At 38.0% G+C, this 125,141-nt stretch overlaps 4 protein-coding genes and 1 pseudogene across 6 annotated transcripts; 3 read left to right on the top strand and 2 right to left on the bottom strand.

The window, feature by feature from the left end:
- The first annotated feature begins 10,677 nt into the window (after positions 1–10,677).
- LOC149838538 (serine/threonine-protein kinase PBL34-like) lies at positions 10,678–18,193 on the top strand. Its single transcript, XM_090008263.1, has 6 exons — positions 10,678–10,771; positions 11,677–12,014; positions 12,124–12,259; positions 14,508–14,641; positions 14,719–14,842; positions 16,934–18,193. The coding sequence occupies exons 1-6, from the start codon at positions 10,678–10,680 to the stop codon at positions 17,386–17,388; spliced, it is 1,281 nt and encodes a 426-aa protein (XP_089864389.1). The 3' UTR covers positions 17,389–18,193.
- Positions 18,194–27,817: 9,624 nt separating this feature from the next.
- LOC149838537 (protein KINASE OF THE OUTER CHLOROPLAST MEMBRANE 1-like) lies at positions 27,818–40,705 on the bottom strand. The gene is made up of 5 exons (XM_090006655.1): positions 40,465–40,705; positions 39,284–39,657; positions 39,084–39,175; positions 32,890–33,363; positions 27,818–28,955 (listed from the first exon to the last, which is right to left on the bottom strand). The coding sequence occupies exons 1-5, from the start codon at positions 40,544–40,546 to the stop codon at positions 28,010–28,012; spliced, it is 1,968 nt and encodes a 655-aa protein (XP_089862781.1). The 5' UTR covers positions 40,547–40,705; the 3' UTR covers positions 27,818–28,009.
- Positions 40,706–64,640: 23,935 nt separating this feature from the next.
- Positions 64,641–101,946, top strand: LOC149838536 (adenine phosphoribosyltransferase 2-like). 3 transcript variants are annotated; one of them, XM_090007723.1, is made up of 7 exons: positions 64,641–64,855; positions 64,986–65,096; positions 71,768–71,860; positions 72,910–73,059; positions 84,679–84,737; positions 86,969–87,031; positions 101,647–101,781. In XM_090007723.1, the coding sequence occupies exons 1-6, from the start codon at positions 64,780–64,782 to the stop codon at positions 87,023–87,025; spliced, it is 546 nt and encodes a 181-aa protein (XP_089863849.1). In that variant the 5' UTR covers positions 64,641–64,779; the 3' UTR covers positions 87,026–87,031; positions 101,647–101,781. The 3 variants fall into 3 exon arrangements, with proteins under 3 accessions (XP_089863849.1, XP_089863848.1, XP_089863847.1); XM_090007722.1 differs by lacking the exon at positions 86,969–87,031 and having other exon boundaries at positions 72,910–72,987; positions 101,647–101,946; XM_090007721.1 differs by lacking the exon at positions 86,969–87,031 and having other exon boundaries at positions 101,647–101,946.
- A 4,194-nt stretch (positions 101,947–106,140) lies between these two features.
- Positions 106,141–114,301, top strand: LOC149838535 (uncharacterized). The gene is made up of 5 exons (XM_090006654.1): positions 106,141–106,672; positions 108,399–108,549; positions 112,867–113,075; positions 113,655–113,828; positions 113,965–114,301. Exons 1-5 carry the CDS (start codon positions 106,484–106,486, stop codon positions 114,049–114,051), a joined length of 810 nt encoding a protein of 269 aa, XP_089862780.1. The 5' UTR covers positions 106,141–106,483; the 3' UTR covers positions 114,052–114,301.
- A 1,966-nt stretch (positions 114,302–116,267) lies between these two features.
- LOC149838534 (calmodulin-like protein 3 pseudogene) lies at positions 116,268–117,380 on the bottom strand (annotated as a pseudogene).
- Positions 117,381–125,141: the final 7,761 nt, after the last annotated feature.

Genomic DNA, 125,141 nt, shown 5'->3' with positions numbered 1-125,141 from the left:
ATTGCACCTACTTGTTGCAAAAGGATGACCAAAGTCAAAGCTCAACTTCTCACATCTTATTCACCTCTTTAATTGCATTAATTGGTGTTCACGAATAAACAGCAACAACAGCAATTGCAAACTAAACACTAAACAAACTCTGCTAGCAACACTTAACAAAATGGGTCATTGGACTGTATGTGCACCAAATTCATGAAGGATACAAAGTTCAAAACTCCTCCCATCTAATCACTCTCTTCATTACATCAATTGACATTAGAAACCATAGATTTATTCTATTATACAAAAGGGATATTAAATATGGTCACCACCCCCCCCCCCCCCCCCATAAAACCAAGCCCTCAAAAAGGTAAGCAAATCAGAAACCATACAAGGTCATTGTCTCAATTGCATTTAGATTCACTACCATCACTTTTTCACAGTGTCATTCTAAAGTCAGCAATCAATCCAAAGGAAATCCCTCTAAAAAGTCAAACAAGGAAAAAAATTAAAGCCCTAAAAAAGAGATAACCCATAGCTTTTGATGAGAATTAGAACCATTCTTAATTATTTGCAAGGTTTGGAACATAGTTATTGGAAGCGCCTCTATAGGGAAAAGCCCGTTTCTGAAGCAGGAAGTATGGGAGAAACTCACTTCTCATTTGTGAGAAATGTGCTTCCTACTCACTTTCTTTAAGCCCTTTCCTATTTGCTATAGTGATGGATGAGCTTACGAGATCAATTCAAGAAAATGTGCCGTGGTGTATGTTGTTTGCTGATGATATTGTTTTGATTGATGAGTCTAGAGTTGGGGTTAATGGTAAGTTAGAATTATGGAAACAGACATTGGAAGCAAGAGGTTTTAAGTTGAGTAAGAGTAAGACAAAATACATGGAATGTCGATTTAGTAAGCAACGAAGTAGTGATGGGAGTGTAGTGAAGCTTGGTGAGCACGAAATACCGGTGGATGATTCTTTCAAATATTTGGGATCTATCATTCAAAAGTATGGAGAAATTGATGGAGATGTAAATCATAGGATAAAGGTTGGGTGGATGAAATGGAAGAGTGCAACTGAAGTGTTGTGCGATCGTAGAATGCCATTGCGGTTGAAGGGAAAGTTTTATAAGACGACTATTAGGCTCGCTTTACTATATAGTACGGAATGTTGGGCTGCCAAGAGACATCATATTCAAAAAATGAGTATAGCTGAGATGCGTATGCTGAGATGGATGTGTGGAAATACAATAAAAGATAAGATTCGGAACGAGGAGATACGTAAGAAGGTAGGCGTTGCACCCATTGAAAATAAGATGAGAGAGAATCGTTTACGGTGGTTTGGACATATTCGACGAAGGCCTAATAATGCTCCAGTTAGAAGGATGGAGAAATGGGAAAATATATTAGTTAAAAGAGGTCGGGGTAGGCCTAGGAAGACATGGATGGAGGTGATAAGAAAGAATATGAATGCTTTGAACCTCACCGAGGACATGACATTGGATAGAAATGAATGGAGGAGAAGGATTCATGTGGAAGACCCATAATGATTTTCTTTGTTGGTTCATATCGCCGACCCCAATTGTTTTGGGATGAAGGCGTAGTTGTTGTTGTTGTTGTTGTGCTTCCTACTCACTTTACTTTGTTTTCCACTCGCTTCTCCCATTTTTCCTGTTATTTTTCCTTTATTTTTTTCATGTTAATATTTTTTTTAGTTTCCCCAAGACCTATATATGCTTCTCCCACATTTATTTCATGTTTCTTTTTTGCTTCTCACATGCTTCCACAATGACTTCCAAAACAATTCTCACTTCACACTACTTTTAAACTCTTGCTTCTCCGCTTATGCTTCTTTGCATCTTTTCCTGTCTCAATTTCACTTCCTGGTAACTATGGTTGGGGACTTGTAGTCCATCCACATTGGCCTGACCTGAAAGGGGCTGGATCAAGAGATTCTCAGGCTTACCTTTCAGTGCAGACTGGTCTGACATGGCTGGTCAATAATTGATCAGAATATGAATATGAATCCACTTTTTTAGCAGTAAGCAATTGGATCCAACTTAATGAAATAGGGTTGAATCCTGGTCCAAAATTTTCATGGTAATGCTGGAATCAGAGCCCGACCTGTAAAGAGGCCAATGAGGCTTGGGCCTCAGGGCCCCTGGGCCCAAAAAAAATTGAGGGGCCCATTTTTAAGGCCAATGAGTATTGTTGAGGTAGTTTATATAAATTTTTATTTAATATAATATAAAATATTTGGAATATTATATTTATTTAATGTGAATGCAAATTTTATTGTTATTTTGATTCTTTAAAAAAATTGAGAGGCGCTGCCCTCGAACTCCTACTATTAATAAGGGGCCCATTTTTTTCCTCCGCCTCAGGCCCCATAAAACACAGGCGGCTCTGGCTGGAATCACTGCAAAAGGTTGAAAATTTTATTTCAAATATATAAAAAGCACAAAAGCAGGCCTTGGTTGGTAAAATTCATAAAGTACCCTTCTCACTGGGGAATGCACCCAACTTCAACCTTGCAGCAAGCAACACCACCCATGGATTTCGAACATGTGATGTCAGGTCAACTTGGTGACATTCACAAGTTACCCCTACCAGATGATCCGATCCCTTTCGGTGAATCAGACCCATGCTTTTTGAAAAGACATTGATTGAGGTTCCTATTTGACAATGTCATTGAAAGTTGAGACCTGAAATGCCTTTCTGAAAAAACATGGGTCTGATTTTGAGAATACACATCGATCCTAAAATAGATCGGTCTTAAAATGGAATTTATATACTTCATCTCATATGGTAGGGGTGACTTGTGAATGTCACCAAGTTGACCTGACATCACATGTTCGAAATCCATGGGTGGTGTTGCTTGCTGCAAGGTTGAAGCTGGGTGCACTCGCCAGTCGACAAGGGGGTCCTATAAAGGGTTTCACCAACTAGAGGCCAGCCAATGTGTGGTCGGTGATGGAGGGATTTTCCTTTGAAAGGTTTTCCCTTTTTGTATAATTTTTTTTTTCCTTGAGAACCAAGCTATATATGGATAATTAACCCCAGTTCTCAGTAAATGATTCACCTTTGGATTTTTTTTTGCTCATGAACCTTGAAAGAATGGAGATCCGGAACTTGATCACTTTCATGTGGCATCCTTAGTGGGGTAGCATAGGGCTTCTAGAAAAAGTGGTTCATGATACTTGATAGGGGTTAGGGTTTGGTGATAAATTAAGATTTCAGGTTGGACCCAAAGGATATTATTATTATACCAAGCCAGATATAGTTTGTGAAATTCATACCTGACCCAGGTTAGACCCAAGTTCCAACAAAGATCTGTAATTTTTTAATGTAAAAAAATAAAATTTATTATTTTTATTGGGTATGGGTCAGGTCTGGTTTATGTAATCCTTAGAGAACCTGTGTGTAGTTTTTCCTATGGTAGGTCCGGTCAGACTTGGTACCAGCACATAAATCAGATCTGGTTCTGGACCCACAAAGGGTATTGAAGGTCCGACTCATTGACTTCACCAGTTGTTTCTGAACTCTTTGTTTTTGAAATATCCTTAATTAATTGAGAGATTTCAAAGCCTTTCATGCCCTCAAGGACAGGCCTGCACACGGGCCGAGTTTCAACCGAGGTTAGCTCACGAGTCAAACTGTAGCTTGGCTCATCTAGGCTCGGGCCAAACATTTTTATTAAAAAAAAAAATTTAAAGAACTCTTTGTTTTTGAAAAATCCTTAATTGAGAGATTTCAAAGTCTTTCCTACCCTCAAGGACAGCTAGGGCTTCACACAGGTTGAGTTCCAGCCAAGCTTAGCTCATGAGTCAAACTCGAGCTTGGCTCATCTCAGCTCAAGCCGAATATTTTTATTAAAAAATAATTTAAAGAACGGTGAAGGAGGGTTAACACCTTACCGAGCTTATTTATCTACTCGGACGAGTTTGAGCCGAGCTTAAACGAGTCAAGCTTGAGCCAGCTTGGGTCATTGTGCATCCCTAAGGACAGCCCATTCGATGCACGGAAATAGAGGAGCCAATGCTTATGAAATTGCCAAGCAGGATGATGGTTTTCAGGAACCTCTTGTCAAGATCCAGACGACCTTTTATGGGTGAAGCACTAAAGTCATGCAAAACATCAAGGAATTACATAAATGATTATGTTATGATGGTGAAATTGATAGGGAAATATTTGCTTTATTTTTAGATGTCAATTATTTATATTTATATTTATATTGACTTGGAGTATCTAGGTTAATTAAATTTTTTTTTCTGATATGAAATCCTCACCGAGAACCGGGTCACTTAATGGGCCCACTTCCCTGTGAGGTAAAACCCAATTGTTAACTCGGGTCCTAATTTAAGATCCTTTTCATGATAAGTAGCTTAATTACTCCTAGTGATTAAACTACATAAAAAAAATGATTTTTTAAAAGTGGCTGTCTTGACCAACTTGATTTCAATTCTCTATATACATGGGCTACCAAACAATCATTGTGGTCAAACCTAATTGCTGGCAAATGGATTCGGGTTGGGTCACAATGCGAGTCAATTAGGAAAAGAAAGCAAGCATGAGGCCTGCATCATGATTGGGAAACAATGGTAGCAACTTGTCTGCATTGCATATTGCCTTGAGGAGTGTTTTGAAGAAGTGACATTCAACAATATAGTAGAGCCACAAATGATATTGTAACATGAAAAGTTTAGTCTCTAGTCTGTGCAAGTAATTAAACAATATATATGATAAGTTGGTCCTTGGTTGTCAGCACTGAATGGTCCCCATTTGAATGGAATTAAATGCTTTATGCCTGGATGGTGATGTTCACTTTGGTGTTGGTCTTATCTTTGGAGGTCCCACACTTCTCAAAAAGGCTTCTTAGGCCATCATCAACTTCCTTTCCTCCACTTTGCTTTGTTTTTCTCTTACTGTTCTTCACCTAACACACTATGAAAGTCTATTGTTTGTTAGTTTGTGTTAAAAGACAGAAAAAGTGAAACCTAATGTGGGCTCAAGCTCTAATGAGAATCTCACAAAAGTCGACCCCAAGAACAAAGGCAGCTAAGAATTCTCGCAAATGTGAGTCCAAATAAGAAATCAATAATTTGAAAATCTCTATGTAAATCAAACATGGAGATTGTTAAAAAGAGAGAAGTGAGAGTGGAGGTATGTTAAGCTATAACCTAATCACGTTAAAAATAATGTGTTCTCTGGTGTGTGTTTCTTCCTTATCATCGTGCTCTTTTATGGTATCAAAGCCTAAAAAAACTTGCAATCATTTGTTGATGACATTCTCTTCCAATCAATCGTCTTTCACAACCGGAGAGCAACTTTATGCATGTAGGTCTGAATTCTAACGCTATACTGCCATTGTTTTCTGCCTTGACAATATTTGAATCTCTCTATCTCTCTTTCTAAAATCGAAATATAAGAAATCCACTTTCAGATATCGATGCATATAATAACAGCAGAGCATGTCAGAGCTACTATATATATAAACTTTTTTAAAAAAATTAGGGGCCAACTTTTTGCCCTTAATTCTAAAAATGAGCATCACGTTTTTTAATTTTTTTGATACAGATCTTTGTCTGATAAACAAAGTCCTACCTTAATTGTCTTCTATCAACTATGTTTAAACTACCATGGGTGTTTCAATACGTGATCGCAAACGCCGATCGCCGATGGCTGAAGGGAAGAAAAGCTGGGCAAGGGCAAGAGAGGGATGCTACACTGACTCGAGAGTCACCGTCACCAAGGGCAAGAGAGGGATGCTACACTGACTCGAGAGTCGCCGTCACCAATCACCGGATAAACCTCAGGTCCACAGCAGCAGCTTGGGAAGCCATTGAAGGACACTATAAGTTCTCTTGGAGAGCAGGTGATCTGGTGCTTTGAGAAACAACACAATTATCCGGCGATGCTCAGGCTCGGCTGGTTTGGCTCGGGCCTATACGAGCTGTGCGGTAAAGCTCCCAATCAAAATCTTGAAGAAGTGAGGATTGTTCTCCCGGCATTCTTCACAGACTTCTTCCATTTCACTCAACCAAAACCGGATAATATCAAATTTTGAATGCTAGAGCAAAAGAGAGAGAGAGAGAGAGAGAGAGAGGGTAATGCACTCCTTAGACCCCTTTTCGTGTTAGGTCTCATTAGGCTATAGTTTTAGTATTCTTTCTCACATCTAATACCATATATGTGATCTATAGGTTTTGTTTAGTGTGAACCGGCTTTTGGATTGCAGGAATTTAATCTGTCAGTCATCCAAAAATCAATGGCTATAAAGGCATCAAATTTTTTGACTCATAAAAATATATTTTTTATCAAAAAAACATGACCCAGGAGTCTATTCCTGTTAAATCAAGCATGACAAACACATGAAACAGTTCAGATCTATTATAAAAACACTTCAAATTATGGGGCCTAAAGAGACCTAACAAAAAAAGTCACTTATCATATATATATATATATATATATATATATATATATATATATATATATATATAGAGAGAGAGAGAGAGAGAGAGAGAGAGTAGAAGGGCACGAAACTCCCTTCCTGGAGATTTTCATGTCAGGGTGAGCACCCTGACCAGCATGTAGCTCGGCCCCTGCTAACCAACAGTTGAAAATATTTACCCTTTTTGGTTATTATGAAGATGAATGAGTATTTTTCAATTTAGAAGGACAATAGAGAAAACCAAAGAAAAGAATCATGTTTTTCAACATGAATGTTGACCCCCCTTTGACAGTTTTTAGACAAACTATAGCTTATATAAGGAATTAAAAAAAGGCTCATTTTTGCAATTAAGGGGAAAAGGTCGGCCTTTAAATGAAATTTTTCCTAACTTTTTATGGATTAGGCAGAGGCGAATAAAGTAGTCAAAACAGGGAATTACTTTGACGTGATTTTAGGGGAAGAGAAGCATGCTTTAGACAAGCTTTTTTTTATAGCAATGGTAATAATGAAAATTCCCAAAGAACCTTTTAATTTAAAATAGAATAACATGTGTGACATACATGCCATTCTGCCCAAAGATGCTGTCATACTTTGGCATACATGCACATGTATGTTAATTAGTATCATGGTAACATTCGACTGGCCAGCCTAAGTGCCTATCTCATAGGGAAGATGTCTAAATAAATGCATGTCCCAGGGATATAATTTTTTTTTTTGAGGGGTTAGGTGGGACCCCTATCAAAACAACAGCCACCCCTAGGGATAGAAGTGGACCGGGGGACAATGGGGCTCTGCCCCGCCTTGCCCCGTTTGGACCGGGGATGAAGGGCATGAAACGGAGATGGAGGCGGGGATGAAGGTTAAAATCTATCCCCGTGTGGGGATGGACTTACGCTTTTCCCCGCCCTGCCCCGCCCCCAATCCTTTAAGGAATGACTATAGACTAAGGGGAAACGGGTCCCCGCCTCACCCCCGTTTGGACCGAGAATGGAGGACATGAAACGGGGATGGAGGCCGGGGTGGAGGTTAAAATCCATCCCGTGCTGGGATGGAGGCGGAAGTGGAGGTTCAGATTTTCAAACGGGGCGGGGGTGGAGACCTTGTCCCCCACCCCGGTCCACTGCTATCCCTAGCCACCCCATGTGACAGAGGGATTCCATCCTGGGCCTTCAGCTTGACCCGCTTACCACATGGGATACTTGCCACAGTGGCGGAGCCAGGAGTTTTTTGTTGGGTGGGCAGACCTCGGGTCTCGGGGACAATGCTATGGTCTTGAAGGACGATCCATTTATTCGGATCAATGGCGGAGCCAAAAAAATTTAGTTGGAGGCACAGTCGTTTGTGAAGAGATAAAACTTAAATAAGCCTTTGAATTATATTGAAATCGATTGGTTATCAATGTAAAAAAAAATCAGCAATATTTATCACAATATACTCAAATCATTTGAGATCAGTCTTGAATACATTCAGCTCAAATAAACAGCAAGGAACCAGAACATTACACTGCTTTCCGAAAGCAGCTTCTAAAGCTTAAAACGCACAATCCAGAACCCGGTTGAATGCAGATTCGAACTCGGGGAGTGACAGACACGGGTCCAGATTAGGTGGAAGCTTAGGGTGTATGCGATACCGTTGCCACGGGAAGACATAAACGTGTCAGCACCACTTGTTGATTGTTGTCCTGCTTGCCACCTAAAACAAACTGCATCTAAATGACAACACACCACGGACGATAATATCCAGAACAGATTGCTGGATTAAAATTAAACATACACTTATTTTCTGTTTGTCACACACCAGACAAATTAAAATGCACATAGCGGTAGGCATTAGCATACAAGAGTTAAAATCAGATTCTTTGTTTCTTTACGAAATATCGCTGGAGGCACAGTATTTTTTTTTTTTTCAATTTCTGGGGTGGGCGACTGCCCACCCATGCCCACCCCTGGCTCCGCCCACCCCGCTTACCCCATGTGGGAGAGGGATATATTTTTATCGAACTATAACTGAAAATTTTAAGAACTGATAAAATGTTCAAATAATGTTCGCATGTGTCGGAGTCGTGTCCTGTCATAGCATGTCGGGTTCGTATCACATGTGGCCAAAATGGTGTCCCGGTGATATAGATGCATGTAGTGCGACTTTGGCTTTTTATGAGACAATATGGTAGTGTTGCATTGGCAGTAAGAAAGATAAACCATATCCTTTTATTTGAAAATCTGCACTCAATTTTAGTGCATTCTGCATGATCGATTGTTTATTAGTATTATTATTATTAGAACAGCTGTTTTTTATGATGAGGAACCTCATAGAAGCTAAGAAAAACCTCAAGTAGAGCCCACTGCTATCCTGCCTTACGTGACCCACCTCTGAAAGCTACAGACACACCCGTGCACAACTGAGCCCATCTAGCTGATAGGGTCAACCGGGTATTTTGGACCTCACAACTCAGGCTCAGTGTTTACTAAACAGGCATAGAAGCTTAGTATCTGCCTGAAATGGGCCGACCCAGTTGAGACGAAAATGGTCTGAGTTTGGTAAGATACTCAAACCACCTGAATTCGTTAGTCGGATTCAGTAAAATAAAAGGGCCCGCTTAGTTTTTTTTTATAGGTAAAGGACCCACTTAGTTAATCAGGTCTGTTTCAAGATTTTTACATCCAAAACTGAAACCAACTCCAATTAGGATAAATAACTAATTTGTTTCATGTTAGATAAGAGGTTTGTTCATTTGGTTATGGATTAATTCAATTAGGCTAAATCGACTTATATCCAACCCCAATCTGACCAATGTCCGACCCGTTTACCCAGCTATTTTGCACCCGAGCAGATCCAATTATCGGGCCCAAGTACCATACACTGTGCTTGTGTTTTTATACATAACTTCACTGCACGCGTTAGTGATTTTGAGCCAGGATCAGGTGCCATCACATGGCATACTTTGAAGTGTGCCGCTGCACCTGATGCCCTCCATCTTTGGCTGACAGTCTTTCAGTTGTGGGGCCCAAAAACTGATGGAGGGCAGCCAGGTGCATAGACACACTCAAAGTGTGCCATGTGATGGCAAATCCAAATTTTTTATATTTGTGCATTTTTAAGCTAAATGTATGTGACGACAAAAAAATAAAAAATCAAAAGTTGTTTTTATGAAAATTGATGACATATATATATATATATATATATATATATATATATATATATATTATAATCCAAGAAAAAAAACTCAGCATTGGCTGGCCTCAATGGGAGCGCCACATTAACGTCGCTACCCTGACCCAAAAAAACCCTAATATGGGGTTTCATGTCAGGGGTGAGCGTGCCCACCCTGACCCATGAAAGAAGGAAGTGTCTGCCCTGATCTTTTTTGTGCCCCTCCCCAAGCCCTCTCTCTCTCTCTCTCTCTCTCTCTCTCTCTCTCTCTCAAGTTTGTTGTGCGGGTAAACTAGCAGCTTGGACTATTCGAGCCAAGCTCGTTAAGGCTACACCCCTGCTCTTTGTGAGCCAATCACGAGTTGCCTCGTCTTCTACAAAAAAAATAATATTTTTAAAGTTTGATAATATATAATATATATAATAAATATAAATATATGTTTAATACATGTAGAAAATATATATAATATGCATTTTATGTATATAATATATATTATATGTATAAATATATAATATAAAAGTATATATAAATCTATAATATTTTAAATGACTTATACGAGTCAAGCCAATCAAGAATGCCATGTGCGTGCTTGGCTGTTCAAGCCTTAGAATTTGTTCTCACCTTAGTCCAGATTCCTGGCCCTTACGTACAGCTTGCTTCGATCTTACGGCTAGGCATAGGTTTCACAAACTTGTGATGTGAGGCCCCTACCAGATGAGCGGAGCCCTTGTGGGATATTTATATAAAAATAGAACCGCACATGCACATCTTTTTATGCAAAAACTTGCGTTAAAAACGCAAGTATCGTGATAAAAATACGATTTTTTAAATTTGAATAAAAAGCTTTTGTGATATTTTTAAAATATCGCAATAAATTAACGTTTAAAATGGCAACAAGCGCGTGTTCACTGCAATCCAAAGCGTCGTTCTCTCCCGGGTTTCACCACCTCGCTACCTCATCGGAGAATTTTTCTCTCATTCAAAAAAAACAAAAAAAAACTCACTGAGAGATCAATGTTAAAACCGAGGAACCCACCCCCCAAATGGAGAAAAAGATGAAAAGTGACTGTTAGTGGAGACAGACCCACATGAAGTAAAATGATGGGGAAGGGATTCTCCCCCAATTCCTTTAGTGTAATCTGTGGTGATCATGTCATTGATGATGATCATCATTATGATAATCATGACAATGAAGGTGATGATGGTGCCTGCTATCTCCAAAGGAATAAAGAGAGGCAAAAGAAGGAAAGCAAAATCTTTAAGCATGCTTTCTCTCCCTTCCAAAAAGACTCGATCTTTGGCTCTTCTTTTTGGTTAATTCTTTTATTGGGGGCTTCTTCTTTGAGGTGGTCAAAGTGGGTTGTGAATGAATTTGAAAGGAAGAGGTGGGAGAGATGGAGAAGTGTGGCTGTTGGGCTGGCCTGAAGCATCACTTAAAAAGAGCAAGCAAATCTTCTTCTTCTAAAGATTCCCCTCACACCCTTCCCAGAACCAGCCTGATCTACGATGCAGGTCTCTCTCTCTCTCTCTCTCTCTCTCTCTCTCTCTCTCTCTCTCTCTCTCTCTCTCTCTCTCTCTCTCTCTCTCTCTCTCTCTCTCTCTCATTTGTATTTGTCACAGTTTAACTCTTAAAGGTCCTTGTGTTTTGTTAGTTTAGCTCTTAAATATCCTTGTTTTGGTGTCAAAAAGTGGTTTTATGGCTAAATTTAGCTGCTAGATTGTTTTAGTTCTGACTTGACAGTCTGGGACAATGGGTTGTTTGAGGAGTTTTTGTGCTGTTTATTTATGAGTAGTTTTATTTTTTTCAAATGTTTACAGTTCATCTGTTGTATATTGAATAAGTTTGGCTGTTGAGGTTGTTGAGTCATTTTTGGTGCTGAGGATCTCGTCTTGTTAGGTTTGACAAATGAATTGATTGAACCCATGGTCTGGATCATTCTAAATCATATGATACTGTGTAATATTTAGTATTGCTGCTTATGCTTCTTAGATGAAGCCCAACTGGAGTTTTAGGACCATGAATGCTTCATTTTGATCTTTTGTGCTTCTTATTAAATAACTATAAACTAAGGTGAATTGTTATACTTGATGGTTCATGAGTGTCTCTCTGGACTTTTTATGCGGCCAATGAAACCAGATACTTGAACGCCAGCAACAGAGAGCTCTCACTACCTCCAGAAGTTCTTGCCGCCGATGGCGTTGATGTACTGCAGGAAAAAAGAGCTCCAAGTCGTCTGCTTCAGTTCACTTTTCAAGAGCTCAAATCTGCTACTGGCAACTTCAGACCTGATAGCATTCTTGGGGAAGGAGGGTTTGGGTTTGTCTTTAAAGGATGGATAGAAGAGAATGGTACAGGCCCTGTGAAACCAGGTTCAGGTATTGCAGTTGCAGTGAAAAGCCTGAAACCAGATGGGCTACAAGGACACAGAGAATGGGTGGTGGGTAGCAGTTGTCTTCCTTTTGAGGAAGCCCATGCCATATATGGAATTTTGTGATATTTTGTTCTCCTTTATTCAGCAATATTCGTGTTCCCTTTTCTTAATGCAGGCTGAAGTCAACTTCCTTGGGCAGTTACACCACCCCAACCTTGTTAAACTCATCGGATACTGTATTGAAGATGATCAGCGATTGCTTGTATATGAGTTTATGGCCCGTGGAAGTCTTGAAAACCATCTCTTTCGAAGTAAGAAGATGGCTTCTTTTCTGTTATTATGTGATGCTCTAGTACATAACCTGAGAAAGATTGTCAACAAATGACTTTCTCTACAGTAACAATTGCTCACTTTTTTCAGTAAAAAATTGCCCCATTTGTTAATGTTCCAATTGGGTATTGCTAGAAAAGTGGGTAATGCTGATAAATCATGCCTCTATTGATAGTTCTTTTTAAATATAAGTGCATCTCAGTGATAGAGAACTGCATTCCGTCTTCATGAATGGAGTAGCTGCACTTGAAGCACCCAACTAGTGTTGTATGTTTTAATGTGTTTGAACAAGATAATAATTGCCTTTGTGCAGCCTTTGTGGTTTTAGGTTCATCCTAGCGCTGACATTCTGAGATAACCAGGATAGCAATGAAGATTTTGTTTTTAGTTTCTTATCCCAACTGTTCCCTTAAACAGATGCCATATTTGGGCAAACAATTTAGCCATGAGGATGATCAAATCTTCTATGATATGTTTATCATGTTTGTCCAACTTCAGGAAAAGTTTTTTTTTTCACTGTGATGCTGTAACAGAGCATTGCACAATCAATAGTATTTCATTTCCATCTGTTCACAGGTGCTGTTACTTTGAAGGGATACATCCATGTCAATAAAATCGTGCTGATAAGTTCCTGGACAGTGCCAGTGATTGTGCAAGGTTTTCTCTTTACATATTTTGTCTCCAGCGGCTGGTGGTGAAACTTAGACTGACGTGTCCGTTGAATATTCATTAACATGCATGCCTCTAGGACATCCCTTGATGTCAAGTATTAGCTTATAGTCTGTCACATAGGTGTGGGTGCAGATACGGGTGCAGATGCGGCGATGCTGTGCTTTAAAAAAACTTGAGTGCGAGGGTGCAGGAACTGGACTTGGTTAGGGTTAACTGCGGCGATCCAACATATATATATATATATATATATATATATATATATATATATATATATATATATATATATATATATATATATATTATTAACAGTTTTAAGTTAACACTGTATGTGTGCATTTATGTGTTTATATATATAATATAGATAAAACTGGACTTGGTTAGGGTTAACTGAATCTACTTTTAGACAGAAATGAACCTCAGTGTGGTTGACTTCACCTGACACAAAGGAAGCTGTGTCCAAGTGTGCGATGCGGGTGCGGTGCCCTGTTAGAAGAGTCCATGTTACATAGCAGTATCCTAAATTTTAGGACTAAATCAAAAGACTACAAAACCCCGTTTTGGGATGTTGGATAAGGTTGTCATGTGGAAAATTTTTGGGAAATTCCAAATATTGGATAGGCCTGATTGACTGTGTAAAGCAAAATAACATATTTATGGAGTTCAAAATCTCCATCGCACAAGCAAACGAAGTTTCCAGAATTATTTAGCATGGGTAGTTGAAATGTATGCCAGGGGCCTAAGGTATCAGAGAGTGAATATTTTTCTATATCCTCATATATTTTAGTGATACTGGTTCTCTGAACATTTTTCATGCATTAGCTTTCCGCTTGTCAAGAAGTTTCAACTGTTGAGACTGTTAAAACCAGTTACTAGAATTGCTTATGCTACAAGGGAACCACGATCCCAGGAAGTAGAATCAGATTTGGTTAGGAATTGCTATGCCAATTCCCATGATATGGGAATCCCGATTCTCATTAGATGGGATCATCTGCATCCTGATTCGAATATGAAAAGCATGAAAAAGAGAATTTATGAATAGTGTCAAAATAACATTGTGATATTTTGATTTTTTATAATATCATGATATTTTTTGTTATTTGAAAATCCTTTTAAATATGATATTTCCAAAATGCCACTCATATCAGTGGCTAAGATTTATATGTGATTTTTTTTGTGTCTTGGGACATCCAACATTCTCTCTTTCTCGATTGCTGTCACTATGTCCTATTCTAGTTGCTACTGCTGCAGATGACTAGGTCAAGTTCACTCAACTGAAAAGATCCTCTTTGTTCATCCAGTGCTTTTAAATTTGAATCTTTTGTTTGTTTCATTAATATTCCTAGTCTTTTGCCATCTAAAGCTACAGGACTCAGTGTTGACAAATCAAACATTCTTCTTTTCCCACTTTTAGAGCTCTGGAACTGCAATGCAACCAACTTCCATGTAACAGCAAATCATGGATATGTTCGATCCAGCATTATATTTAAATGTAGTAACAATGATATGAATTTTTCCTGCCTATTGACAGAGTTTTATAATTTATGGAACTTTTTGCAGGGTCTCTACCTCTTTCATGGTCCAGCAGGTTAAAGGTAGCCATTGGTGCAGCTAGAGGCCTTGCCTTTCTCCATGGAGGTGCTGAACCCGTCATCTATCGGGATTTCAAGACGTCCAACATTCTGTTAGATTCAGTATGTATCTTGTTTTTAAAGATTGCAACTACTAAACATGGTTCTGCTTTCTAAAATATGTGAACCACTCTGTGCAGGAGTACAATGCAAAACTGTCTGACTTCGGACTGGCAAAAGCTGGGCCTCAGGGGGACAAAACACATGTTTCTACAAGAGTTGTTGGCACATATGGTTATGCTGCACCTGAGTATGTGATGACAGGTAGGCATGCACATCCTGGATTGTTCAAAATAGAGTGCAAGAACTAAGCAAGGCATCTATGGCCCTTATATTGCAACATTGAACGGATTTCATAGTAGGCGGTTGATCCTTGTATTACTTGCAAGTTTTTTAATGGTTAGGTTCTTACAGAAAAACAAAGTAAGCATTTGTTATTCATGGCAGCTATTGGCTTATAAATCTTGTCAGTTAAAATTTTGCACAGAGATTGTTCTTATAATGATTTGTATAGCTAGTTGTTGTTTGTGAATTACTGAGGTTATCTTAACTAATCAACTCTCTGTAGGTTTCAAGAAATAGTGTTCTTGATTGGCAAGTTTGGCCTAAATGTCCTCTCACCTTCACAAGTTCTTGGGCATATTCAAGAGGCTAATAGCAGCATGCATAATCAATCTACATTAGATGAATTACAATCTCCACTGTAAATATCTCTGGTTTTGCAAAATATTGAAGTAGTTTTTTTTAATATTTTCAAAAAACATGTAGAAATTTCCACAAATTTTAGGGTATCACCAGAGTTTATATGAGATCATTGTGAACCATGCTGATACTTTTCTTTCTTCTAACTTGAAGCAAATGAATATCAAAAACGTCTTGTTTGTTCTTTTTTTCTTTTTTGCCAAAAATTTTACCGAGATTTTCCCCTGCCAAAGTGGCCAAAATTCTTTCAAATGCCTCCTCAGATCTTCCCATAGCAGGAGATCTCCAAGATGACATTTGCGACACTAATTAGAAACAAATGGGTGCTTTTACAATCAAAATTTTCTCAACCAGATATTATGTTTCGTCTGTTAGAGTCTGGATCTCGTAGTTGGTTGCAAGCTTTATTCCCTTTATTCAAATTTTGTAGTGGACATTTCTATAATTGAACTCTTTCCAAGAAAGATGCATATGCAAGATGTTTTGCTTACCCTTTTATATAAACTAATGGTAAGTTTGCAGCTCTCCAGTGGTGAGCAAGTAGCTTGTGAAGCATTATTAATTCTCCCATGAGAAAGTGATTCATAGACAAATGCCAAACTTTCATACAAAACCATCCACTTTCATTGGCGGGAGACTGTTTCATAGCTTTTGCGGATTCTCTGTCAAGATGTCATGGACCGAGCATGTTAATGTTGTATTATGAACAACTTATGAACCATTAAAGGCCATGAGCCTACTGCACTGGCAGTGTCCAGCATCCTATGAAGCCAGTAAAATTGACCTCCCAATTAATCTTCTTAGAAGCATGTCCTCTAGCTTTCTCTTTTATGTGTTTATATGTGCATCCACGTGTGGTTATAAAACATTGAGTTTTTTACTGCTTCACCTTTAGTACTTGACTGGCAATAAGTAAATATTGACAAATATGAGAAACATTCAATAAAATTAATATTCAAAACCCCTTGCCAAAATGTCATCAAATGTGTACCAGATTCTATTACAAGATACAGTTTTCCATTGATGGTTCATAACACAAAAAGTAATAATATTGCTGGTCCATCAGGTATATTATGGTCTTTGTTCAAACTTCTTATTTTTCTGTGTCTCTCTAAATTAATTGGCCATAGGCGGGTCATGAATCTGGCATTTACCTTAATCTTCTCAAGTACCATTACCATAGGAAGACTGCTACTTTTTGATCGAGCAAACCTTGTCAAAGTGGGAATAGTTGTGCAGTGAAGACACATTATGAAGCTCCATTATGGCAGTAATGTTGAACAAGTTAGGCATGCATGATTTCTCTCTTCTATCAGTTTGTGAAACTCCTAGCAAAAAGAAGCTTGGATTGTATAAGTCATTTCCTAATCTCAATTACCTGTTGAATCCTCAACTATAGTTCCCATCATCTTTTGTTCATAGACTGGTGTTGTTGTGAACAGTAAAACCTTTGAAATGTTCATCATTATGCTCTTACCCTGCTCAGCTTTAATGTATTTTTGGGCCCATAGAATTTCATTAGATATTTTAGTTTCTTGCTTGAGTTCATGTTCATGGATGCCTCTCTTGTCAATCATATAGATGAAAATTTTCCTTTTTGAGATGTATAATGGTTAAGCTAATCTTCGCTCTGCAATTTCTGTGTTTGTTCAGGGCATTTGACATCAAAGAATGATGTTTACAGTTTTGGTGTTGTGTTGCTGGAGATCCTAACTGGTCGAAGATCGGTGGACAAGAAACGGCCAAGTAGGGAGCAAAATTTAGTGGCATGGGCTCGTCCATATTTAGGCGATAAAAGAAAGCTACACCTGCTAGTTGACCCACGTTTGGAGCTCAATTATTCTGTAAGAGGTGTCCAAAAGGTTGCTCAGTTAGCTTACCATTGCCTCAACAGGGATCCAAAATCCCGGCCATCCGTGGATGAGATTGTCAAGTGTTTAATTCCATTGCAAGATCTCAATGACCTGGCATGCTTGTCATTCCGCAGCCAGTCATCTCAGCAGAGTTGGTGCAGGCAGAAAACAGATGGTAGCCAGCAGGTTTCTTACATACAAGCAAGAGATGTCAAAAGCTCTGCAGTCCACACTGGTAAGCATGATGGGAGATAGATCAACTGTATATTAGTCACAGGAAAATATTTCTGAATCAAAATTTAAGACATTGTTTCAAAAACACTGGTTCCATACTTCTAGTGCAGCGCTGTGACATGAGAAAAATGAATTATCAGATGGGCCACTGGGAAAAATGGAGGACTAATATCTACCCTCTGTTGGGCGTCAGATATATGTATCTATACTAGTGTTCTTGTTTTTGAGAGATCCTGCAGTATAAGGGCTTCATTGAGATGCGTTATCCAAGCTTTCATCTATGGTTCTATACTTGGGCACAGGGACCATGTATGCAGTTAAAACACAAAATTGGAGGAAACTGTACAATTTTAAGTATGCCTCAGAGCTTTCTATCTTGATTGGTATAAAGTATATCAGATGTTTTTTTTCTTCATTTTCTATATTTGAAATCAAAATGTATATCTTGAGCTTTAGAACGATTTACATTCCAACAGATGTCGTAGTAAGATGCTGGCTCTGTTGTGGTTAGGAGAAAACTTGATTGCAAAATTTCGTTTTTATAGTCTTTCCAATGCCACCAGTTGAATGCCTTGTGGTTTTCTACTTTATGATCAATAGACTTTGCCTGTTGCATGCTTAGTCTTTTAAAACTCTGCTGTATTAGTCAAGCATGTAACGTCAGAACACTCCTGCTGTGACAATGGAAAATATAGTTTCCTTTGGTTGGTTCCTTTTTTCTTTTTGGACAGAATAATTTCCTTACTTTCCTTGTTTGATAAAGATTCTTTTCTTCTTTTTTGACAGAATAATATCCTTAGTTTCCTTATTTGATAAAGAGCTCACTTTTTACGCAGCATCGCTGCTCACTCCTGCCCATCTCACTGTTTATCGTGGTGGGTGGTACCCAGCCGGTAACCTCTCAAGAATTAAAAAAAATAAGATAAGAAAAGGTGGAAGACTTCCATTTTTCTTCCCCTGCAATAATTGGAGAGAGAGAGACCTAAATTGGGAGAACTTATGATTCATGGCCTCTAATATGTAGAGAGAGAGAGAGAGACCTAAACTGAGGGAACTTATGATTCATGGCCTCTAATATGTGGAGAGAGATGGAGTCCTAAAGAACTTTAGTAAGTTGTGTACCCTTTTAAAATAAAAGGCCAAAAATAGTTTGATGCTATCAAGAAGTAAGCTGTCATTTGAAAACTGTTAGATCACATCCTCTTGAATGGGCAAGCAGGGAGCACTCTAATTTAACATAAAGGGAAAAATTTGGCTACACTCTAGGGTACATGACCATACTCTCTAGCTAAATTCACAGGTGCAAAAGGCCACAGTATGTGCCACATACCCTAGAGTTCAAGTTCCATTCGCACCAGAAGTCAGTTTCAGCTAGCGGGACAGCTGGAAATCAAGAGTTGACTTTTAAGTGAATCTTGCGGAAGGTTATTGAAGGAGAGTAGCCATGGCTTGACTGGTTTGAGGCAGATGGAGGAATGGCCTCCACCGCCGGACAGAGGGAAGAAAGACCCGGCACTTGTGAATGGCGTAGAGGAATCCAGGCCGGAACTGGAGCAGAGATGGATGGTCGATCATGGGCAAACATGGTATCGAGGGGACACCTGCACCCTCAGCAGTCGGCGGTGGAAGTGATGAAGATTGATCAAGGAAACCCCGCCCCCGAGTGAAGATTCCGGCAAGCGGGTAGTCACAATTACTCGAGCCAATGGGACTTACGGTAATCGCCGGTTTTCCCGGCAGCCTGACGGACAAGCGGATGGACTATAGATTCAATATCGATGCTCTTAAAGGACAGTGGGCGAGCTTGAAGGGGATAAGTACCCGAGAGAGGCTGCAATATGCATGCCTGAAGATTGTGTTCCACTGGATTTTCGGCCAGCCCCTTTCGTAGAACTCGCCATTGTGAACGGGCCAACTACTCAGCAAGAGGTCCCCTCTACGAAAACAGCATTAAGTATTGTAGCTTCTGTAGCGCGATCACGCATGCCTCAGATCGATGCAGAAAACGATTGGGAACAGTCCCAAGGGCGGTGACGAAGTGTGTCATCAGGTCACGGTAACTCGGAAACCACCCAAACAGCGAAAGGATGCCCGCAAAGAGAAGGCGACGACGGGCGACGAGACATCCTAAGTTGGAGAACAATCTGTCAGTGAATGTGGAAATGAGCGTTGCTCACGGTGATGGTTGTCTGCCAAGGGAAGAGCAAGGATTTGAGGTGGGGCAACCGGTCAGGGGACATCAGTCATCTCACGTTGGGGCAGCGAGACACCTAGCACAATTTCAATGGGGGCGAAGGGGAGAGTTTAACTCCTTGGATTTTCGGATCCTTTATTTATACGATTATTCAAATAAATATGAGCTTTTGCATTGGGATTGGTATTTAATAGTGATGAATATTGGATTATCGTTGAAATTGGTTTTTAAAATGGTTGAATTTGGGTTTGGATCGGACCCATTATGATTTAGAGATATAATGATCATTTTTTTAAATGTTGATGGCTTTTTGGGCAAAGGATATGCTTGGTAATTTGAAGAAAGGTTGAGGATATTTTTGGCAGAGGGATATGCTCAGTACGGTTGAGAAAGACCTTGTTTTTTATGAAATGGTAGACTTGCAATTTGGTTTCAGCACAAATGCAGGTTGGGTATGAAATAGACATATATGGATATAGATTTGAGGTTGGGTATGAAAATAGACATATGTGGATATAGATTTGACTGCAAGGATATTTTTATCTTTTTAGCATGGACAGCGGTCTTGGATGCGTGTCAAGTGGCCCCACCCACCTTGATGTTTAACCATGTAAATCCCCCCCCCCCCCTTTAATCTTGTTCTTAATAGGGTTATCTCTCTCTCTCTCTCTCTCTCTCTCTCTCTCTCTCTCTCTCTCTCTCTCTCTCTCTCTCTCTAATGTGTAATCTCCCTTCTCTGGTACACTCTCCTTTGCATCACCCACACGCTCTCCACCCTCATCTTCCTTACCTCTTATCTCTCTCCATCATCTCTCTCATTGGTAGAGCTGGATCGAAGGAGATTTTTTTGGCATCTTGGAGCTTTCTAGATGAAGAGATGAGTTTTTGGCAGTGTAAAGCTTGAGGCGAGTTCGGTGGATTTTTCATTGTGTTGAGTGATTTTGAGCTATGGTTCATAACTCCGCGATTTGCTCGCTAGCATGCAGCCTCGGAGTAGATATCATGCTTCAAATTAGAAAACTATGTTTAGAAGATGTTGATTTTGGAGAATTCATGTGAGGATGTTTTGATTTTGGGAGATAGCATGATTGTCATTTATTTTATGAGTTTTAGAATGATGCGTGATGAGATGATTAGCTTACTTGTTTTGGAGTTTATTGAGTCGAAAATTTTTAGGAATATCCATGCTAGCATATTGATTTTGTGATTATTGTAGGATTGGATTATGATTCAAGGCTTTTATGTGATGATTTTAGTATTATGAATGCTATTTATGTGGTTTTTGTTGTATCCTTGGGTGAGTGGGTGAGACGTGATTTCAAGTAATGGTTAATTTTATGGATTTTAATCTTGTGAAAAATCTAAGAAAAATGTTAAAACGATTTGAGATTCTCTTAGGAATGTTGAAGATGAATCTTAGATATTTTGGGTGCGTAGATCCCTGAGTTTTTTGTGTTCTACAAGTTGAGGGACGTATGATTGTTGATATTTTTGGGTTTGATGCATTAATATAAGTTTGGTAGTCCAAAGGACCTGGTTTGTGTTAAGATCCATGGGTGGTACTCAAGCATGTGTGGTGTGATGCATATGGTTGTGCTTATGTTCATTTTTTTTAATTAAAATATTGAAATGTAGCAATACTTAGATGCGAGTGCATGTAATGCCTGCTGCACGGATATTTTCCTACAGTTCTTATGATAAGTTGCAAGTATGACAATGGGATATGAATGCATGAGGTATGTTTCAATTAATGGCATGATTTATGTTTGAGTTTATGCTCGTATTGCAAGTATGGCATTACATAGTCAAAGTATGCATGAGATTTGGTTTGTTTCAGATTTGTATTGCAAGTGCATCAATACGTAACTATGGTGCTTTTGTGAGCACGAATTCTTGAGTTTTGTATTGCAAGGTTGGCAATACTTAGAGAATTACATATGACATGAGCATGTATGTCAGATTTGGGGTGTTGACCCTGAGTGTGGATTGTGTGGACGTTGGCCCGTGGTACCGGAAGGGTACTGTATGATGCATAAATAACTAATATTTAAAGAACAAGCTATATTGAATGATTACTTTGAGCTTGTCAAAGTATGTGGCTAGAGCTACCCTGTTAAGTATGGACGATCACAAGCATCAACTATGTGGTAGGGCGCTTAACATTGTTTGGTCAAGCATAAACTGTCCTTAACCACAATAGACTCTGATACTCAAGGCGGAGGTGGAGCTACCGTAATATGCCTAGTGGTGTACTATGTTGACTACAGGAAGAGGTATCCCAGGCTCCGGGTCCCAAGAAGAGGGATGGCCTTGATGAAGGATCCCGAACTCTATTATAAGTGTCTTGGTGTCCTCTTGGGTTTAAAAGATATAAGGAAATAGATTAATGAATACGCCTTAGATGGGTCGAAGATGCCGATAGTTGATAAGAGAGTGGTGCCCCTATAGTGTTAATCAAGATCATAACAATAAATGTGTGTGGAGCATAGCATATAATGCAATAGTAATTAAATAAAAATATTTAATAAAATATACATGCAGGTAGGTAGACATGCCATGAGTTTGTGGGCTTAGTGCATGTAGCACCTGAGGGTCGACTTGGCCTGAGTTGAGAATCGACACTTCCATGGTTTCTTTGTTTTGCCTTTTTAGTTGAGGGTCGACCCCTGGGAGTGTAGGGTTGACTTCTCCCTTATGTTTTTTGTTTGTGAGGTCCTCTTGTTAGTCGACTCTTGAGTTACCTAAGTGTGGTCAGCCTAGGAATGAGTTATAGATAGACATTATGATCAATCCTTGATGGGATATGTGGTTTTTGAGCTAAGAGAAACTTATTTGAAATGTGCTAGAACAAGAGGAACTCAGTTTGTGAAAAAGAACATTGTTTGCATATGAGTGAGATTGAATGTGGTGTTTCGTATATGTGATACTTGGATCTCAGCTACTCCAGTTTTAGATATTGCAAGAATGGCAATATGGAATTGAGATGAATGTTGCATGCGGGATTATTGATGACGCATAAACTCGATTTGTTGAGAGTTAACTTGTATATGTATAGGATCTGTGTTGGGTGTTTATCTGTGGTACTGAGCAGGTATCTTGAGTTAGCCTTTGTGTTGAGTGTCGTTGTGTGTGCCACATCTTGGCCTAGACCCAAGTACTGAAATGGTATTTTATGGTGCTTTATTATTCATACCTGAAAGTACGTGGACGTTATTCTTGTGACTCATACATGAGAAGTATTGTGAGCTTTGGCCTAGGGTACTAGTACATGGAGGGTATGTTATTCAGTTGATTGTATGTCATTTTTTGTGGCAGTAGTTGTGTCTTGGCCAAGATACTGGTACTTAATGGTATGATACGTGAAGTGTTAGCTCGGGTTGCCTTAACCACGAGAATATGATGCATGGATGTATGTTATGATATGGTTGCGAGCTTATGGCGATTGGATTGCACCATAAGGTACCATTAAGTCTTTGTTGGATTGTCTTCCCCTAGATTGAGATGATTTGCACTCACCTATATATGGCTTGAGTTTGTAAGTCTATATTGAGTTTATCCTTTGAATTTGAGATTGTTGATTCTGAGGTCGACACTAGTGTATGAGAGTAGACTTCCAGCTTATGTTGTATAGCCTGTGGGTCAACCCCTTTGTTGGGAGGGTTCTGATTTGTTTATTCTGCCCATAACTGTTTTTTGACTTTTTTGTTTTTGTAAAAAAGTGCTTGTGGTTTGCGAAATACCTCCTAGAGCTTTATTCAAACGGGTTTGGATCTGAATTATATCAAGTTAGTAGAAGTAGTTTTTTATAAACCTTGTTAGATCTAATAAATTTATTTTGAACCCATTTATGATTTACTTTGGAAGAGGAATTTTTAGCATGTATTTATTAGATCCTGAAATGATTTGCATACTTGCATATTATTTTTATATGCTATATATTTTTGTTAATGTCTGGATCCTATTATATATGTATCTGGATTTGTTATAGCTTTGTATTGATTCAATTTTTATGGATCAAGTTTAATTAGACTAAGATCCATTACATTTGATGTTTGGGTCAAGAGTGGTTCTGATCAGTATTGGATTAAATGTTTGGATCTAGTAAGGTGATATTGACCTGGTTTGATCTGGTAAAACAATATTGGATTTGATTGAACATGTATAAATTTGGATAGATCAAATTGATTGAGTATAGATCCAGTTGAATTAGTTTTGGATTCAGTCAATGCTATTGGATCTTGTTGAACTTGAATGGATCTAAATATATCTAATTAATAGGATATGAATCTAGATTTGATCCAGAGTTGATGTTGGATTTAGATAGTATAATGCTCTGATATGATATATGGATCTAGATTTGTTTCAGAGACAGATTAGGAAATATGTTGTGGATATGAAACTAATTTTGATCCAAGTTTTATCTGGATAGTATCAAGACCAGAGATTGGATCCAATAATATATTTTGTATGGATCATGGTTTGACCCGAATAGATCCAGATAAGTTTAATGTTTGATGTGTGGTATGGATCCATTTTTTAATATGGATTGTGTTGAACTTGATAGATAACATCTCAATTCGAATTTGAATATGGACTCATACAAATCAAATGAATTTGGATCTTGATTTTTTAAGTGGATCCACTAATGAATATGTATTATATGTTCACAAGTCTGTAGATCGATTAAAGCCTTTGAATTGGCTTATCATGTTTGGCATATTCAAATGGTAATGGGATAATTCTCATGTAATTTAGATATGGATATATTGATCCAAAATGATCAGGTGGTAATTAACCTAATGAAAATTTGATCTTGTTGCATGTGTTGACGATGTACATGGATAGCGGAAGTATTTGCTATGTTTGGCAAATCGTATTTTATCATCGACTCATGAATTGATAAAAAATTTATAGTACTTCACTATTATACATGTGAATTTTATGCAAGGTTATTAGCACATTATGATGTCCTATGATATAGTTATGGAAGAGCAATATGAAATCTTATGATTATGTGAGGCATACATTATGATGTATTCACTTTGCTTTAAAATTATTGACTGCATAGTTAAGTATGTAATAAATGGTGAATACTGAAAATAAATTATTGCATATTGTATTGCACATTAAGGGTTAACATTTAAATTATGACATGATGATAAATCATATAGTTATGTAAAATGAATGTATGAATGAATCATGATGAAAAATCAACTTAGTTTATACATAGCTTCATGATAGGGATATATTATGAAGGAAAAATTCAGTTAGTGTATGTAAAACCTCATGATATCATGACTAAACTCATAGTATATGTGAAAAATATCATGGTTCATATGATGATGAAAGAATCGTGACTGTAAAAAATAACTCATAGTATATGTGAAAAACCTTATACTTCATGACTATGTAAAAAATAACCTATAGCATGTGCGGAAACTTTGTACTTAAAAATTAAATGATGAAAAAAATCACATGATTATGTGAAAAATATCTCATAACATGTGAGAAAATATTATTAATATAACCCAAAGAATTGTGCAGGGTTATTTGATGCATGTTTTATGATGAAGTGTTATATGTGATACATGATGCACCGATTATGATACAATGTATGTGTTCGCCCATATGGTCAAGTAGGAGATGTTGGATCCTCAATTTGAATCAAAGTGTGGCCATAGGGTCTCACACCATAATCTGAAGAACCACACAATGGTAGGCTAGTAACTCACGTAGTAGCATGTGAGTTAAACATGGTATTAAATGAGATTAAAAATCCATTCATGATTGGGATAATGGCTACCAAGGAGAGGATTATATATTCATAGCCCTTGTGCATTGCAGGTATGAACCAAGAAAGAACCCGTTAATCAAAACCCCACTTTCATTCTCCTCTCTCTCTCTCACTAGGCACACCACTGGTCTCAAAATCCAACATTTTCATGTCATTAACACCCCTAACATTATGCCCTTCTAAAACCAAGATCCCTTCCATTTCCTCCTATGGACCCAAACCAAGTATTTATCCCACTTTGCATAAATAAGTCTTACCCATGGCTTGTCTGATCTGTTAATGACCTCCCATGAAAGTTTTGTTCTCATATGGCTCAAAATGGCAAGCTGCAGGAACGCTCTCATCTATATAAAGCGAGAATGGGAGGATTTCTAAAACTAGTCATTGGCATGATGGGCTTACATCATAACAAGCTTTAGAAAAAATGAATCTTTTTTCTAAAAGGTATTCGAAAACTTTTCTCCAATATTTTTTTGACAAAAAATATGGTTCAAATTGCTTTGACCACAGTTTTTACCATGTCGCAAGCGTGTCTGGTGGCCAAACATACCAGGCATGGTGTTTGCTAGGATCTGATGAATGGAAAAGAAGATAGGCTTCTTCTTGACTGATAAGCTTATGAATGAATGACAGGATACTCAGTCCCTGAAGCTTGAATGGAGGGTCAGCCTATACAAGTGGTCTAACACGCCTTAGCAGGGACTCAAGAGTTCTCGATGAAAATGTCACTTCCATTCACTAATAGCTTCTCATGAAACCGTGAAGATCCTGGCAATTATACCAAACCGTTCTTCCAGCAAAATGGTGTTAGCCTTATTTCTCTGTTCCAATCAAGTATCTCAAGAAGATGACACCAAATCAAAATACAAAGAAGCCAGTGTCCAAGTGCACCAAATTGCAAAATGGATGATTGTTACCTCTGGCCTGGAAGTTCAATTACTTGGAAAGGATATAGATGTTTCACCAACAGATGACCAAACAATGGAGCATCCCAGTAAAGCAAAAACAGTTGAACCCACAAACGCCGCAGAGTGCCTGACGAGCCTACGAAAGATTGAGTTTACCCGTCGTGGCCTTTTCTTCCTAGCCTGACGACAAATTGGACTCCTACTAAATACTAATAAGCTTTGTACTAAGAGCTGAGGATAAAGAGATAACTTCTTCTTCTTTAGATGACGACACTCTGTTCTCTGCCTTAAGGGGATGAGATTTCCATGATTGGATGAAGAAGAATCAGTGAACAATAGAATCCCCTAGACCGAGAGAATTAGAATTGCTAGCTGTGCAGAGAACCCTCACTGTGAAAGAAGAGCTAAAACCGGTGCTTGAAAGATGGCACAAAAAAGAAAAGAAACTTAAAAAGATACAGGAGAAGATCCGTGAGGAAGTAGAAACCATCAAGAGACTGCACATTCTTGTAGAGGAAAGAATCGGAGATAAAAATGTGAGACGGCAATTGAGAGGCTTCAAGTTGAGGTTGCTCAATTGGAAGTTGAAACAGCAGCTAGTGTTCTTCAGAACCTAGCCAACCTCAGTTAAGTTTGAGAAGACAAAACCTGTTATTAGGCTCTCAGCTTTGACTGCGCGACTCCATGACTTGTATGCACGATCCTTGTATATATGTAACTGATTCATTGCTGCTTTGGCGGGCTAACAGAAATCATTGCTCATGTGAGATATTTTCAAGCATTGCAGTATCCATTTGATGTATGATGGGCCTTCAGTAGGACTACAAAATCCACAAGTCGAGCACCAGTCTAGGAGAGATTGCTGGTACTTGCTCTCTTTTTTTTTCCTCTCCCCCTTTGTCCCTTCTGGACACAACTGTACATAAAATTGTTCATGGGTTTCAGTTTAACTTTTGCATTTTGCTGATATTTATATCAATTTTATATTCATTTTTTGTTCACGCTCTTTACATGCATTTTATCATTCCATATGTTTCTAAACTAGACATTACTCCAACTCACTAGAAATGACAGAAACGCAAAGTGGAATCATATAAAATTTATTTATTTATATGATAAGCAAACTGGGGGTAAACCCCCGCAAATATGATAATGCAACCTAACCATCCAGCTATTTCATTCGACCCATCAATAAATAATTTCATATCAAGAAAGATGCATGCATATTAGAGTGATGAAGCATCAATGAAACATAGAGTCCAACCCCCAACGGAAATGAAACATATAAAGTACATACGGACACTATGAGAACCGTCACTGATCCACAAAAAGCCTTTCATTCCCATACGGTGAACAAAAGAAATTATGAGCAGATAAAGCTCCGTTTTGTTTCCTATGAGCATCAACTCAAACTGTAGCTGTCCCAACATGAAGAAGAAACTTTTGCAAACTACAGTCACCATCTTGATCACTTTGATCAAGCCAGAGGCTGATTCCATTGTTAGCCCTTCCAGGATGGCCTTTGAGTACCTGTGCTGACTTAAAGAAAAAAACTTTGCTTTAAGGTGCACATACTGAAACTTGAATTGATTAGAAGGTGAAATACAAGCATACTAAAGACGGGTTTAGGTATTTACAAAAGCAGAAAATAACATATCTATGATTGACTCCACATTTCTGTATGTACAATCCAAACTATAAATAAGTTTTGAAAGCACCAAGTGTGGCACAGTGCAAACTGGAAAGCTATCTTGAAATGGCCACACCATCTCCGAAGAGAATATTTGCCACAGATGATGGAAGCCATGCAGGATTAGCACCATTCTGCCCATCTTGGAGTCCTTCACTCTGAGTGGAAACTCTAGCATCCTTCTTCCTTGAACCCCTAACGCTCTTTCCTATAAAGAAGCCCAGCTTGAGAGCTGTTAGCAACCCTAAGGCAATCAGCATGGGTGTCACTGCCCAGTGGTAGTCTTCGAGATGCTGGTATTTCTTCACCATCCCCACACACTTGTCGAATGACACAACTTCCACCTCAGCTGGATCTGCTAAGAAGCTTGTCATTTTCCTGAAGAACAGGCGACCAGGAAACTTGACCACAAGACATCCGTTGGGTAGTATGCACCATATCCTCCCTGTTTCCCATTTACCTCCTCTTTTTTGAGGCCATTCAAACCTTGGAGATGACACATTTGCTTTCAACCCCACAAACTGACCCACATAAAATGTCTCTGCCATCTGAAGCTCTGAGGAGTTCCCACACCAAAGCGTCTCCATACCAATAAAACCAACAGTCACCCTGCCATCACGCTCAATCGAGTGAAGTATACCCACGGGACAATGCTTCTTCCTGTCTTCCTCACGCATCCGCACCCAATCGCCCGCTGCAAAACCCAAGGTCACCCTTTCAACTGTTGAGGGTTGCAACCTCAGTGGGTCATGAAACCCATGAACCCTTACAAGTATGAAACCATCACCATTACTATCAGTTTCCACACCAACCACCGTACCCTCTGGAATATCCATGCTTTCCTGTTTAAATGAACATGACTTTCTGGAACGGACAAGGTCGCCAACTTGAAGGTGATCCTTTCCGAGTAACCATTTATTGGAATGTGATGTAGTTGGCCTGCCCATAGTTGGTCTGTTTCCAAGGCTAATCCACCCGTAATCACCATATATTGCATTTGGGCTGGTCCAAGTTCCAATGCAAGAAAATTAGACACTGAAAGGCAGCAGTAATTCACAAGAAAGTAATCAAAAACTGCTCACATAATCAAGTACACAAACTGTAAACAGAGAAACGTGCTAGGAGATGATACACATCGGCCCCATCATCAGGTTGTCATTGCTCATCCATTTTTTGACATGAAAGTCAATTGACATTGCCATAAATTTTCCTTCAGTTTTATCCAGTTAGCCTGATCAAAGAAACTGGTAGAAATGGCAAATGAGATTGCTTATAACTTAATTATCCCACCTCATGGCTAAATAATATGCTTCAAATTTATAAGAAAGCTAGGATACTCAATGTCCCAGGGATGGCCAATGTTTCAATCAATTCAAAGCGCTTGATACCCTACCCCACTTTATTCTTGCTCTGTGTATGCATGTTGGAATGCAAGTATGTGTGATTTTATGGTGGCACTGCCTCTTGCCTGAAGCGCATGTGCATTTGTCTAGATGCTATAAGGCTCAGAGCCAGGAAGTTAAAATCAAAATCTTTTCTTCTGTGAAAATCAGGTCTTGGTGAAATGGGCCACTGATTGTGAAATTTTTTTGGTGCCTATAAGCCATTGATTTTTGCACTTTTTTAAAAGCATATCTAAAGACCAAAATCTCTTAATTTAATATAAGTTCACCTAAAAAACTATGGAGATCACAATGTACAGTCATGTCCACACAACACCCAATGCAATATTAAAATATTAATGGGCTATTTGGTAATATGGTGCTATAAACAGTAAAAAAAAGTAAGCCCATACCGGAATAGATTTTCATGGGAGAGCAGGAGACATCATGACATTTCTCATTGGCTGTGTTGTATTTCTAAATAAGTTGTTTTTGGCATGCTGAATTGTATTAGAATAGGTTGGCTTAGATCGATCCCAACTTATTGATCAAGAATTATTTTCATTTGATTAGAAATTCACAATGACATAAGCACTTTGAGCAACAGGCAGTGCCACCACAGAATCAAATTTATCAAACTTGTTTTATTATAAAGAGTATATGTAAAATAGAAGACACACACACCACATGTTTTATGTTGCAAATCGTTAAACTCATTAAGGTAAGTATTTCAAGGGATCAACCAAAAAATCTCATTTTGTCCACCAGTACCTACAAAGTTCCCTGGGTCAGAACAATTTCATATTTCTACTTGAAATGATGCTTAATCAGCATTAGTTATCATTTCCATTTTCCTTTTTAATTTTCTTCTTTTCCTGATGCTAACTGAAGATTGTTAGAAATATCCAGATACTTTCATGGTATTACCATGTGCAAAAGCTGGCCTTACTCAAGAAGGATGGCAAAAGGCCTGCATTTAGTTATTACCACAAGCAATGTCTGCAATCTATGTCACACAGGTACGGGTATGGGTGTGGATACAGAGGATATGATACGGTAAGTTCAAAAAATGTGGGTGTGTGGGTGATATGTGTATATTAAATGTAAAAGATACAAAGGGTAAAATGAAAAATTTTAAAACATAAAGGGGTGTAAAAGTAAAAGAAGGGGTAAAATGAAATTTCTTAAAACATAAAAAGGTTTTCCCTTTTATTATAAAAATTAAGGGGTTCTCATTCCCACCGCCTCTCTCTATCTATATATATACATATATACTCTCTCTCTATATATATAATATACATATATGAAGAAGGAGGAGGAGGTAGGTAAGCTCTCTCTCTCTCTCTCTCTCTCTCTCTCTCTCTCTCTCTCTCTCTCTCTCTCTCTCTCTCTCATTTCCCCCCACCCAGGTCAATGCTCAAAAAAAACCGAGGGGATAAACCAGAGGGGTGGGGGAACGAGAGAGAGACAGAGAGAGAGAGAGAGTACCGGGTCGTGAGGGGAGGGAGACGAGAGAGAGGATTTATCATGGTGAGGGGGACCAAAATGGTCTCACCCCTTTGACCATAGGTCAAACACCACCATTTTTTGGATCAGGTCGGGTTGGACCCGACCCTGACCCAACCCACGGCATACCTGCACGCCGTGCGGTACCCGTAGCCATGTTCTGCTGCATGGACAAGGGTACGGCACCCCATATGGAGTGTTTGTGTGACATAGTCGGCAATACAAGGATATCAAATGAGTAGCATAAGGAGTTTCCTGACATAAAAAAGCAGCCTCACTGCAATTAGCTCTCAAGCTTTCTAACCATAGAAATGCTTCCCATGGAGATGATGTCAAATGACAGGAACATCCTCGAACCCTATAGTAAATACAGAAAATAAAAAATTTATCCTAATGGTTTTGTGAGAAGAACAAGGTGTTGCTCAGTTTATAAAGGATGTAACTGGGCTTCCCAAGTTAAACACTCATAACATTAAACTTATGCGTGCATGCACACGTCTGTGTGCAGCTATCAGTGAACATTAGCAAGCTCACCAACTGCATTACACCTAATCATTTCTGAAATTCAATGGTAGTACTTTGTTTCGCAACATCTTAAAAAAATCCCTAGATTTTTTAAAGGTAAAGAAATAGTTACTGGAAGCACTTAGATAGAGTAGGAAGCCCACTTGATAGGAGGCCCAATTCAGAAGCAGGAAGCCAACCACAACCAAAACGAATAGAAAACAATCATGAATCCCATCACTGGAAACCTCAATGTCCTATACTCAGGAATTGTGATTCTTAAGATTAAGGTATCGAAAGTTTTGAAGCAATTGTTGCATAAATTTATTAAATCTTTGGTTAATAAAAGGTATCATCCATACCTTACCATGTTTATTCAGATGTGATAGGCATTGTAAGATGCGTCAATGCTATATAACTTTTCCTTATAATTTTTAATACCTTGACATACAAAGTGAGCTCACTTTTTAGAAATGCCATTCTTGTCTCAAAGATCAAACACAGAGTTATTATTCTTTAATTTCACATGTGTATTTTCATGTTGTTCATTTTCATAAAATGGTCTCACATTTATTTCTTTCTTTTTGTTTTCTTCCATTTTTTAAGAAAAAGAAAGAAGTTATATTTAAAAATTTAACAAGAGAATCGACAGAACAATCTTTTTCTTTCCTTTGCCACCCCATCACATCACACACACAAATCCGATTTCGTTTTGCCAATAAGAAAAAAAAATCAACAGCACTTCCTTTCCCACTTCTTGCTTCTTGAATCATTTTAAAATTCAATCCTATCACTTCCCACTTATGATTCTTGAATAGCTTCTTTCTTTCACTTCCTGCTTTCGTAACTATGGGTAAGACTCCACAAATGCATTAATACTTTTTAAAAATTATTTAAAAAAACTGTGAATGCTATTCAAGACAAAGCATTGCCTTGGTTATAAAAATTAAACTTATTGATGTGCATTATAAGAATGCATGTCCACAATCTCCTATAACATATTTACACGTGTGCCTTTTAAAATGGACATCTCCCAGCATTTTCTGAATATGAAAACGAATCTTTGATATGAAATATCAGGTTATTGTGGCTACTTGCATAAGCAAAGCCCTCTCCCCTAAAAGTTGGCAGCATGTACCAAGACAAGGCACCACCGCAATAAGTTAGAAAATGTTTAGCCCACAGAATTTTTGCCTGCACTCTAGCATCCATTTTACTTCATCGATTTCACAAGCATAGATGCATTTCCCCTCCCTTCTTTCCTCTATGACAAGTCTTATGATGTTTCATTAAGACACCGAACAAATTTTACACATAGCATGTCAAGAATGGCGCTTGAATTGCATGGGTAAGGGAGAGGGAGACTGCAGGGTATTTCTTGAACAATATGCATACATATCTTTGGGAATAACAACCTAATATGCTAGATCATTGTCAACAAGTGGAAGCTCCATGAAGTAAACTAAAATCAATAAAAAAAAAACAATGAAAGTAAAGCAATGTCACTAGCCTAAAAACAATGAAAGTAAAGTGATGCCACTAACCTTCTGAAAGCATGCAAGATATCTCGGATTAATGGTCGATTACGCAGGTCATAATTAAAGCATCCACTGATGACATCTTCAATTGCAGCAGGTAAGCCACTAGGGATTCTTGGTTTTTCTTGATTATTCACAACCAAATGATAGATCTCCTCTGACAATTTTCCAGACCAAGGCCTCACTCCACTCAACATCTCTATAATGCTACAACCAAATCCCCAAGAATCAGTCTCAAAGGATATGGGACCCCTTACACCAGGTTCCCATTGTTCTGGGGCCATGTAGTTTGCCGTCCCAAGCCTTACTGTCATGTCTGAACTAGGTTGTGGGATTCCATAAAGTAGCAAAGGAAGTCCAATATCCCCAAGAATTGCCTGGTCATGTTCGTTGAGAAGAAAGTTGGAAGGCTTGAGATTAAGTATCAAGATACCTCTTGTATGCAGTTCTAGAACCCCCTGAGCCAAGTCAATACCATACCTGAGAAAAAAATTTGACTGCATATCAATAGGGGCTACATAAACAGTTTTATAGTATAGATAGCTAACTGTCAAAATCAAAAATGTGAAACAATAAAGGCACACATAAATGTTATGCTGTTAGCTATTGACAAACAAAGGCAAATAAAAATTTGTGCAAGAATTTTGAGATTAAAACACTACTTTTTTAGTTTGAATAAGCAAGAACAGAGTTATCAGTTGCATAGTAGGTGGTCCACAGAATCTCACAGCTGCCTATAAACTATGCATTCAAAGCGCTATTCGGCCCCTAGCACCAGGCCCTTTAAAGGCCTAGCTGGCACATAGGTGGGACTAGTCAGCATAATTAAGACCCCAAAAAACAGAAAGTAGGGAAATTACAACCAATTAGGAAGAATTACAGAAACTACAGATATATTGCATCAAATTGCAAAGAAATTATAGCCATTAGAGCAAATACAGAGAAATTATAGAAATTACAAAATTTACAGATAATGAATATGCCTTAAAAAACAATCCAACAAAATTGATCTTCAACAAGAAGATAGAGAGAGGGAGAGAGTACAAAACCCTACATTCCTCTTTTTATTTTGGTTAAGAAGCACCCAAAAAACAGTGGACAGAAATGTTCACCAACTAGTCGAGGTCCACTAGTCAGTAGACTAGTTGACCTAGGCAAGCCTAGTCGGTTGACTAGGTGTTGACCAACTAGCAGCCTGAGACTAGGCACCAGGCCTGCACCTAGGCACGTTTTTGGTTATGTAGTCTATAAAAATAGGCTATCTTTTTCTCCTTTAGTGTTCTTTTTATATCAATTAATGCTTTCTTGATACAACCATGCCACGTGATTCATGAAAGCTTTTTCCCAGAATCACATCCTTTTTGTTTCGAGAAGTATCCCTGAGAATCACACAACCAGCAGAATCAAAGTATGGAAGTGTGATATTCAGGTTCTATCTGGGACACCATATCACTACTCTTTATATATATGACATTTTTTCCTGCTAAACATAAGTTTAGAATTTTTCAACATGTGATACAGATGCATAAATTGACCAATGCTCATGACTAATGTAAATCTTGCACTTTTACAGTTATAGCTCAAGCTCATAAAGTTTTGACAAACAACAGGTCTCAGAGGTTAAGTTTCTGGATCCAATCCATTCAATCAAGTATGCAAAAGAAACAATGATAGGACCAGAGAAGTTTCAGCAAAAAGAACTAATTTCCCTTAGCCATTTTGAACAGGTAGAAGAATCGAATAGTTGACCACATCATCTGTCAGAAATTTCAAGGCCACCTAAAGAAGAAAACTTTTACATATAGCGTTTCCAAAAGCAATGTGAGAATTTGTTAATATGGATATGAGAACAGGTGGAAATAAACAAACCAAAATTAACAACCAAAAATTACATCAATATTAATCTTGTTAAGCACACATACAAATCTATCAGCTCTGATAATTGGACTGCCTTTAATCAAGAGGAAGACAATTGTTTGAAATATCAATATTTACACGGTTGGACCAATGAATCCTACTCTACATATTTTTACATCATCAGTTAGTTCATTAGTAACAAGTACCCTATGCTGGCTATGCAATTGACACCAACTAACTGATTTTCATCTAAACTCCCACCACTTATTCACATGTCATGCTTAGTTTCATCAGCCCAAGCTGCAACAACTGTGTAAAAGGTTTCATAGATATTAATACACATATTTAAATGTTTATTGCTCGTTAGGTAACTAAGAATATTGCACAATGTCTCAACATGGTACAAAGTTTTCCACAGAAATGATTCAACACATCATGATGCAACATCATTTCCTAATTCCTACGAGAATTACATGTGTGGAAGTGCCATTTGTTACTAAATATCATGTCTTCAGCATTTGTAACCCTCTTGCAGATATGATGTTCCCAACTGAAAAAATGTTGCTTTCAGAGAAAGCTTCTCCAAAGAGTTTCAGACATATCAGATTAACAGATGGGAAAAACTGGGAACCTCGCTGCTGTAATAAACAATGCTTTATTAACTACCATCTTACAAAGATGTTGTAAAACCACTCAGGGAGGAATTTAAATAAAAAAAAAACAGGGATAAGGGAGACGGTTCCCCGTTTGGGGGAACCGCCTCCCCTCCCGTCGATCGTGGGGGATGAGGTTTATCCTCACCCACCGTGCCCTCACGGTGCGCCTCCTCCACGTTCGAGCAAGAGACCGACAGAGGGAGAGGGGTGTGAAGAAAAAAAAAGAGAGAAAAAACGAGTTGCAGAGAGAGGAGGAGACTTACCGAACGGCCAGCGACGCAGGTAAGGGGCTTATTCTCCATTCTCCTTCTTTCTTTTACCGATTGAGCAGAGGGTCGGCAGCCATGGCTGCCGGCGAGTTACAGAAAAAAAAATGGGGAAAAACAAGGTTGTCAAGAGAGAGAGAGAGAGAGAGATCGGCCGGCCACTTTGCAACAGAGAGGGAGAAAGAGAGGGTCGGCTCCAGCAGCCAGCCCCTCTGCAACAGAGAGGAAGGGCGAGGGCCGAATGTGGCTGCCAGCCCCCCTTTCGTTTTTATATTTATGTTAAGACCGGGTTGGTCTGGGTGCGACCCAGATCGAACCAGGTAAGTTAAAAAAAAAATTTTTTTGGTCGAACCGATTCAGACCAAATCAGTTTGGACTGAACCAGTTCAGATCGAATCAGCTCAGACTAAACCAATTTGGACCAAACCGGTTCAGATCGAACCAATCTGAACTGAACCGACTCAGTCAAACCGAACCGGTCTGAGAGTGAACCAGACTGAGTCAGGTCTGACTTGATCCAATCTAATATGGATCAGACCGAATCTGGATCTAGTCTGATTCAATCAGTCAGGACCAATCTAAATGGAATTGGATCCAGATAGATCTAGGTCAAGATCCTGTCTGACTGATCTAGATTCAGAACAGAACTGGATCTAATTTGGATCAGTAATGGATCCAGATCAAAACCGGGTCTGATCCAGTCCAACAGTTCTAGATCCATATTAAAGTTGGATCAAGATCCAACTCGTAACTGGATGGACTAGTTCTAGATCCAGATCAGAAATATGTCTGGATCCAGTCAGACTGGTTTTGAATGCATATCAAAAATGGATCTGGATCCAATTTTTAATTGATTTTCAAATTTTAAGAATAATTGTCGTAATAACCAATGTACCCTTGTGTGTGTACCCAAGATCCGTTTAGGTAAAATGAGCATAACTTTGCACTACAAACTCAAAATTTAGTAAGGTTTGGTGCGTTGAACTCGTATCAATGAGGAGAATCTCCTTGTCCTCTGTTTTTGGTCAAATCAGCGGCACAAAAATTGAAGTCTGATGAGTCAACTTGGGAGGAGTATTTTGATAATTTTGTCAAAATATAAAAAGTTATTATATTAATACGAATATGCTTGTTTAATGATCAGATCTTATTCTTAGAGCCTCTTGAGACTCAATTGCGAGCAGAGCACGGCATTCTAATTCGAGTTAAGAGATATTATAAGTAATTTTAGTTATGAATAAACTTTTTTGTGTTTCATATTATTGTTTATGTTTTGTATTAGCATGATTAGAAATATAGCTCGTGAGTGCGAACATGATATGCATAAAATTATCATGCATGAAATTATGAGATGATTGCATACACATGTTAGTCGTGATATATCATGCATGTTAGCAAGATATTGTTTTTGTAATAACAAATCTATGTTAAAATCTGCAAATAACATGCATTGTGATAAGATTGTGATTGACTTGAACTCTTTATTCTAGTCATGTCATATGTTTTTTATATTGAGATTAGCATGCATAACCCCTTAAATCTCGAAAGTGGCGACCTATGGAAAGGGCTACTTGGTTCGCAGCTAGAGTGCAGCCACCATGGAGAGTAGGTCGTCGGTGATTTAACGATATAAGAACTCTACATCGTTGTGTGCTTAGTATGAGATAAGTGTGAACCCTAATGCTATTATAAGATTGAGAGTGGGATCTGTCGGGATCATTTTACGATATCACTCGTGAGGGAACAAGTGAAACATGAGCTTGAGAATATGGTTCAATGCAATGAACTTAAAATATGACTTAGGGTGTTTGGGACTCTAGATAACCAGGATGATTGAAAGCCATCATAGTTAGGATATAGCATGAATCATGCCGAGATTGAGATTGAGCCTAACCTCTTTGCTAGCTACTGGTGGGGACCTCTTTTTGTTTCACTGCAGTGTCTGGTGGTTCAGGGATCATTGGGAGTGCATGGTTTATGTCTGATCAACATGTAGAATTCGGGTGTTCTACGTGGGTTGCTACGCTCATAGACGGTTATGACCAGTATAGCCAACCTAGTGTTTTAATTTGGTATGAGTGAGTGTTTCAGTGAATCAAATGGGGGATAATTAAAATATATAAACCTTATGTGATGTGTCGAAAACTAAATTCATACTAAAGACTTAGAGCCCACTACAGTTGTAAGTTAAAGTCTTTATTTGCTTATAATTATTTCTTAATAGGTTATAGACTCACTCCATGTATAATTACAATTGTAGGTTCCAGGCACACTAGCACAAGCAGGACGTGACCGGCTACTTCTACTTCAGTAGAGTACTTGGTGGTTTTATTTTCTTGTCATTAAACATTCGTGTACTTGTTATTTTTTATGTTATAAATGATGAACATTGTGAAAGAAAGTGAGTTATTGAAAAAAGAATGACAAAAAATTTTAGTTATGTTTTCTCTTTGTAAACTCTGTACGTTTTTCCTCTGAAAAGTAATACCAACCGGACTCGAACTCTCGAGGTCCCAAATCGAGGTGTTACAAATATTCATAGGAGGAAATAACTAATTGTGGAGCAATGGATAAGAGCATTACCGCACCATTCTCAGTTGCATGCAAGACCTTGGCGTATATGAAGGTCTCGAACTCAGACTACACCTAAATTTGGTTCATCTGTTTATCCTATGGTGATAAATCAGTACAAACAATAGAAAACATCAGGGTCATGGTTACGGAGCAGTCACCTTCAGTAGGATATTGGACTTGAAAATTCATGATTGGGCACATTCATAATCACAATGTGCTTGACTATGAACTTCTTCAGTGCAAAAGAACCAGCTTGTTTTCAAACTAGAAAATCTTTTGTTACACAAGTGCTTTTCTGTAGTCAAAGCACATCCGAAAGTAATTGAAAATACAAACTTGACACATTCTAAAATAAATGGTTAAATTAAACTATAAACTTGACCCGACACCAAAAGATTAGGGCAGATATATGGGAATCTGTAGTTGACCAATGAAACTACAAGATAAAGATCAATGCTTACAAAGCAATAACAGGTACAAGATGAATGGATCCTTAATCTGGATTCAACCTAAATAAAACAAAGAACCATGTTCACTCCAATGTGCAAACCTTTTTTTGTGTTAATACAAACTTTACTCCATGATGTGATATGTTGATATCAGTTTGTTAACAACTATTACCATCAGGAAACAACCAGAAATATGCACCAAAATTTTTTGTTTAAATTCTGGCCAATATAAACAGTCACATATAAACGATAAATTTTCCACTGCAACCACATCAAAATAGAAAGTGAAAAAGTAACTGCATAGTCATAGATTTTGTTCCTAATTTAAGATATATTAACGTCAAGTATGGTTCTTTATTTGCGAGAAATAAGTTGCATGCACTCAGAAACCACATCACCTCAAGACATCTGCCACAGAAAGTTTGTCTCCTGCAAATTGAGCCATTTTATCTGCTAGCGAGCCTTCATAAAACTTCATAATAATGCAAATCTGCTCATAAAGGTATTTATATCAAACACCAATTTATCAAACTTGTGGCAGAAAAACTGATAATGTTGCAATTTGTGGAACTATCTGAAATCCATCAAGCAAACTCACCTTTCCATTTTTTATTGAGACACCATGCAGAAAACAGACATCTTTCAGTCCTTGGCATTTCGAGAACACGTCTTCGAATCTAAGCATGAAATCCTGCATTTGATCTTCTTTAATAGAATTCAACATTTTCACAGCCACTTCATGATACTTATCATAATCTTCAGTAGACTGATGAAGTGTTGCTATCCAGACATCACCAAGAGGACCTCTCCCAATCCTGTGAGTGAGCTTTAACAGTCCAGGATCAATCCAAGGGCTAGCGTGGCTTGAGGTGGATACAACAGTTCGCATGTTGTCAGGATCTCCCTCAAAAAGTACATACTCAAAAGAGTCCACAGATGGAGATGAAGTAACTTGTTCGGCCATCCTTTGCACTGAATGGAAATTAGCCAACAGATTTCAAGAGGGCTTCCACCAGAGAGGTACATAATATTGAAAAACAACAGATCTTCCAAGCATAAACAAGCAAATCATCTCCCGTCATTAACTACTTTATATATCTCCACTAATTTTACCAACACGGTAAACATTGAATTAAAAAGAAAAAAGAAAAAAAGTCATCTCATTGACGTTGTCGCTGCATGTGAGTACCATGTACACCAACACTGATTATACCAGGAAAAAGATAAAGCACCGAATTCAACAAAAAGGAAAGGAAGAAGGGAAAAACAAATCTTTTTTCCCCCAACATAGTGACTCTTAAGGGGTGTTTTGGATGCACTCATTTATCCAGATAAACAGAATAAGGTGGGAAATTGTACTATGATCTAATAATAGAATATCTCACCTTTTCCCGTTTACCTGGCTAGGTGGTTGTGTCCAAATACCACCTTAATATCACCACTTATAGAACAAGAACCATTACCCCCCCAAAACCCAACAACTCGATTGTCATCATGAAAAAACAAACAACAACAACAACTACTACTACTACTACTACAGTAGCACCTAAAGCACTGTTTTAAGAACGAAAAATAAAAGGGAACAAAAAAAACTCTTTTTTCTTGCAATGAGAAATTTCCAATCGTTCCCACTAAAAAGCAAAAGCACATAAAGACAGAACACCCGAAATCTCGAAATCTAGGAAAAAAACGCAGCCTCCTAACACTAACAGAACTAGCTCAAGAGCACAACCAACAATATCATACTGAAAAAAAAAAAAACGCGACCAAGAAACTTACCGGCAAAATTCTCGCAACCAACCAACGGAAAAAACTCCGAAATCTGCAAGTGTCGACGACTTACAGCGGAACAATCAAGCATGCAAGTACGGAACTCGCCAGGGGAAGGAAGATAGAGGAGGGGAGTCCGAACGGGGAGGTGGGATCTTCCCTTGGGGAAGAAGAAGAGGTGGGAAAGAACCAAGAGGGCATGTGATATGTGGAGACAGAGAAGAAAAGCCGAGGATCGAGGAGGAGATGCGTGCGCGGAAAGGAAAGGGAATCCCCGGACGTCTTTCTAAGATCCAAATCCATCTCTCTTTGCACGTGTCACGTCGCACTGTGACGTAGCGGTGGACTGAAGAGACGCCCCACAGTTTGATTTTTGCGGTGTCTTGTGCTCCGCGGCGCGGGACGTGCCCCCCTGCCCACCGGGGATTACACACGCAGCTTGGACTCATGGGCACAGTGACAAATATCGCGATAAATTGCCTGAAAGTTTAAAACGGTAATTTCTTGCGAAATTTTCGAAACATCACGAGATTTACAAAAAAACATAAAGACCGCTATTTAAACGTGATATTTATGTTTTAAACAGCTATTTAGAAGAAACCGTGTGTTTTTTACTTTTAAATAATTTTTATTAATATTTTCTTATATAAAGTATTTTTTTATTGCCAAGATTTAACCAAAAAATAAGAGATTTATGAAAATTTTCAAATCCTCACAATTTTTAAAAAAATTATATTTTGTCATTTTTAACTTTTGCCACTATGCTCATGTCATGGGTTTCAAACTTATGACGTCTTGTTAACTTGGTGGCATTCACAAGTGGGCGGAGCGCTTGTGGGCATCATTGTCATAGCATAGCTTGTTGACTTCGAACAATGGAACCCATGCCAAGTGGTGGTTCATTTGGCAATCTTTTGACACTCCATAATAATAAATGTTTTTTTTTTATATTTTTAACGATGAGGAACCCTTGACAAGAATCAGGTCACTTACGTCTCCGTGAAAGGTAAACCCAGGTGCCGTCACCAACACCCAAACCCATATGAATCTCACACTAGGGGTGGCAATCGTGTCGGGTTGGCGGGTCAGCATACCTCAACCCGAACTCGATCCATTTATTAAACGGGTCGGTTGTGGCAAACATGAACCCGGCCCGTTTAATAAATGGGTAACCCGACACAACCCGCCAACCCATTTAATAAATGGGTTGGGTCGGGTAAACGGGTCCTCAGGTTCGTGGGTCAAGGTGATGGGTCGGGTTGACGGGTCGGGTTGGTGGGTTGACCCGCCCGCCTAACCCGTTTATTAAATGGGTCAGCCAGGTTGGTGGGTTGGCATACCCCCAACCCGAACCCGACCCCTTTAATAAACGGGTTAGGCGGGTCGACCCGTTTATTAAACGAGTTGGCTTAAGCCCAACCCGAACCCGCCTAAAAGGCGGGTTGGCAGGTCAGGTTGGCGGGTCGTGTCAGGTTTTGCCACCCCTAATCAACACTCCATGTGAGAGTCGAACTTGGGACAAAGTAGTCAGCATCTACTCCTCACGCCCACTAGGGCCACTTCGGTGGGTGTAATAAATATTTTTTTGTCTTGTAAGTAGAAAAAATAAATCTACATTAACATTAAGAAAAGTTGTACCAATGTTCCCATCGAGTAAACTGATAATTGTATACCAACTTGGGCCTAACTTCACCTTGTGTTGAGACGTTGCAAGTTCAAACCCCAAATGGTATGGTTGTATAACTGGTAGGGGTTTGCCTAATCCAGCTTTCTTTGTCAAAAACAAAAGAGTGATAATTTTATTGCTTTATTTTATAAAATCCAAGGGGTCTCCCAAACCCAAACCATCACTTGCATGAACTCTTGAAGTCTTTGCAGCTTCGACCTTGTGTCAAGGGTTGCCACCCGTGGGTTTCAAACTTAAAACTAAATTCGGTAGCCACAATAACCTAAGATTAAACTAAACTAAAGGTGAAAGAAAAATAAGGGTATTTGCATAATGGTGGCAAAAAAATTGGGGGTCACCTAAAATTAGGGGTGTCAATAAGAACCCTATAGGGTCCGGGTATGGGGATAAATAAGAAGACTCAGGTTCAAACCCGAAAGTCCGATTAATACATGGATATGGGTATAGTTTGTGAAATTTTGTACCAAACTCGGGCCCAACCTGAGTTTTGATTAAAACCTATAATTTTTCAAAGTAAAAATGATAAAATTTATTATTTTATCGGGTATGGTCTGGGTCTGGTTCATGTAGTTATTATCGGGTCCGACTATGGTTTCTCTTATAGTGAACCTGATTAAACTCGGGTTCGAACCTGATACCATACCCAAAAATCAAGTCCAAGTCTGGTTCTACCTGGGTCCGAACCAAACCCGACCGCTGACACCCTATCTGAAATGGGTAAAGACTATGATGCATGCATTAATTTTGACAGAGATTTGATGGCGTCTCAAATTACCCCAAAACATTTATAAATAAATTTATTTTTGTTTGTTTTCTTCATAATACATCTAAGTATGTATTTTGTAATAATATTACATGATGTACATATGCGGCTATACCCATTTCAGACTATTAAGTTATGCAACATTCCTTGAAGAAATACTGCAATAGTTCACTTTCTTGTTCATACATTATCTTCTTTTATGAGGAGGAAACATTCACTGAAGACCGAGTTGCTTAATGGGCTTGCCCCTCTGTGAGGTAACACTGCAGACATGGTGCATGGTGTCTTATGTGTCCCGTCCGCCATAAAGCTGTGGACACACCCGTGCTCCAGCAGGATTTGATCTGACATCTTTAGCTTAACGCCTTCACACATGGTGCATGGTAATTGTTTGTCCAGTAGAGAGGTACTGAGTTTGAATCTGACGGGGGGTTTTTCCTCCAACGTGCTTGACCTGGAAAAAAAAAAAGGTCCATTGGAACTTAGAATTGCAGGCATAGTGGATACATGCTGGCACACGGTTGAACTGAATTTGAATCAAATTCCCAAGCAAAAACACTAATTTTCAGCTAGATTAAATGGAGTAGTATTGAACCTGACAATGCTGGTATCTCCAGCTCACCCTTTCTATCCCGAAAAGATCTCTTAAAGATAATTATGGCAAAAATAGTTACTTGATATACTTTCCTTCTTGTTTGGTATAAGGAAGCTATAAATACTTTTGTAATCTTGCTTAAGAGATATACGAAATAAGAGTGATGAGCTGGAGCTTTACCTCGTGGATGTAGGTTGTATAGCTGAACCATGTTAATTCATTGTCATGAGTGTCTCATTTCTTTGGGCTTCTACAAATCGTTACAGAGCAATGCCTACAAATTGTGACACTCTCGGTGGTCATACAATGTAAATCGTAACATGGTGTTATTTTGGTTACATATCCATAGATCATAACTATCTTGGTGGCCACATCGTGTAAATCGTAACATGGTGTTACTTACAAATCGTAACATGGTATCAGAGCAATGTTCGTCCTGATCGTTATTTCTCTCTTTCTCTTTTCATGTCGAATACAAATATATCCTCCATGCCGACCAGCAACCAAGCTCAAACTGGTGTAGTCCACGATCACCAAAATACCTCTTTAAAGATCACAATTGTCTCATTGAATGGTCAAAACTATATACCATGGGTTAAGTTTGCGTCTCTCTTTTTGAGCAGCAAGTCTAGATTAGGACATGTGAGTGAAAGAAAGTCAAAACCAACAGAAACTGATCAAGGTTTTGAAGAATGGCAGTCCAACGATGACATGGTGATGGCATGGTTGTTGGGCTCGATGAAACTACGCATTGTGGACAGCTTTATGTATCTGGATTCGGCTAACGTCGTATGAGACGCAGTCAGTGACATCTATGGGCAGCAATATACATTTAAAGCACTAGCGGTGTGTATTTATGAAGTTACCTCGATTTGCACTTAAGTTTGCTAAATCTTACAATGATGTTTGCTTATGAAGCCAAATATTGTGATGATTTGTAATGTTGGTGATTGTGTAACAAATGGGATAATTTATATTATTATATACTTGGGGAGGCGGTTGTAACATATAATGATATCGTTAAATTTATGTGTTGTGCAGGTTAGCAATGTCTAAAGCTCGTCAGACAAGAAATACCTCAGCGTTCTATGGGATGAATATTAGAGAAGTTATCCGTCAGTCCCATCTATATGAGCGTTATGAAAGGTACCAAAATATAATGAAGATTTAAAATGATAAAGACGGGGACAAAGCATTGGAATTGTATTATGCAGAGAATTATCCATCAGATATTGAGGCTGAAGACAAAAGGAAGAACTAAATATGAAGAAGAAGAAGGATGACGAAGAAAATGAAAAGCAAAGGAAAAAGGAGGAGAAGAATGAAAAGCAAAGGCAAAGGAAGAAGGCGAAGAAGAGGAAAAGGCGAAGGAAAAAGGATGAGGAAAATGAAAAGCAAATGAAGAAAATGCAAATGAAGGAGGAGGAGGAGAGGGAAAGGCAAAAAAAGAATAAGGAGGAGGAGAGGGAAAGACAATTGAAGAAGAATGAGGAGTTAGAGAAGGAAAGGCAGTTGATGAAGCATAAATATTTTGAAGAGCAAAGGAGGATAAGGCAAATGAAGGAGGAGGAGGAGAGGGAAATGAATGTTAGGAAAGTTTTAAATTATTAATGGTTACTATCAAAAGTGTTTTGAAAAGTTTAGTCCCATATCTAAGAGAGAAAAGCTTTTCAAGAGGTTTAAATAGAGAGTTTGTAATCTATTCTTTACTTTGGTAAGCCTTGAGTATTTAGGTGGATTGCGGACGTTGCTGCGCATCGTGCAGCAACGGACGCGCCGTTCGCGCACACGCGCGCGCGCGTGCGTGCGCAAGGGCGCTTGAGGCGCAATGTGGCGTTTTGATGGCGCACTTTGCACTTCGCACGCTCGCAGCGGTGCGAGGTGCATATGAGGCGCAAATATCCATTTTGATTTTTCGGTTTTGAGACATCTGGCCGTTTGAAAGGTTTTATTAGCATTTATATTGAGTTTAAGGCGCTTTGTGACTGTTGGACGGTTTTGGAGGCCTTTGATTGACAGTCAAAGGTGGGTGACCGTTCAGGTACCTTTCATCCTATTTTCAAACTGTCAAATTTATGGCCTTTAATCTCATTTATCGCAAAACGTTTTGGCCTCTCTAAAAGGTTATAAATATCTTCTATCTTCGTCTTTTGGATATCAGAATTTCTGACTCTCCAGTTTTCACCTTTCTTTCTTCTCGGTTTGGCTTGCAGAGTTCATGTGTGGGAGAGGTCATCTGTTCTTGCGAAGCAGTGACTCTCTTGAGGTTCAAGCCTAGTTGTATCCTGGGAACTCAGTCGTAACAAAACCCTTTTTCGCATCTTCGGAATTTCCGGAGTGGGGCGATTGAAGTTCTAAAGATAGCGATCTTAAGAACGTGCCTCTAGGCTTGAATTCTCTTTTCTGAAATCCTGTTTTCACTAGGTTGGTATAACAATTTTAGAACTTCAATTATGGCCTCTGGTTCGACATCCAACTCCATCAATCTGCTTAGCCGTGACCTTGAAAAACTTGATCGTTTTGATGGGTCAAACTTCAAGCGGTGGCAATCAAAGGTATCTTTCTTGCTGTCTGAACTGCATATCGACTATGTCCTCAAAAAGTCTTGTCCCACTGTCGTTGCTGGAGAAGTTGAGACAGAAGAACAGAAGAAAGAGCGAGAGAAGTGGCATACTGACAACTACAGATGCAAAGGGCATATCCTGAACACTTTAGCCGATTCACTCTTTGACCTGTATTCACCATTGGAGTCGGCTGGAGAGTTGTGGAATGCTCTCGAGATCAAGTACAATGCAGAAGATGCTGGTAACAAAAGGTTTATAGTAGATCAGTATGTTAATTTTTCTATTGTTGATGATAAGCCTATACTTGCTCAAATTCATGAGATGCAAATACTGGCCTATAAGATCAAAAAAGAAGGTATGTATCTTGATGATGACTTTCAAGTTGCTGTCATCATTGGGAAGCTGCCGGATTCCTGGAAAGAATATAGGAATCACCTAAAACATAAAAATGAGAAAATCACTTTAGATGGCCTTCTTAAGGACATCAGAATTGAGGAAGAGACTCGTCTTCGTGACAAAAAGAATTCGAGTCCTAAAGAAGGTTATCCTAAAGTGAATTTTGTTAGTAACAAGGGTGGCAAAATCATGAAAACCCAGAAAATCAAAAAGAATTTTGTGAAAGGGAAAAAGCCAACTGATAAAAAGAAAATTAGTTGCTATGTTTGTGGCAAGTTTGGCTATTTTGCTAGAGAATGCAGAGAACGGAAGAGGACTGGTCCTAAGCCAAATGAGTCAGAGGAGAGGCTTGTTGCTGTAATCTCTGAAACCTTTATGGTGGCTGCAAATAAGGACTGGTACCTGGATACTGGAAGCACTGTTCATGTGGCAAACGACAGGAACATGTTCAAGTCGTATGAAGTAGTGGGGGAGGGATGCAATCTCTTTATGGGAAACTCTTCCTCAACTAAAGTGCTGGGAAAAGGGAGTGTGGAAATTAAGTTCACCTCCGGGAAAGTCCTAACACTTGAGAATGTCCACTATGCTCCAGAAGTTCGGAAAAATTTAATCTCTGCAGATCTCCTGTCACGAAATGGTTTTAAGATTGTTATTGAGTCTGGGATTGTAACTGTGACCAAAGGGAAAATCTTTGTAGGAAAAGGGTTTGCCACTGGTGGTATGTTCAAGATGAGCATAAATGAAGCTACTACTTCTGTTTATATGGTTGACTCTTATTTTCTTTGGCATTCAAGATTAGGACATATAAATTCTCGTTGCATTCATAATATGAATAACTTTGGTCTTCTTCCGTGTCATGTGAAAATAGAACATAAACATAAGTGTGAGACATGCATTCAAACTAAGCTAACTAGACTCCCGTTTCCTAGTGTAGAAAAGAATTATAAATTGCTTGAATTAGTGCATTCTGATGTGTGTACGATGGATAATGTTTTGAGTCGTGGTGGCAATAGGTACTTTATTACCTTTATAGATGATTACTCAAAATTTTGTTATGTTTATTTGTTGAAACATAAATCTGAAGCATTTTTCAAATTTCTTCTTTATCTAGCTGAAGTACAAAATAGGTTTAAAACAAAGATTGTACATTTAAGAACAGATAGAGGAGGTGAATACTTAGGTGGAGAATTTGATAGATTCTGTGAAGATAATGGTATTATCCATCAAACGTCAGCTCCTAGAACTCCTGAACAGAATGGAGTAGCAGAAAGGAAAAACAGAACACTTGTAGAAATGATGAATGCTATGCTTCTTAATACGGGTTTGCATTCCAACTTATGGGGAGAAGCTATACTTTCTGCCTGTTATATTCTTAATCGAGTTCCTTATTCCAAATCTAATAAATCACCTTATGAATTGTATTTTGGTAAGAAACCTAATCTTAGTTATTTTCGTGTTTGGGGTTGTTTAGCATATGTTAAAATTCCAGAAAATAAAAGGAAGAAGGTTGGACCTAAAGCATTTAAATGTGCATTTGTTGGGTATGCTGAATATAGTAAAGCATATAGATTTTTGGACATTGTTAATGATGTTATTGTAGAATCTAGAGATGCTTCTTTCATAGAACATAAAAATGCATTTGATTCTCTTCTTGATGGCAGCCGGATTATAGTAGATGAACTTCCTGTAAATGACATGATTGAATATTCTAATGAATGTGTTGATGAACCAGAAACTGAAGTTAGACTCAGTAAACGTATTAGAAAACCAACTAATTTTGGTTCTGACTTTTATACATTTCTAATTGAGAATGATCCTGTGTCTTTTCAAGAGGCTATGTCTTCTCAAGATGCTGCCTTTTGGAGAGAAGCTATTAATGATGAAATAGAATCAATTATGTCTAATAATGTTTGGAAATTAGTGGATTTACCTGTTGGTTGCAAAACTATTGGCTGCAAATGGATTTTCAAAAAGAAATTAAAAGCTGATGGTACAATCGATAAATTTAAAGCACGTTTGGTTGCAAAAGGCTTTAAACAAAAAGAAGGTATTGATTATTTTGATACTTTTGCTCCTGTAACCAGAATATCTACTATTAGAATTCTGATTGCCATGGTTGCCATATATAAGCTTCAAATCCATCAAATGGACGTGAAAACGGCCTTTTTGAATGGAGAATTAGATGAAGAGATATATATGGAGCAACCTGAAGGTTTTGTAGTGCTAGGGCAAGAGCGCAAAGTTTGCAAACTTGAGAAATCCTTATATGGATTAAAGCAAGCCCCTAAGCAATGGCATGAAAAATTTGATAGTTCTCTGGTGCATAATGGTTTTAAAATTCATGATGCGGACAAATGTGTCTACAGTAAAGTAGATAGTGGCTCAATTATTATTATTTGTTTATATGTTGATGATATGCTTATTTTGGGTAACAATAGTGAATGCATAAATCAAACAAAAAGATTTTTATCTTCCTTGTTTTGTATGAAAGACTTGGGTGTTGCAGATGTTATTTTAGGAATCAAAATAATAAGAAATAAAAATGGCATCATATTATGTCAATCACACTATATTGAGAAAATTCTTACAAAGTATGGATATCTTAATAGTTCACCAGCATGCACCCCATATGATCCAAATATGAAATTGACTCCTAATGATGGTGCTAGTGTTCAACAATTGAAATATGCCAGTGTTGTAGGTAGCCTTATGTATGCAATGAACTGCACAAGGCCTGACATTGCCTTTGCAATGAGTAAAGTGTGTAGATACACTAATAATCCTGGTCATCAACACTGGAATGCAGTGAACAGGATTCTTAGATATCTAAAGCATACTTTAGACTATGGAATTCACTATACCGAGTTTCCTGCTGTTATTGAAGGGTATAGTGATGCAAGTTGGAATACTGACTTTGAAGATTCCAAGTCTACGAGTGGTTGGGTTTTTACCCTTGGAGGAGGAGCAGTTGCATGGGGGTCTAAGAAACAGACCTGTATAACTCATTCTACAATGGAATCTGAGTTTATTGCTTTGGCATCTGCTTGTAGAGAAGCTGAATGGCTTAAGAATATGCTAGTGGATATTCCACTAGGTGAGAAGCCTATACCTGCTATTTCAATGTTTTGTGATAGCCAATCAGCTATATGTAAAGCAGGTAATATGAAATACAATGGGAAGTCTAGACATATTAGTCTAAGACACAGTTTTATAAGACAAATGATTGATGACAATATTATTTCATTGAAATATGTGAAGTCATGTCAAAATTTGGCAGACCCATTTACGAAAGGCCTTTCGAGAGATGTCATCAATAAAACATCGAGGGGAATGGGAATTAAGCCAATTAAGTCATCACCTAAGGATACCCAACCTAGAGCGTTGGAGATCCCACATGCATAGGTTCAATGGGAAACGAATTGGTGAATGACAGATATTGAGCATATTTATGTAAGCCCATTACTGATGTGTGCTCATGAGCTGTAACTAATATGAGGGTTGAGCTAATAGCTCTTAATGAGTTTGTAGGCCTTAAGGCTAAGGTGTGTGTTACAGTACACCTAGACAAACTCACCTATATGAGTGTTGAAATGTGAGCCGTTTCTTATGAGAATTGGCAATTCTCTAGAGCACTCATGAATCCAGGAAAGCACAAGGCTCTAAATGTGCCAACATGAAATCCACACAATCGAACTTTTGGAAACCGATGTATGATTGAAAACTCCGTTAACAATATAAGGAGCTAAGTTCAAGGTAAGTCCACTTAGCACCTTGGTTAATTTAGGTTTTCTTTCAAATAGTGGGGGTTCAAGTCATGCAGACACTCTCACTAATGCATAGGTTTCTATGCAAGCCAAATATATTTTAAAACTAGTGGGGGATTGTTAGGAAAGTCTTAAATTATTAATGGTTACTATCAAAAGTGTTTTGAAAAGTTTAGTCCCATATCTAAGAGAGAAAAGCTTTTCAAGAGGTTTAAATAGAGAGTTTGTAATCTATTCTTTACTTTGGTAAGCCTTGAGTATTTAGGTGGATTGCGGACGTTGCTGCGCATCGTGCAGCAACGGACGCGCCGTTCGCGCACACGCGCACGCGCGTGCGTGCGCAAGGGCGCTTGAGGCGCAATGTGGCGTTTTGATGGCGCACTTTGCACTTCGCACGCTCGCAGCGGTGCGAGGTGCATATGAGGCGCAAATATCCATTTTGATTTTTCGGTTTTGAGACATCTGGCCGTTTGAAAGGTTTTATTAGCATTTATATTGAGTTTAAGGCGCTTTGTGACTGTTGGACGGTTTTGGAGGCCTTTGATTGACAGTCAAAGGTGGGTGACCGTTCAGGTACCTTTCATCCTATTTTCAAACTGTCAAATTTATGGCCTTTAATCTCATTTATCGCAAAACGTTTTGGCCTCTCTAAAAGGTTATAAATATCTTCTATCTTCGTCTTTTGGATATCAGAATTTCTGACTCTCCAGTTTTCACCTTTCTTTCTTCTCGGTTTGGCTTGCAGAGTTCATGTGTGGGAGAGGTCATCTGTTCTTGCGAAGCAGTGACTCTCTTGAGGTTCAAGCCTAGTTGTATCCTGGGAACTCAGTCGTAACAAAACCCTTTTTCGCATCTTCGGAATTTCCGGAGTGGGGCGATTGAAGTTCTAAAGATAGCGATCTTAAGAACGTGCCTCTAGGCTTGAATTCTCTTTTCTGAAATCCTGTTTTCACTAGGTTGGTATAACAATGAAAAATAAGAAGGAGAAGGAGAGGGAAAGGCAATTGAAGAAGAAGAATGATGAAAAAGAGAAGGAAAGACAAATGATGAAGATGGAAGAGGAAAGGCAAAGGAAGAAGCATCAGGATGAGGAAGAGAATGAAAGGCAAAGGAAGGAGGAGGAGGAAAGAGAAAGACAATTGAAGAAGAAGGAGGAAGAAGAGAAGGAAAAATAAATTATGAAGATGGAAGAGGAAAGGCAAAGAAATAAGCATCAAGACGAGGAAGAGAAAGAAAGGCAAAAGAAGAAGGATGACGAGGAAGAAAAGGAAAGGCAAAGGAATGAGAAGGTGGATGAGGAAGAGAATAAAAGGCAAAGGAAGAAGCATCAAGATGAGAAAGAGAAGGAAGGGCAAAGGAAGGAGAAGGAGGACGAGGAAGAAAATGAAAGGCAAAGTAATAAGAAGGAGGGTAAGGAAGAGAATGAGAGGCAAATGAAAGAGAAAGAGGACGAAGAAGATAAGGAAAGTGAAAGGAAGAAGCATGATGAGGAAGAGAAGAAAAGGAAAAGGAAAAAGTAGGAGAAAGAGAATGTAAGGAAAAGGAAGGAAGAAATTGAAAAGCAGAGGAGGGAGGTGATGAAGCGAAGGACGGAAGAAGTAGAAAACCAGTAAGAGGCGACAGAGCAACAAGAAAGGCAGAGGATGGAGGGAGGGGATGAAGAAGAGAAAAGTGTGACCAAAGTACATAAATCGATCCTATCTGTCACGATTTACTCTAATAGGTATCACTGTGATAGCGATTATTGTGATAACGATTAATGTATAGGGATTACTGTGATAGCGATTATTGTGATAGGTATTACTATGTATAGTGATTATTGTGATATCAATTACTATGTATAGTAATTATTATGTATAGTGATTACTATGATAGTGTGTGTGCAACGATTATTATTTATAGCGATTACTGTCTACAACGAGGTATATAAGTACAAATGAGACTAATTTATAATTGATACGAATAATATGTTATTTTGTGTTACAGGAAGGTCAGAAGAAAAGTAGAGCATCGAGTGAAAAAACTCGAGGGCGGTGTCAGTGGCCTGTAGTTCATTCGTGGTATGGACAACTAAGTGAATATCAGAATGATTGATTATAAAATATGCACTTTGGCGGCCTTCTGAACAAGCATTATTTTGAAACGTGCTAGAACACCATGACCCACCTGGTAAATAAGTGGAATCATCAGACGAACACATTCCAGTTTGAATCTTTTGAGATCACCATGACCCTATAAGATGTGGCGCGAATTACTGGCCTTAAGTGTCATGGCAGTATTGTCCTATTACGGGATTCAAACTATAATGCAAGGGCAAAGTACACGACCCTTCTAGGAATGTCGATGAACGTATGGAGTCAATGTATTTCTAGTAGAAGCAATTCCATATCAATGAAAGTCTTTTCTTTTTATAATAAATAGGAAAGTTAGTCCACTATATGTGTATATGAAAGAGCTGACCAAGAGTTGTGCGGCTTCCTTTTTTGTTTTTTTGGTCTTACTTTATTTTTTGATTGTTCTGGTTCGAGAATAAGTTACTTGTGGATGCAGTTTCTAGAATACTTAGATGAAGTTGACAACTATGCATAGGGTGCTGCTATGCTCACACACTTGTGCAATCAACTTTATTGTGCGAGTAAGTGTATGAAAATTATCGGGGGGGGGGGGGGGGTCATTTGTTTAGGTATTTGCTTATTACATATTTAGTACTTGTAGACTAAGCTCATTGAAGGTTATAGTGTTACTAATATATTGTTTTTGTAAGACTGGGTGTGGGAGCATATTGTCGCGTTGCGCCCTCAGTGTGACCCTACGATTTATGGTTTTCCAAAGATCAGTCAGTGGGCTAGAATAAATGTCAAGGAGGATAATGCTAAGTTCATTTTAGATGGTCTGCAACTAAATGAGATAAATGGTTTAAAATCATATACAATTGGTTCAGCATTTATCATTCAGTAGTATAAATCATTGAAATGTTTAACATTCTTAAGTATTCATCACTTCAGAATTTTATCTTCATTAGTACAAATCATTATCGCTTTAGCATTTATCTTATAGTAATGTAAATCGTAGTAATCGTTTGCATTCTTAGTAACAGTCGTTGTAATATATTTAGCACTCATTATTATAAATAATTTTAATATTTAGCATTCATTAGCATGAATAATTGTCTATACCTAAACCATAATCTCCAATGTACAGGTTGTGTGGAGACCGTATGGAGATGGGGAGGATGAGGACCAAGAGCTTATAATTAATTTTTATAACGTGACATTCTTTAATTGGTTAATTATTTGTTTAATAATTATAACACACAAGTGTCACTTAACTGATCATTATAATGTTCGGCCTTCATAAATAAAAGTGATCGCATTTGTTTTTTATAAGAGATCACGATTGACTTGCAATCAGTTGTATATAATAGATCATGATTTGTTTTTTATAGAAGGTGTTTTATCACAATCTGTACAACCATCCCACCTAAACCCATCAAATAATCGAGCCAAATCTATTTGAATATCCTATTGCGATTTTCCTTCATGAGCTTTGTCCTAGTGAATGATATGTTCCATCGCAATTTACACAATGAATATCTTAATCAACCATCGTTGCAGGATTTTGTCTTCGTTAATGCCATTCGTTATCGCTTTAGCATTTATCTTTCTGTACAATAAATCGTTGTAATCATTTTCATTCTTAAGTAATGATCGTGGCAGGATTTTGTATTCCTTAGTACAAATCGTCAACACTTAATCATTTAACTTTTAGTACTGTAAATCATAGTAATCATTTACATTCTTAAGTAATGATCTTTGTAGGATTTTGTATTCCTTAGTACATATCGTTATGGCTTTAGCATTTAACTTTCAGTATTATAGTTGTTGAAATCATTTGCATTCATAAGTAATAATCGTTGCAGGATTTTGTATATTTCTTAGAACAAATCGTTATCGCTCAAGCATTTAACTTTTAGTATTGTAAATCATAGTAATCGTTTACATTCTTAAGTAATGATTTTTGCAGGATTTTGTATTCCTTAGTACATATCGTTATGGCTTTACCATTTAGCTTTCAATATTGTAAATCATTGTAATCATTTACATTCATAAGTAATGATCATTATAGAATTTGTATTCCTTAGTACAAATCGTTAACGCTTAAGCATTTAACTTTAAGTACTATAAATCATAGTAATCGTTTGCATTCTTAAGTAATGATTTTTGCAGATTTTGTATTCCTTAGTACATATTATGACTTTAGCATTTAACTTTCAATATTGTAAATCGTTGTAATTGTTTGCATTCATAAGTAATGATCGTTGCAAGATTTTGTATTCCTCAGTACAAATCGTTAACGCTTAAGCATTTAACTTTCAGTATTGTAAATCGTAGTAATTGTTTGTATTCCTAAGTAATGATCTTTGCAGGATTTTATATTCCTTAGTATATATCGTTATGGCTTTAGCATTTAACTTTCAACATTGTAAATCATTGTAATCGTTTGTATTCATAAGTAATGATCGTTGCAGGATTTTGTATTCCTTAGTATAAATCGTTATAACTTAAGCATTTAACTTTCAATATTGTAAATCGTAGTAATCATTTGCATTCTTAAGTAATGATCTTTGCATGATTTTGTATTCCTTAGTACATGTAGTTATGGCTTTAGCATTTAACTTTCAGTATTGTAAATCGTTGTAATCGTTTGCATTCATAAGTAATGATCGTTGCAGGATTTTGTATTCCTTAGTACAAATTGTTAACGCTTAAGCATTTAACTTTCAGTACTGTAAATCGTAGTAATCGTTTGCATTTTTAGTAACAATCGTAAGATATTTAACACTCGTTATTATAAATAATTTTAACGATACATTACAACCACATTCATTTACATGAGCATTTAGTTACAATACATCATGACCAATGGTTTGGCTTAGATACAATACACGACCATCATCATCATCGAAAAAAACATACATAATCATCAGCATCAACCCACATCCAAATAGTGATGTGCTTCGAAACAAACATCATTATCATCAGCAACACTTTCAGTTTACTCAGTGGCTTTCGCTAGTCACTAAGAACGATTGAAGGCAAATCTATCTACCAATGGAGGTCCTTATCTGTTTGCAAGTTTGTTTTCACGATATATATTGGCAGCAAATAAAGGTATGGATCCCAACAGACAGAGAAGATGCAACCCGCACGACTAGCATATTTGTCATGAAGTATATCGAAGATTAGATAAATATTTTTTTCAACTGAAAAGTATGGTCTATGAACGATTCAGAGTTCGACAGTAGGAATAGATCAAATAGATGATTATTGTCAGCACCCACCTGTCTATCATGCAGAACATCTGTGTTTGCTCCGGTTTGGTGACAAAGATTGAGTATGATTATGATTGTTATATTCTGTGTAAGCTTCGATATACTTCACGATAAATACGCCACAGTCATATGTGTCATGAATATATCGATGTATCCACAAAAGATAACCACTACAATCATCATCAAAGATTATACAGATCTTTCCGCATGACATGAAACAACTACAATATTAGCATCAAACACCATCCATGAAGCAAAAGTAAAAGGAACACAAAAGAATAAAGAAGAAAAATACAAGGAAGAAGAAGAATGAAAAGAAGAAGAAGACGAAGGCACAAGAGAAAAAAGAAGAAGAAGTTGTTATGCCGTAGAAAAGAAAGAGGAAGAGAGGTTAAATAGATTAGGGTTTTAGACCTGGTCAACGGGTCGAGTCAGGTCACTCCCCCACCTAAACCCATCACACAAATCGAGATATTCATACTACAAATCTGGGTAATTTAATAAATATAAATATAGGAACTTAATAAATACAAATCGACTTACAACCACAATACTTTAAGTTTCATAATTTAACAATATTTGTCCTATTGTAATTTGTTGTTATGAGCTTTGTCAACGTGAACGATATGTCCTATCATGATTTACAGAATGACTGATTCATAAATGGTAGAAAAAAAATAATAAACAAATCGATACGATGTTTAGACTCATACATCATATCACGTTGACTAGTTTTTTAAAAGGCAGATAAAACAATATTTTTTGTTTAATTAATGCACAATGTAATTAATTTGCGCATAATTTTTAAAAATGGGCGGTAGGTGAAATGACATTTCCTTTATATATGAATGACACATCGCACAAGTTCAGAAGGGTGTCGCTTTGCTTCGTGATTAAGGAACAGATGAAACGACGATTCCTTTACAATAACGTGTTCGTGAAATAAACATATAGCCTACTTTGTCGCAAAAGGGGTATCAATATCAAGGAAGAAGATGATGACAACTACACGACTAGTGATGTCGATGAAGAAGATGATGACAACTCGACGGCAAGTGATGGCGACGGAGGAGACAACCACAGCTACACCACCAGGAATGGTGATTCAGGCATATATTTTCTAAACCTCGTGACTAGTTTATGCAACATTTGCCTCTTTTATGAAGTATATTTGATTTGTGTTGTGTACTATAGAAAGTAATTTCAATGTCAAATACGAAATATTCTGCTCATGTCAGTGGAACATCCAGAAAAAAAGTTAGGCGAAAACGCTGCAAAGAGCTCTAAGAGAACATCAATCGGATGCAAGATGAATTTGCAAAATAAAACACTATCAGTAATTTTGTACGTATGAAACCACTATCAATTTTATATTTACGTATACCATGGGTATGTATGTTAAAAAGTTTATATTTGTTACAAATATACTATATTCGATTTTGTCATGTATATTAAAAGTAACACAACAAGCAATACTAGACACATCGTCACCCCTTATTTCATAGTATATGAGTACTCTTGTTTGTTTATTTTCTTTTTTGATTTACTCTTGTTGCTTCGTGTTTTAACCTTATTATTATCACTCTTTCGTTCAACAGACCTACGTTTGTTGAAACCCATACACCATTGGATTTCAAGATGTACTACCATGTTGGGGTAACGATGATCACTGTGGAGACTTTTGGTCAAGTGAAAAGGTAAGTGAACAAACCCCTTGTCCAAGGTTTAGGCCTAACATTCCTAACATGATTTGTCTATCAATTTATAATATATTATATCGATTCACAGATATTGATCCCTACACTCTGGGAAAGTGCTGAGCATTGGGTCTTATACGTGATGGATTTACGTGAAAAGCAATTATGGTGCTACAACTCATTGGACTTTCACACTGGTGTACAACGTCACATTATGCATTTGGTAAGTTTTTGTCTATAAGTGTATCATATCTTTTACGGTGGCTCGGATTTTACTATAATCTGCATTAACCACAAAAGGGATTCCTAAAAGACGTTTTGGGTGTCGACATTGATGAGTGAAGCATGCTCTGTGCAGACTATGCTCCTTTACAAAGTAATAACATCGATTATGGCGTATTCGTAATGAAGTATATTGAAGCAATATACAATGGACGAGAACCTGATTTCAATATTGTATGCTCTTTATTATCTTCTGTTATTGGGGACTCAATTTATATATTGGTGTTACATTACATTTTTATTGGAGGATGATATATCAGGATTTCGCACCGAACTATGTCAAAAAATGTTTAAGTTTCTAAATGCAGAAGAAAAAAAGAATCATCTCACAAGAGTACTTACAAGGCAACGAACAACACGACCCCCCAGGATTAATATAATGTACAAAGATTTTTAAGAGATTTTATAGATTGTGTATACCAATTTTTGTATACAAATTTTATAAGATTATATACAAATTATATAAATCTCTCTAGGTTCAAATAAAATTTCAATTTTACTAAACACACGAAGTTTGTCTATATGAACAAATCGTTGTAATGTTTTCCTTTTATAAATGAAAATCGCAAAAGGGATTAGCGATATATGCGGTGAACAAAGGTTTGTAATGTTCGTCCTTCGTAAATGAAAATCCTATAAGTGATTAGAGATGTGTACTCTTAAGAAATCATTGTAATGCTCACCCTCCGTGAATGAAAATCGTAAAGCTTTTACCATTATGTACAATGAATTGTTCAGAAATCATTATATTACTCACCTTCCATAAATGAAAATCGTAAAGCGATTATCGTTGTGTATAGTGAATAAAGGCTTATAATGTTCTCTCTTCGTAAATGAAAATCTTATAAGCGAGTAGAGATGTGTATTGTTCAGAAATTGTTGGAATGATCACCCTCCGTAAATAAAAATCACAAAGCAATTACTAATGTGTATAGTGAACTATTTAGAAATCGTTGTAATGCTCACACTCCGTAAATGTAAATCGTAAAGTGATTACCGTTGTGTATAGTGAACAAAGACTTGTAATGTTCGCCCTTCGTAAATGAAAATCCTATAAGTGATTAGAGATGTGTATTATTCAGAAATTATTATAATGCTCACCCTCCGTAAATGAAAATCATAAAGCGATTACCGTTGTGTACAGTGAACTGTTCAGAAATCATTATAATGCTCGCCCTCCGTAAATGAAAATCGCAAAAGGGATTAACGATGTATGCGATGAACAAAGACTTGTAATGTTCACCCTTCGTAAATGAAAACCCTATAAGGGATTACAGATGTGTACTGTTCAAAAAATGTTGTAATGCTCACCCTTCGTAAATAAAAATCATAAAGCGATTATTGTTGTGTATAGTGAACAACGACTTGTAATGTTCGCCCTTCGTAAATGAAAATCCTATAAGCGATTAGAGATGTATACTGTTTAGAAATCGTTGTAATGCTCACCCATCCGTAAATGAAAATCATAAAGCGATTACCATTGTGTACAATGAACAGTTCAGAAATTATTGTAATGCTCACCCTTCGTAAATGAAAACTGTAAAGTGATTACTGCTGTGTATAATGAACAAAGGCTTGTAATGTTCACCCTTCGTAAATGAAAATCCTATAAGCGATTATATATGTGTACTGTTTAGAAATCGTTGTAATGCTCACCATCCGTAAATGAAAATCGTAAAGCGCTTACTGTTGTGTACAGTAAACAAAGGTTTCAATGTGAACAAATTGTTTTATTGTTTGGCCTTTTGTAAATGAAAATCGCAAAAGGGATTAGCGATGTATACGGTGAACAAATCGGTGTAATGTTCAACCTTCATAAATTTAAACCGAACAAGAATTTATACAAGTGTGAAAAGATTTGCACAAACCTTCATAAACGACTGAAATGATTTGCATAAACATTGACCGTGCACTTTTACAACATTTTGTACTCATGCAAAAACTTTCATAAGCGGTTTAGGGTTTAGTGTTTAGGGTTAGTGTTTTGGTTTTAGGTTTTAGGATTTAGATAATAGGGTTTAGGTTTTGGCTTTAGGGTTTAGGCAACAGGGTTTAGCGTTTATAGTTTAGGTAGTAAAGTTTATGGTTTATGGTTTAGGTAGTAGGGTTTAGGGTTTAGGGTTTAGAGTTTAGGGTTTAGGTAATAGGGTTTAGGGTTCAGTGTTTAGGGTTTAGTGTTTATGGTTTATGGTTTATGGTTTATGGTTTATGGTTTATGGTTTATGGTTTATGGTTTATGGTTTATGGTTTATGGTTTATGGTTTATGGTTTATGGTTTATGGTTTATGGTTTATGGTTTATGGTTTATGGTTTATGGTTTACGATTTAAGTTTTTGGGTTTTTGGTTTAGGTATTTGGGTTTAGTATTTAGGGTGATGAGCTTTGTCTATGTGAACGATATAACCTACCACAATTTACAACTTCATGTCGATTTAAGTCATAGTTGCAAATCGATTTCGCTGCAAGGATTTATCCTATCGCAATTTGTTTTGACAAGCTTTGACTAAGTTAACGATTTTCCTATCACGATTTACATAATGACATATAAAAGACAAAAAAAATGTTGAAAACAAATCCACACAAGACGTGCTATCGTGATTTGACTTATACGTCCTATCACTTTGATTAGTTTTTTAGAAGGTAGATGAAATGACATTATTGAAAATTGGCGGTTTGTAAAACAATGTTTCCTTTATATATGAATGACACGTCACATAAGTTCTAGATGGTGTGCCTACTGGCGTTTCCTTTATAAATGACGTATTGGTGAATCAATATTTTCATGTCTAAAGTTACAGGGCGTATATTGAAACATTTCACATCTTATTCAAGCTCATTCTGTCTAAGACTGTCTATAAATAATTCAGATTATTCTATGAAGTGAAACATTGTTAAACATGAATACATGATTTTTTTCAGTGTGATATATATAGATTCTGCTCTTTGTGTGCTTATCATACCTGCACAAAAGTATTGTCTTCCATATGCCAATGCCCACTTCTCTTTTTCTGCATATAAATTTTGTAACCACAGACAATCTTCAAGGTCGTATATCTAAATCGTTTTCTCTCGATCAGACATAAAGGTGACCTCATCTATGCTCTCAAGTACACACTTTATAATTTTTTTGTCAAACTCTGTCTTCTGATTAAATATGTATCTTATGTTCTTTGTTGCATTTTGAAAGATATGTCACAAATATAGACGATGATGTGCATTTGGCCACACATGAGACACTGCAGCCACAATTGCATGATCACCATCTGTAAGTACAACTTTAGGTTGTTTCCCATTCATTGTGTGTGTAAATACTCTGAACAACCACTTAAAGTTTTCTTTGGTCTGATCATACAAAAAAACATCGCCTAATATACAACTCTGTGAGTGATGCTTCACTTCGACAAACTGCGCAAATGACCACTGTTCAATATTAATCTCCACTGTCATATAAAAAACAAACACATCATTGAAGCATTCATAATCTACTATTGACTTTGAATCTACCTAAAACATATTCACAACATATTTATCTTTATCCAGTTGCATTGCACTAAAGAAACCAGGTCAATGTTTGATTTCTTCTGTAAGTAATCAACCAAATAACATATTTCTCCATTCTTCATGTTATCTGTCATCTTCCTTGTCAAGTGATTTCTTAGATCCATAGGTGTGGATAACACTTTCTCACGACCACCATCTATGTGCGCGAATAAATTATACGTCTTCCTTGTTGCAATGCCGACGGTATCAGTTATTTCAGCAATTGCAACATGCGCTTCAGTTACTTTCAGATGTGACCTTAACATAGGAATCATAAATAAAGCAGATAAATCATGATTATGATAACTGATTAAAGTACAAACTACATATTTCCCATTCGAAAGTCTTCTTAACACCATTCTCGCTGGACATCCACATCTTGATTCTAGCATACTCCTTGTTGGATTTCCATTTGACTTCTTTCAACATTCCTTTGAACAAACATATGTCTTTCTCATCATGACACCCTGTGTATTTTTTGACAAAGAATACCTTCTAACACTTAAGTCAAATTTTAATGCATAACCATTATAAAATTTATATGTAGCATCCTTATTATTAAACTACATTCGTTCTATGGGATCAGAGTCAAGTGTACTATCATGTACATTCTTAGTGCCTACACCTTTATCAAGTATACTGTCATGATTGTCTACCTTATTATCGAATTGAATTTCTTCTGCTGGAACATTCAAGTCAAAAGTGAATCCATTGCGTGCACCCTTGTTATCATGTGCATCATTAATGCACATGTTCACTTCTTCAGGTGCGTCATTAGTACAAATGTTCACTTCTCTATATCTTTCAAATGATTGAGATAAATCATCTTCATTACAACCAGATGATAAACTCATTATTGTTATACGCAAGATATCAATTTGCGTTAGCAAACACATATGTTTACTATGATGCATATAACAATGGATACCGATAAAGTTAACCAAGTCAAAGAAACAATTGAATGAATCGCAGTATAAAAGCAACACCGATTTGTTATTTGCTTATACTCTGCATCGAGTTGTTACTTACCATGCCAATAAAAGAAACAATTTGTCGTATATATATATTGACGATAGTGATTTAGTTCTATCTACGATATTGTGAAGCAATTTCAATAGAAATCGCTAAATGAACAACGATTTGAATACAAAAATCGTCACAACAAGTGCGTAACAATGTATTTCTACATGCATATATTTTAAAAGTCTTTCTACAAATATCTTACAAATCGATACTAGAAAATATATAATATCTTACAAATCAATATACATATCACATAATATATTACAACTTGATATGACAATTCAGCATAATAGCTTACAAATCAACACTACAAAATATCTTACAAATTGATACATATATCGCAAAATTTATTACAAATCGATAAAAAAATTCAACATAATAGCTTACAAATCGATATTAATAAACAAAACAATATCTCACAAATTAGTAGTATGTTACTACAATCGCGATTTGTGATACATTGCATATAATGAGTGAATGAGGGATACGGGATGGGGGTAGAGGCCCTGACAAAAAACCATGTTGCTCGTGGGGTTAATACCGATAAAAGTGAGTGAATGAAGGATACCGGATGGGGGTAGAGGACTGACCAAAGGCTTGTTTTATGGTGCGTCCCGCTCATTGTGCGGGATGAAAAATCCAAAAAGAACGTTGGCTCCAACATACATTGGATGCAGCAGACGCGGTCTGCCGCATCCATATTAAGATAAAATTTTTGTTTCACCCCTCTTACGAAAATAATAGAGATTCTCTATCTCTTTCGGGAGGTGGCAGCTAGGGTTTTAGATGGAGAAGGGGAGGGGCTGGTTCCGGCGAACTAGGTGTGATCCCTTAAGAAATCCACGGCCACCCGCTCATGGAAGTTCTCTGCATTCCAGCATCTGAATTTCTTCTGCGATGACATCTTCAACTGCCTAAAAGAAGGAAACACAATCGGGAAGGGAGGTGTCGGGATCATCTACAAGGGAGTTATGCCCAATGACGATGAAATGACCATGAAGTAACTTACAGTGATGTGCTGGAACTCCTCCCACCACCACCACGATTTCAATGCCGAGATCTAGATGCTTAGCCACATCTAGCACCGCTACATCGTCCGGTTGTTGGGGTTTTGTTCGATCTAGGAGACCAACCTATACATGCCCAACGGGAGCTTGGGTGAGATGCTTGGCGACAAGAAGGGTGGGCACCTCCAATGGAACACTCAGTTCAAGATGGCCATCGAGGTGACCAAGGGTTTCAAGAAGGGTAGATAAAATAAATGGTTTGATAGAAGATGATGATGATGGAAGATCGATATATGTATTTTTCTCTTTTCAAGAATTTTAGAATATAATTATGTTTTTAGACTCTCTTCTATTATTATTATTTTAAATTTTATTGTTATTGTGTATTACGTATTGTAGCTAATATTTATTCCTTTTTTTTTCACAAAATTGACATGTAATAATGTGGCAGAGTGGTAGGGATACGGACGAATATGAAGATGATGAACAAGATGAAGAGGAGGGAGAAGCTAAACATGTTGAAGAAAATAATGAAAAAGAAGAAAAAAAATTGATATAAAAAAGTTGTGTAAAAAATAATAAAGAAGATGAACATACTTTCTTAATTGGATTCATATTCGAGCAAAAAATTCACAATAAATTTGTTAAAACATGTAAAATGGATGACAAATCAGGTCATACGATCCCAAATAAAATAATCTGACTCTCAATAGACATTTAAAACACAACATCCAAGTAAGATCCAAACAAATGTTGAACTTGATACAGTTGTTATTATGGAACAAACACCAAACATACCCAAAGGACACAAAATACACTATCTTTTGTATAGTTTCCCATTAAGGACCTGGACAATACCACTGTCCTGTCTGTCCTAACCTGGTCAGGGAGTCAAACATACCCTAAAGTACTACTATGGCATAGATATGGGCTGGTCTGGTTTGTCCTAACCCGTTCATTAGGTGGGTTAAACAGTCATTGGAAACAGCTAATTAAACCCGACCTTTAAAAGGCCGGACCAAGCAAGGGGTCAAAACCTTTGCCAGGGCCCAACCCAAATGGATTCAACCAACGGGCAACCCATAATCATGCTGCCATGTTTTTCAAAAGGAAAAAAATGGTACGAGCTTTTAGTTGTCCAGATTCAGATTCAAATTCAGATTCAGATTCAAATTCAAATTAGAATCAATTCATCCAACATCAGGTTTGTGGGATATGGTATTTACTACATCCAACTTGAATTTGAACCCTTTATGTCCTTATTAATAGATTAAAACAATGTTGTCAGTATGGGTGTTTTTCCTTGGATTATAAAAAAAAAAAAATGAAAGCAATAGGGTACATCGTGAAAGCAACCGGGTTCGATCTAACGTTTTCTTGGCGTCGAGCTTGTGCAAGCACCTGGTCAGGTGTGCTCAACCCACCGTGCCATTATGAAAGGGAAAATACAAAGATTTCTCAGGGGTATTTAAGTAATAATGTTACACTATATAAACAAATCCCTACGCAGAAGCCGCCAGTCGGAGTGAAAATTGCCGGTTGGGTGTGTGATTTTTTTTTTTGCGAGGGAATTCCTTTTTTGAGAAACCCTTTCCTCCTGCTGTGACTCTCCGCCGAGGGAGAGAGCGAGAGCGAGATTTTCCTTCTTCTTCTCCGTTGAAACCCTAGGCCTAGATGTTGGCCGATGGCGATCCTCGTCTCCAGACCATCTCCGACGCGATCAGAGTCGTCCCTCACTTTCCCAAGCCAGGTCCTCCTCTGCTCTTCGATTCTGCTTCTTAGTTCTTCCCTTCTCTCTTTCCTTTTCTTTCTCATCGTCTCGTGTTGTTTGTATTCGTTCGTTCCTGAACTTCTGCGTGCTCTTTGCTCTTTTCCGACAGGAATCATGTTCCAGGACATCACTACGCTGCTCCTCCGTCCCAAAGCTTTCAGAAACGTCGTTGATCTCTTCGTCGACCGGTACAAAGACATGAAGATCTCCGTCGTCGCCGGTATCTTGCTTTATCCGCTAGCCGGAGTTTCGTTGCTGCAACTGCTTGTTATTTTACTGTATTATGTTTTTTTTTTGGTCTCATGGTCGTGCAGACGATTGCGTATCATCTAAGATCTTGCTTCCTGATTTAAAGTAGGGAAGCTTGAATTTTGAGGATGTTAGTGAAAATAGATGCTTGCAAATATATAATCACTGTGAAAAAACTATCGGATCATGTAAATTCCTAGGGGTGTTACCTAAACATTTATTATTTGATGGGACTCAATGAGCCAACTGCATCTGAAGGTTTTTACGAATTGCATGGACTTGCATGTCTGCGTAAAGGACAGATTCGTCTTCGTTGGTGAGAATGGAATGTAGAAAAGGTCAGCATTTGTCGATTTGTATTGTTTGTGGAACAATGTGTTTGCATGCAAAGGGTGGAGCTGTTGTGTTGGCTATTTACCAAACTGCCGTAGGTGTTGGAAACCATGGAACGTAATCTAGTTCAAAGCAAAATTCGTCTCTTCAATTGTGTGGCTGGGAAATACAAAAGGAGAAAAAAAAAGATATGCATGTGATGCTACACTTAGTTTATTGTTTTTTTTTGCAAACATTTGTAGTCTATCGATCTGATTTAGGCATCAGAAGGAATATGGGTGAAAAAAGCTACAGCAATGAGTGGATGTGCATAAGCTATATAGGCTCACTTTGTTGCAGGCATGACAAAAGAATCCACAACGGGATTATTCATTTGTTGGGAATTTGGATGGGGTCTATAATATCGAGCATATTATTTTTTGCAATTGATTTGGCATCTTAGAAAAGATCAAAAAATGCTGCCTAGTGCACTATGTTACCTGGGTACGAGTACAGGTACAGGTGCAGAGGGTACAACACGACAATTCCAAAAAATGTAGTTACGGGGGCATGGCTATATATATCATATAAATTCAAAATAAACTGAATATAATCTAAATATATATGCTATATCTAAAATATATATTATATACTGAAAATATGAAATTATAAACTGAAAATATAATTATAAATTACAAATCGAATACAAACTTGTATGTAAGGAGGGTAAAATGGCATGTCCGGGTGTTGACGCTTGTTGTTTCGACACTGGTACAGCGGGTAAAATGGAGTGTGCGGGTACCATAGCTAGTGCAAAAGGAAAAGAGAAAAAGAAGGCATCAAGGGTACCACATATACATGAACATATTTAAAGTGGGTGTTCCCATCTGTCCTGGTTAAATTTGGGAAGGATTCTCGTTCTTTTAAAGCAATTGAACTTAAGCAGTTTCAGGAAAAAGAAAACAAGATATTGTCAACGTAATGCCTTTTAACATTATTGGTGAATTTATTTGAGTTGGCAATTATGCTATCATACCTTTCCGTAGGGGTTCAAGATTTATTTTATTGGTTAGTTGTTTATGAATGCCCATGCAATTAAAATCCTGCCTTGGCTGCTTGGATTATTGGTGCAAGCTATGTCACATAGGTGCGGGTGCAGGTGCGGGTGCGGGGGTGCGGCAAAAAAATGAATATATATATTATATATATAATTTTTAAGTTTTAACAGATAACAACATTAACACTAATGAAATAAAAACAATTATCACAATATTATCAAATCAAGTCATCATCATGCATGCAATAAATCAAATTAACAATCTACAATTCTACTCTACAATATAAAAACCAACACTACAAATATAAAAACAATCAAATAAGTAAAGCCGAAAAGAAGTAAATTATATAGTATACTAACAAAAGAAACAAAAAGATGCATAATTACATACCAAAAGTATATCCTACACAACGTATATTATGATGAGATAATGAATCCTAATAATTTTTTTCTTCATCGTCAAATGCATCGTAAGAAGGAAGACTGAGCTCAGATAAATCCATGTTTGTAATGTTGAAATCATGTTCTCCTTCTAAGACACTCTTCTGGGTTTACATCCTCAAATTTGGATGATCCTTGTCTACATTACAAACCCAATTTGAAAATGTTAAATATAAGTATATTTAAATGAAAAAACTAAAAAATAGTTAAATAACTAAAAGAGCAAATTAGTACCTGTATTCATCATTGGGTCGCAAAATTAGTTAAAGATTTGAATGGACATATACTAAATCCTCTACACGCTTGCTGGTGAGTTTGTTTCTTTTCATGTTGTGGATTTGAGAATATGTGCTCAAATTTATTTCACAACATAATGAATTGGCAGACTGAGATAACAATCTCAATGCAAGACGCTGGAAAAGAGGTGTTTCTGATCCAAATGTTGACCACCATGTAATAAGATCTATATTATTCTTCTCTCTCGCGAGTAATGCTTGTCCATATAATCTCGAAGATGCAAAAATTTCAAACTCTTGTGTGACTTGATTTAGAATATGTGATTCTGGATAAAGTTTTGTCATACACATATTTCGATGCCTTGACAGCTCTGGGTCTAAATTTGGAGGGACACGACAAATACCACCTTTCTCCTACTTTTTTGCATAATATTTTGGATTAAGAGAATTTGCCATGCAATGCAAGGGAGTGTTGTTCTTATTCCATCTTCTGACTAAAACTGAATGAATATTGTTAAAAATTTTTGAATCATCCATTGCAGGATTTTTTCCTTCATGCTTGAAAACTACAAATTGTATTTTTTCAATCATATTATCCCACATTTCATAAACTTTGTGAAGCATGTGTTCATCCTTATCAACTTTTCTCAACACTTCTCAAATAGGTTGAGTAAATTGAAAAAAATATACGACCCTGTCTCAAAATTCTTCATCAACAATAAATTTTATAATTTCTTGAGCCTTGACATCATCATCATCAACACGATAAAATGTCCAATTCTCATCAGTCATCATGTTAATCAAAGCATTCTTCACTTTCTTAATCCTCTTCACCATCACAATGATGGGCGCAAAACATGTTTCAGCGACCTTCAACAATTTTAGATCAGAATGCCTATTAAACATAGCATTAGCATGATGATGGTTGACAACAAATTTTTAATGCTTTTAACAAATTTTTTTAATTCTTTAATCCATGAACATAGAGCATATGTTGGTAAATTTTCTTCTTCTTTGGGGCTGCAGATGCTCTTAAGGGTCAAATTCAAGCCCTTTGCTACACAAGAAGTCCAAAAAATATGAGGATACTCACTTTATAAACTCAATGTTGCACTTTTACAAACTAGAGCATTGTCTGTGATGATTTGTACTGCTTTCTGATCACCCACTTCTCTTATTACTTCTATAAACAACCCCTTCAAATACGCAGCATTTTTATATTCCCCCGATGCATCAACTGCTTTCAAGAATACTAAGCCACTAAGCTAAGAAACAATGAAATTGATTAGTGGGCGCCTTTGAATATCTGTCCACCCATCAGAAACAATGAAAACTCTATTTTGCTCTTATGAATATTTTTTAATTTCTAGCAATCTCTTAACATTTGCCCTCTCTTCTGGAAGAAGTGTTGTTCATATTTTTTTTGAGCTCGGAGGTATATAACCACTCAAATTATAATTTGCCAAAGAAGTAACTAAATCCTTCTAATAAGGATTTCTAGCTGCATTAAATGAGAGTGAACTAAAATAAAAATACCTCGCTACTTTTCTATACATCTTCTTCCTTCTATATATATTGAATAATGCTTGTATCGTTCCTCTTCCTCTACCTCCTACATTTACTTTTTTTTTTGAGCATCTTCTTGGTGGCTTAAAAATGACACACTAATTGCACAAGAATCACTCATTGTCTTCCTCTTCTTATATTCTTCTTGTATTTTCTTGTATTATTTTTGCATTGCCTCATCAACTCTTATGCATTTTGAAATGCCATGTCCTGGTATCTTCAACAAATAAGCCTTAACTCTTGTGTAAGACTCAACAAAATCTCTTTCACAGAGCTTGCATCGAAATCTCTTGTTTCCACCACCTTCTTCTCTAATTTTTGCAAGCTTATCTACATGTATTCATAGTAGCCCCACATCATCACTCCCACTATAACTATCAGCAACACTAGCAGCAGAACTCACATGTGGGGATGCGAATGACGCAAGTCCTTTTCCTTTATCCGTCATATTTGTCCTCAAAACACAAAAAAATTTATATTAAAATCAATTATGCACACAATCAAGATTTATAATATTGAGTGCAAAGTCAATAACATATACCATAAGTTCTAAAAAATATAGTAGTAATATATATAAATAAATATCGAAAGGTACAAGAAAAATATGTAACATTCAGTGTACTCAAAATGAAAAAAAAAACACATTAACCATTACCTGCGTTATTATAATTATACAGTTAACTAAACAATGCATATATAGGACCACCTGTATTTGATTAAAACTGTCGATCCTAAATATCACTAATATTCTTCTGGAATAAACCATTTTTTAGAACCACAATATTTACTTTTTCTTTTTTTTTTTCTAAGAAATATGTTTCAACTCAATCTGACACTGTAGATATAATCTACATGTTTTATTTAGTGAATATCGGCCCTTGGGTCAAATTTGTTTTTGACAAAAACTAAATTTTTTGAGCCAAAAAAATTGCAGTTGTTGAATTCTTGATTACTGAAAAAACCTGTTCAGATATCGAAAATCTGTTGGTCTAAGGGTTGATCTTCACTGGATGACACCCCTCCTTCGCAACTCGAGCGCAGAGGGAGGGGGTTGCGCCCCTCCCCAACCTCTGGGAGAGGGAACAAGGAACGAGGAGGGGAAACAACACCGCTCCCCCAACTTAGAGCGCAGGGAGCCCCTCCCCAACATTCTAAGAGGGAGAGAGGGAAGACTGATAGAAGAGGAGGAGAGCAAAGGGAGTTAGAGAGGAGGAGAGCAAAGGGAGTCAGAGAGGAGAGTACCTGAGGAGGAGAGGTCCGACGGAGCGGTCGGCGGCGGCGTTGGGGTCCGGCGAAGAGGTCGGGAGGAGAGGAAGGGAGGATTAGGGCAAAATTTTTTTGCCCTAATCCTCCTCTTTGCAACCCTTTTCATCGAGCAAATTTTTTTTTAAAGTTTAAAAATTAGACAAAAATGACCCTGGGTGCATTGACCGCACCCAGGGCCGGGTTGACTGCACCCGCACATGCACCCACGTCGCTTTGCATCGACGCCAGTGCGGCACCTGGTTGGCCGAATCCCCGTGACTTAGGGTGCAAGTCTACCTCTTAGGAGCACCTAGGTGCCTAGGCAAGTGCCTTTGCTTTTATAATAATTTTTTAAGTTTTAGTTGTTTAGCTTCATAAATTGTGTTGAATATGTATTTTATATTATTTTTAAGAATTTATTCTATTTTTTTAAATTTGTTGGTTTTTTGGTCTTAACTAGGCCTACTAGTCCCACCAAGCATTGACTAGGCCTTTCAGGGGGGCTGACGCTTATGAGCCAACTAGCACTTTTGACTACTTAGATGAATGCCCACAAGGGAGAACTTCCCATTAGTCTTTGGCTAATTTAGAGAACAAAAATGTTGATATTTTTCTTTCAATAGTTATTGGATTTAATACCATCTTTATGAGTAAAAAAAGGCACAACATTTCATTTTGAAATGAAGATAATATAAGCACATTATACTGGCAACCATAGTGACTAGAAAAAGCAAAAGGGGCAAGTAGCTGGTCATAGTGCAACTTGGTCAACAAATGCATGTGCTAGATTTCTCAACCTAAAAGGAACAACCATGAAGTCACGATGGAAGATGCTATGTTACCATCTCACAGGTGTTGCTTCTAATCGAAGATTGACCAATGGACATCAGAATAAGCCTAAGAACCTACTTTGATGTAGAAGTCACTATTCCTGTTGCTTTAATGGAATAGAAAGTGGAGGCATTGTGCGGGAGTGAAAATGCAGCATCTGTGTGACATAGCAACTCAGTAGTCATATAAAACACCTTAGCGCAACATAGAACAGAAAAACTAAATATCTAATAAATAATAATAATAAAAAAACTATAATTCACTGGTTTTAGAGTTGCAGGTTTTTTGGAGATTACTTGCAAGGGAGTGCTCCACTTTCTGTCTCAAATTTTGGGATGCCTCTTGCCTTCCCACAAAAATTTAGAAGAAACAAGAGATCATGATTTGTATGGAAACGCTGGTTGTTAACATCCTGGTGGAAAGTTTGATTGGAAAGGGAATCCGTGTACATTAAGGTATTACTTTTCTGATATTAGAATGTTCATAAAAAGGTCATGGCTGATGTATCACTTTGTCTGAGATGCAGGTGGTCAAACAATTTGTTCATCTGGCTGGAGCCCACCATCTTTCTCAGCTCTACTGCTCACTAGACTGTGGTTGGGTGATGCCTTGTCACCAAACCCATTGAAATTTTTGTCTAATGCTTCTTTTGATAAATAAATCATCTTTTCTTTCTTTCTGAAACAAAAGTTTTCTAATCATGATGTGTATATGTCTTTGATGAGTTAATGTTATCTTGTTATGAGTACAACAACAACAACTACGCCTTCATCCCAAACAATTGGGGTCGGCGATATGAACCAACAAAGAAAATCATTCTGGGTCTTATCTTGTTATGAGTGATGTGATTTATTTTCCAAGTTTTATTTTATCTACTGATATTGCTATTCTTTTTCTTTTGAAGGAAAAGGGCATTATGCAGTGGTCATAATTAATATTTAACTTTTCTTCTAGGAATTGAAGCTAGAGGATTTATCTTTGGCCCTTCAATTGCTCTGGCTTTAGGTGCTAAGTTTGTACCCCTGCGGAAACCAAAAAAATTGCCAGGTAATTGTTTTCTGGTCCAATTGCTATTTTTTGTTTACTAGTTAATTCAAGATGAGATGAAACCCTGCCATCTCTTATGGGCCTGTTTGGATGACACCCTAAACCAGGTTGAAAACCTGGTTTTGGGTTTCAAGCCAGGTTTTGCATGCAAAACCTGGTTTGGACTGAAATCCACAAGAGGCAGAGACATTGTAAATGTTTTGTGGTTGGCATGGTGCCCCCCATATTTTTCTACTTTTAACTTGATTGTAGCTTGGCTGTCAGTTTTGAGATACTTAGCACAAATTATTATTTTAACAACCTTGAGAACAACTCTATATTTCAAAATGACAACATACTTTAAATAGCTATGTATATGGAGAATTGTTTAAGCATTTGCTCTATTCAAAATATGTTTTCAGAATATTGAGATTGTATTTGGTCCACGTGTTTTCTCTTCATTCATCCTTTATAAACTTCTCTGACATGCAACCATATAATTTAGGCATTCCTCTTATTGTATAAATGATTGTAAAAAACCAAAAGCTTAGGTTGAAACCTGATCACATTAGCCCTCTGCAACTCAGATCCTTTTATGTGCATTCTCAGAATGTCCATCACTGCTTTGGATTGCTGTTTCTAATGGCGTTATCACAAGTTTTACCAAAATTTCCTTCCACAACCTATATAGCTTTAGGTTTTGATGAATTGGATGACATATTTTACATTTTGTAAAGGTGCTTCCAGAAGTAAAGTCTTGGTTTGTGACATTCACAAAATGATGCCTAAACAAATTTCTTCTTTGCGTCTTGGTATATAATATTGTGTACTGCAATTCAGCTAATTATGTCTTAAACTTTCTTTGACAAAAATATGAAAAGGGAAAACCACTAAACCAGAAAAGAAAAACTGTGTGAATTGTTGTCTGTGAAAATTATACTGTTCATTAGAGGTGCAATTTTGCATGATTTTTTTAAATTTCAGAACTTGTTAAAACTGCTAAATGGAACTGTTTTTCTTTTGTACTTTCTGTTTTTTATTTTCTAACCTTCTTAAAATCAAATAATCAGGTGAAGTCATTTCAGAGGCCTATGTTCTCGAATATGGAAGTGATTGTCTTGAGATGCATGTTGGTGCTGTTCAGCCAGGTGAGCGCATATTGGTTATTGATGATTTGGTGGCAACTGGGGGAACACTTTGTGCAGCTATACGGCTACTAGGCAAGCACCTTTCTATTTGTAATTATGCAAGTAGAGATATACGAGCTCATGAAGTATAACTGCTAAATCATTGTGATTGAGATATTGGGTTATGTATAATGTCCATTGACTCTGTTCAGCTTCCTTTTGACTGAAAGATTATCTAAGGTGGATGGTTAAAATTTGTGATTGTTCATCTAAAATTTTGCTTCGGTTCAATATGCAACTTCTTGGAAGACTACTTATAATGTACAGTTTGTGAAAATATCTCAAAAGAGATCATGTGCAAAACAAGCACCACCTCCACGAAGGAATATGTGCACAAAGGCACAAGAACACTTAGAACAAAATGTATCCAAGGTACAAATGAAGAACACAAATGCCAAAATATAAAGAATTTTATTGAACAAGTGGAGAACAATGCTCCAAGCATTGAATACATTTATGAGGGGGGTTCACCTCTATTTATACTAAAGAGGGACCCTTGGAGGGGCTCCCGCAGTGTTGGACCCCCTCCAAGAGTTGACTAAGTAAACAAGAAAGAAAAGAAAAGAAGAAAAAAAGAAAAAGAAAAAGGAAAAAGGAAAAGAAGAAAAAGAAAAAGGAAAAAGAAAAAAAGGAAAAAAATGTACAAACATATTCACTAATGTAATGTGAATATGCGCAAAAAGAGGAAAATACCAAAATACCCTTGGGGGCTACGTGATGTGAAATATATATATATATATATATATATAATACATGTGTATGTATCTCTCTTTATATATATAAATATATGTATACAAAAAATAAAGATACAATTTAACAACCTCCCTCAAACTTAGGGCACAATGATCGAGAGTTTGTCGAGAAGAAAGTTGAATCTTGGAGAGCAGAGCGCCTTGGTGAAGAAATTTGCCAACTGATACTCTGAAGTCACGTAAGGAAGATCTATAACTTTTTGCAAATATGCTTCTCTAACGTAGTGACAGTCCATCTCAATATGCTTTGTGCGTTCATGGAACATGTGATTTTTAGCAATGTAGATTGCACTTTTATTATCGCAACATAACTTTGTGGGTCCTTGAAATTGAATCCCCATGTGTTGTAGCAGTTGATGAATCCACACAATTTCCATGGTTGTAGAAGCCATGACTCGATATTCTGCTTCGGTGGATGATAAAGACACCTGTTGTTTCTTACATCTCCATGAGGTTAGGGATTCACCTAGAAAAATACAAAATCTTGTAGTGGAGTGACGATTATTTGGGTCACCTCCCCAATCAGAGTCAATATATGCAATTAAATTTAACTCAGAAGATGAGGAAAGAAAAACTCCCTTGTTTAAGGTTCTCCTTATGTATCTGATAATTCAGAGAACGACTCCCATATGGACGGATGTAGGAGCATATTGGAATTGGCTTGTAGTGTGCACGACATGCGAGATGTCCAACCTTGTGATGCTAAGATACATTAGAGACCCCACAAGTTGCTAGTAGGGAGTAGGATTATCCAAAGGAATCCCATCATTGATCTTCATTTTTGATCCCACAATTTCAGGGGTCTCACATATTTAATCGTCAGAAATACCTGATCTGTCAAGAATCTCACACACAAGTTTAGTTTGAGACAAGAAATAACCTCTATGAGAGTAGGCTACCTCTATACCAAGGAAGTATGTCAAATACCCCAAGTCTGACATTTCAAACCTTTCTTTTAAAGTGACTTTAATACTTTTGATGCCCTTTATGTCACTACTTGTTATCAACATGTCATCAACATACAACAGTAAAATCACAATTCCTGCATTAGACTTTTTGACAAACAGAGCAATGTCAGTGTAGCATGAAGTAAAACTCTCTTGAATCATAACTTCATTAAATCGATCATACCAAGCCTTAGGGGTTTGTTTCAAACCATAAAGCGCTTTTTGCAAACGAAGGACTTTTCTCTTTTGTACGTCCATGCGAGGAGGAGCATCCATGTAAACTTCTTCATTAAGATCCCAATTTAAAAAAGCATTTTTAACATCCATTTGGTAAACATTTCATTTTTTAATAGATGCAATAGTGATTAAACATCTTACATCGACCATCTGAGCAACAGGGGCAAAAGTTTCTTCGCAATCAATACCATATTCTTGACTATATCATTTTGCGACAAGACAAGCTTTATATCTTTCAAGAGTGATCACTCTTGGTTTTAACTTTAAAAACCCATCTACATTCTATTGATTTCTTTCCTTTTGGAAGATATTGGAAGATCCAAGTTTTGGCTTTGTTGAGGGCTCTAAGTTCGTTATCCATGACACCCTTCCATTCTATCATTTTCTTAGCTTCTTCAAAGTTCCTAGACTATTGATATGAGTGAATGACACTAAGACATGCTCTATGTTTTGGAGAAAAAGACTCGTAGAATATAAATCTAGAAGGATTTTTCCTAGATCTTTTGTTTTTTCGAGAATGGTTGTAAGGTTCATTAGGGTCACTATACTTCTCTAATGCACTTTTAAAGGTACTTTCATCTCTCTGTATATAGGTAATTGGTTCAACTATTATTTCTTCTTCGTGTTGGATAGGTTGCGGAATACTTTCACTTATGTCCTCATCCTCATTTAATTCATCATCGCTAAAAAAATCCTCGTTCTTAGATAATAATTCAAATAAAAAGGAGTAATCCGCATTATCTTCATGAGTTTTATGTTCTTCAAAACCACTCATATTTTCTAAAAATGTTACGCTTCTTGAAACATATACTTTGTCATTTTTAGTATCATAACACGTAAATCCTTTTTTGTGTTTTCGAATATCCCAAAAATGCACAAGAAATAACTTTGGGAGATAGTTTATCATTCTTGTCGGTGAGGACAAAACATTTACAACAAAAAATTCTTAGTCTATTGTAGTCGGGTTCCTTTTTATACAAGGTTTTAAAAGGGGATATTTGATTCAAATTTTTGGATGGAAGTCGATTTATGAGATAAACCGATGCAAGAGCCGCTTCGGCCCAATTTTTTTTTGGAATTTTTTGAGAAATGAGTAAGGTCGATTATTTAAATAATAAGCAGCTGCATGCAAAGGCTTATGAAGTTGCAAGTCCCATCATCTATCAATGATATCCCAAATAGGTTTATATTTTTTTCAACCTTGTCAAGGTTTGAAGCAATTTCCTCTTTTGCTCTATCCATTGCCTCATACAAAAATCCCATAGCAAGCTCATCTGCATCCATTAATTATATTACTTTCACGAGCGGCAGTGTAGCTTTAATTGCATATGATATGACAACCCAAAACTTATGATCATTAAGAACAATATAAGAAATGTTCTTAGCATCAAATTTCTTATAGTAATTAGATGATTTAAAATTTGAAGACAGGAATATTGACTTCAACTATTTTTTAAAACATCCAATACTATGAAGCGTGAGATATGTTGTAGCAAAATGAGTGACGACTGAACGTAGAAGTTCTTTCTTCTTTGTGAATTTTCTCATCAAATTAATACCCATGCATGATTATAGATGTATCTTAAGCAATGCGCCACACATGGTGTCGAAAAACATGTTTTTCTTGCTGTTAACATATTCTCAGCTGCCACATAATTTGGTGCATTATTTATAATAAATTGCATTACGTTAGTTTCATCAACTTCTTTAACTTCTTCCAACAATTTAAACAAATTTGCACCAGTTTTTTCATGTTGTTGATTTCAACAGACTTCAAAAATACTGTCCCAGATGAGTTGTTCACAAGAAAATTAATTAAGTTTATTTCTTTGCCATCTGTCCAACCATCTGCCATAATGCTGCAGCCAACCTTTGGCCATTCATTTTTGAACTCTTTTAAAATTTCGTCAGTATAATATACCTTGTCTTTCAAAATTCAGGTTCTGATTTTGTGATAAGAAGGCCATTTGAACCCTCACCCATAATTTGCAATAGCTTCTACTATTGCACCAAAATATGGGCTGTTGCAAATATTAAATGATAAGGCATTTGCATAAAAAAATCTACCAATGGCACGACATACATTTATTCTTTCATCCCTTTTGAAAGTAATGTTTATTGTGGTTTGTTGTGCTTCTTTGTTCACAAAGATCCTCCCAATATCCAACTTGTTTTGTTCTTCCTCTTGTTTATTTTGTTTTTGATCTTTTAGATGATTCTGAAAAAATCTTTTCACATAAGGTGGAACCGCTTCGCACATGCTTACACTATGTTTTGTGTCAGCTAAGTGATGCTTTAACTTATAGATGCCTCATGTAGTCTGTTTATGACAATAATTGCAAATTACGTGTCCTACGAGTTTGAGATCTTTAGTGGGATTTAGAACTTTAACTCCATGACCTCATCTTATATCTTTTACCCTATGTCACACAGACTCGGCTCTAAGGTCGACGCACCCGCGTCGACACGCACCGACACAGGTGTGACTCAGACTCGGTCAACCCGACCCTGGGTGCGATCAACGCATCCAGGGTCATTTTGGTCCATTTTTTGGAATTTAAAAAAAAAAATTCTGGGCTTAGGAATTTAAAAAAATTTCTTTTTTTTGGGGGGGGGGGGCACTGCACAGTGGACTGTGCTGTGCACAGTCACAGACAGTGCACACAACACAATCACAAACTGTGCACAACCACATACTGTGACTGTGTCTTTGCACTTTATATATATATATATATATATATAGTCGAGTCCCCGTGTCCAAAAATTTTAAAATCGCGCCGCACCCGTGTCGCACCCGCACCCATGTGACATAGCTTTTACCATTGTTCAACTTCAAAAATACATATAACAAAATATATATTAGTACAAAAAATTAGATTTATATTCAATAAGAATCAACGTATATAAATTGAAAACTAATGGAAACACAAACACATGAAGTCAGTGAGAACGTACATGTCTTCACCCTCACAATAACCTATAATGATGCATTAACAACATGTCATAATTAGAAAATGCATCTTAGCTTTCTTTCTTTCTTTTTTTAAGTGACTCCACTGAGAAAGTAAAGAAACCATACAATGTCCCAACAGTCAATCGATATGCATGCCTTAATTATTTACTTGAATGTATTTTAGTTTGTTTCCAAATTTAATTTATTATGTATGAGGTGGGCCAACCTTTTTTTTTTTTTTGACAGAAACATATATGCACTGAACATAAAGACTTACAAAGGTGTGAGTGTGATGAGCTATTGCACTCTAGATCAAAAGTGGAGAAAAACAGAGTGTGGTGGCAGGGAGTTAAACCCCTGCAAATAACAGCAGAATGTATTAACAATATTTGCATCCTATGTCACGTAAAGAGAAAACATGCATAGCCTGTCTATATTCTTGACAAAAGGATATGAATATCCTTAAACCGATCAGCAACTACAACTATAACCAAAACAATAGAGAGCTTAACTATAGCAGACAAATAAATTCTACAAACACTTGACTAAAACTAGATTGCTAAATGGAAAAGAGACACACCTTTAATTTTGTCGCTACCTGCAAAAAGTAATCGTTTCCAAATCAGAGACAGACATGGTTATAAAAAGAGAAACTATAATAATTATGATCAAGTAAACATAATTTTTTACTATTCCTCACCCAAGAGAATAATGCTGATAGTGCTACACCAACTCCAACCCAAAAGAGGACTGCGAGAGACGAGAGAGAGAGAGAGAGAGGTGGGAGAGACCGAGACGAGAGAGATGAGTGAGGGATTGAGAGAGAGAGACTGTGAGAGACGAGAGAGAGGGGCTAAGAGAGACGAGAGAGAGAGAGAGGGATTGCGAGAGAAGATAGAAAAATTAGGCCCCCCCGACCCTCATTAAGGTCAGGGGCCCTGCTTTTATAAAATTTTAGTTTTGGTCAAATGAGGGCTTTGACCCTCAGTTGACCAAACAAATGAGGCGTGAACGCCTCACCTCGACGCGCTCCTTGCCTCGAGGCGTATGCCTTGAGGCTTTTACACTTTATGCCTGTGCCTCAAGGCACAAAGGCCCTCGCCTTGAGGCGAGAGACATTTTTTGCGCCTTGAGGCGCGTTTTTAATAACATTGAGCTGAAGCATATTATTTGCCCCACTCTTCTGATAGAATACATGAGCCGAGCCTGGGTATGCTTAGCTTCGGTATATCAAAGAATTCATGCTTAATTAGCGAATTTAAGCTTATAAATATACCAGAGAGAATCGTTCTCTTGCATAAATGACAAAAAAATTAACTCCTAATAATGAGATCCTCGATATACAATATACAAAATATTCAAAATGGGACTTGCAATAATCAAAATGGGAAAAATAAAAAGCTTGGTATACTCAGAATATTCGGAATCTTTATTGGGACAAAATAGACAAAGAGCATATATGGAACCTTAAAAGTGCCAAGTGGTTGTGGAATGTGGATACTGGTGCCAATCATAACAGAGACATGATACTAATAACTTCTGTTTTTTATATTAATTTGGAATGTGGAAAATTAACCTTTCGAATTTTGTAGATAAGCAAAACTAGAGATTATAACTGATGCACTAATAGGTTATAATGTAGCCGATATGCGATAAGAAATATGTAAAAATATCAGAAAAGCATTTTTAAAATATTCTCTCACATTTTTACATGTAAAATATTGGAAAAGGAAATATGCATTTAGAAAAAAAAACAAGAAGTAAAATTTTAAGTATTTTAAAAATATAAGAAAAACAAAAGAAAGGAAAGCGTGAAACTGATCCTATGGGCTAGGCCGAGTGGGTAACTAGTGGGGAGGGAATCGGGAGCAATCACGATTTTACAATAAAAAATCTGCAAAACACAAATTGGGCTGTAGCCTGTAGGGAACATGCCACAATCAGTTAAAAGTTTCACTATTCTTACTACAGGCGGTAGCTATATTTTCTGATTTTTGGTGTATCATGTTTGTGTTGTGTATGCATCTTCCTGTTTTGGCTCCTTGATTATGGCTGTGTGAGGTCTTATTGTTGTTGGCTATGAGGTGTTTGTCATGGTGGATGTCTCGATACACCTTTTTTTAAAGGCAAGCTGGGGTTCGGCAGACCCCACTGGTGATGGTGGATGTATCGTACCACTGGGGTTTGAAGTTAAAATTGATATATATATATATATATATATATATATATATATATATATATATATATATATATATATAGAGAGAGAGAGAGAGAGAGAGAGAGAGAGAGAGAGAGCATAAAAGTGTCATCCATCGATCACCAGAAGCGCTCTTGCTGTTGATCGTGCATATAATTAGCGGTATTTCGTGGGTGAGATGGATAGAGGAGAGTGCGTACTTGAATATCCTCATCGTCGGTCGGTGGAGGTCGTCGGACGTCGGTGAAGGTCGTCGGAAGTTCTGGATTCCTTCGGTCGGTTGCCAAATCTTGAGAGAGAGAGAGGGAGGAGGAGACTCGGATGCAGCGTGAAAAAGAAACCCTAAAGCCCTCTTTTGAGTTTTGTTTTTCACGAGTTTTTCAAAATCTCTATTTTGCCCTTATTAAAAAACTCGTTCTTTTAATTTTTTTGGGAAAAAAGGTTAAAAAAAGAGTAAACTTGTAAATCGGGTACGTGCTTCCTGATATAAGCTTGCACTTCCCCATGAATTTCGGAAGCACCGCGTTTTGCGCTTTCGAAGCGTGTATCGGGGAAGCACACTTCTACTGTCTAGGCCCTCCCTTCCGGTAACTCTGATTTGTACTATATATATGATGAAAAATGGAGAGATTTTACTATGAAAAGTTCAGTTTCGAGTAGTTACTGGATCATAGACAGCAGATCAAAAGTGATGTTCAACATTAATGGGCACTTTGTTATACTTCCATGAGCTAGCCAGTATGGATGTCCTAATCCTGGATAAAGCATAAGGCAAAGAAATTTTAGCACAAATGTTCATCTTGCATCATTATTGGATATGGATCTCTGTCATATAGACACTCCATATTGGCAGCCTTACCCGTGTCGACATGGCTCAACACGGGTGCCCGTACTGGACGCAGCACGGGTACGTGTTGATCCGGGTTGGGTCAGGTCCAACCTTGATCCAACCCAACTTTTTTCTCTCTTTTTTTTTTGTTTCTCGAGCGAAAGACAGGGAGGAAGAATAAGGAGAAGAAGAAGAAGAAGAAGAAGAAGAAGAAGAAGAAGAAGAAGAAGAAGAAGAAGAAGAAAAGGAAGAGGAGGAGGAGGAAGAAGAAAAAAGAGAAGGAAGAAGAGAAAAGAGAGAGGAAGAAATAGAGAGAGGGAGACTCGAAACCCTCTCATTCCCACCCTAGAGAGAGAGAGAGAGCCTACCTCTGCCCCTCATCTTTTCTTCTTCTTGCTGCTTCGAAAGGAGAGAGAGTGAGAGATAGATAGAAAAGGGTGAAGGGCGAAGGGCTATACCCTTCTCCTTTTATAAGGTAGGTTTGGATATGGATCTTAATATAGATACATATCCAACCCTCTCTCTCTTTCTTGATATATATATAGCTGTGTCCCTGTACCTCATTTTTTGAAGTTGCTGTGTTGTGCTTTCCGTACCCGTATCCGAACCCATGTGACAGATATGGATTGAACCTGACGATAGCATTCATCCCTGAAAAGTCTGCATTCTTTTTCAAGCATATATACTGACAACAATTTTGGTTTATCATTTCAAAAACTACAGCCAGTTTTGTTCTCTGGACACTAATCTTGCCCTTGATGGAGCACTTGGTGATCCTCATATCTGGTTCTTGAGGCATGCAAGAGAACAGAGGTGTTCCAATAAGTGCACACCCTAACAAGTGCCTGACTGGTCAGTGGTCTTTGTGTAAAGGACGTGGCCCCTAGCTAGACGGTTGCCTCTATTTTATATATTCTGCTTGTTGCTTAAAGCTTCTATTGAACACAAGCCACAAAATGTACATGTTCTGCTCAGCCGGAGATTACATCAGTAGGTGGAGCAACTTGCTTGTTGTTCAGATCTTTGTACTTTTATTCAAATTCATTGCATAATTCTTGTTGTATATTTATGCAAATTCAAGCCACAAAGTGCTTGATGAGATATAGTTGGCAACTGTTCATTTTATGTTAAAAACACACTAAATAAATGTGTACACGATCTTAACTGAGAGGAAAACCATTTTCAAAGGGGGGGGGGAGATACCTAGAAGGCTGTTGTCCATAGTGAGAGTGTTCACCTATTGTCTCTTAAAGTTAATGGCAAGAGTTCAACTCATTATATCAAAGAACCTTGGTGTTGCTAGTACCCTTTAACTGACAAGAAGTTGTTTGTTGTTACTATTTTGAAAAAGTGATCCACTGTGTACTCTTAGTAATGGGTTATTGTGGCGTTTCTTCATGGGACCCTATGTGAATAACTTTATTGCAATACTTGGCTTCTCTCAAGAATATCTCATTATTTTCCTTTTTTTTGACAATACAGATGAAACATTCATTAAAGGGAGTTGTGATTATTAAACTGTGATCCATTGTGGAATTTAAATGTCTAAATTTTAAGTTGATGCCTTACCTTATAGCAATATGGGTTAGGTTTGGCACGGCTCAATTTGCTAGGTCATGGATCTGGTTTGGAAAATTTGCCAGCCTTGGTTTTCTTGTGGAGTCATGAATTGCAATGTGAGAGTTGTTGTGGATTATTGTTTGCATGTGATGCTATAACATATATGCCAATTAAATTTATGAGCTTCTTAGAATATCTGTGACATTAAGAAATCTAGTTTTTTGATGAAATTTAGTTTTCGAAAACAAAACAATAAGATTGATAATTTTATTTGGTTATCTACTATGTCACATGGGTGCGGGTGCGGCACTTTCAAAAACCTAGGGTGCGGGGGGTGCAGCAGGGGCAAAAATGTAATATATATAATTATATTGAAACTTCTAAATAAAATTTAAAACTTCAAAATATGGGTTTAATTTACACGTTGGACTTTAGGGGACCTTTCCTATTCTCAATGAAAGCTTGTAATTTCCAAGAATCTAAATAAAATCATTTAAAACTTCAAAATATGGGTTTAATTTACACGTTGGACTTTAGGAGATCTTTCCTATTCTCAATGAAAGCTTTTAATTTCCAAGATAGATTTTAAGAAACGGTTTTCTATTATCAACACTTTCCAAAGCTGTCTTGTTGAGAAACTCGTTTTATGTTTTTGGTGGATGAGAGGAAGTTTTATTACTATTAAATGAGAGAGAGAGTTTAATGAGAATTTATTCACTTGAAAATAATGTTGTTCAATGCATTTTAAATGAATTTAAAGCAAGGGTCTCTTTTTTTATTTTCCAAAGCAGATTTTTTTTAATCCAAAAAATGGACTAAAATGACCTTGGGTGCGTTGACCACACCTAGGGTCGGGATGACCGCACCGGGTGCCGCACGCGCACCCGCGTCGCTTCGCGTCGACGCGGGTGCGGCACCTGTCTTGGCGAATCCCTGTGACATAGGTTATCTACCATAGATTTTAAAGAAATCAGAACATTACAAAGCCTGTTTGGATGTACTTTATTTTATTTCCTATAAACAATATATATATATTATATATATGTGTGTGTGTGTGTGTGGGAGGGCATAATGCCTTGCTACCCTCATTGGTAATAAACTCTTAGTAAAACACTTTATTTTTCAATTTTTTTATTTTTATTTTTTTCATATCTGACACGCCAGATGTAATCTACATGTCTACATTTTTGGTTTAGTGGAAACCAGCTCTTGGATCATGATTCATGCCTTTCTGACGTATATATTGGAAATTTGGAAGGGGCGGGTGGATTGAAAATTCAACCGCCTTCAATGTCCCGAATTTTCATCCCTCTAAACATCGTATTTTATGTTGTAAAAATGCAGCTCAAGGGTTGATTGTTAGTAATAGTAGAGGACAACTTGGAGTCAGTGCAGATTGACTAGAAAAATTCAGATTTTTGGGTCTGATAATTCTCACAGACCCTGTTTGGGAGGAATTAATATGAATGGAGTTGAGGTTGGTGGACGATACTTTGGGACATTTAACATGTTCTATTGGGTCGTCATATCTTTTGATAATGAAAGTTTCATCATTCTTGGGTTATTGAACTCATAGTGTTAAGGCTAGCCCTTTTTACCTATCATAGTATCACATAGCTGTCACTACTGGAATGGAGGGTATTTAAACTTGCAATTTCCTCTTTTGTCAACTTGGTCTTAGCCCCCAATCCTACTTTTATGGGGTGGGGCATTTCGTCTTCATGTTTAAAAGGTTGGGAAGATGGTTGTCATGTGCCAAAAGAGTACATGTATATTTTTTGAAGTTATGTATCTTGTAGAAGTAGTAAAACAATTTTTTTCTCTTGCAGCATCTTGCATTACTAAATTTGTAAATTTTATATTTTGTCCTACTTTTGTATCATTAATGATCATGTTTTGGAGAATTATTTAGCTTCATATTTTTTCTTGTTTCAAATGTTTTTCATGCTCTAGTATAGATATACACAAAACATTTGACTTGATCTTAGATACACATGCAGTCATGCACTTGTACTGGTTCTTCAGTAATGCCAAGTGTATCTGAATGTTGACTAGCTTTAATCTGTGTATATGATATTATAAATTTGGTCATCTCTAGTAAATAACTTAATGAGGCTAGGATGTGGCTTTTGTCAGCTCATTAACTGCTCTCATCTTTATTGCTATCATGTCAGCAGAGCGTGTTGGGGCTGAAGTTGTGGAATGTGCATGTGTTATTGGGTTGCCGGAACCGCAGGTATGTTTAAATCGAGCATTGTTTTCCCTGGCAAATTTTCATGCTTCATACAAACACTTGTTTCTGGATTGTTCCTTGAGGTTTACACTGTGTCAACCTTACATGTTGCAATATGACAATTAGAGGTTTGACATTTTGAAAGAGTTACAATGGGGCTGTTTAGGTTCTGACTGACTAAAGTGGCAGGTCATCAGATCAAGATGGTTAGGATCTTAACCACGTAGTCCTGCACCTGGGTCCAGAAGCTACATCAGTTCAACCCTGGTCTGAAACTTGTGTATGTGTAACTCTGAAAATTGTGCCTGAACTCCTGAACAATTTTGGCTAGGATATATTGGGCAGTCACCTGGGAATTCGCCCCCTAAATCCTTTCTCTTGGGTCCATCATTTTGGATTTTGTGGGATGAAATATTTGACATCATTGAAATGTTGGGTAACAGAACTTTGGCAGTTTTGATGGTTGGAAGGAGATGCTCGGTCTTTTTAACCTAAAGGCTTCTATCTGGGTATTGTTTCATGTTTGTATGATTGTATCCAATTAGGGATGTCAACTGGTTGGATTCGGATGGAAAAATCTAAAACAGAATCGGATCTGATTTAATCGGATTCAGATTCAGATTCAGATGGAAAAAGTTAAAACAGAATCTAGATCCGACTAGCTTAAAACCTGATATTTACCCTTAATCGGGTTTGGGTTTTAGTCGGATTTGAATTTTAATTGTATTCGGGTTGGGTTTCTATGAAAAAATCAAATACCGAACCTGAATCCAATCTCTAATCTGATCCAGATTTGGCTACTGAATCTGACTAATCGTATTCGGGTTACATTCAAGCCATTGACATCCCTATATCCAATGAGATTTAAGAGTATTGGCTTCAGTGGCTTCTGATGATCATCACAGTTAACTAGGAGCCTAGGAGTGTGTTGGTTGGGTTCATTCTTACTCTCTGGTCTTTTAGGATTTCTCAATTTTCATCACCCTTGGTTAGTTTTATCTTTGCGTTAAATGATAAGTTTCTTTTGCTTAATGCTCATGAAATTAAAAAAGAAGAAGTGCATCAAGACATTTTTTAATTGGTTTGGTGTTAGTTTGTTATTTTTTCACACAATGGTAAAATGGAGTTTGTCCATAAAAAGTATAGCAGATCTATGAAGTTGGTTTGTCTTGTATGGTTGCTAAGGGTATCCTCAGATTATGGAGGCATGCATTTTGCACAGCTATATATTTGGTAATCTATCTGCTAATTATGTGGTAAATTGGTGGTTCAATTATACCATGAAATTTATCGGTGTAGATCTTCTGCACATCTGCTATCTATGCTCTTAATTACTGGTTATGCCTTTTTATTGTTTTAACTCCTAAGAGAATTAGCGGAGGTTCACCTTAAGGCATGTAATTCAAGAGAATAAATCAACTTAAAGTGAGTGCTGTATGAGAACCCTTGTTGATTAATGAGTGAGATAGCAGCTTGACATTCACATGGTTCAAAAGCAATTAACAGTTGTAGGTTATGTTCAATGAAATGGTTTTCAAGCACCCATGAAATTAATAGTTTGGTCCTTTTTCAACAGTCATTCCTTTGTACTTGAGTTCATTATATTAAATGTTTAACCTCCAGTCCATTGCCCGACTTCTGGTACCTTCTCTAGCACTTCATATTAACCATTTTATCGCAAGATAACTGCTACATTTTCAAATGTTTTGGTTGTTCAAGGTCCTGGCTCCTTTATGGTGCTAGTTTGCAATATATTACAACAACAACAACAACAACTACGCCTTCATCCCAAAACAATTGGGGTCAGCGATATGAACCAAAAAAGAAATTCATTTTGGGTCTTCCACATGAATCCTTTTCCTCCAATCATTTCTATCCAACGCCATGTCCTCGGTGAGGTTCAAAGCATTCATATCCTTTCCTATCATCTCCATCCAAGTCTTCCTAGGCCTACCCCGACCTCTTTAAACTAATATATTTTCCCATTTCTCCAACCTTCTAACTGGAGCATCATTAGGCCTTCGCCGAATATGTCCAAACCACCGTAAACGATTCTCTCGCATCTTATTTTCAATGGGTGCAACACCTACCTTCTTACGTATCTCTTCGTTCCGAATCTTATCGTGCTAGTTTGCAATATATTGAGTACCCAATTTATTGACCCCCCTCATTTTGTAAGCTGTTGATTGATTTGTGTTATTTGTAATCTCATGGTTTTTGTTCGTTTTCCTTAGGGCCACTGCAGTCTAAATGGAAAGCCACTATATATTCTTGTGGAGCCCCACCTATGAGGCCAGGTTATAAGCATGCATTGTTTTCATTTTTTTACCCCATTTGGGAAGGCCATATGATGCTATCATGTCATTACTCTGGATTAATTATTGAATCGACTATCTTTTTAACTCATTTCTGAAATAGTAATTCCGTTTTGATTCATGTCTTGCTAAACATATAATATTCAAATCTGAGCATATTAGCATGGTTAGCGGAATCCATTTTGCTGCAAATACACTATGCCTATATACTGCAGTGTTGAAAACTGACGTACAATTTGGTTAAGCAAAACTGACACAATTTGGTTAACTAAAAGTCAAACTTATACAGGGTTTGATTAAGTAAAAAACTTCTACAATGCTTGGTTACACAAAACTTAAACAAATTTTGATTAGGCACAGGAAAAAGGTGCTAACAGGGTGCAGTTAGCGTCTGTAGCTGGGGTCACACTTATTTAAAACACCTTAATGCTTTCCATCTCTAAGGTGGGAAATGCTCAAACTGTAATGTAGGTCACTTCAAAAAAGTTGAGGAAGCAAATGCACATTGTTGATTCTCTTAGGGCCTGTTTGTTACGTACAAAGGGAGGATACATCCTTTCATGGGAAAGAGTTTCCTCAACCCATGATGGGAAGCCATTTTGTATGAAATGGCTGATCCCATGGGAAATGTGGGGCCCACTGCACTGTCGCATTTTCCTGTGGGTTGTTTGTTCAATATTCTGCTTTCCCACGAGAAAGCTACCTTGACCCATCATCCATGAAACAAGCAGGCCTTAATGAGGAGAGCACTATTTGTTAATACGAGTATGACACAATAATGAGAAATATAGCAGCAGTAGACAAACATAATGGTAAACTATTCAAGTTATGATGACACTAGATAGAAATTATAGAATTACTGGGAGAGTCTGATTAGATGGCGAAGAATCCAAGATGAGTAAATGAGGGGAGGAGAGAGTGAGATGAGCATCATCCTTTTATCCTTGCGATTTGTGGACCTTGTGTATTCATCTCAAGGTCTCTTGGAGGCTGTCACAAGGATGTGACAAAAGGACACCTGATACACCGTTTTTATTGAACTTTTTCATTAAGAATAGTGTATAAGAGGACAAGACACACGAGTGAATTGGAGTATCCTTGTGACATAGCTTCGAGGTTGTACTTAAAGGGAAGGAGGTATGCAAAAATGAGTTGAAGATAAGGGTCAGTATGTAGCCAGACTTTTCATCTAGATATAGTGATGTCAGATCAAGTTTAAAAAACTTTGAAATTTCTAAGGTAGTTTTGGGTAACCACCTTTTTTTTTTGAATAATTTGAGTGGAGTTTCTGTTCAGACAAAGCCTCCAATCTATGAAGTTAAACAATGGGGCCAGATGGGTAGTAACCAAGGTTGCCAGACTAAGAAGCGGGAATCAAGAAATAATATAAATTATTGAATGACAATCAAAATGAAACACAAATAAAAACTAAAATAAAAGTGACTAATATTAAATTTCATGATTTTTAGTGTAAAAATTAAATTTTGCACAAAATCTAAAAACAATGACTACCAATTTAGAGAAAGCACATGAAAGTGAATGAGAAGAGAGAGAAAACACAAATAAACATGAAAAGTTTAGTGAGCGAATATATAAGAGGAATAAATGAAGCATGTAGAAAGCATATGAGAAGGGTAGGGGAATCGAGGTTCTCATCAAGTTTCAGAAGCGAGGAGTATTGTGCTTCTGAAGCGAGCTTCCCACCTATCTAAGAAGCTTCCGATAACTTTGGTAATAACAATTCATTGGATCCCTACTTCTCATAACCATGTACCTTACATGGTATACAAATCTACAAGATTAGAGCATCCACCATTAGAGAGGAAGAAAGAAGAATAGAAGAAGAGCAATATTCTTCATTCTACAACATAAAGGAGGATGTCCACTTAGGGTTCCACAAGAAGACAAAAATAATTGACTATAAGGCCTAAGGCTATGTTACAGAAATACCCCTCTACAATAAACATATGTACGACTTAGATGGGATAGCACACACATTAGTAAGATGCATATTACATTCCTTAACACATGGTTTTCTTTTGGACATTCAAAAAGTTGTCTTAGTGACATAGGCTTCATCCATTGTTTCATTCACCTTTTCTCTCTAAGGAAATTGAGTGGTTGCAGTCATGAAAGGGAACCACTATGGAATGAGAATTCATGGATGAAGGTGGAGTCGAAATATTTAAAAAAAATTTGCATGTCATGTTGCATTACTCTGAATTTTAAGTTCAGGGTTTTTTTGTGCACTATGGATTTAGCCGTTGTAAAAAAAATCTGAATGGTTTGGTAAATCTGGAACTACAGTTCTGCATGTGGTTAGTCACTTACCAGCAATGCAGGTGGTGATGCTTGAATTGGATTAGTAAGGAACCTAACAAAAATAATGAAGTGTATAGTTAATTGGCAATCCGAAGGACAATATGGCTTCCTTGGTGGCTGATAACTATCCATGTCTCGTGGCATAAATTGTGTTTAGGATGTCCCTTGTAATATTCTAGATGAGAGCAGATCTAGAAATCAGGCCTGAGTAATTGTCTAGGTACTTGGCCCCCAAAATGCAACACGTGTTCCCTATGCCACCTACACGCCACCCACATGCCACAAACATCATTTACTGCTTTTATGAGTCACTGGTCATACCAGCAATTTTCAAAAGTGCTGGTATATTTATGATTTTTTAGGAGAAAATCACTATTATGTTTAGTGATATCAGTACAACAATAACAACAACAACAACAACAACAACTACGCCTTCATCCCAAAACAATTGGGGTCGGCGATATGAACCAAAAAAGAAAATCATTCTGGGTCTTCCACATGAATCCTTCTCCTCCAATCATTTCTATCCAATGCCATTTCCTTGGTGAGGTTCAAAGCATTCATATCCTTTCCTATCATCTTCATCCAAGTCTTCCTAGGCCTACCCCGGCCTCTTTTAACTAATATATTTTCCCATTTCTCCATCCTTCTAACTGGAGCATCATTAGGCCTTCGCCGAATATGTCCAAACCACCGTAAACGATTCTCTCTTATCTTATTTTCAATGGGTGCAACACCTACCTTTTTACGTATCTCCTCGTTCCGAATCTTATCTTTTATTGTATTTCCACACATCCATCTAAGCATACGCATCTCAGCTACACTCATTTTTTGAATATGATGTCTCTTGGCAGCCCAACATTCCGTACCATATAGTAAAGCATGCCTAATAGTCGTCCTATAAAACTTTCCCTTCAACCGCAATGGCATTCTACGATCGCACAACACTCCAGTTGCACTTTTCCATTTCATCCACCCAACCTTTATCCTATGATTTACATCTCCATCAATTTCTCTATACTTTTGAATGATAGATCCCAAATATTTGAAATAATCATCCACCAGTATTTCTTGCTCACCAAGCTTCACTACACTCCCATCACTACTTCATTGCTTACTAAACCGACATTCCATATATTTTGTCTTACTCTTACTCAACTTAAAACCTCTTGCTTCCAATGTCTGTCTCCATAATTCTAACTTAGCATTAACCCCAACTCTAGACTCGTCAATCAAAACAATATCATCAGCAAACAACATACACCATGACACATTTTCTTGAATTGATCTCGTAAGCTCATCCATCACTATAACAAATAGGAAAGGGCTTAAAGCAGATCCTTGATGTAACCCAACCGTTATAGGAAAATTGGTTGTCACCCCTCCACAAGTGCGGACATTGGTTACTACTCCTTCATACATATCTTTAATTATACTAATGTACTTGAGAGAAACACCTTTCTTCATCATTGTCCACCAGTGAACGTCTCTAGGTACTCTATCGTATGCCTTCTCCAAATCAATAAAAACCATATGCAAATCTTTGTTCCTCTCTCTATATCTCTCAATAAGTTGTCTATGAAGATGTATAACTTCTATAAGTGATATCAGTGATTTTCTAAAATCTCTTTTCTGTTTAGCGAATTTTTGGAGAAAATTTGTTGTTATTTTTAGCATCTCGTGAAAAATTGTCCTTAACAACGTTGTGATGTGTTGGTGGTGGTTAGAGCAGCTTGGAGGACATGCATTCTGGGGCCCCAAATATCTTCTTAGGTACTTGGCCTAATCACTGGGTCATGCCTTACTCTAGACTAATGTTACTTGGACATGAATGGACCCCTGTGCGGTTGACTGCACCTGACACTACGAAAACCATGTCAAGTGTCTCACACGCATGGATGCGGGTGGACATGGGTGCATTGACCTTTTGGAAATGTTTGTGTTAGTTGACAAATGACAATTTAGACGACTGATTTATTATCATATAAGAGGGCTATTGAAATCAAGGTTGTAAGTAGCATATTGTTACCCATATCAGTCGGGGAAGGCCCGTAGCATATCCTAAAAAATCATAATTTTTTATATTTTTTCAAAAGTTAAAAAAAATAAAAAAATCAGAAAAATAGCAAAATTTTTAAAAGATCATAACACATTGAAACAATGATGAATTGCACAAAATACAACCATAAAATCACATATGAAGTCTCTATGAGCTGCAAAAGACCAAAGTTGTAAAAAGCGTAGCGTAACCCATATCGGATGAGCCCAAAATAAGATGCATATCATAACAAATTGTATGTTTTAAATAAAATTTTAAAAATCCAAAAAAAAAGGAAAAATCTAAAAACATTCATAGCAAAAAAATGATGAATAGCATAAGATAAAACTATAATATCACATATCAAAGCATTTATGTGCAATGAATGACATGTATAAGACATCGAAGATTCAATAATCTAGATAATATGCTATAAATGACATGCATATCTCACAAAAAATGCAAACTATGAAATAATATGCATATCAAATAATGAATCCAAGTTGCAACATTCATAATAATGTGTGTTTACATAAAAAATCATAAATTGTTTTTTTCAATACTTAAAAATTTTACATAGCCAAATTTAAACAAAAATGAAATAGATAATGTCAATCATGAGTATCATCATCATCATTCTTTCTTTTTGTAAAAAATCTTCCTAAATCACCCTTAAGCTCTTTAGGTAAGAATATGAACTTGGCCCAAGGGGTCTTATTTGTTTTTTATTTTTTTTGAAATGAGTGCACTTAAACTGCATTTATAGCATATCTTAAAGTACACCTTGTATCGGAGTATATTGTAAGATGCAAGGGCGTATTGTAAGATACAGAGGTGTATTGTATCGAAAGACCCCATAGATACGATATGTGTCATCGCATATCGTATCGTATGATACGACATTGATTGAAAGAGTTATCTTAGGGGGGGCGTTTGATTCGTTAACAAAAGAGGACAAGGATGGTGTCTTATCTTATCCTGTTGGTGGACAACCTGGGATGCACGGATGGAGCACACTTTTTTCCCAACAGATTTTTCACAGTGCCTGTCCTTCCTGTTCTAGTGAGGAGGGCGGAACAATGCGGGACATGAAAACGTATCCCTTTGTGACGTGTGGGGCATGCTGTCCTGGATTTGCATGGGTGCTGCGGGCATCTCCTGGAATCAAACGCCCCCTTAAATCCCAATTTCCTGAAGAAGACATGAGCTAAAGTTCTCATAGTCTACAAGTGCCATATCACTGTACTTGGACGCGACACTTGATCAGGACACACTTCCTGCTTTTTGCTTTTTCAAGAGTTAGGTTACATCATATAAATATAGAAAATCCAGAGGTAGACTTCTATCATCAAAAGATTTGTTCGATTCACATTTGTATCAAAATGATTATGATTGGCATGAGGAGACCTTTACCCGGATTCTTGTTTACATACCTTATGCATATGATTATCAGTTGGGATTGAATATAGTATATACCTACTTAAAACTTTCATAACATTTGAGGTGTCTGGCCTAGTTATACTGAGTCGGATTAGTTTCTTACTAGCCTTTGGTATTCTCAAATGGCTGATCGTCTTTCAGTTGAAGCTTATGGTTTTGATTAGTAAGAGTATTAATGGGCTTACATTTTCCATCTGTCCCCTTCAATATGTCTGACACATACTTTCTTTGGGATAACAAAAAGACCTTTTGCCTCCCTAAAAACTTCAATTTTGAGGAAGTACATGAACAGTCCCTAGTCCTTGATACAAAAGACTTTCCTTGGATAGGTCTTTAGTTCTACAATTTCTTCATCGTGATCACCTGTTGCAATTATGTCCTCTACCTAAACAATAAGAATAGTAAGATGAAACCTCCTTTTTATGATGAGTGTATGATTAAAAGTATTCAGCAAGCCAAAAATCAGTAATGACTTTACTATACTTCTCAAACCCGGCATGAGGGTGTAAAACCTCTACTGATTCTTAGACTAAGCACGAGAGTGGATTGATGAAGAAAATTCAAGGAAGCAAACAACCCTTTGTTGGCGCCAACGCAAAAGATGAGACGGAACATACCTGAAGCGGTCTTGTTCGTCTGATAATGGCCTATGAGTGAACCCGATCTATCGTCTCTGAGACGTTCGTCCCCTCGGCCGGTCGCAACCCTTGATGAGCGCAGACCCTCTAGTGACGGTGAGCAGGATCCGAGTCTCAGAACAATCAATTGCGTTGATTAGCTTCTATTTTCTACAGAGGGGTCTCTCATCAATACCCCTTTTATAGCATTAACCTTTATTAGGAAACAATTAAGATAACTATTCCCTCCAAATGGTAAGGTTTATCCGATAGGGACACCTCTAGGAGAGTCCTTATACGTGAGTGACTCCAATATTCTCCCACTTGTCCCATGATAAACCATTAACCGAATACCTTATGGGAATGATTTGATGAATAGATTGGCCTTTAAAATCTATTCTACAAATCCTTAGTTGAATATCTAATCTTTATGAGATTAACAAAAACGATCATAATGAGAATCAAAACTTTATGTGATCATTTTATTCTTATGCATATGTCAAAAAGAGTTTAACAAACCCATCCTCAATACATGTTCAGAATACAATCCCGGTGCTAGCCCTTTAGTAAGAAGATCAACAATCATCTCTTTGGTACCAATATTAACAATATGCACTAGATGATTCTTTGTCCTTTAACAACAAAGTACTTTAATTCTATATGCTTACATGATGTAGTACTTTTATTGTTATTCGAAAAGGACACCACAACTTCATTATCACAGTAGACCTTCAGTGGCTTCTCGATGAAATCAACTACCTTTAACTGTGATATGAAGTTCTTCATCCATATGGCCTGCGAAGTAGTCTCATACAATGATATAAACTCTGCCTTCATGATGTGAGCAGCAATGGTCGTCTGCTTCTCACTCTTTCAAGAGATCGCGCCCCCAACAAGTAGGAAGACATACCCAGTAGTAGACTTTCTACTATCAAGGTACCCTCCTAAGTCCGCATCTCAGTAGCCAATGACCTCAAGGTGATCAACCTTATAATACGTCAACATATAATCTTTTCTCCCTTGCAAATACAACATGACTTTCTTAGCAGCTTTCCAATGGGATATGCCTGGGTTAGACTAAAATCTACTAAGCATCCCTACTGCGAAAGAAATATCTGGAGGTGAACAAGTCTGTGCGTATTGCAAGTTGCCAACAACTGATGCATATGGATAAGCACTCATTTGTGCTTTTTCAATATTGTTTTGTGGACAATCCTTTAGGCTCAGTTTATCACCTTTTGATATGAGTGATGCACAAGAATAACAATTCTCCATCCCATATTGCTTTAATATCTTATTTATGTAGGATCTTTGGGAGAGACCTAAAAAAACCTTTTGCTCTGTCTCGACAAATCTCTATGCCAAGTACATAAGCAACTTCACTCATATCTTTCATGTCAAAATTGTGATGTAAGAAACTGTTTTGTCTCTGCAAGTAACTTTATATCGTTGGTTGCTAGTATATTATCTACATACAACATCAATATGATGAACTCACTCTCAATTTCTTTAAGGTATATACATTAATCAATGATGTTTTCTGTAAACCCGAAAGTTACGATGACATGGAAAAATTTAATATACCACTGTCGAGAGACCTGTTTAAGTCCATATATTGATTTGTTAAGATTGCAAACTAAACGATCATCTTCAGAGAAACCAAGAGGTTGTTCCATGTATACCTCTTCATTCAGATCCCCGTTGAGGAACATTGTTTTCACATCCATCTGATGTAGCTCTAAGTTATAATGAGCTACGAGGGCCAAAATTATCCTCATTGACTCCTTAATTGAGACAAAAGATAATGTCTCATTATAGTCAATGCCCTCCATCTGGGTGAATCCTTTAGCAATCAATCTTGCCTTATGTCTCTCTATGTCACCTTTGGAGTCTCTTTTGGTCTTAAAGACCAATTTACACCCTATGGGTTTTACCCCTTTAAGTAACTCGATAAGACCTCACACTTGATTCTTAGCCATAGAGTCTAACTCTTCTTTCATGGCTTTTATCTAGTGCGAAGATTGTTTGCTTTCAACAGCTTCCATAAAGGTCAACGAGCCATTATATCTATATCTATGAAATCATCAGGGTCTTGAAGGTACATCACATAATCAGGATGTATGGTAGATTTTCTAACTCTTGTAGATCTCCAAACAGGTCGTTCTACAGGTTCAGATTGAACCTGTTCATCATGTTCGTGTTCTTCTGCATTATCCACAATAGGTTCATTTTTGGATTTGTGCATCAACAACCGGGTGATCAGCCACATCGACATCAGGGATGATAATATGATATCTCTCGGTATTTTCCTCAACTGGTAGTGAGACTAGATCCTATATTTTCTCAAAATCAAGATTTTGAAGTGCACGTAATCTGACTAAACCATCTTCAAGGAATTTTGCCTTATCCGTTTCAACAATCTGTGGTGAATGAGATGGACAATAAAACCTGTATCCTTTTGATATCTCTGGATAACCAATGAAATATCCATCGATTGTCCTTGGATCAAAGGTTTTAATGTGGTCGTTATACAACTTAACCTCTGCAGGACATCCCCATATGTGCATATATGACAGTGATGGTTTCCTACTTGTCCACAATTCTTAGGAAATTTTAGGCACATATTTCGTAGGAACCTTATTCAAAATATGCACAACAGTTCTTAAGGCTTCACCCTATAATTTGATGGGAAGTGTTGAATAATTCAACATGGCTCTGACCATTTCTTTAAGCGTACGATTTCTTCTCTCATCTACACCATTTTAGTAGGCACTACCAGACATGGTATACTGAAGCACAATGTCTTTTTCTTTAAGAAATTGCACTAATGGTCATTCCTTTTGCTCATTTCAGTAAACCTACCATATTATTCGCCACCTCTATCCGACCTGACTATTTTAATACCTTTATCAGTTTGTTTCTCTACTTCTTTCTTAAATTCTTTAAACATTTGAAAAACATTAGATTTTTCATAAATCAAGTAGAGATACATATACCGAGAATAGTCATCAATAAATGTTACAAAATATCTTTCACTTGTGTAACAAGGTGTAAAAGGTCCACATACATCCGTATGAACTATTTTCAATATCTCACTACTACGTTTGACACCTTTATATGTGTTTGTTTGCTTAACTTTTATGAAATCAACATACATATCATTGTCAGTAAAATTACACGGGTCATTGTCTGTAAAATCTAGGGATTTCAAAATCCCTTCGTTTACGGGTTTCTTTATTCTTTTTTCAGAGATATGACCCAACCTTTGATGCCAAAGCATGTAGGACTTATCATTAATCATGCTACATTTGTTCCCAACCAACGCGTATTCAAAAGTCAAAGACTTCTGAGTTCGGATCTTCACGTTTAATTTGTACAAACCATCATAAACAAAAGCAAAACTAATTTCAATTGAATTTTTATATATGAATAACTTGGAGTTTTCAAATTTAAAACAATATCCAAATTTATCCTTGAAATTGAAATTAAAGTTTTACTATATAATGAAACATAAAAAATATCATGAAGATCCAAATCTACGTCGGTATCTAAAATGATCCTGCAGGTCCCAACACCCTTTACATGTGAACGCATCTTGTTTCACGAATAGATACTTTTCTTATGCATTGTTGGTTTCCTTCTGTTCAAGAACGATTGCAAACAGTTGGTAATATGAACAATAGCACCGAAATCAATCCACCAGCTATTTTCAGGAATATATAATAAATTACATTCATGAGAACCAAATGACAAATTACCTTTCTTTTGTAATCATTTCTTGTACTTTATGCAATCCGCCTTCCTGTGTCCCTTCTTCTTGCAAAATAAGCACTTCATGGGAGCAAAATATGGTTGCTTCCTTTGAGATTACTTTTCTCCTGTTGACTTCTTCCTAGTATTTTTCTTAAATGCATTTTTCTTTGGTCCTACCTTGGATCTATGAGAAGCCATATGTGCACTTTGCACCTTCTCTCATTTCAATCTCTCTTCTTTCTTAACACACTTGGGCATAAGTTTATTGAACGTTCATTCATCATTATGTGTGTTTTAAGAGATCTTAAAAGGACCATATTTCATAGGTAGGGATGCCAAAATTAAATGCACTAGGAATGAGTCAGAAATGGTCAGCTTCATGTCATTCAGCTGGGACGCTACGTTCCTCATTTCCAAAATGTGCTGACGGATATTACCCCCTTCAGAATGCTTCATAGATATGAGTTTTGACATTAGATTACTTGCCATGGCCTTATTCGAACTGACAAATTGTGCTTCACTGACACTCAGAAATTCCTTCACTGTCTTGCATTGCGGGATAACACTCCGAATATTCTTAGCCACCTTAGATTGCAAAAGCAATATGCTAAGTTTATTCGAGCGCTCCCACTTCTCAAAAGCACTTTTATGTTCAACAGTGCTTTGTTCTATCAGGGCAGCATGTTCATCATTTCTTAAGGCCAAATCCAAATCCATATACCTTAATGTGAAAAAGATAATTTCTTTCTAGTCACTAAAATTAGATCCATCAAGAAAATGGATAGTACTCGAGTCATCTAAAATCACAGAACCAGAAACTGCATGATAAAAAACATGTATCAAAATGAAGCATATACGAGACAAACCTGTTGCAAAAATAAATAAATAAAATGCCTTTGATATGCTTATTTTCGGGCGAGTGTATGCGGTCATCTAAGTCCTACTTTAGTAGGAGCTCCGACATGTATAATCACTACGCCTACCGACCATAGCTGGTAAAACTAAAGCTCATGTGAAGCTAAACCATTAACATATGACACTTTTGGATACACATGCGCAATGTATCTCAACACACTTGTTTTATTTTACTCTACTTAAATTTCAAACACGATGAAACGTTGCCTGCCGCCGACCCACTTCGCCTGCCGGAGACCCACGTCGCCTGTCGACGACCCACTTCGCCTGTCGACGACCCACGTCGCCTGTCGGCGACCCACGTCGCCTGTCGGCGACCCACGTCGGAACCTCCATCGACCTCAATTTGCAGAGAAAACGGGTTTTTTAAACCCCTTTTCGATGATCATGCTACGTGGAGTTCGGCAAAACGCCCCCCGGCGACGACGCACCCCGACGTCGACAACATCAACGTACGACGATGACCCTGACAGAAACTCCATTTCAACGAAGGGGTTCCATTTGCGGCCAGTCTATCCAGATGCCGGTCAACCAAACAGCATGGAGGTCCGACGATAGCGACACTTTGGTGATGGATTTTTTGTTGCCAGCGACGCTGGCGATCATAATCCCTCAACGCCCAACGACAGCGGTAAAACATAAAAGAGAGTTTTTTTTTTAAAAGGCCCTCTGATGCCGTATGTTGCCGGACGACGAAAGCAATCTCCCCCGGTGCCGGCAGACCTCTCTGCAACCCGACGGTGCATGTAATCTTTCCAATTCCTTGTTTTTTTATGCTGGTGATGGTTGGACGGTTAACCGATGAGCCACGTCGTCCCACGACGATGGGGTATCAGAAAAATACTGTCGCCCCACGGCGACAGTCACCTGCAATCGACGACCTACGTCGGCTACCAGCATCCAGTGCCATCGGCGAAATCGTCGGCGGCCACTGGCTTTCAAAAGCTATTTCGACGATAAAGAAACAGTAGATATTGGATCGGGTCTGCCGAAAAAAATGCTGTCACCCCATGGCGACAGTCGCATAGTCCAGGCGATTGTTTGTTGAATACAGTCGAGCCACGTCGCCCCACGGCACCAGGCTCAGCCTGTTACAGTCGCCCAATAGCGACATATACAAAAAAAAGCCAGCAGCCCCCCCACAGCGGAATGCGCGGTGCATGGACCCATAACCCAATGTTGGTGCCTGTGCAAAAGATGAGATGTAACATACCTGAAGCGGCCATGTTCGTCTGATAATGGCCGATGAGTGAACCCGATCTATCGTCTCTAAGACGTTCATCTTCTCAGTCGGTCACAGCCCTTGATGAGCGCATGCCCTCCAGCGACGGTTAGCATGATCCGAGTCCCAGAACAATCAACTGCGTTGATTAGCTTCTGTTTTCTGCATAGGGGTCTGATCAATACCCCTTTTATAGCATTAACCTTTATTAGGAAATCGTTAAGATAACTGTTCCCTCCAAATGGTAAGGTTTATCCGATAAGGACACCTCTAGGAGAGTCCTTATACGTGGGTGACTCCAACACCCTTAACTCCTGATCATTCTCTTAGTGATGAGAAGTGGCATGATGGTTTAGCTTTTATTAAAATACTAGACAATTGGCCCACCCATATGGCCGGGCCTCATCAGATAACTCAAATGGTAAACAAAGTTGCATGAAATACATTTATGAAGATGAAAAGTAAAAAATAATGAGAACCATAAATATATTGACAATTTTCAATCATTATAGAATACTTTTTGTGTACCTCCTACTAATGTAAAGACAATAATGAACAATCCACAAGTGACCCCCTGCAATCAGATTGAAGAAGGTTCACGTTCCACCAACATCGAACCACAATCCGAACATATAAGTGGATTAACAGAGTGAGGCATTGAGCATAAAAATTTCCAATATAACAAGAGAAGAATATGCCTAAAAAGATTGATGACTGAAGGTAAAATAGTGCATCATTGGTCCAGAAACAATCATCACTTGACATGTATTTCTCATCTCATGAACATGCATCTCTACTTACGGTTGGAAGTGGCTTCCCTCTTTGTATGATGTTAAATATTCAAAGGCCTTGACAATTATGCCTGGGGATGGGCAACCCCATGCGTTAACAGTTTTTTTTATGGGCAATGAGATAAGGGGAAGGTCATGGCGAAGTAGAGGCTGGTCATGCATGGGCCAGCCTCATGCATAACTTAAGTTCCCTTATTTTGTGGCTACCAAAGGAGAGAAACATTTTGGAGAGGGAGAGGGAGAGAGAATCCTCCGATGCTGTCACTTGGGTGTGGGTGCAGGTATGGAGGGTACGATACGACAATTCCAAAAAATGTGGATATGGGGACACGGATATATATATATATATATATATCACATAAATACAAAATAAATTCAAAATAAACTGAAGATAATCTAAATATATGTGCTATATTTAAAATATATATTATATACTGAAAATATGAAGTTATAAACTGAAAATATAATTATAAATTATATATTGAATACAAACTTGTATGTATGGAGGGTAAATTGGTGTGTCCTGGTGTCAATGCTTGTTGACACAGGTATGGATGACAAAATGGAGCGTCCGGGTACCATAGGGGATGTTTTGGAAAGAAAAAGCGACATGAAGTTTCCTCATTTTGTGGCCATTAAAAAGGAGAGGATGCATTTCAAAATAATAACTCATTAATTTTAGAAAAAAATTGAAATGTGCATTGTAAATAATACTTCCTTTTTATTAAAACTTTATGCAAATGCTCATACAAAATTTCAATTACATTTGCAACTCACTACAAGAATGTCAATTAAAAAAAAGGTTATAAAGCATCCAATTTTTTTCACCTATTACCCTTGCTTTTGCTTTTATAATATTTAGGATTTAGGAAAAGTGATGCTCTAATGAGGTCTAGAACAACACAAACAAAACTAAGAGAGTAAGATCATATGCCACTCAAATGATAATAATATTATGGAATTGCCACTCCAACACATTCATGATCACCTACACCCATCATACTTGGTTGTGCACATTGAGCTGCTGCCTTGCATTGGCCATCATTGTTGTACTCGGGAGATTTCTTTAGCATGTAATGGATATTGTCAAAATGGACATTTAAAACTGGAAACAATTGCACCTATTTTGTTTACATTCAATGGATGAGTCCATGATGTGACTGGAACTCAAGAGCTTAATGCCGTAATTTTGTCATTGGTTTTAGTTCTTGTTAAGAAATATTTAGCTTCTTAGACAAATTGTTCTGCATGAAAAGTGGTTCCCGCTACATGTTCAGCAGTTCGTTCTTTTATGGTTGTGTAAATTCTGGATTGATGCCAAATTGGTATATGTACATATGCATCTATCTGTATGCGTTTATGAACACAGTTTAAACATTTTATTTATTTGAGAAGTGCAGTGATGATTACCACAGTCTAAAAAAAATCCTGTGTATATATTTGTTTCTTTGAATTGAAGGTCATTTACTGCCTTTAACAAAGCGAATTATCATCAACAGGTGGTTCAGGTTACAAATTGGAAGCGATCATTTGAGTTTGATCTTAGAATTGAGAAAAGGCCTGAAGAATTAGCAAGTTCCTGCAGGTTTGTGCCAGGAGATATGGGAAGAATAGGTCAATCGGTCCATCGATCATTGGGTTCATATTCATCTAATTATGTGCTGGTTCTGTGAACTATACTTGTATGGAGTACGAATTTGTATGCTTATAGGTAAACAAAAACTGTATTTACTTAATTTTTGAAGATGGAAATGTCGCAGCCATTGTTACTGATGGAACAATGGCATGCTAATCCTTCTCTTTCCATAGGGAGAATGCGTCTTCTTTCCTTGAGTCAATAGTTTCCTATTTAATTTTTCTAGGTGCTATTTAATGCTTTAAAGTGCTCGATTTTCCTGTTTAAGAATGCCAAAAGTCATACTGTCATAAATCCTTCATTGCTACTTGATTCTGCTCTACCATACTGTCACAAGGACACAGGTAAAAGGACACGACACACCAATTTTGTGCAATTTTCTATTAAAACTGGTATACAAAAAAACATATGGGGGCAAGTTTAAGAATCCGTGACATAGACCGTACTTGTGTTGGCTATTTTACATCTTAACATACTCGACTCTCTCTCTCTCTCTCTCTCGCCTGATTCAGAGTCGGTCCAACATGCAGGGTCATGTCCTAAAATCTGTTCTGCCTCGTCTATCCTTTCTGTGTCAGGGATAAATGGTTTGGCTCCTTTAGACATAGACAAATTCAGTCTAATTGGATCTGTCTTAGTTTTGGGTTTTAGAGGTCCATTACCAGATTCATATCCTATTTGCTCCCTTCCCTCTTTTCTATCTGCGTTTAATTACGATTTGAAAGGCCCATTTGACCATTTGTCCGATCTGATATCTAGATATTAAGGTGCTTATCAGAAGTAGTCTCTCTAGATGACCTTAGCCAGCGGGATGATCCACCACTAGTACGATAGGCTTCAACTTGTTTGCTTCTCAAACGTCAATGTCCAAAAGGTTGTTTAACTTTAACCAAAGCATCCACGGGCAATTTTGATAAGCATGATTTTGCAAGCGTTACCAGTGGCGTCAATGGTATATACTGTTAAGGGCCTGATGTCCAGGTCAGCTTGGGCTTCTCTACCTGCCAAAGAGGCCTAAGCCTCTACGAGTGGCGTGGGTTTCTCAATCTCTCTGTTTAGAACTTGAGAGTGAAGATGCTCATGTACCGGTCCGTTTGACAATTAAACTCATAATAAATTAAAAACTTCACTTAATCACATTGTTATACATGGTAAAAAACAAAAATAGAGGCTCCTGATTCTACTTTAAACTACAAGCATCTGGGCATTGGTGTGCCTTGGTGATCAAGCAACACCTTTAGACCCGTGTGTGACTGCCTCCTGCTGATCGAGAATGTGCAGAAGAAAAGGCAGTTGCCGGCCAAAGGATGGCATCACCTGGCCGCATCCACCCACCAAGACACCCTTCTTCCCATGGTTGCAAGTGATTCAATCACAATACGGAGTTTTCTTCAAAATTCAAACAATACAGCTACTCATTTTCCATTTGTTACTAAACCACTGTGCAATTTTGGTTACTTGAAAGAACACATCCTTCATAAGAAAAATAGCATTTGAAGTGTGAGGCACAAGTCATAAAACTTATCCAACAAACCGTACGATCACTTTTTTTTTGAGAGAAGTAAAAATTCATTTATATATGCATCAATATATTACACATAAGACATAAAAGATAGGGGTGATGAGATATCACACCTACCATAAGAGAGAAATATAGAGGCACAAATAAACCCCCTCAGGGATGACAACAGTACATTTGAGAAGAGAAAATTTTGAAACGACCAACACCACCCATTAAGATACCACTCTATTACTCCCTATCGAGTACGTGCTGTCCCAGGCCATTTCCGACGTGCTCTATGGGTAATCTCCCGTCTTAGTTGATCAAGGAGTACAATAGTGTGCCCCTAAATATGCGCTGATTATGTTCGTTTCATATAATCTTCTTCGCCATAAGCAACCAAACACGCCAAATGAATTTTCAGTGCTTTCCTTTTTTATTCATGTGTGCTGCAATCAAAATATCTCTTGAAAATCTGATATTCCCCCAATCAAATATTAATGTCCCCCGTGTTTGGTTCAACATATAATGTATGAAGTCACATTCCCAAAATAAGTGCGATAGTGATTCCTCCGCTTGTAGGCAAAGAGCACAATGACTTGCAAGATAGAACCCTCTCCTCTTGATTCTGAGTTGTGTCGACTTTCTCATGCAAAATCTGCCATCCCATGAGTGAGCCTCGAAGAGGGAGTCCCCCTCCTCATAATGCTTTTTGGGGAGCCACTGCGCAGCCGGGTTACCCAAAGCCGAGTAAAGAGAGGAGGCAACATGAGCACCATCATTAGTGAGCTTCCACCTTGGTGTATGGTTCTTTAGCATAAGCTAGAAGTGTGAAAGCTGCTCCATAAGAGTGGACCATTGTTGGAAAACCAAGTTCGATGGGTGCCTTCTCAACACAACATCCCAAGTATCTTGTTCTTGTGACCAGACCTCCTTCACCCACATGGATTTGTCCCTTGCTGCATCATAAAGGTTAAGAAATGCTCTCTAAGACTAGTAAGACCCCACCAATCATCCTGCCAAAATAAGGTGGTGTTGCCATTTCCAACATCAACTCGAACTTCATGACAAAAATCAGCTAAAATCGTGATCCACCCCTTCCAAACACCCGAACCCTTTCTCCGTTTATGGTTTTCCACTCAATTTGAAGGTCATCCATTGACATCATACTTTGCAATAAAAATATCCACAATTGTGCTATTATTTTCACAAATAGTCCATAACCATTTAGCCAGTACTTTGTTAAAGTTGTAAAGATTATGAATACCCAAACCCCTCGGTTAAGGGGTTGAGCTATTGTAGACCAAGAAACCAAAGGGGTAAATGAGCCGTCAAGTTTGCCAAACCAAATGAATTGCTGAAAAAAATTTATGAGGCACTTTTCGACCTTCTTTGGTATTCTAAAAATTTGTAGAAAGTGCAACACCACAGGGGACAGTTTGAACCTTACCAGATTGATGTGGCCCGCCCTCTACAACAACTAACACGATTCTCCAACTCGCACCAATGAAGGGCCCTTGAAACCCAGATATAAAGGATGACCCAAGAATTTTAACAATAGAGAACCGGCTTCACAATAAAAAATATGTGAGGCCATCTATTGCATTTCATTAATAGAGTCATTGAATACCACTACCTGGTTCTTACCTTCAGAATTTTTTTGCAAAGCATCGAAGAATAGTCCAAAGAGCTCACATATTTTGTTTTGTGGCCTCCACAAATACTAAAAGGTCATCATAAAAAAGATGAGTGAGAGAGTCACTCTTAGAGATCTTGCAACCATAGAATTTTTCTTGGGCTTCTCCAGAGAAAATCATAACCGATAGTCTCCATTTCCATAATAAAAAAGAGAAGAGAGAGATGGTCACCTTGCTGCTGTAAACCCCTCGTTAGCTTGAAAAAGTCACCCTTGCACCCTGCAATAGATGATGCATAGAGCAGACCTTTAATCCATAACTGCCATTTTCTTCCTAAAGCCTAACTTATGCATACAATTTAAAAGAAAACGTTAATATAAGAGTCAAAAATATATTTTCCAAATCATTTTTCAATATAAACAAATTCTTACCGAAGGCTTTAATTGAGTGAACAACTTTATGAGCCACAATGCATGACTTATGTAGCCTTCTTTTTGGAATGAATTCACTTTGAGCTGGTCAATAATCAGCTTGATTCTTGAGGCTAAGATTTTAGAAATGATTTTGAATACCGTGCCTACTAGAGAGATGGCGCCAAACCTACTAATCTCCAACATTCATGTCTTTGGGTACGAGAATAAGCAGTGACTTGCACAAACATTCAGCATTAGAGTGAAATTAAGCCAAGGTCATCCTTAATAAAGGCTCAAGATTCTTTAAAAAACCTTATGATCACATTCAACTCGTATCCTAATCCAAACGAAATGTTGTCAAGTGAGATGTAAATAATTCCAATCAAAAGGAAATTTTGGTCATATACTAATGCATTTGAAGGGTAAATTAGTTAATATGAAATTTACAGCCCTGCTTTGGGATCAGATCAAGTGATCTGCAAATCACTTTTAAAAAAGTGATTTGACATCCTCACCGTCCACAATGTACACAGGTCCTTGAAGCAATGGACGGTGAGGATGTCGAATCACTTTCTTAAAGTGATTTGACAGATCACCTGATCGGCTCTCCCCTGCTGCCCTGTTCTCACACAAGTGTTCGCTCTGAGAATGCCAAAAGAGTATGGGAAAGGCGTCATCAATGCTTTCCGAATCTCCAAGAGTCCCACCCTCCATCAAGCACGATGGACGGCTGTAGAAAGCTTACACACGGGGTCACTGAAAAGTTTTATATTACAAAATGTGAAAACCCTTCCTACGGTTTCTCTAGTCTCCACCAAAAAGGGGAATTCCTCTACGAGTCTCTCCTCTGCCCCCTCTGCAAATCCCTCTCCGAATCGCAGAAGCCCTAGCGTGGAGTCGAATCCGTCGCCTACCACCTTCCTATTTTTCTCCGGAGTACCCGTTTCCGTCGCACCCATATGCCGGAATCGAAGATTTCTCCCTCGGCGGACGCTCTTTGACGGCCCTACGTTGAAGGGAGGAAGAGAGGGTTTCGGCGTTTCCCGAGATTGAGGGCGTGGTTCCGTCGCCGATCGGAGCCTGGGGAGTTGCATGGGCGTGTAGTGGGAGCGGGCGGCGCCGAGAGTCCGTCGATCCGTGCCGGGAACCATGTCTGCGATAGTCTGCGGAAAGAGGTCCATTTTCGAAGAGCTCCATACTCCTCCGCCGGTTTCGAAAAGATTGCGCTGCGCCGGCAGCACCTCTCCGGTCCGATTCTCGCCGACTAGGGCGGTCTTCTCGGCCGCCGGCTCGCCGCTGTCGCATCTCCGGCAGATCTTCCCCAACATGGATGAACAGGTTTTGTTTTTGCTCGCCTTTTATGTTTCTTGAATTTTCAATCAGATTTTGATTCTAGATTTCGTTTGATCCAAATTATTTTAGTTTGTGAAGTTGGGTTGGGGGAAATGAGATTTAGAATTGTATACAATCGTTCTATTGGATTATTTGGCTTAGGATGGATTAAATGCTTTTTTGTCACTCTTTCTGTTATCATCTAGAAATTTAATTGGTTTATCATCTTAAACTTTTTGAAAGATACAAACTTCGGTGATACGTCTTGGTTCGATTCTTTCATTTTGGATCACTCCCTTGCTGTATTCAGTTCTTTTTTTTGTGAATTTTTGGATTGTTATTTTTTGAGATTTGTCTTTGAGTTGTATATGTTCTGCAAGTAATGTTCCTGCAACCATCGAATTCTGTTTGCCGCCAAGCGGGTTAAGATCTGTATGCCATCTACCTCTTTCAACATAGGTGTGTGAAATACAAAGCGCGTATATTTTTCTGAAGTTCCTAATCTCTTTTTATTGGTTCTAGCATTGCAGTGTTGTTTGATGATTTTTTGTGCGCCTAGACATTAGACTTGGAGGCCAGGAGGTCTACAGTTTTGCATCTGATATCTTTTTGCAAGGCACTTTTATGCTCTTAACCTATCTGCTCAGAACAATTTATGTAGCATCTGTGCTTAATTAGAAGACCTAAAAACCCATTTTCTGGAGTCTATTTGTTGATTTTTCTGCCAACCCTCTTTTTGTAATGTATCTCTTTATTAGGAGTTCTGCATATTTGAAGATTCATCCACGGGGATAAAAAGAATGTGCCCAAGTGTCTGTAGCCAGTTCTTTTACATTTTCTTATATAACATTTTCCACTAGGTGCCTGTTTTCAAAGCTTATGCTTTCTGAAGTTTGATGTCACCATTTGTTTCTGCATCTGGTTTTGAATCAGAAAAGAAATTCAACGGAACCTTTGGGATGTTAAAGTTGAACATGTTCTGCTTTCTGGAGCATCAATATATATTTAAGGGTCTATAGGGTGGTTGGATTGATAAGAATCTTCAGTTTAACCTTCAGAGATGTTGAAGCTGGTTGAAATTTAGAGTATCTTTGTTTGTATATATGTAACTGCGGTTTTATATGCATTTTCTTTATTATGTAATATGCTTTTTTGAATTATCGTGAACTGTTAATTTGGAATACTAAGAGCAAACTCAAAAAATCCGGTAGTGAATTTCTGATTGATATAATTCCTTTTATAAAAAAGAAGGGCATGTATTCCTCTCAATTTGGAACTTTTAAAGCGTCTCGGTACTTATTTTGTCAATGCATTTGATGGTTAAAGTCCTTTTAGTATTTTTTGCTCACCCTGTCAATTATTTTACTTTCTTGGAAGAAAGTCCAATTCCTTTAGCTTTTTCATTCATCAATGGGATTAATGATCAAAATTTGTGATGCCAATTGCTAAGAAGATTATGGATAAGCTTAAGAGAAATAATTAGTGATGCTGCTATTTTTCAGTTTCAAGCAATGTTGAATTTGTAAAGTGATAGATTTAGAATATGCAGTTGCAGACTGGAATTCTGTGGTCTTGCTTTCATGTCTAAGATGAATGTTGTTGAAACAATGTTTCCTGTGTTTGCTTGATGGGCCCATACTTGTTAAAGGTTTTTTATGGGTTGGATCCAGTAGGTGTAAATTAATGTTTTGTACAGTTGAATCGCTGATACATAACATATCCTCTTTTCCAGCTTCTTGAGCGTGCACTTGAAGCATGTGGGAACGATTTGGATTCTGCAATCAAGAGCTTAAATGACCTCTGTTTAGGAGAACATAGTATGACCTTTCTTGGGAGAAAATCTGACACTAAAGTGGAAATAACTGCTCAGCAATCTGCAGAAGGTACATATTACTTCATTTTTGAAGTTCTTGGGATTGACAATGTTACTTTTAAAGTTCAAAAAATGCCTTCTCTGCTTGTTTTCATGCTCACAAGTATACAGTCGTGCTATTTTCAAAATTCAAGAGCCTGGTGACTGATGCCTTTTATGGGCATTTGCACCAGGAATTAGTGTCAAATTATTAGTTTTTTTATATGCTTAGAGAAATATTATTTGGCACTTGATGCTGAATGACTGTTCTTTAGGTCATATTCTTGGCATTAATGTATTTTAAATGCTGACATTATGTTATAGAGATTGGTTTCCAGTGATTTTTGGTTAAGTTCATGCATAGAAGAAACTTTTTGTCTCGTGGAAACTCTTCTTTTTTCTTGTTATGCGGAACCAATCAAATGGCCGGACCATACAGACATGATTGAAAAGGAGTTGGAAATTTAATATAAATGTAATAGATATGGCAATTAGGAATATTCAATCAAGCTAAGATGCATATTTAGATAGAAGCTAAAAATCAAATACATTTCTTTGTGTATTCTATTTTCCTTTTATATTAACCTAAGAAGTTGGATTTAAACATGAAATGGCCCCTTTCCAATTGCGATTTTGATATTGAATCTAAATTCATTTCACACACATGGGTTAAGAGTTTTATGCCGATTATGAAGGTAGGATGGTTAGACTGGCTCAGTGAAGGCTAAGCCTGGTTTTCCTTACGGTCAGATCCAGATCCAACGTTGTAATTGTAGATCTGGTAAAAGTGTAAACTGGTTCCATAAAAAGGTTTCCAGATTTGGTTTTGAAGGGTGTCGATCCAAATGTAATCTGATAGAATGAACAAATTTTTTTTAATCATTATGATGTGGAAGCTACAACACAACAACAACAACAACAACAACGCCTTCATCCCAAAACAATTGGGGTCAGCGATATGAACCAAAAAAGAAATTCATTTTGGGTCTTCCACATGAATCCTTTTCGTCCAATCATTTCTATCCAATGCCATGTCCTCGGTGAGGTTCAAGGCATTCATATCCTTTCCTATCATCTCCATCCAAGTCTTCCTAGGCCTACCCCGACCTCTTTTAACTAATATATTTTCCCATTTCTCCAACCTTCTAACTGAAGCATCATTAGGCCTTCACCGAATATGTCCAAACCACCGTAAACGATTCTCTCGCATCTTATTTTCAATGGGTGCAACGCCTACCTTCTTACGTATCTCCTCGTTCTGAATCTTATCTTTTATTGTATTTCCACACATCCATCTAAGCATCCGCATCTCAGCTACACTCATTTTTTGAATATGATGTCTCTTGGCAGCCCAACATTCCGTACCATATAGTAAAGTGGGTCTAATAGTCGTCCTATAAAACTTTCCCTTCAACCGCAATGACATTCTACGATCGCACAACACTCCAGTTGCACTTTTCCATTTCATCCACCCAACCTTTATCCTATGATTTACATCTCCATCAATTTCCCCATACTTTTGAATGATGGATCCCAAATATTTGAAATAATCATTCACCGGTATTTCTTGCTCACCAAGCTTCACTACACTCCTATGACTACTTCGTTGCTTACTAAACCAACATTCCATATATTCAGTCTTGCTCTTACTCAACTTAAAACCTCTAGCTTCCAATGTTTGTCTCCATAATTCTAACTTAGCATTAACCCCAGCTCTAGACTCATCAATCAAAACAATATCATCAGCAAACAACATACACCACGATACATTTTCTTGAATTGATCTCGTAAGCTCATCCATCACTATCGCAAATAGGAAAGTGCTTAAAGCAGATCCTTGATGTAACCCAACCGTTATCGGAAAATTGGTTGTCACCCCTCCACAAGTGCGGACATTGGTTACTACTCCTTCATACATATCTTTAATTATACTAATGTACTTGAGAGAAACACCTTTCTTCATCATTGTCCACCAGAGAACGTCCCTAGGTACTCTATCGTATGCCTTCTCTAAATCAATAAAAACCATATGCAAATCTTTGTTCCTCTCTCTATATCTTTCAATAAGTTGTCTAAGAAGATGTATAGCTTCCATAGTTGATCTTCCAGGCATAAAACCAAATTGATTCTCCGATATCATGACAACCTTCCTCAACCTAGACTCAATCACCCTCTCCCAAAGTTTCATAGTATGACTAATGAGTTTTATACCACGATAGTTTGTGCAATCTTGTATATCACCCTTATTCTTATATAAAGGCACCAAAGTACTCTTCCTCCACTCATTAGGCATCTTATTTGTTCGCCAAATCAAGTTAAAAAGATTTGTCAACCATTCTAAACCTTTTTCTCCCAAGCATTTCCAAGCCTCGATAGGTATACCATCTGGGCCAACTGCCCTTCTTGATTTCATTTTCTTCAAAGCCTTGCAATTTCTATCTTTTGAATCTTGCGCATGAAGTCACGATTAATCTCATGAAAAGGAATGGAGAAGTCTCCAAGATCTTGAGCATGACTATCATTAAATAGCTTATCAAAATAATCTTTCCATCTCTCCTTAATCTCCTCATCTTTGACTAAAACCCTTTGCGTTTCATCTTTGATACATCTAACCATACCCAAATCCTTCGATTTCCTATCTCTCATCTTTGCAAGCCTATAAATATCCTTCTCGCCTTCTTTGGTATCCAACTTGTCATAAAACTCCTTATATACCTTAGCCCTCGCGTTTCGAACAATTTTTTTTAGCTTCCTTCTTTGCTATCATATACTTCTCCAAATTCTCATTATCACGACTCTTACTTAGATTTCCATAACACTCTCTTTTAACCTTAATAGCTAATTTGACATCCTCGTTCCACCATGATGTATCCTTACCTAGTGGTGCACCGCCTTTAGACTCACCCAATACCTCCTTAGCCACTGTTCTCATGACACCCGCTATCTTATTCCACATTGATTCTGAATCCTTCTCGAGACACCAATCAGCTTCCTTAACTACCTGCTCTACAAACATTCCTTGTTTAGCTCCTTTCAGTGCCCACCACTTAATTCTAGGATCTATCCTATGTCTATCCCTTTTGCGGCATTGTCTAATTCTAAGATCTAAAATTAAGACTCTATGTTGTGTAGCTACACTTTCTCCCGGTATAACCTTACAATCGATGCAACAACCCCTATCTCTCTTTCTAAGTAGGAAAAAATCTATCTGACTCGTATTAACCCCACTTTTAAATGTTACTAGGTGAGACTCCCTCTTCCTAAACCAAGTGTTTGCTAAGATCATATCATAGGACAAACAAAAATCTAAAATCCTTTCTCCACTTTCATTTCTTTCTCCTATACCATAGCCTCCATGGATACTCTCAAATCTATCCCTACTAATGCCTACATGTCCATTAAGGTCACCGCCGATGAAAAGCTTTTCTCCATAAAATATCCCTTGTACTACTCCATCTAAATCTTCCCAAAATTGATGCTTAATGGAATCATCTAAACCCCTTGAGGTGCATAAACACTAATAATATTAATAATATCCGTACCTAATACTAATTTAATAAGTAAAATTCTATCACCCTTCCTACGGACCTCAACTACATTATCTATAAACTGACGACTCATAACAATCCCTACTCCATTCCTATTCCTATTTATTCCTGTATACCAAATCTTATATCCCCAAGGTTCTATCATTTTAGCTTTCTCACCTACCCATTTGGTCTCTTGAAGACATAAAATATCAATCTTTCTCCTACAATAACATCTACTAACTCTACCAACTTACCAGTTAAAAACCCTATGTTCCAAGTGGCTAACCTAATTATATGGTCTTGGACTAACTTCTTTACCCCCACCCGTCCAACAAAGTGAGGGAACCCTTGCCTATTTGACACCACACCCGGTCGCCGGTGTGACGCGTCGCTTCTGGGCGACGACCTAGCAACCCTTGCCTATTTATCACTGCCTCCGAGCCTAGAGAGTACAACGCGTCGCTCAGTAGGGAACGCCCCAACGAAATTCTCATATTGGTTCATTTCATAGGATATGACAAAGTTTTTATGCTGGCTGTCACAGGCCTACCGCAACCCTCCTCCTTTATCCGGGCTTGGGACCGGCAGTGTATAACTAAACAGTGATGTGGAAGCTATTTTAGATTTTTTTTTAACATTAGTAAACAGGGCTTATTGCGAAATAGATATTGTGGCTAATTATCTATTTCTAATTGAGGATTATAGTGCATTGGTCCAACAAATATGGGAAATGGCCAACTTATAATTTTCAAGAAATGTGCTTACTGGTTTGAATGTGGAAGAAAGATCGATTCACCTTTTGATTTTATTATTGGCAGTTGTGGTGGCCAACAGTGACGAGCCTCCCAATGGCCCATCCCCTCCTGATCTTCCAGTAGGCGGTTCAGAATGGGTGGAGTTGTTTGTAAGAGAAATGACGAATGCTTCTGATGTTAATGATGCAAGAATGCGTGCATCAAGAATTTTAGAGGTGCTGGAGAAATCTATCATATCTCGAGCTGGGGATGTATCTGAAAACCTTCACAAGGTATTTGTCCTTCTCTTTCAAGTATTTTTTCACCAAACTGAGTTAGAAAATTGGTACCCTTATTTGTTTGGATTATGAGATGATAGCCAAAATATTTTTATCCAACTTATTTCTTACTGTGACATCCGTGGCTGCTCTCTGCAGCACCATCCAACATCCTTTTTTGATTTTCTGGTTTTTCTTTTCCTTCATTATAATGGTGATCACAAAAAGACTTGTCCTGCCAAAGCGGTGGTGGGATATCTATCCATCCTTTTTTAAATTTCAGTTTTTTCTTTTACTTCCAATTGTTCCTATTTTTTCTTCCGGCATCCTCCATGTAATATATCTTGTGCCCATTTACATCAGTGCAAAAATAGAAAACCATCTGCCTTCATTTGGACAGTGTTCGTGCATTTTGACTTGTTGTCTGTGGGCCTCACGTATTCTGAACTTAAAATCACATAGGATGTTTTTCTGGTGCACATCATAAGAGTTCTGCTTATTATGGGATCACGTCAGATGAGGTTTACTTGTTTGAGTTGTTTCCAAACGAGCTGCCTTGTTTTTTTTTTCGAAAGTTTGTTTTGTGTTTCCCAGGAGAACTTGGTGCTCAAGGAACATGTAGAAGCCCTTCTCCGGGACAACCAAATCCTGAAGCGAGCTGTGGCGATCCAGCATGAGCGGCAAAAGGAGTATGATGAAAGGGGTCGTGAGTTGCAACATCTAAAGCAGCTGGTTTCTCAGTACCAAGAGCAAGTTAGGACACTCGAGGTTTGTGTCCCTCAGCTCTTAGGGTGCATGAGAGAGAGAGAGAGAGAGAGAGAGAGAGAGAGAGAGAGAGAGAGAGAGAGAGAGAGAGGATTTTTCCTTTTTTTAACAACTGTTTCCTGCCTGGTTGGTTTTGCAGGTAAATAACTATTCATTGACAATGCATTTACAGCAGGCACAGCAGAGCAGCTCTATTCCCGGGCGCTTTCACCCGGACGTCTTCTAGCTTACATAGATATATCTATATATATTCCTATTTTCTAGTGAGGGAAATGGGTAGGTTTCCTATTTGATTGATGATTGTGGCTATGGTGTTGGCATATAAAAATATGTAGCTACTGAGAGGTTCTGTTATAATCTCATGAATGCTGATTGGATGCATTCATCATCACTCTCCATGAAGTCCATTTCAGCACTTGTAATTTTTCATACATTTGTGGAACTTTTCTCTTGCGGGGAAAATGTGAAATTCTCTCTCTCTCTCTCTCTCTTGCCACACACGTGCATAGTGATTGTGTCGTGCTTCTCAATATGGCCTCGTCATTTTTGATTGCCGAGTGCGGGGCTTGACACTGACGGCCCATTCCTTCTTTGTGCCAATACACTGCGTTATCTGTGAATTATATTGGTCAATATAATGATATTTCAAGTAGCGGTCTCAACTTTTTCGTCAGTATTTTCTGGACTGCTCAAGTGTAATTCCTATTGGAATGGTTTTACTTGACGTCAGTTTCATATGTATTCGTTTTCATGGTTACAAAATGTCCTGTAAGTATCTCTTTTGGTGTTTTTCACTTTACAGTATTTAGCTCTTTTGGTGTTTTTCACTTTACAGTATTTAGCTTTGAGTCTTGCTAAAAACATTAGCTATGAGCCACGTTGAAATGATTATGATTCGGGATATCTTCTGTTGGTGCAGGTTTTTGCTTTTTTACTAATTGTTTTTCAATGATTTACAGTAATGCAGTACCCAAGACTTGGGAATGCGAATTTCTCAGATTGAATTGGAAATGTAAAGCTGATATTCTAGATTTTCTGATTACGTCTGACAGAAGACATCCTAAATGATTAGATAAGCTTAGTTGAAAATGGTAAAAGAAGACGAGGTGGGGTTTAGCGTTGGGATAACTCTTGACAAAATTATAATGATCAAGATGTTTATCCAACTTTTAAGAAAAGGTTCGATGAGCAGATTTCTTTTTATGGACAGTTTTCCTAAACTGCATTAGCAGATTTCGTTCTCGTTGCATCAAATGTTTGAACTAATTTAGTTTTCTTTGTTCTCGCCCATCAGATTTCGTGCTGACCTTTGAGGAACCGATCGCCCTTCTAAAAGCCGGTCGATTCGACCAACGTCACTCCGTGAAGTTTTTCACAATAACATAGCTCTCTGCTGGTATCAACTCGATTTTCATGGCAATAAAAGACTCGATGGAAGTGGTTTTCCGCCAAGTCAGCCATTCTGCCATTTGGATCTACGCAGCAGCAAACAAGTTCCATGAAACTTGTTGTCCCCACCAGTTGTGAACTTAAACAGGCGACTGGATTATGAATTCTTGAGTCTTTTTTCCGGTGAAACATAGTTTTCTGACCAACATAAACATAGCCTGAGGAGGATGGCTTATCGGAAAAAATGGCTGACATAAGAGGAACTGTTGCCTTTCCACCAAGGTGGGAGAAGTGATTCCGAAGAAAAGCATTTCCATTCCAATGGTTTCCCTGCCAAGCTACTTTTCTCATGAATCCAAAGACAGCCTAAAAAAAGTGAGCACTCTCATGGTGGGAAAGAATAAGCTGTCAGCACGTAGCGTTCACACAACATAAGACAAAGAGTAGCACTCAAATCACGCCGAAGTGAGAGAGAAAAAGCAGACCTTTGAGTGTGATTAGGAACCACGTTAGGTTCATCCTGGCTCCACATGGTTAGTTGGTTTCTCGAGGTGTGGTTTTTATTATCTGCTGGGACCCACTTGCCACTCTAAGCTTGCTTCCGATGAGAGTAATGATCCTCAACTTCTTAAACGACCAATTTGTTGATATCTTAAATGCCTCGGAAAAATGAATAATTTTCTCCCTCTATACAACTGGCAATACTTCCAAATTTAAGAACTTTGTGCAAGGAGAGAGCATATTAGGTCGAGAGCGGAGAGCAGATCCAATGATCGGGCCGAGTACTTAATGAACACTTGGCAAAAAAAAAAAATCATTGCATTCAGCTATTTTCTGTGCTTTTTGTGGGTCACGGGTTGGATATTTTGTTAAGTACTCGTTCCGATGATTGGATCTGCTCTCCTTTAGGTCCAAGGGACCTCATTGGATATAAAAACGTCCAGCCTTGCAAAAAGAAACTTACATATAATAATCATTGTGCTTCCATATTGTGCAAATCTACCGACAGTTGGATGAATTTTTGTTTAACAGCCAAACATCATCATAACGCAATATGAAAAGAAATTGAATATGGGATTCATCTTCCAAAGAGAAACTTATGCATTATACGCTTCAATCTTGTGAAAGTACCATATTATAATATTTGTATGGTCTACATATTTTAATTGATAACCGAACCTCATCAAACTACAAGAAGAAAAGAAATTGAATATGGAGTAGTCCAACCACATGTTCATGGCAAAAGAATTACAGGAAGAAGAAAAGAATACATGAAAAACTCTCTAATTGTACAGTTGACATAGAACTTCAAAAAAAAAGAAAAAACCTCTCAGTTTCAAATATGCCCTGCACCCATGTGAAGAGGAGACTTTTTCTGTCACGTAAGTATTTACATCAAGAGAATTGAGAACCACACCATCTTTTGTTTTTCTTTTTTCTGAAAAGAACCACATCATTCTTCAAGAGAGAGAGAGAGTGATGGGAACCCACCTGCCTGCATCATCTGCTGAAACTCCTTGAAGTTCACCCTCCCATCTCCATCCAAGTCCACCTTCCCAATCATCCTCCTGCACTCCTCCAACTCCCATCCTTGTCTCAGCAGCCCCAGAGAGCACAGCACCGACCCCAACTCCTCGACCGTGATGAACCCATCTCCATTTTCATCAAATACATCGAATGCATCTCTCAACTCCCCGTCTTCTTCTACCTCCGCACCTCCTTCCTTACCCTCTGCACCACCCTTCTTGCCCATCAATATCGACTCGTAGAGCACACAGAACTCTTCGAGATCGAGAGAGCCATCACCGTTTGTGTCCAAATTCTGGACCATGGAAGCCAAGTCCTTGTCTGACGCGAACAGGCCGAGGTTCTCCAGCGACTCCTTGAGCTCCTGCTGAGTGATGAAGCCGTCGTTGTTGTGATCGAACGTCGAGAAAACCCGCCGGAGATCGGCCTCGTCGATCTTCCGGCGAGGCGGGGATCGAGCCGAGGAGGGGAACGAATGGATTGTGAAGAGAGAAGAGAGCCAAGCTGTGGATTTTGCTGGTGAGAGGTGGAGGATGCTGCATACGAATACAATGGCAATCAACACGAGGGTCGTCATCATCTTCTCCTCCCTCCCTCCGCAGGACAAGGGAGCTCTAGAGAGAGAGAGAGAGAGAGAGATTCCGCAGGAGGAAAGAAGCGATCCCCGTTGAGTTTTTGTACGACGCGGAACAGTCTGTTGATTCGTGATTGGGTGGCTCGGGTTGATCCCCCACCACACCGCGTGGATGGAGGGTTACTAAAATATAACTGATGCCCAACCCACAAAACCCATATCCAGATCTCAGTTGCTCAAGAAGCGCGTGGGCCCCCACAATCACGGCTCTTGAAGTGAGATGTGTGTTGGAGATCGTGCCATGATATATGAGGGTAATGTACTATTTTAAACGTTTGTAGATACAAATAGTCAATGGGTCGTGTTTGATTCGTACCCAAGTGAAACCAAAACACAGACTTGATTTGAGATGCGGGTACTATATTGGAACCCCGGTTTAATCAAACTTACCATAAGAAAAACCATACTCGGATCTTATAAGAATCACATGAATAATAGCTCAAAATTTTACCCAAATTTTTAAATTTTTTTTTTGAAATAAGCAAAATGAAAATAATTAAACTAGATTGCTGGAAATCGTGGGCAAGTTATAAGCGTAAACCTTGCATTAAATATTCTTCAAAATGAATTTAAAATAGTTATTAGACCGAGTTGTATCAAATTGAAACTAAAAATGATTTAAACAATAAATAATGCCCCCCCCCCCCCCCCCGCCAAAAAATATAAATCTCGTGGTGCCAATCGAAGCACCCTGCAACTGCTTCTGCCTCATCATTCTTGACATAAAATTTTAATAAATAGGGTTCAAAATTCAGAAGCCTCAGTAGGAATCATTTCTCAAAGCAAGTAAATAATACGTGTAGTACCCTTTTATTCTTTTTAAACCACATGCCCAGTCTCGAACAACACATACAGGTGCATACAGGACACTCTGAGTTACAATATCACAAGTGCTCGTGTGACATCAAAAGATTCTGCGAAACTGTATGCTTATTTTCGGGCTGTTGCATACTCTGCAAAAGATAAAAAATATATATTTAATAACATGCATTCCATACACTCGACATGGTCATGACAATCATATGCTAATCCTATACCACATTTACATGCCATCTAGCAAACATGGTTAATATTTTATGTTTTTTCTCAAATCTCAGTAAAAACGCATCATTCTTTTCCTGTACAAGAGATAAAATTTGCAACTTTTGCAAAAACATGCTCCAGTACACTTATTTCTATAAAAATGATGACAAGAGCAATGAAATGATCAGTATTACTTTATTTCATCGGGTTTCCGAACTGAATACACATCCCAGATATGTGAATAACTGAAATTTGGGAATTCAAATCATTCAACCTAGGCATACACATAATGAGCATTCATTTCATACATATATTTTATTTTTTATTATGTATTTCTTTTGTTTATATATTTCTTTGGTACGTAGATGGGCTGCGGCAGGGCCATGGTTGGCCTACAGCCCGTTGCAGTCAAGGCCATCACGCACCAGCAGGGTGGCACACCCTGCTGGTCACCCAAGTCCAATGCAAGGCCAGCTGGGGTCGGCAGACTCTAGCCTTCTGCACCCAGGTGAGTGCAGCAGCTGCTACCCTCTCCTCAACACAACAGACTAAATCTGCTGTGTTGAGCAGGGTGCAACGGCAAACTGATCAACCAAAAGGCCTGACCCCAGCTGGTCTTTGGTTCACTTTTTCTTTTTTCTTTGAGTTTTGAAAGGCAACCTGGGGTTAGGCACACCCCAACCAGTTATACTACTGGAACATTGGATTTGAACCTGCAACATCGCAACACAAGGTAAAAATTTTGGGCCATTGATTTTTAGACCCTTATAAAAACCTAATTACTTATCATAATTACATTATAAAAACAAGTTTCAAACCATATAGATCACATCTGTCACATTTGATTTAAAAAAAATTATTTTTTTTTTAAAGAAAAAAAATGATTTCTACTCATTAGTTTCGTACCTTCAATAATATCCAATATTTGCCCTATATTAGTTAGCTACTCAACGATAGCTGCTCAACGAGAACTCGATTGAGCTGGTATTTAAATAAAAAAAGGCCTCTCTGCGCCCCCATTTCCCCGTCTGCTCTCCCTCTCTCACTTTGGCGCCACCCCACCTTGCGGCTCCCTCTCTCGCCTATTGTCTCTTCACTCCGACGACACCTCTGGTGGCATAACTCCCCACCTCGCTCCCACTCTCCCCTCTTGCAGCACCCCATCCTCCTTCGACATCCAAGAGCCCAGATGAACCCTTTGTAAGACCTCCTTTTGCTCTTTCCCCTTCCCTTACACATCCCCTCTTTCCCCCTCTCGTTTGCTCAGCCTCCAACGGCTTCTCCGATGTCGAGCACTGACCCAGCCCTCTCTCGCTTCTTCGATTACAAGCATTGACCCATCCCTCGAATGGCCTTTCTGACGACGAGCAACGATCATCTCTCCCTCCCTTCAAGAACCTCTCAGACGATGAGCGACGCAACCCTGTCTCTCCTCGCGTTCTCTCATCCTTCGATCACCTCTCTGATGATGAGCAACAACCAGCCATCCGACACGCGTTCTCTCTGTCCGCTAGTGACCCACCGATGAAACCAGCCCTCTACCGGAAACCTGGCCATCCACCGTTTGTTTTCTCTTTCTCTTTGTCCGTCAGTGAACTGTTGACACCATGCCTCTACTGGTGACCCCTCTGACGAGAAGTTGCGAGCCAGAGGTGGTTCTCCCTTTGAGTTTGTGATGCTGGGATGGTTTTCCCTTTGTATGTTGTCAAGTAGGATGGCAGAGACTATCCCCTTGCACTCTGGAATGTTGAAGCAGTCACTGGTACACAAGTCTCTCTCTGTCTTTGTAAGCATTGATGCAACAAGATTTAGGGTTTTTGGTAGGATTTTTCATTACTCTTTCCTGCATTAAGTATTAATGATGTGTTAGTTGAGGCGAACATCTTATTCACTAGATTTTTTGGGTTTGCCAACAAGAATTAGGTGATAAGCAAAGATACTGGTATTTATAATAAAATCAACATTGACTAATATGAGTTACAGTTTTCTAAGTAGTTTAGGTTTTTGGAGCTGAGGGTATTGGGACTTTTATGGTGTTTCTTGGTTTTTTTATATATAAGGTGGGCTTGTGGCTTTTGGTTTCTGTTTTTTTATTTTTTTTTTGTTTCTTTTCATGCAGTATTGGACCTTGATTTTGTTGTGTATATGTGTTAATGGTTGGAATTCTTCTTGGTGTTTTCGTTATTGATTGAAGGGACAATTCTTTGTTTTTTCCTTTATCTTGAAGGAATTTGTAGCTTTCTGTAAGTTGGGTTTTCATATTGAAGAAAATTGGTTGATTCAATTTGTATAGAGAATGTGGTTGTTGCAGTTTTTGACCAAATTGGTGATTTGGCGGTGGATGGTTAGTGGATTTGCTTTTATGAACTTTCTTTTGGGTTGAGAGACAATGACCCGCATTGTCTAGCTTGAACTTGACGGTTCTACTGTCTTCATTTTGTTCCTTTATTTTATGAGTCGAGAAAAAATTAAAACTCAAGTTGGAAAATGCAATATCATTGTTGTTGGTTCTCATTTTTAAATCATTTTGAGTGATTAGAGTCTTACAATGGGTGAGATGCTGGTTTTCTGCACCATTGGGCAAAGACCAAGCTACCATCATCGTGCATGCCCTCTCCCACAAAACTGCAAAAAGGTAGAAACACAGCAAGAGTCAGTTCATTGAGTCTCATCAGCGATCAAAATTTTACCAATATGATGGGTTTTATGGAAGCAAGTAATATATCCACAAATAGGAAGCAACAACAATTCGGTCACATAAGGAGACGATCAATTTTACAGAAATTTTTAAATAAAATTTACAAAACATTAGCACACACCTAAAAATCTAGCCGATATATCAGGAGAAATTGCCTGAAAGTTTAAAACGGCAATTTCTCACGAGATTTTCAAACCATGTCAAATATCGCAATATTTATATTTTTAAAAGATATTTTTCATGAAAACTCCTGAGTTTTTTTATTTTTAAATGTGTTTTTATTTATATATTTTTATAAAAATTATTTTTTTATATTTCTTAATTTATTTTTTATTCCCAAGATTTTGCCAAAAAACCCAAGATTTATGAAAATTTTCAAAATCTCCAGAGTTTTTTGCCTGCCAAGATTTTGCAGATTTTAACTTTTGTCAGTATGGTACACAAACAAAACAAGGATATTGCACAATCACCAATAATACATTGTTGGATTAACCACCACGATTAACGTGGTGGTAGCCACAATGTGGATACATCCCCATTGAGGGGTGATCCTGCCGATAAATCAACATGAGATAAAGGGGAACGGTGCGTAACCGTTTCCACCTTATGCATATAAGTACAGGGTATCATGAGCGACCCTATATGTGGAGAAGGAAATCGAAGGTCTACTCACCGACTGCATCTGGTAGCCTGGGCTCGTGAAGGGCTGCAGTCCGGCTGAGCAGAAATTCCGGCGATCAACTCTGGCGACCTCCGACCTCCGTAAATGGCAGCATCAGGTACGCTGTCTATTTCTTGTTTTTTTGTTCTGTTTTTGCAGGGCCATCGCCATACAGGGAGGTCGATCTGTGGTCTCGCTGAAAAACCTCCAATCTCCCAACATTGGGTTATGGGCCCACACCCCGCTTCCACTGCGGGGTGTGCTCCGGTTTGACCAGCAACGCAGGTCACCGTGGGGTGACCCTGCTGCTGGTCACCGACGCCTGACGCCTGTCGCCGACACCGGCGACTGTCGCCGACACCGGCGACTGTCGCCGACACCGGCGACTGTCGCCGTTGGGTGACAGATTGATAAAAAAAAAATCCACTTACCTCTGTTTTTGGGGGTTTCCTGTCGGCGAGGACCCTGCCAGCGCTTCACTCCTCATCCGACATTTAAAGCTCGGCTGGGACAGTCGCCGACGACTATTGAGTCGCCGGATTTCAGAAAAATGCTCCTGCCATTCCCAGCGGATGAATGGCTGCTTTCGCCGGAGTAGTAGCGCCATCAGATGGCGCCGTTGGTCGCCGGCGGACGGCGGCATTGGTCGCCGGCAGGCGCCGGTGTTGGTCGCAGGCGGACGACGGCATTGGTCGCCGGCAGGCGGCGGCAACACCCTGCAACAAATGAAAAGGGCGAAATAGGGTTCAGTAAACCCTAATTCGACTCTTATCATTTTATTTTTCGGGTCGGGTTCTTTTTCTTGAACCGGACCCGCCCACCCGAATCCGATCCATAAAGTTGATTCGGATCAGGGATTCGGGTGGGGACCCGCTCGGGTCCGACCCGGATAAGGTAAACAACCGGGTCAGACCCGGATCCAGCGGTTACCAGGTCAGACCCGGATTCGGTTATAATCGGGTCAGACCCGGATCCCGTTTTGTACCGGGTCTGATCCAGGTTTATTCAGTATCGGATCCGACCCGGATCTGGTCAGTATCGGGTCTGACCCGGATCCAGTTGCCACCGGGTCCGACCTGGATCAGGACTGTACCGGGTCTGACCCGGATCCAGATAACCCCGGGTTTGACCCAGATCCAGTTAGCAGTCCGGTTTGACCCGGATCCAGGAGGGTCCAGGCACTATTTGGCCTGAACCGGATCAAGGGCTGACTCAGTCCCCTTCCGGGACCGGTTCAGAGCCATTTTTGGCCGGTTCCTTCCAGTTTCTCACCGGTTCCGAGATGCTAAGACCTTGTTTTTCTTAAATATAAGAAAATATAGGGGTTTTGGCATACGATTATAGGGTTTTAATGAACTTTTGTTCATATTTGACTCGGTTCATAACGTTCAGAACCGGTTCAGACCCTTGGATGACCGGTTCGGGGCTGTTTCAGACCGGTTCAGAGTGCTTTAAGACCGGTTCGTGGAATATATGACAGATTCATTCAGTTTTAGAACCATTTCAAGAGTCATATGTCTGGTCCATTCGGTTTACAGACCATTTAAAGATATAATTTTGCATATTAGCATTAAGGATAGTTAAATGAATCAGTATTTTCATGTCACCAAAGTGACTAAATACACGTGAGTCATAAATGAATTTTATACTATCATCCAGTTCCTAAGCCGATATGACATTGTACTTATATTCATGAAACGATAGACGACCCAAAGGTAGTTTTATCGTGTTTGGAATTTAAGTAGGATAGAATAAGGTAAATGTGTCGAGATACATCACACATGTGTATCCAAAGATACCTTGTGTTGATGGTCTATCTTCACAAGAACCTTAGTTTTACCGAATATGGTCGGTAGGCGAAGTGGTTTCGCGTGTCGGAGCTCTTACCAAAGTAGGACTCCGATGACCCCCTTCACTCGCCTGGAAAGAAGCATATCAAGGGCCTTTATCATTTTGCTTTTTCCACTAAAGTTTTAGTCTCGTATGAATGTTTCCTGATACGTGTCTTTTGTCATGCAGTTTCTAGTTTTGTGATTTTAGATGGCTCTAGCTCTATACCTTTTCTAGATGGATCCAATTTTAGTGATTGGAAAGAAACTATTTTATTTGCATTAGGGTATATGGATCTAGATCTGGCCCTAAGGATAGATGAACCCGCTGCCCTCACTGATCAGAGTACTGCTGATCAAAAGATTGCTTTTGAGAAGTGGGAGCGCTCGAATAGACTTAGCTTGTTGCTTTTGCAATCTAAAGTAGCTAAGAACATTCAGAGTGCTATCCCACAATGTAGAACAGTGAGGGAATTCATGAATGCCATTGAGGCACAGTTTGTGAGTTCAAACAAGGCCAGAGCCAGTACCCTGATGTCAAAACTGATATCTATGAAATATACTGGAGGGGGAAACATTCGCCAGCATATTTTGGAGATGAGAAACATAGCGTCTCAGCTGAATGACATGAAGCTCACTATCTCTGATTCTTTCCTAGTGCATTTAGTTCTAACGTCCTTACCTTTGGAATACAGACCTTTCAAAATCTCGTACAACACACATAATGATGAATGAACATTTAATGAACTCATGTCCAAGTGTGTTGAAGAAGAAGAGAGGATGAAAGGTGAGAAGGTACATAGTGCACATATGACTTCTCATACGTCCAAGGTAGGATTAAGGAAGAATGCATTTAAGAGAAATGCTAGGAAGAAACCAACTGAGGATAAGTCATACCAAGACAAGCAATCAAACTCTGCTCCCATAAAGTGCTTCTTTTGCAAGAAGAAGGGACACATAAAGGCAGATTGCATAAAGTACAAGAAGTGGTTAGAAAAGAGAGGTAATTTGTCATTTGTTTCTCATGAATGTAATTTATTACAAATTTCTGAAAATAGCTGGTGGATTGATTCTAGTGCTACTGTTCATATTTCCAACTGTCTACAGCTGTTCCTGAGCAGAAGGGAACCAACAATGCATGAGAAAAACATCTATTCGGGAAACAAGATGCGTTCACATGTGAAGGGTGTTGGAACATGCATGATTACTCTGGATACGAGCGTAGTTTTAGATCTTCATGATGTCTTTTATATTCCATCGTATAGTAGAAACTTAATTTCAATTTCAAACTTGGATAAATTTGGATATTGTTTTAAGTTTGAAAATTCCAAATTGTTCATATTCAGAAATTCAATTGAAATTGATTCTGCATCAGTTTATGATGGTTTATATAGATTGAATGTGAAGATCCAAACTCAGGAGTCATTGACTTCTGAATACGCATTGGTTAGAAATAAACGTAGCATGACAGATGATAAATCTTACATGTTTTGGCATCGAAGGTTAGGTCATATCTCTGAAAAGAGAATAAAGAGACTGGTAAATGAAGGGATCT

This window comes from Nuphar pumila, chromosome 5 (genome assembly GCF_984573655.1).
Source record: "Nuphar pumila chromosome 5, dmNupPumi1.hap1.1, whole genome shotgun sequence".
Lineage (NCBI taxonomy): Eukaryota > Viridiplantae > Streptophyta > Magnoliopsida > Nymphaeales > Nymphaeaceae > Nuphar > Nuphar pumila.
This window is presented reverse-complemented; position numbering and strand designations above follow the sequence as displayed.

Excerpts from the sequence above, each read along its gene's own strand:
- LOC149838538 (XM_090008263.1), top strand. The coding sequence starts at position 10,678 with ATGGGGAAGGGATTCTCCCCCAATTCCTTTAGTGTAATCTGTGGTGAT. Across the intron at positions 10,772-11,676 it reads TGATAATCATGACAATGAAG|TGTCTCTCTGGACTTTTTAT; the intron begins GTGATGATGGTG and ends ATGGTTCATGAG. Across the intron at positions 12,015-12,123 it reads AAGGACACAGAGAATGGGTG|GCTGAAGTCAACTTCCTTGG; the intron begins GTGGGTAGCAGT and ends TTCTTAATGCAG.
- LOC149838537 (XM_090006655.1), bottom strand. The coding sequence starts at position 40,546 with ATGCTTGATTGTTCCGCTGTAAGTCGTCGACACTTGCAGATTTCGGAG. Across the intron at positions 39,658-40,464 it reads TGGTTGCGAGAATTTTGCCG|TGCAAAGGATGGCCGAACAA; the intron begins GTAAGTTTCTTG and ends ATTTCCATTCAG. Across the intron at positions 28,956-32,889 it reads ATCTTGCATGCTTTCAGAAG|CCCAAATGCAATATATGGTG; the intron begins GTTAGTGGCATC and ends AACTTGGACCAG.
- LOC149838536 (XM_090007721.1), top strand. The coding sequence starts at position 64,780 with ATGTTGGCCGATGGCGATCCTCGTCTCCAGACCATCTCCGACGCGATC. Across the intron at positions 64,856-64,985 it reads CCCTCACTTTCCCAAGCCAG|GAATCATGTTCCAGGACATC; the intron begins GTCCTCCTCTGC and ends CTTTTCCGACAG. Across the intron at positions 73,060-84,678 it reads TGCAGCTATACGGCTACTAG|AGCGTGTTGGGGCTGAAGTT; the intron begins GCAAGCACCTTT and ends TCATGTCAGCAG.
- LOC149838535 (XM_090006654.1), top strand. The coding sequence starts at position 106,484 with ATGTCTGCGATAGTCTGCGGAAAGAGGTCCATTTTCGAAGAGCTCCAT. Across the intron at positions 108,550-112,866 it reads TGCTCAGCAATCTGCAGAAG|TTGTGGTGGCCAACAGTGAC; the intron begins GTACATATTACT and ends TATTATTGGCAG. Across the intron at positions 113,829-113,964 it reads AGCAAGTTAGGACACTCGAG|GTAAATAACTATTCATTGAC; the intron begins GTTTGTGTCCCT and ends TTGGTTTTGCAG.